The sequence below is a fragment of the Alosa sapidissima genome, chromosome 1 (assembly GCF_018492685.1).
Source record: "Alosa sapidissima isolate fAloSap1 chromosome 1, fAloSap1.pri, whole genome shotgun sequence".
NCBI classification, from domain to species: Eukaryota; Metazoa; Chordata; class Actinopteri; order Clupeiformes; family Clupeidae; genus Alosa; species Alosa sapidissima.
This window is the reverse complement of record NC_055957.1, coordinates 7568338-7712516: the sequence shown is the minus strand read 5'-3', so window position 1 is coordinate 7712516 and position 144179 is coordinate 7568338. Positions and strand designations below refer to the sequence as shown.

The following is a 144179-nucleotide window of genomic DNA, read 5'->3' as shown; positions in this document are numbered from 1 at the left end:
ACAGCTAGCTCGTTGATGTTCACTTTACTACACTGAACTAATATTGAACTAATAGGTTCATATGTTTATTAACAACACTCCCACTGCAGTTGTTATATTGGTATTATTTTTTTCCCTCATCGTTGACATGGAAAAGGTTTTTACAACTGTTTTTACAGCTATGCAAACCAGTATCAAGATGATAATGTGGTATGATGACATGCATACTAGACCATATTGTTTACAATTATTTTGGATACAGCAATGCAATGCAATAAAATACAACTTTTCATTTGTTTAAGAATAAAGTTCTACAAATTCTTTAAAACATTCCTTTAGGCCTGCTTTAAACAATGTGGAAAAAGGTTAAGAAAATTTAACTTTGCTGTATGACAAACAATTCTTGATATGAGGCACACACAAAAAAGAGTATCCACGAAGATCATGATCATGTGAATTTATATTTCATTGCTAAATTACTAATTTGGTGACTGACCATAGCAGTATTGCAATTGAAAATCTTTTTAATAATGTTAGCTGAAACTTAGGAAGCTCTATACTGGGGCCTTGGGCCCAGATATGTATATCTCTGTGTTTTGTTTCAGGTGCAATCAGTGGTCAAAAAGGGGGAGACTTACAGACTCTACTTTTTTCCCTTTTTCTTTTGTCTATTGTTTCTTTTTCCCCTAGAACTGTTTGGTTATTGTTTTATCACTGGTACTCTGTGGTATGTAAACTTTTCTTCACACCCTGTGAGAAATCAAGACAGTCAGGGGCACTTTTATACATGCAACCATGGTGTTTCATTTGATTCATTTCCTTTATTGGGTTCTATTTGAGAATTGTTGAGAGACATTTCTTATGTGTTTTGGTTTTTATATTCAGCTTTGCCTAGGTATTATACACATGGTAAAGAGACACAATTACTGCATAACTTTCAGTTAATTAGTAGGCTCATCCTGATTTAATCAGATTTGTGCTATTGTTTGGTGTCAAAGACTTTGACACCAAACAATAGCACAAATCTGAGACTTGTGAGAGGGGGACGAGAGTATTGGATTCAGAACTTATTATTTTTTATATACATGTGATTTATGTCCTGATGCCTCTAAATCGGTTGATAATCTGAAAAGGTGGTACACCAATGGGATTAACCCAACCTGATATAGAAATTATATAGACGAGTTTCTGGATAAGTTTTAGGGGGATGGACCAAATATATTCTTTTTGGTTTACTAGCTCTTGTTCTGATTGTCGTGATGGTTTGTTTTTGATTTACTGTGGTTGTTATTGGACACCAATCTTGTGTAGCTGTTTTTCACAACTTATGAAGAAATCAGTTATTTCTAGTCATGTACCTGCTTATTTTGATCTAACTAACTTTGATGAAACAATTGTAGAATCATTTATATTTTGTGCATTTCCCAGTGGCAATATTTGATTAAATGTTCCAGCCATAAAGGCTGAAAAAGGGGGATTGAGAGAAAGTGGAATAGAACATTAATGTCCAATATTCCAATATGTGGTTTAATGTTCTGCATTTCTCATTAGTGGGTCACTTTGATACTAAAAGTATGATTCTATGTAATGACTGTATGATATCTGTACTGTCCCTGTGTATATCTCAAAGTCAAAGTCTGCTTTATTGTCAATTTCTTCACATGCCAAGACATACAAAGAGATCGAAATTACGTTTCTTACTATCCCACGGTGAAGACAAGACATATTTTACCAATCAAGTCCACAGACAAACATAACATTCAAGTAAACAATAAAAAGAAAAAAAGAAGGCACATACAATGAAGAAATAAGAGCAGCAAAAATGGGTTGAAATTGTGCATAGACAGTCAATATAATAGTGCAGTCAGGCCAATAAATGGCTGAGGTAGTTCTGTTTGACCTAAGTAAGCAAGTTATATAGTGGTGCAAGTTATGTAAGAGCAGCAGAAGTGTTGTGTTTTCAGGACAACAACAACAAGTTGCAAAGTGTGCAAGTGTACAAATGGAGTAGTGCAAGGCAGCCATTGTGGGTCCAAAGTCCAGGATGTTATGTAGCTGAGGGTGAAGGGGGGAGAGAGTTCAGCATCCTAACAGCCTGGTGTATGAAGCTGTTGGTGAGTCTGGTGGTGCGGGAGCGCAGGCTTCTGTACCTCTTCCCAGAGGGCAGTAGATCAAACAAATTGTGAGGGGGGTGACTTGCATCACTCACTCAATTGTGGTCGCCTTGCAGGTGAGGTGGGTGGTGTAAATGTCTTTCAGGGAGGGGAGTGAAGCACCAATAATCCTTCCAGCTGTGTTCACTATGCACTGCAGGGCTTTCCTGTTGTATTCAGTGCAGCTTCCGCCCCAAACAGCGATACAACTGGAGAGGATGATCTCAATGGTGCCTCGGTAGAATGCGGTCATGATGGCTGGTGGAGCACTTGCTCGCCTGAGTTTCCGCAGGAAGTAGAGGCGGCGCTGAGCTTTCTTCGCCAGTGATGCAGTGTTGGTGGTCCAGGAGAGGTCTTCACTGATGTGCACCCCCAGGAATTTGGTGCTGCTCACTCTCTCCACCACAGCACCGTCGATGGTCAGTGGCAGGTGTTGGGTGTGACCTCTCCAGAAGTCAACAACAATCTCCTTGGTCTTGCTGACGTTCAGCAGGAGGTTGTTGTCCTTGCACCACGTGGTCAGGAGGTCGACCTCCAACCTGTATTGAGTCTCGTCGCCCTTGGTGATGAGACCCACCAGAGTTGTGTCGTCTGTGTGTGACCATGTATTTAGAGATAAGCGGGAATATTATGACTTTGCAGTGTTTCACTGTTCTGCATGGCTGCGTCAGTAGCTATCTGCTCCGGATTGCCAGGTTGCCACTAATCAGAGTCTGATTCAGTGTAGTCCACGTGAGATGGGATGACCAACGCCATCTCCCGTCAGCCTAGAGCCATTTTTCCTTACTAAGAGTAGGTCTGAAAGACTTTGTGAATAACTAAATAAGAGAAACTAGCTAAAATCTTTTGTTGCTATTTAGGAGTACTCCTAGTGGTAAGATAAAAGGCTTTGTGAATATGGCCCCTGGTGTCTAACCCAATGCATATCCCATTTACACGTCATAATTACAGGTTTCTGGTTCATACTTTTTGGTATGAGGCAGGTGTGAAGATAATTATATACAATAAATGAGGCAGGTGTGAAGATAATTAATACAAATTTAATTGAGGACATCTGTACGCACAACTCTTTCTTACCATGGCACTGCTGTGTTTATAAAAATGTCTACTTTGTACCGCACCAACGTTGCTGCCCGAGCTGCCCTCGCGGCACCGAGTCACCGTACAGAGACACTCCTTCACTGGCTCTTCCTTCGTTCAGTCAGAGAATGTCTAATAAGGGAAGAACCGCCACTCACGGGAAACTTCCGGTTTCTGAACTGGTTGCAGTTCCTTTTCTGGTTCCACATGAGGGCGCTCACGAATAAGTGCAGAATGAATGGAGGTCTATGGAGCTGTACCCCTCAAATCCACTTTTCTCGGGATATAATTTTTTGCCCAGAAATTTGAATGTTGCATGCGAAAGAGGGGGCAGAGAAAATACACACCGCTGAGTATTATATTTTTTGAATCACTTATTTGTTCTAAAAAGCCTTTCAAATGCGTCAATGACGTCATTCATTAGCAGAAAGCTAGTGTGTTGTGGGCAACAACTAGTGTTAATTTAAGACGAGAGGAAATATGTTCGTCAACGACCTTTTTTTTCATGACTAAGACGAGACGATGACGAGACGGCAGTAATGTCCTGAAACACTGACTAAGACAATCACTAAGATGCATTATTGTTGAAGAAAAAAGACGAGACTAAAATGTTTTGCATGAAATAAAAACTAAGATAAAATCTCTCCTCATTTTCGTCTACAAAATGAGAAGACAGAATATCTAGCTGTTATGTTTTCAAAATATTCCGAATGAGTTCATACGCAACAGCTTTCCTGTAGGCTAGTCTACGTGCTGTTGCTGCAACCCTGTGGCTGCAACACGAAACTACATGGAACAAGAACACTTGAGATTTCTGCCAGAGTTAGCAAGCTAACTACCTAAGCTTTATGCCACAATGCTACATACCCAGAAGTTGAAGCTTCTCTCATACAAATTAGCATCCCCCAGAATGTCCATACGAAAATGTTCATCATGTAATGTCAACTATTTAACTAGTTGTTTAACTGATGATGCAAAGTTTGCTAGCAAGTAAGCTAATATGGAAAGTTCGCTAGCAAGTTAGCTATGGCTAAGATGGAGAGTCTGTTTGGGGAATGTGTTGTGTTTGGGCACATATCGCCATCTAGCGAGGCGGAGTAAAACATTAATACTTTGGCCTATGACAGTGTTTCTCAAACTTTTTCAGTTTCAGGACCACTTAACTAACCCTAGCTAAAAAAAAAAAAGATTAGACCTACTTCAACAGTAGCCTATAATTAGTCTACACAATAGGCCTACTCACTGAACCACCTTGCTTATTGTCTTTGCACTTTGCTTATTGTGTGGATTCATACTGTATGATTTAAACTGGCATATCTTACATAGACAGTGTTGCAGAACTGTTTTTACATTTTTACAAGTTGGTTCAATATTGCAAACAACTCATCTATATTATATTTTGCCACGTCTGCTTGCGGACTACTTGGGATAGCTTGCGGACCACACTTTGAGAAACACTGGTCTACGAATATGACAGTGGTCCAGTCAAATCTTTTACTGTCTATGGTCAAATCCCAGCCGAGCTATAACTGTAGCTCGACTTACCTGTGCATGTAAACATACTGACTGACAAAAAATCAGAGTGAGTAATTATAACAGGCGAGTAGCCCTGTGGACACACAATATTGTTGGAAAATTGAGATGTGTGAAACACTTTTTGACTCAAATGGTAATCAGAAATAATTTGTTATAAAAAAAGACTAAAATGTGTTGACTAAAACTGACTAAGACTAAGATACCTTTAGTTTTCTTTTGACTAAAACTGGACTAAAATGACGAGACTTTTAGTCGACTAAAACTTGACTAACAAAAATGATATTTGAATGACTAAATATGACAAAGACTAAAAAGGACATTTCGTCACAAGACTAAGACTAAATTAAAAATAGGTGACAAAATTAACACTAGAACAACGACCCAACCTGTAAGAAATCGAAAGGACGTAAGTACTCGTTCATTCAACTTTTGACCTATAATCCATATTGAGCTTGCAGAAACCAGAATCAAAACTTTGATTTTTCAACGACAACCAGGTGAAAGAGACAAATTTAGCAGTCTAGCTCCATAGACCCCCATTGTTTTTGCACTTATTCGTGATCGCCCCTAGCGGAACTGCAACAGATTGCAGGTACAATGGAGTTAATAGGGAATGATCCGGTTCTCCGTAAACGGGCTCTGGTTCAGTGCTCGGACATCCCACCAAAGATTGTTAAGGCGGAGCTAACAATCTTTGATCCCACCTTCTTCTTTTCTTCAGTCGTTTCAGGCTTCTTTTGTGGTAGTGTCCTACTTTCAGGCTTGACGTACCGCCCCCAGTTGGTGGGGCAGAGTATCACAGTTAATTCGTAGTGCGCAGGCGCTAACCTTAATCATATAGCGTGGACAACAGAAATTGGGAGAGGAAGTTAAGTCATTTAGAGACGAGTGACTGTCGCAGGAAGTGCATCATAACAAAGGGACGCCAGACCCTCTTGTAACAGCTGTTTTACTCGGTGATACTGCAGACTCGTGAAATTAGTTAGAACATAAGGCAGAAAAACAAGTTTTCTCATGCTGCTTCCTTATGTTGGAATGTGCAAAAATGTACAAACAATCAAGAGGATGTCTTCTTGTATGTGATTTCTGCAACAGTGATACTGCAAACGTGTTGATAGCCTATTGTTGATTTTATGCCGTAGTGTAAAAGCATGGCAAAGATATGTAGAGTCATCACGTAGACGTCAGTCGAGGCGAGAGAAGCAAATTTCAACCGTTTCCTGTTGGTCGACGAGGCTTTCTGCGCAGGCTTAGGGGATGTAGATGTAACGTAGGCACATAGTCTGACTCGTGTAACTCTTGTGATAGCTGCACCGAGAGATTGGGTATGTAGCCCCTTACTTCGTTACCACCACGTCTACATTACTGTTCTTAAATGTCCTAGTTGTTCGTAGATAAATGTGATTTCATATAAACAGCACTCGCCACATTCATAGCATACTGTCAATCCATCAAAACTTTGCTGAAATGTTGTGCTCCGATGCTTTGTTCTTATCCAGAGAATACAGTCATCTTGCTCCTGTGCGACGCTTTCACCCGGTCTGGTCGCATGCGCATTACGTATATTACGTCACGTTAGCATTGATTTCGGAAAAAAGTGTATTACTCAGCTGTTAAGTCAGTTACGAGGTTATGACGCCAATCACACAATGTTGTATTACTCCAAAAATAGAAAAAGTTCATATAAAGGCTTAAAACGCTTCAGCTGTAACGTTATTTGATGTCAAAGTGGCGCCAAATTGAATGGGATGTCTAGGTGGAACTGGTCTACTATTTAGCCTCAGATCCGCCATAGTGTCTACGCTCTCCGAACGTTCGCCTGCCCCCTTGGTACATACACGAGGCAAATGTGGTATGCTCCGACACGCGCAAATGTGACGGAGGAGCATACCATTTCCTTAAGGCCGTGACGGCCCTGTGAGGCTTGCTTGATTCTCATGGTTTTAAGCTAACTTTCGTTGCGTTAACTTTTGCGTTACGTTGGCGCATGGTGCATAAGGATATGTGGAATGCTCAAAAGCCTAACAACTCAAAGAAAATCTATCTTGGATTGTAAGAGATAAATGTCTTGTAATGATCATTTTGGTGAGCTCTACAGGAATTACAAACTATCTCCAGATGTAAATGGTTGCGTATCCTATTACTCAAATTCAATTAAACCCACCAATGAGCTAGACCATAGTTTCACAGCCTAGGGCCCAGTTCCCCGAAAGCATCTTAAGCCTAAGAGCGTCGTAAAGTCCCTCTTACGAACGTCTTAAGATTTGCTGACTGTTTCCCGAAACCATCGTAGCTTAAGAGCGTTGTGAAAACACTTGTAGATCTACGAGTGCTCCAGAGTTCTCGTTACCGGCTAAGAGCGTCTTAACAGGCACTTCTCACTGAGGTCACCAACAGAACATACAGGGGAATTACAACTTAGAATACATAATCCAATTTACGTTCCCATTCTTTATTGTGTTTACCTGCGATGAATCAGATTTTAGTGTGCAAAATAGCATAGCCTACATTTAATGGTCATAATAATGTGATGAAAAGCGGACAAAAATGCAATCAAGTTATGAAACGAGACGTTGCCAGAATAGTTTGACATTATCTTTGCTAAGTGAATATTTTATTAGGCCTATGAGGTAAAAAGCAGAGAAAGCAACATGTGGTTTAGTCTGTAGCCTACTGCATCAAAATCTAAGCCTACACATTTCCTCTCTTTCTTACTCGACTTCTTTTCTTATCTTCAAACGTGTTCTTAAGTGGCACTGCGAAAAATTATTGCATGGTGCAACAATCTAATCTTAAAATAATTACAATTATTTATGTCTCTGTGTGGTATATAACCTACTTGGGATGCTTACATGCAGATGTCAAAGTGTTTCTATTTTCGTATTGATGTGAATTAATGTGTAGATCCGAAGTTTAAATGGTAGGCCTATAGCTGTGACGTGCAGTCACCTGACATCACCGTCAAATCAGAGGATATTTCAGAACTATTAACATGGACAGCTCCCCTTAAGAGCAGTGCATGCGCGTTCACGCTACGAGCATGTTCGGGAAACAGTGGGAAAAACCAAACGAACGATCGTAAGATGAATCATAGAAAACCCTCTTAAGAGCGTGTCTCCGTCGTTATCGGGGAAGTGGGCCCAGGGCTGCAAAATAATTTTGGGGAACCACTGAGGCGGTTGTTCGTGCTGGGGTCCGCTTGCCAGTGCAAGCTGAGTAACGTTAGCTGCCTGTCAATCAGGTTGGGTCGTTGTTGCACATAACACGCTAGCATTGTGCTAATGAATGACGTCATTGACACATTTGAAAGGCTTTTAAGAACAATTAAGTGACTTTAAAAAATATAATACTCAACCAAGTGTATTTTCTTTGCCTCCCCTTTCGAATACAATACTCAAATTACTTGAAAAAAATGATATCCCGAATAAAGTGGATTTTGAGGGGTACAGCTCCATAGACCTCCATGCATTCTGCACTCGTGGACGAGCGCCCTCATGTGGAACCACAGAAGGAACTGCAACCAGTTCAGAAACCGGAAGTTTTCCGAGAGTGGCAGTTCTTCCCTTATTAGACATTCTCTGATACTAAGGAACTAGTGCCAGATCTGTGCAAGACTCTACTTCCGCTTTCTTGAGTGTGTGATCCACTCCTTCCGGCAAGATGACGCTGTTTTACACTAGGTGTCTTCAGGACCTGCCAAAGCTTACGATATCGGACGTCCACGGGCTCGTCCGTAATGGATGCTCTGCCCCCCGGAGTAAACGGGAAAAGGGGTACAAGATGTACCTGTCAAGTTTCATTGACAACTATGAAGGTGAGTGTAAAATTGACAGCAAAACACATTCACATTGTGCTATCGCTAGTTAGACCCGTAGTTTCTATAGCTAGATATAGATCTCTCTCTCTCTCTCTCCTGTGTATGTAGTTAACATTAGATCAGTTGTCCTGTAGAGATTTTAGATTTGTAGTATCATCAATTTTTTTTAAAGGTGCCATGTGTAATGTCTGCCAAAAAATAAATTCATACTCCACATTTCATAAAAAATGGGGGCAGTATACCTCCAGAAAGTAAGATGGTCTACCCTAGAGTAACAACCGGGAAACGTGTCTTGCAGTTTGGCTGGCGGTTATGTTGCCCGCATACTGCCTCCTATGGCCGAAACTGGTATTATGACACCTGTCGGGCTGTGGCTAGTAATTTAGCATGCTAATTCAGGTTGATATATCTGCAGCACTTTCCCTTTAATTTTTTTAATGACATCATGTTGAGTGAAATGGACGCCCTCCTCTCTGCTACGTTGAGTGAAATGGACGCCCTCCTCTCTGCGGTCGGAATAGCCTAAGCCCTAGGCCTAATTCATTCCTTCATTTTGAAAATATTGTTTAATATCGATTAGAAGGAGAAGGCGGAGAATGTTTATATTGCGCAATCGGGTGTTGGCAGCTTCCCATCGCCGGAGACCGCCATACACTTGGGAACGACCAAGGTCTCGGCAGGTTTTTTTGTCAAATTTGGCACTTCACTGTAGAGCTTCATTTCTATAATTTCACGCGGGCTCGGGCTTACGCGGTAGGCTAAATGAGCGGTCAGGTGATGCGTTTCGGTTAGCTGCGAGAAAGATGCAGAAATGGATGCTTAGGAGGTGTGACTGGCGTTTTAGTTGCACCGGCAAAGAAAGCAAAGTCTGAGGTGTGGAAAAGTTTTGATCATGTGCATAATGAGAATAATGAGCCAGTGGTTATGTAAAATCCAAAGGATGCAACATTCTGTAGAACGACAGGGAATTCGTTGCTGATAAGGCATGTTGATCAAAGATGTCAGTGCCCATCAGGATCACTGTATTCATTTTGGCTCTGTGAAGCACTGTCACCTAATTTTACTTCCTCTTTTTACCTGCCTTGACATTTCAATCTTATGACTTCCAGACAGTCCAGTCTTATGACTTAGTCTCATAATGTTTCAGCAAATGTTGCATGACATTGTACAAACAGTATTACATAAATTTTCTGGTAAATCAAATCAGCATACATACACATGTATATGATCAAATAAAATCACCACACTTTCTCCGCTCTACCATAGCCACCCTCTCACACAGCACTCCACTAATGGTCCCGAATTTAACGTTTCAGAAGACGTGCCACGCAGCTAGACAACAAGTGGCAGACAGAGAAACGTCACTTATGCTACCAAACACTGCTTTTGAGTCACATCGTTGCAAATGTCAAATGATCACAATGGCTTGTCTTCACTATCAGGAAAGTTATGCAATAAGCTAGGCCTATAGCCTTAACTCAAAACATTTGTTATGCCATTCTGATCTGTAGAAATCACATGCAGTCATGCCTAAATTCTGCTTACTGCACATTAATTATAGGCTAATATATTATGATATTCAGTATATATTATTGAATGCTTAGCTGGAATGATGTTTTTCCCTATCATCCTATTGTTAAAGCAGGCATACCTGCGGACATGTACAGGGACGGATTAAACAAATATGGGCCCCTGTGCACAATATCAAAAAAGGTCCCCCCTCCCCCTGACCACGACGCGCGCGTTTGCGCGTGCAAGTGACGTGCGCATGCAGCCAGCGCTTCTCTCTTTGCTGTCGCTGTGCAGGCTGGTGCACAATTGCACACAATGAAAATGTAGTACATTATGTCATATATTATAACTCAGGCCCACACAGAAATGAATTCCAGCAGCTGTTTTTATTATTAGGCTGTAATCTCCCTTTGCTGTCCAAACAGTCTACAGCAACATTTTTCACTAAACGGACCGGACACAGTTGTCATCTGACGGACCGGTAGCAGGGACGTTGATAGTATTTTGTGAGAGGTGATGCTGATCATATTACAGGGGGTTCGGGGGTGTCTCCCCCTGGTAATTTTCGAAATTCTGGCTGTTAAATATACCCTTTTAACGCAGTTTGGAAGGGGCATACAAACTTTAACAGAGCAAGCAGGGCCCGTTTTCTGTCTGACTCAGGTGACGTGAACATTGGCTACCTGCATGATAAGGTTTTCACTTCACTGCTGCTTGACACTACCTTGCATGGAGACATTTCACGTTAACAGTGGAGATGTTAGCAAAACTATAGCGTTTGGTAAATGAAGATGCAGAACATCTCCCTAATTAATTTCTTTGCGCAACAGCCCACATTATGCGCTCACTCCAGCGAGACGAGTGTAGTAAGTGTAGGCCTATCTGTCATCGGCATCGCCATAGGCTATTTGCTGCGATATAAGCTACTATAAGGCCTACAACAAGTCACGATTTATTAGGCTATCCAATCGCTATGCTGTTGGAGCCAGTTGCTATCCAAGAATATGCACACATAAAAAATGTTATCTACTGGCCATGAGGATTTCTCATCCATCCTGATGCTCCCTGGCTCAGATCCTCTCCAGATGGTCTCGTTTTTGACCCGACAGAGGTCCCACCATTCGGGCTGGTGGAGGTGAAGTGCCCCAACGTCAAGAGTTATGTGGACTGCGGATATCTGCACATGCAGAGTGGTGCCTTGCGCCTAAAGCCAGGTCACAGCTACTATTGGCAGGTGCAAGGCCAGCTGCTTATCACTGGGATGCAGTGGTGCGATTTTGTAGTTTTTGCAGAGGAGGACCTTCTCGTACAGCGAATTTATAAGGATGCTGAGGTCGCTAGGGTTATTAGGGAGAAGGGGGATTATTTCTTTTTCTATCATTACTTGATCTGGGGCCGTATTCACAAAGAATTTTAAGGCTAAAAGTAGCTCCTAAGTGTATTAGTGTGTAAAGTGAATTTAGGAGCAACTCCTAAAAATAATGGGCGTGTCACTCCTAACTTTAGGACTCCTAATTTTTTTCACTAAAAGTAATTCACAAAGCATTTTAGACCTAAAAGTAGCACCTAAGTCTGGGAGAGCTTAAAAGAAGTCGAGAGGACTCCTAACTCCCTAAGACCTATTCACAAAGGATCTTAACATGGCAGCGCAACGCAATGTGTTGGAGACCCTTAACGACACAGAGTTATTACAAAGATACCGGCTTAACCGTGAGGGAATACTAATTGTTGTGGATCTTGTGAGGGATGCAATAACAGCTCCAACTAATCGCAACAACCCAATCAGTGCCGAATTGAAATGTTTGATAACACTGCGCTACCTAGCAACGGGGAAAATGCAATTATGTAACGCCGACGATTTAGCGATATCTCAGCCATCAGTAAGCAGATCCATCCACCAAACGATCGATGCACTCTGTAGACCCCATATCATTCGACAGTTCATAAGTTTTCCTTTGGACATTCGCCAACTCCAAAGAAACAAAGCCAGCTTCATGGATATTGCCGGTGTGCCCGGAGTGGTCGGTGCTATAGACGGGACACATATTAAAATAATTGCACCAAGTCAGGATGAGGACGTGTACGTAAACCGAAAGAAAACACACTCCATCAATACGCAGATTGTGTTCGATGCGCACTTCACAATACTCGATGTTGTTGCAAAGTGGCCCGGATCCACTCATGACTCGAGAATATTGATGGAGAGTGGTCTGAGGCAACTGTTTGAGAGGCGTCATGTGCCAGCTGGATGTCACTTAGTGGGGGACAGTGGCTATCCCTGTAAGTCGTGGCTCCTCACACCTTACCTCCGTCCACAAGTGGGACCACAGTTAAATTACAATAGGTAAGTGCACATGTTGGCTATATTATTTAGGTGGCATAATTTAATAGCATGACCACAATGTGAAAGCTTACAACAAATTAGTGGTGGCTCTTGGTGTTGTTGGTTAAATCAATAATGTTTAGGGCTACTGTTCCTTGGCATATGTTTTAGAGCACACAAGAAGACACGCAGTGTGGTGGAAAGGGGGATTGGACAGCTAAAGCGACGTTTCCATGTCTTACATAGTGAAATCCGCCTTAGTCCAGAGAAGACCAGCAAAGTGATCACTGTGTGTGCGCTTCTTCACAACCTGTGTCGGCTAAGGAACATACCACAGCCAGGAGATGGTGATGAGTCTGATGATGATGAAGCCTATTACGACAATGACCACAACCAATTTGAGGATGAAGTGGAACAATGTGGACTGGCATTCAGGGATCACTTTGTCCATACACACTTTGGGTAAATAATCACATATGCACAAATGAGTGAAGACACATATTTTGCTGAATTGCAGTGTGTTTATTCTCTTTGCATTTTTGCCATCTTTAGAGTGTAATACTCTGTCTTTAACTGTATCAGCCTCTCTTTTGCTTCAAGGACCCTTCTCTGCCTTTTCAAGACACGCATTTCCATCTTCATCTTCTTTTCTTCCAGGGGTGATGGCCTTGCACCAGCAGCAGAACTGAGGGGAGAGGCAGGTGGGATTGTGGAAGAGGAAGCTGGGAGAGGAAGAGGTGCTGGGAGAGGAAGAGGAAGCTAGGAGAGGAAGAGGTGCAAGGGTCAGGGGTGGAAGACACGCAAGAGGAAGATGACTTGCGCCTGAAGGACCTGGGTTTTCGTTTGGCCTGCAACAGAAATTGTAGTCTGTTAAAATGTATTATAATTTGTGAACAGTTTTTTGTGTGGGTGGGTGGTTTGCACATAATGATATTGTATGTCCTTCATTAAATATCACCAACAATGTGCAAGTATTGTAGCCTAATCATTGCATAAACATAGCCTACCCCTCTATTTCAATGAGCAGCTGCATTGCTGGATCAGTTGCACCCTCAAGGCCCGTTATGCTGGTGTCTGACCCAATACACCACCGATGCAACGTGGCTCGATGGCTTAGGTGCTGATCCTCCTCCTTAACACAGGGAACGTTTCACCAACTCAAAAGCATTGCCTACATAACACTTAAAAGCACACTTTAATGTAAGTTCTTTGTGACATTTTTTCCATAAGTAATTACATTTATGACAAGCAGAACGTTTTTTATAATTACATCAAACAATAATTATATTGTATATATAATATTATGGGCCTACCTGTTGCCATGCTTGCCCGTTTAAAGGCTGCAATTTCCATCCTCGACTGCGATTGTAACGCATACCACCGCCTCTCGCAGTCGTCCGAGGTCTGCGACAAGAGCGGGAATGCTGCATTAATTTGCAAACAAATCCTCTCCCATGTCTCATGCTTGGTTTGGCTTGATATGCCAATGCCGAATTTCCCTTTTATTATATGTTTTTTTTCCAGCACCAACTGGGCCAGCAGCAGTAGCTGATCCTGCGTCCAGTTGGGCTTTCTTCTCCGTTTTGGCGAGTTCATCACCGACATTCACCTATGACATTACTTCAATCGGAGCAACATTTCCTGCTTTAAGTAGGCTATTTCGGCTAATAAGATGCCAATTAACCAAGCAAGTGTTAATGCAATGTCGTTTTTCATTATTGGGCAAGTGGCGGTTTTCATTAGGGTATTAGGCTACCTTGATAATTGAAATCACGACTTTTCTCTCTGTCTTCCTTTTTAGAATTACACTTCACTGGGGCCTGCACAAACATGTCATTATATATGCATTTCGATAACATTACTATTATTATTTTGTGTAGAACACAGACATATTTAGATGTGATAAGCTATGATGTGGTGCGTCTGTGATATGTTCCGCATGATGGCCCTGTCATCTAACAACCAATCACCGTGATCATTGCGAGGAAGCTCGTGCATGAGAATTGACGTCATCCATAGCAACGGAGACTCACTCTTAGTTTAGGAGTTGGCATTTTTCCTTACTAAAAGTAGGTCTGAAAGGCGTTGTGAATAACTTTTAAGAGAAAACTTCTAGCTAAAACCTTTTAGTGCGATTTAGGAGTACTCCTAGTGGTAAGATAAAAGGCTTTGTGAATACGGCCTCTGATCTTTTAAAATTCAATTATTCATTCAATCAGTTGATAAATGTTCTTGTTCTGGTTTTATTGTTCATCTTTACAAATCTATACAAAGCCTGCACTAATAGTAGGTTTAATTGTTCATCTTTACAAATCTATACAAAGCCTGAAGTGATAATTGTCACTAATGAAGGCCTGCAATTGACCTGAGACCATACCTTTTGTACTGATTGATATGTGAGCCCGAGTGTAAAAATCTATGTGGATTGTTGATACTGGATTATTGAATACATGTTGTTCAATATTTACTTATTAAATTCTACATGTTGTAATGTCATCTCTGTGTATTTTCATTTCAAGTCAGTAAAAACCCAAAGCTAATGTAACGATGACAATGACAGAAAGACTTTTTTTTAGAAGCAAGATAGGTCTTTAATTCATTGCTGAGTTGCCCATGCCTTCACTAACGGCCCATTCTGATAATTGACCAGGAAGCTGGCCACACTGAACAATTCATCAATGTTCCCACATATAGACAGTGGTATCTCCTCGAACAGTTTGTTCTCTTTCACTCTCCTTATGCACCTCTCCACATGCCCTCTCAGACGTGCAATTGACTGTCTGTCTGACATCCTCTCGACTCATTTGTTTTTTGTTGCTGAGAAAGGCAGGCCAGTACACCTTACAAGGAGCAAGGTTGTCCACAACAAACCCTTTGTCCACCATGATCGCCATACCTGGTTTCAGCAGCTTTACAATCCCGGACTGCTTGAAGATCTTGCGATCACTCATAGAGCCTGCATACAGTCCAGACACATAGGTGACAGCACCATGGGGGGCCATGCTAATCAAGGCCTTGAATGTAGTGTGTGATTTGTAGGTAGAGAAAACCTCACTCTGAGGGCCCGTCCACACGGAGACGCTTTTTAGGTTAAACGCAGAGGTTTTGCTTCGTCTTGGCCGAGTGTCCAAACGAATCCTGTAAACGCACTGCCCGAAACCGCACTTTTCTGAAAAATGGTCCCAGAGTGGAGAAATCTGAAACCGTAGCCCGTTTGAATTCGTTTAGACAGCGAAACCGCACATCCTGCTTGCGTATCGATGATGTCATTGCCACACCTCAGCTGCCCTGGACTTGCACTTATAGTATTGCCTAACAATACTAGTTTTCATACATGACATTACCTACGATTACACTCCGTAAGATAAATATCACAACTGGTGCTGCGCAGCGCCGATAGCTTATGACTTGGTGGACTGAACACTGTTTTTTCCCGGTGTTTTTTAATGCATTCTAGCTACTGTCAGTGACGCGAGAGAACTTAAGTTATTAGGAAAGTGCGGTGTAAGTTTAGGTTACATTAATTTGTGCGTAGTGCCAGTGTCATTCATTTATTTTACATGTCTTACAACATATATACATGCATTCAGTCGAGTGAAATCAGATATAAGCATACAAAGACGCTTAGAACTCACGTTAAGCCGATGGTAGCACACTGAATGCAAATGCACGATTTGATGCAGGCAAACGTATTGACTGTTACTAACGAAGGTTTTATAGCAATATTATAAATGTGGCGACAGAATAGCCTAGAACTTGGGTAAGCCTTGCGTTTAGTAGCCTAATTGCGGTGATAGCCAAAACTAATGTGAATCACGGACTATCCTACAACCAAAGAAAGTAAAGGTGATTAGTAGGCCTACCTGCGTTAGCCAAATAAAGGACGGGACTGCACCCTTCACAACCCGTAAAATAAAGTTTATTAGTTTTACAGTTGACTACAGTTGACAGTTCACCATCAGTCCACACAAACAATTCTGGTTTCCTTACACTAGCCATTTCGTCATAGCCTATTCTGTCTGTTTGTAAAGCACAAACTTTGGTCAATTTCTGTAAAGAAACAGTGCCACCTATAGGCCTGGGGTATGAAGTAACGTGTTGAGATGGATCCGTTTGGACGCAAATATTCTTGATGCGGTTTCAGGGAAGACGGAGGAAAAAAAGATCGGTTTCGTATGTGTGGACTAGCCCTGAAGCAGCAGAGAGGATGGCGACTGACAGAATATCTCTGTACAATCAAGGACCATCTGTGTATCAGAAAAAGCTGCAAACTCAACTGGCAGGTATGCTCTCTTTATCTCTGGAGGAATCCAAAGGCGCTGGCTTCCCAACAGGCAGTACAAAAAATGAGTCCATGTGGAGATGATCCGACTTGCAGGAGTGCGGTGTATGCTGAACCTCTCTGCAAGGTCCCTTTGAGGAAAACCCCCTGACAGGTACATCAGGAACAGCAAAAACTCATCAATGGGTCTCAGTTTCTGTTGAGATATAAAAACAAAAAGCCTGTTACCTTGACATTGTTATTACAGAATCAAATTAAATCAGAAAATTAAATAATACCAATATCAGCTGGTTGGCTTTTACTTTTTAGTTAGATATTCTTTCACACCAACTCACATCACAGACGTGTCACCGCCCATTTGTGTAATGATGTGTCCCAGATAGCAATTTCCTTTGGGCCGGATCCGCATAAAAGCCATTAGATCCGCCTGTAGCGGACATACGGTATCTGACTGTGGGCCAGGTCTGCTCCTGATACAGGTTTCAGCTCTGCTAGCAATGCTGTTTTATCACCGGTTTACAGATTTGTCCCAGGTCCAATTTCCGCAACTCAACTGAAAGTCAGGAGATGCGTTTAAAATACAAAACACCGATTTGGCCCAAACCTGTGATACGGATATGAGCCGAAGGACCATTTTTTCACAGCAGACCCAGGTGGTAATGATATTAATTAAGGTACTGATTCTGCTAAATTGACCTTTCCCTACTTCATTGTCAACTGGCTGCTAAAGAAAAAAAAAGGTATTTTGGAATGGCACAAATTTAGAAACCATGGGGGTGCACTATGTTCCCATGGCCACTTCATTTCTACAGTAAGGCTGGAAAAGAAGATATAGTTGGCTCAATATTGATCATATGCTTGTTTCATTATTTGTATTATTACCTAGCAGTGGTAAAAGTAGTCAATTGTTGTTTGTGTCAGATCAAACAGTGCTATGTGACAACCCCATATTCTTGCCACGCATGCAGAAGTCCAAGCAGTAACGTTAATCAAGGATCTTTGGTTTGCTCACTATCAATCTTTTGACATGATTTGCCAGCCTGGACTAGGACATCCCAACTTTTCAAGGTAGGCTCTGCTTTTCTGCTTTTTATCTCTGTTGGTTTATTCAGAGACAACAATAAGCAAACGAGCGATTGATAACTTTACTGTAAGGTTATACTATTATTTTCCAGCAATATAGGCTAGGCCATCACAATAACTAGCCTATTTTGGTAACAGCTAACGCCAACAGGATCACTGATGATAAAAAAACGAGTGTAATTGTGACTTAACCTATTTTCAAAAAGGAATAAATGGCTCATGTTTATTTTTTGTTGTTTCAGATTGACCATGGAGATGACTGAGGAAGACAGCCTGAATATCGATGGGAACAGTGGAATTAACACGACTTAAACTTTGTCTGGGATTGCACTTCTACAGCCAGGTTGTTGAATAAAAAAAATAATAAGACACTTATGTGTAAAGTTTTTTTTACCCCCCTTGTGTTTGTAGCCTAGCTTATGTTTATCAGTTGAGCTGTTGGGAAAACCTTACGAACTTTAGCCTGGGTGAACCTATAACGAACCTGTTAGCAAATGTGTAGCAAACAAATTTTTCAGGATAATTAGCCCTAATTACCAATCACATTTCACATGTCAAATAAAGCCGGCTGATGTCTGATAAACGGGTCTGTACCACACACAATAAGCGGACCCGTATTGCATATGATAAACAGATCTGGAACACGTCAGTAACACAGACTACCATACGGAACTGGGCCAGTCTTAGCCCTTATTGGTACCAGATCCGCCAAACGGATCCAGACCAATTTTGGACCGATGTGCGTTTGGACGCCGGATCAGGTCCATAATGCAGATTCGTGCCGGACGTTGTGGTAGGTGTGGCCCAGTTCCGTCCCAGTGTATGTTTGCTATCTGGGGTGTGAAAAAGAATATCCTTATAGGACAATAAAGACTATACTATACATTTGGAGGTGCAAACAATCGGATTTTTGGTTATTTAACCATCAGTTTAACTTAGTTAACATCAGTTAAAAACAGGCATTTTACTTTGGATAGACAATAGCAATACAACATAGGAGTGATTAACGTCAAAAAATCTAGAATATACAAACCAATAGGGGTTAATTACGAAATAAAACAGTTTGTATCCAATTTCAGAGTTACAACTAATATGCACGTCATGTTACCACATTTGTCACTTACCGTTGTTGGGTGATGAACTGTGCTGATGCTGGCAGAGGCTGTCTAGGCGCTGGTTATGCGCACCATCTTGTGGGTCACGGCAGGTTCAATTAATGTCCAAAATGCCATGACACTCCTGTAGGACGCAAACCTGGTATAAAAGCGCACGTCCTCATCTAATGCAGACAGGCGCTCTATCCCAAAACGACTTCCAACTGCTGTTGTAGCTCCCTAACCTGGCGACGTAGAGCTTTGTTCTCGTCGGCCAAATTACTCGCCCTCGCTCCTGTTTGAGGGACTACACAGTAGTCATGATCTGGAGCAATTTCGGTCTCCATCTCCGACTCTGGGGCAGGACTCTCGGTTGGGGCGCAGGTAGTTCGTACCCATTCCATGAGAAGTAAGTGGTTACGGCTCCCTTCTTCAGCCTCCTCAACCCCCCGGCAGTCACGTTAAAATCAGCCTGCTTAAAATGCCAACTACAGACAGGGTGCTTAAAATGCCGACTACAGACCCGGGTGTTTTTGGTCGGGTTGAAGTCATCCCTCCGGATCTTCTGCATCCACTCAGCCCGTACCGCAGCGTCAACAGGGAATGCATGAAAGCTAACTTCTCTGTTGTAACGTGACGAAACGGTACATAACGGCACACAACAATTAGATAAACAATGGTCACAAATGAAAAACATGAATTTGTTTATTTGATATCCATTCATTTATTTATTGTTGCCAAATGGACAGATATTTTTATAGTTTCCTTGTAAGCTAGCCTAGCTAGCATAGTTATTGCTAACGTTAGCTAGCTACAGTAGTTAATTAGATATAATATCAACCTAGTCCCAATTATGTCTTTATTTCCCCATTCTCTACTCTAAGCTATTTTCATAAATAATCTGTAAGATCGCTTGCACCTTCATCTGTGACTGGAGGCCACTGTCTAACATCATCAACCCAACAAGCCATACTGCCTGGCTGTAGCTGTTATTGAGGGTGAGTTATCACAGAGGTTTGTTTACATACCAGTAACAGCTCAGTAATGGCGTCGCCACAAGATGGCAGCCTACACAGAATGCTCCTCGGATTTGTGTATATAAGACGTTAATGGCCATGAGGGCTCTGCATGTGCAGTCATACCTGCGTAATTATGAGGACACACGTTGTACACATTAGCCTACTGATACATTTGCATGTCAGAACGTATTGTATTTCATTTACTTATACTTAATTCCTTTCCCCTTTTGTATGGGTTTATTTCAGAACCACACAAGTATTTCAACTCAACTTCAATAAAGAAGAATACTTGGAATTGGTGGTTCTCGTCTCATTCAAGATTAGTTTAGCAGTCCTGACTGACTGGCTGTAGCACTTCAAATTACCTCCGGATCAGAATATTTATACAGTCCTTTAAATGAGTCTCCCTTCATTTCAATGCCATATTCCCTTTCTAGAGCCTTATATAAAAATAATGGGCATAAAGTACAAACTTTTAATGGTCCATTTTTAAAAGTGTGAGCACCAGGAATAATACTTTTTAAGATATTAATGCCCAAACATGGCCTCCAAATGTAATGTTGATTACAGTGGCATTGGAACAATGTTGATCTATAGTTAGGCTTATAGACCAACGCTGTTTCAACGCGATTGTTGCAACCTCTACTCAGTCAGTTGTAGAGGAGCTATGAGCCAAGTTCAGGATTCAGTGAGACCCATGAGTCAATAGACACAACTCATATTGATTCAGCCTGGGCCTCATGGTTTAGTTTTTGACCCTTTTGAAACAAAGTACACACCCTGATTGTGAAATTACCCAAATGGGCCCAAGAATTCCAATCTGGTGTAATCTACATCTACCATAGCAAGGATTGTCCAGAACTGAAGCCTACTGCTTCTGAATAGTGGTAACCCATCTATATTGAACTGCAACTTAAGTGTGATCCCCGATAAAAAAAGAGTTCATAGCCATTCCCCTCATACATACAAAGTAAATCATTTTCGTAAAAAATCAGTTAATAAAAAACAAAAATCAGTTCATGTGTTAATAACCAACCGTTATCTTTACCATAAAAAAAACAGTATGACGCAGTGGTGCCTTGTAAAGTTCAACAGTGGTGGAACAGAAGTGGTGCCACACATGGCTTCAGGGGGAGAACGTTTTCTGGCCTCCATACCCTCCAAAGGAGTCTGGCAAGGTCCGTGCTGCCATCAGGAGGAGGGAGGAACCAAACGAAAATTGGCAGATTTATGAGCCTGTCAGGGTCCTTATGAGCCGAGGCGGGTATTGTTAGATCGGATTCACATTTTATCATAGCCCTTTGTATCAGTATTTCATAACAACTCTGTGTCTACAGATACCTTTGAGGAAGCTGAGCGGTGCCTGGAGAGGTATTTGAAGCAGCAATGCGACACCACTGATATCCAGTCAGAGGAGTGCCAACAGCCTCTGAAAAGGAGAAAGAAGTAATAATTTCCAAATTCATAGTGCAAAGTTGCTGACTTGCACATGGCCATCCTCAGAAATATATTTGTTTGCTGTAACATCGGAATAGTTGACATTTTGAATATTTCAGATGGGTTTCATAACTACAGATGAACAAATGTAAATAATGCAGTGTAAATAATGCAGTGTATTTACTGTATAGTTTGTCCATGTTCACTTCTAAACCAAACCCAATCTACAAGAATTTGAATGACACTGATGAAGATCAACCTCGGAGTAAAACTCCCAGAGCGCCGAAAATGTTGTTCCCAGGTACAGTATAGTACTGTAGGTGTTACGGTTGTGTTCCCTGTGTTGTTTGTCCGTTCTCCCATTCTCTACCTCTGCTCAGGTGCACTGCATTTGAGGACCTTGATTAGCAGCACCTGACCAGCTGATTGATTGGGAGTTAAAGGCTCCAGTATCCTGTTCCTGACGAGAGGCCTTTGGTGTGGAAACTGCTGGCTGTCTTGCTGCTTCTCAGTCTGTGATTTTGTCTAATCTTGATTTGGACTTTGTGTCACATATTAGTTTAGTGTCTTGATCTTAATAAATCCCACTGGTTGGGTGATTTTAAAGGTGTTATTTATTAGGAATTTGTGGGTTTTTGTAAAGGGCTGTCTAAGGGTGGGGTATAACATAGGCCACAGTGTGGTTTGTGTAATTGTGTAACAAAGTAAGCAGAGAAGCTAATTCAGCATAATAACCTGTAACGTCTTTTATACTACCCCCCCCCCCCCCTCACTTTGTCATAAACACCAAAAGCCTCCAGCCCTCTGCAGTCTCCCTCTCCATCCTCCCAACTCCAACCTCTAGCCCCAGTATATTACCAGACCACTTCTAGGAGCACTTGTGCGCGCAATTTAAAATATTTAGGAGCACAGACAAAAATCTGGGGGCACACAGTCAGTTCTGTACTTAAAGGGGGTGGTTCAGGATTTTGGACATAGGACCTCTTTTTCAAGTAAGCAAGTGTGATATTTATCAGTGGAGACCATTTTCAACACGTTTCATCCAGTCCTTCTAATTGCATTGTTCGCAGGTGCTAGGCTAGCGCAAGTTAACTTACACATAATGCAACTTTACACTGCAGCTAACAGTTAAACATGCCAGTGCACCAGTAATGTTTCGCGATGTTGCGGTGTATTTTGTAGACAAACATTGACATGGTTAGAAGTCATTTGCACCAGTGCGCCTAAATATTATTTTGCACTCGCACACCATTATTTTTACTCGCGAGTGAAATGGGCGCACTGTAGAGCCCTGCAGACCCTGCTGAAGATTTTTTGTTCCCCCTCCAGTCATTCGTGCCAGTGGCTTCTGCCGGTATTCCCCGGTGTACACCCAATTTCTCTCCAGAAGGTATGTTTTAGAAAAGAGAGGCTCATATTATTCCAAATACCTATACCCAGTCATATAGATAAAAAAAATGTTTCTTCCATATTTGTCACAGACTCAAGAGACTCCGCCAGGCAGCTTTTAAAAGGCAAGTGCAAATTTTACATTTTGTTTTGCAAGTAATTTCAGTAGAACTGTAACTGGGTATTGTTATTTGATTTCTCTTTACTCAAACAAAACAGCAATTTGATTGATATTACCTAAACTACACAATTAAATAACATGACTTTTTAATGTTTTTAAAAATGGAGCATTTTGGAACCAAACTCTTAATTTCTTTATTTTGCGCTTTTTTTTACATTACAATATAAAGGAATGCAGAGTTTTGCACTCAACCCAAAACTATTTGTTATTCCTGTCAATAGATGTAACCTTGCAGAAACTGCTCACCACTGTCACAGAGTTGACTAAGGAGGTGAGGGACCTGCAGCAGGACTTCCGAGAGTTCCGCCAGTCCTGTAAGTGTGGACAAAGTGCTGGGGTGGTGTGCTTGACAGAAGAGCCACTGCAATTGCCTCTACACAGTATGGAGGAGCTGGAGAACGCAGAGGTGCATAAATAATTCCGTGGAAATGCATGATAATTCCGAATGAACAGGTATGATAAGGGATCAGATTCCAAAATGAATTCCATAGAAATGCATGATAATTCCGAATGAACAGGTATGATAAGGGATCAGATTCCAAAATGAATTCCATAGAAATGCATTTCCACGGAATTATTTTTGGAATCTGATCCCTTATCATACCTGTTCATTTGTACTCGTCGTTCGACTTATTGTGACTAAATTCTTGAAGGTACTGTCTGTATAAATCGTCTTGTAAATAAACTACCAGTGCTTTTTCAAAGTTCTCAATGTTTCGTTTTAAATGTCAGGGCCCTCAGAAGTCTACCAATGAAGTGTGGAGCTACTTTCAGCCTCGTAAATGGTGTAAAACAGTGATTTTTTTGCATGGCTAGACCGATGCCCGAGGCAGCCACATTGAAAACCTGTTGGTAGCATCGTGTATTTTTTTTTTTTTTACACGTTTTAGAGAGGGAGGCAACACTCCAAAGCTATATGAGTGTTACACCACCGGGGGATGGACAAGACCTGGAGCCAAGACGCCCCAAGCCCAAACCAAAATATGCTAGGCTGACTGATGTAGATGTCGAGGCTATAGAGCTGGTAAGTCCCGCCCCTTCTGCTAACCCCGCTGGACCTCTAGGTTGAAAAATCGTCAATGCAAGTAAATGTGAGAAAAGAAGTATTTTCTGGTCCCGTTTGAATTTTGCCATAAATGTCAACATCGGTTGTCTGTGAATTTTTAATATAAATTTTCGCGTAAAGAACGCTGCAATTTTGCGGGTAGAAGTTTGATGCGGTTAGACTTTGTGTGAGCACTTTGTGGACTTTCCCCTAGACGACAGCTAACTAGTTTCCCATAACAACCATCAGATGGTCGAGATGAAGAGGGTTATTAAGATCGACTTTGAACACAGTGACATACAACTTGATAATTACACTGTATCATAGTTTTAATGTGTTGAGTGAAGCTAGACATGTTTCGAATATTTTTGTTACCATGTGTGTTTATTCCTGCCGTTACAAAAACTAGCATCTCAGCTAATGTTAGCGATTAGCTCACGTCACATAGGCCAGCGGTCCCCAACCACCGGGCCGCGGGACATTCCTAACCGGGCCGTAGCGACAAGAGTTTAAAAAAAACAAAATGCATGCAAACTAAATAAACTCAATTTAATTCGCAATAATGTCACATTCGCAATAATACCCACTGACGATGGTGAGCCAGATACCTCAAAGAAAAATAAGGGGTCATTCAATACGAAATATGACGTCATATTTAAAATAGGCTTTCGCAGAGACCGGTGACTCGCATGCACCAAGTCCTTTATGTGTGGTATTTGGCGATAAGTTGTCAAACGAAGCAATGAAACCATCAAAGCTAATTCGACATCTAGAGTCCAAGCATCCTACACTTAGACAAACCCCTTGAGTTCTTTGAGCGTAAGAAACGCGAGCAAGAAGGACAAAAAACTAGTGCGTAAAGCAACCACATCGGTGAACATGGCTGCGCTAAAAGCCTCATAGTGGCTAGTCGGATTGCTAAATCTAAGAAGCCCCTTACTATTGGTGAAGAGTTAATTCTGCCTGCTGGTAAAGGCATGTGCAATGAACTCCTTGGGGAGGCTGCAGCTAAAAAAATTGCTCAGGTACCGCTTTCTGCAAGCACTATCCATAGGCGAATTGATGATATGTCAGAGGATATTGAGGCACAGTTGTTAGAGAGGGTGAATGGGTCACCGTGGTACGCTATCCAAGTTGGTTGGTTGCAGGTCACTGGCCAGAGTGTTTGAGTTGCGAGAGCCGCTGCAGAGATTTCTTACAGAAAAAAAGTCACCGTTAGCTGCATATTTTAGTGATGAGGGCTGGGTTTCAAAACTCACTTACCTGTGTGACATATTCGGGTTGCTTAATGACCTCAACCTGTCACTGCATGGGAGAATGACGACTGTCTTTAAACTGGCAGATAAAGTAGCTGCATTTAAAGCCAAGCTTGATTTGTGGGTACGACGAGTGGATCGGAGTGTATTTGATATGTTCCAAACAGTATTGGGGGTTTTGGGAGACTGAGGCAGGGCCCTTTCTCTTGCAGCTGGTGCGCAATCACCTTGTTGCGCTTTCAAATGAGTTTGAGCGTTACTTCCCATCCTCCAAAGATCCATGGCAAACCAATGAGTGGGTCCGCAACCCATTTGTCAATATCCCGAATAGTCCTAACTTGTCAGCGCAGGAGGAAGAGCAGTTGATCGAAATTGCAAATGACGGTGGTCTTAAGAGTGTGTAGGCTATGAGGAAACCTCTCTGGCGGGTTTTTGAATGAAAACCAAAGCAGAATATCCCGAGATAGCCGTAAAAGCGCTGAAAACGTTGCTACCATTTCCCATCACGTATCTATGCGAGGCCGGGTTTTCGGCAATGACTGCAACTAAGACCAAATTGCGCAATCGCATTTCATGGGCATTTCAAACACACTGAGGGTGTCACTGTCTTCCATCACCCCCAGATGGAACCTTCTTGTTGCAGGGAAACAAGCACAGGGCTCCCACTGATTATATTCGTAATGCACGTTTAGTTCCCATGTTTTGTTACCATATTTTGTTAAGCATGTTCACACATGATAGATGTAGCTTCAAGTTGTTCAATTTTCATAGTTCATATTGTTCAATTTTCACTTCTTCAAGTTCACGTTTTTCACATTTTTAAGAGTTCGTTACCTTCACTGTTCATACATAACTGGAGCTAGTTCTTTTCAAGTAATGCATGCACAACATGGAACATGGAACCCCCGAACCCCCCCCCCCCCCAGTCCGTGAAAAAAAAATGGGAATCAAACCGGTCCATGGTACATAAAAGGTTGGGGACCCCTGACATAGGCGACATGTAGTCTTTCTCGTTCGGTCTTTTCCACAACTGCTAGCCGAAGAATCATACAATATACGGTCAAAATCGTACCATGAAAAATTATATTCAAAATTCACAGACAACATATGTTCACATTCATGGCAAAATTCAAACGGGACCAGAAAATAATTATTTTCTCACATTCACTTGCATTGACGATTTTTCAATCTAGAGGTCCACTGAGGGTTTAGCGCAGCCATCACCAAATGGCGGACCGCGGTCCGAGTCCGGACCGTGATCCTATCCGGACCCAGACCATAATAGCCTAAGTAAGATTTCAAAGCTGCGCTAAATGTTTCGTTGGTTAGGATAACAGCATTTACTTCAGGAGCTTCAGGTACCATCATTTTGCTTGCTGCTACTCAGCCAGTGAAATCTGAATTCTGATAAAGTCGAGTCAGTGAGTAAAGTAGCCTACTATGGACAAGAGACTGATAGCCTGAAACGAGCGAGGAGAGGAGACAGGACGAGAAACAATCAGATGGATATCTAAGTTAACGATAAGTAAGTGATTTTCAAATCCTCGATTGCTCAAAGAGGAGAAAGCTAGACAGCGAGAACAGAGCTTTATATAACGATACGGGGGCAATACCACGCAAAACTGTCACGCCAACTAAATATGGATGTGACAGTTTTGCGCAGAATTGCCCTGGACCTCTTCTATATATTCTGAGACAGGCGATTTTAAGCGCCAATTTGAAGCACCTCTACTAGACAAAGCATATATTTTGAGCAAGCATAGGGTATGCTAGGCCCATTCAACAGTGAACTGAGACCACCGAATATTTTACGATTTAAGAAGGCAATATGATTTATCCACCACAATCTAGTTAAGCCTATGCATTCACTGCCCAACAACGTGATATTCCTGGGTTTCCAGGTCAACATAAAAAAAACTAAAAAAATGTAATTAAACTTGCTGATTAATGGGTTCAAGGAACCAGCTGTGGAATATCCATTGTCTCAGCTCAAATTTTATTTTAAGTTCACGTTAAGATCTTAAAAATAGCCAAGGCTACTCAGTTTTTCTCCCCAATTAGGCTACTCTTATCTTGCCTTATTTCTCCTCATTTCGAATGTTGCCTTTTAGGCTACTTATTTTATTTCACATTAAACATTAGGCCTAGGCATACAATCTTCTATTTCTTGAATTTCCCCTTGGGGATCAATAAAGTATCTATCTATCTATCTACAACTAGGCTCCATCCATCCATCCTAATATTATACATACATACATACACATAGCCTAAACACGCACGTTAAACATTATGATGCTCCGGACCTTTGCTTGAGGAAATTTTCCGTAACTGGACCTCGCTGAAGATTAATTGAATACCCCTGGTTTAGCGGATGGGCGAGACTTACCAGCTCTATACATAGACCAAAGGTAATCAAAAATAAATGTTTACTGATAAATGCAACTTTTTTGTCAAAGGAGATTTCTGGTCCGGTTCGCCCTGTCGGGACCTATTTCCCGATAATGACCGGCGTTCTATAAATCATCCCTTAGGCTACTTAATGACCGACAGTTTAGTTTAGTTTATAAAAAATAAATAATTTTACCATAAAGTAGGCTAGGCCTTTTAGCGTTACAAGTGTTTGTAGAAAGGCATGATTTACTGTTAAAGTGCCATAAGTAGGCTGGCTTACCAAATGACAGATCGTTGAATTTCTGAGTAAAAAGAATTTTGGTGCGGTTTTTAAATCTTAAACGTGTAACCCTACCACAAGCGCAAAAGCATAACGTGGTTGCAGGGAGGGGATGTCCTATTTTGGAATTTTACCCGGATACAACGAATACTATTTTTTGATTGGATGTCGGTGGCTATTTATTTTTTGATTTGGCTGGTGAGTGGTGCGCTAGTTCTGAACCCTGCGAGAAATCGTCTCGTATCCCTGCGCCTCTAATAATTATGCAGATACCTTGACATCCCTAGTAATATTTCTGCGTGAGAAATGCAAGGTGTGGCGTGAGAGTGTGTGAACGCAATTAAACAAGTTCACATACTCTCACACAACACTTGCATTTCTCACGCAGAAATATTAAACTTGAGAACCCTGCGTTAGCATTGTAGCTAACACAACTGTTTAGCCAAATTAGCTGTAAGTTAACTTTCTTTCAGAAGTCATGTAAGGTAAGGTAAGTTCAATTAGATTCTTCTAACCTAACAGCTGTAGAGAGAACTGAAGTTAGACTATAAAGTATGTTCCTTGTTAACAATGCAGTTTTGCTTGATAAGTTATTTACCTAGCTACCTAGCAGGATATCCTTCTGTGTGTAACAGTTGACTAAGGCAAATGTTAAAATAACTTTTATTTAGGCTAAGGTCAACTTGCTGTCACATTGGCTCATGGGTGACCATAAGTGGGTTTCTAATTCCGACATGCTCAATACTTTATGCTCCAAATGAAACCCATGATTTCATTGCATGAATATCTCTACTAAAATGTGAAATGATTTTTGGATAGCAGTGGGAATTAATTCAATAGGAAATACAATCCTATTCAAAAATGTATCGGATTAATACAATTGAAGTTTTAGTATTTCCAAATTTAGCTTAATTTTTTCCAAATATTTTTCTCGTTCCACTTGAATTTTCAAAATTTCCTCTTTGATTTTTAAAATCTCCATTTTAAATACTTCACACTTGTGTGTCTGACGTTGGCTTGGATAGCCTGGCACGTTTTGATACTGGTGGTGGTGGTAGGGATGGAGGGCTTGGATAGCCTGGCACGTTTTGATACTGGTGGTGGTGGTAGTGATGGAGGGCTTACAGCACTGCAAGCTGGTTGTCTGGCTGCAGGTGGAGTTGATGGCAGGGGTGTGGAAATTGAAGGGGCAGCTGGAGGTGACTGGGACAGGATGAGCAGGGAGTGGATCCCACCTGCAATTCCAATTAGTGATGGAGAGTCGTCCCCCACAATATCCAGGACCAAGGCGGAGTATGGCCCCACATCTGGCTTTGGGCCCCCTCCGGTTGCCACAGTTTTAGGGAAGTCCTCTGCCGCCTGCATTGTCAAATCGCTCCATTTCTTCCTCACGTCTTTTGTCTCCCTCTGCTCCACCCCCTTTGCATTTACAGCCTCTGATATCCTCCTATATCTGCTGCTTTCTTTTATTGGTAATGAATGTGTTGAATTTGACCAGCTAAATAACAACAACAAAAACTTGGTGTAGGTTACCTGGAGGGTATTCCAAGTTGTAGGAGGTTTTCCACTTACTCAGAGTTAATTTAGCCAGGTTTATCACTAAACCACATACTTGGAATACCTCCCTGATAGACTACTTGGAATAGGCCTACCCCACCCTGATAAACTTACAACTGTGTAGGCCGTTGCTCATTCTATAACGTTAAAAACTGATTGACATAATTTAACTTAAAGCAGGCCACCTTATATAATTTTGAACCTGGACTGTAATATAGATAGATAGATACTTTATTGATCCCTAGGGGAAATTCAAGAATATATTATATCCAGAGGCGATTGCTCTAAGACTACAGAGGAAGCTCAGCCTCCTCTAAAATATCACGAAAAATCACATCAAATAACACTATTACATTAGCTTCTAGCCTACTCTTCCAACTAGAACATGCTGAAAACATGTTCATTTTCATGGCTAGTGTGTTCAGTAATAAGGTTTTGCCGGTCATTTACTGTGATTTCGCACCCGTAATACATTGCTGTGACGACACGATCCATCAAAAAACCCATAGACGCTCGGCTTCACTGGACTTTCAATGGCACTACAGAGTGGGCTGATCTCAGTGCAGAAAAGCTACACGTTTATTGGACAAGCGCCACAAAATCGTCATTTCCACGGAAGCCCGGCGTCTCTGGGAGTGAATGGGACAGTGGGATGGCCCGGATGCCGAGCTTCTGTATGATGATTGGAGGAACCGTCATAGAGGCTGGACTGACAGCATATGTCGCGATCTGACAGGAAGTAGTTCAAGTTCAAGGGATGCGTTAACGTTAAGTGTTGGCAGGTGAAGTCGAGAGGCAAGGCAAGTTGCAGCTAAAATTCTCATAATTTGGGAGCAATAGAGTCGGTTTATATTTGTGTTTGTAAATACCATAATGTAAATAAAACCGTAATGTGGAGTTACAGAGTTTGTGACTTTGCCTTTGTTTCAGTTGTGTATTTAGGCTAAGTTAGGTAGCGCGCTATAACGGTGTAGGCTACATTATGCCATGTCAACTCTATAGCCTACTGTTTGGCCTATACTGGGTTTTGGGGTCATTTTTGCCCTCAAAGAACAATATAGCACCTTAATTATATTAATTTAATAATTGACCATTTTTATCAGAGCTTCCCCTGTTCCAAAGAGCCACTGATTATATTATATATATTCTATATATTTATATTGTATATAATATAAATATATATTATATATATTCTCCTTTCCCTGTATTTTCCTACAAGTATGATCATTTTGTCATGAGTGAAGGCTACAATAAAATCAAGCATAGCCTAAGTTACATTAGCCTATGTAACATTATCCAAGCAGGGTTAATTTAGGTAGGCTAGGCTAGGCTAGCGTAACTACCGTCATTGATGTTAGCCTACAATGTAACTAACATATAAAAACGTAGGCTAATGGTAATAGGCCCACTTAAGGTTAGCCTTTCGTACCTTCATTGTGGATGTAGTCTATTTATTGTGGTGTCAAACATACGGCCCGCACGATGATTTTAAATGGCCCGCACGTCAGTCCCTGTTTTTTTGTGTGTCAACCTGTCAACTGGCTATCGTTCCTGCAAAAGGTAGTTCCATCATCCACCCGCTAGATGGCGACAAACAAATTCTAGTAAACGGCTTGTCAACGTTCCAAATTCTTGACTGAAGCGAGATCGCAAGCTAGCTACTTTATGACAGAAAAATGTTGTCCAAGAAAAGGAAAGTAGACAAAGAATGTCTTCAGGAAATGTTTTTCAGGAAAAATGCCTACTTCTTTTGGGAAGTTAATATGTTTAATATGCTCACAGCAAGTTGCTGTACCAAAAGAGTACAATATTCGCAGACATTACCAAACTGTTCATGCTGAAAAGTTCGATGTGTTTACTGGACAGCTGCGGGAGGATAAACTGAAAGAGTTGGTGGATAGCTTGGAAAAGCAACAGTCTGTATTCAGGAGGGGTTCCGAAACAAGTGAGGCCGCGGTGAAAGCCAGCTATCTAATAGCCAGTGAGATGGCACAGTCTTCAAAGTCATTTTCTGATGAAGAATTTGTCAAGACTTGAATGGTGAAAGAAGCAGAGGTTGTATGCCCGGATAAGCATCAGGCTTTCACCAACATTAGCCTTTCTCGAAACACTGTGGCCTCTCGAATTGATGACATGGCTGGACAGCTGACACAACAGCTTACTACAAGAATTCAGGACTTTGTTGCTTTTTCGATCACTATTGACGAAAGTACAGATGTAACAGATGTGGCACAGCTGGCGATTTTTATTTGAGTTTTTGACTCCGCTTGTAACATCACAGAGGAATTTGTTGACCTGGTGGCCATGACGGACACTACCAAGGCTAGCGACATCTTTAGCAGTCTTGTCATGTCTTTGGATAAAGTGGGAGTGGACTGGGCCCGTGCTGTAAGTCTTGCGACTGATGGTGCACCTTCAGTGATTGGTGTGAAAGCTGGAGCTGCGGCCAAATTTAGAGACAAAGTGCAGCAGTGTGGAGGTGGTGAGTTTTGGAATTTCCACTGCATTATACACCGAGAAGCACTGTGCTGTAAACATTAAAAATGGACAATGTAATGTCGGTTGTCAACTTCATTCGAGCAAAAGGACTCAATCATCGCCAATTTGATACTCTCCTTGCCAACTACAATATTCACCACTCTCTGCCATACCACATCGAAGTGCGCTGGCTTAGTCGTGGGACTGTATTGAAACGTTTCTTTGAACTGCGAGAACAAATAGCAGAATTTATGACTCGGAAAGGGAAAACTGTGACTGAGTTAAGTGATCCGGACTGGATTTGCGATCTCGTATTTATGGTCGACATGACGGGGCATTTGAATGACTTGAATGTGACAATGCAAGGTTGGAACAAACTGGTTACTGACCTGTACGCCAGTGTTCGAGCTTTCCAGGGCAAACTTGGCCTTTGGGAAACACAACTGTCTCAAAGAAACCTTGCACATTTCCCCTCCCTAGCCTTGCAGTCAACTTCTGCTCCTCACTTGGTCCGGCGTTACAAGGAGAAGTTTACTGCGCTAAAGAATTAATTCCACAGCCGCTTTCGTGAATTCCACCAACTTGAAAGCCGGTTCTCAGTGTTTACCTCTCCGATCACCGTGAACGCTGCCGATGTCCCATTTACAGATCTCCAGCTGAAGCTTATTGATTTGCAGTGTGACAGCCGATTGCAGCAACCTTTTAAAACAGTGGATCTTGAAATGTTCTACCAGGGCCTTGGGTCCCGTTATCCCAGGCTGACTGCTTTTGCAGCCAAACTCCTCTGTATGTTTGGGACAACTTATCTCTGTGAACAAGCATTTTCTGTTATGAATTTAAACAAAACTGCTCTGAGATCTCGACTTACACACAGCCACCTTAGTCATATCATGAACGTTTCAACTGTGCAGAAACTAAATCTTGATTTTGATGAGTTGGTTAAGAGCAAGAGATGCCAAATGTCTGGGAAAAGCAACCGAAATGCTCTCTCAAACACACACACTGAGTGTGTGAGTCTAGCTACTCCTAATGTAAGGTTTAAGACACACCTTACACCCAAACTTACGATCGACCTTATGTTCGACTGGTGCAACCGGCTGCAGAAGTGTAAAGTGTATCAATTAATAAACAAGTACAACCCCAAAACAGAAAAAGTTGGGACATTGTGTAAAATGCAAATAAAAACAAAATGTGATAATATACAAGTCTCGTAAACCCAGTTTAGTTAGCAGCAAAAAGGACAACATATCTAATGTTGAAAATTTAAATTTGGACTATTTCATGGGAAATAATATTTCATATACATATGTTAATTTTGAATTTGATGCCAGCAACATGTTTCAAAAAAGTTGGGACAGGAGCATGTTTACCACTGTACTGCTTCACCTCTTCATTTAAAGATGCCCTGCCACATGTATTTCATTACTTTGTGGTAATGTCTGAAGTTCTACCATGGACTCTAATATTTTTTGCGGAAAACATGCCTTGGTTACCTTGTTTCAAGCCATTCTAGTGTGGTATTGAAAGCCTGCAGGAAGACTCAGCTCGATTTGCGCCAGTTCTTATTAATATTCAACAAGCTAAGCTGCTTGGCTCTGATTGGCTAACAGCTAGTAGGTTTCGTCCATAACATGACAGCCGTCATCAACTCATTTTAGCTTCATGGCATAAATTTAGCTTGGCTAGCGAGCTTAGCCTAGCCTAGCTAGCTTTGTCCAAATGGACATAAATAAAACCTGCTAGGCTAGCGAGTGCATTAAACCTGTATAACATAGCACTTCCTTGAGTTGACAATAACGTTTTACTTACGGGCACTGGTCATAGACTGCTGCGATGGTAGCCTACTGCTCCAGGCTTAAACAGCAAGCTTTTTGCAAAAGTCTGTGGCATTGTTCCAAAAAATAAACTGAAGCCATTTGATCCTCAAGTCTGGGTTCTTGTGTTCTAAGTTTTATTTGTGCACAGCGCACAAGCCCGTTGACATTCAACCATCCTTGCATAGGCCTACGAAAACTGTCACAGAGCTAAACGAATTTTGTGGGCATGGTCTCAACTGGGCGAACTCATGAATAGTAATGAGCTCATCAATTCCACATCAAACTGAAGAGCTTTTGCAATTGGCCTGATTTCTCCGCTCATTTCTTTTCAGTGGCTAGAGCTGACAGAGGAGGTAACTGTTAATTTTCACATTCACAACATAGCATAAACATGGACCTAACATAAAAAAAATACAAGTAAAAAAGGTTTTGTGTGGCAGGGCAAATTCGGTAAATGTTTAGGAACTGAGCAGACTTGCTTGAGTTTTGAGAATAAAATGTTGTCCCATTACTCCCCAATACAAGATTTCAGTTGCTCACCGGTATGGGGTATTCTTAATCATGTTTTTCATTCCATTATGCACCTAATTTGGACTGCAGACAGGCTATTTTAGCACATGGACTCTTTCTCTATGGATAAATACTTTTTAATTATGTGCAGAATTAATTTTGCCATTGTTTTCCTGAAATATTCAAGGTCTTCCCTGGAATAGTTATTGCCTGAATGGCAGTATATGTTGCTCAAAACCTGTGTACATCATTCAGAATTGCTTGTGCTTTGCCAAATGTGTAAGATGCCCATGCTGTAGGCGCTAATGCTCCTCCACACCGTTATAGATGTTGGGTTTGGAACTGAGCATTAAAACAAGTTGGATAGGTTGAATACTTGGATAGGCCCTCTCCTCTTTAGCCCAGATGAGTCCATGATTTCCAAAAAGAATGGACATTTTTGATTGGTCTAACCACAGGACCTTTTTCCATGTTAAACAAGCTCAGGCCCAGATAAGACGGTGGTATTTTCTGTATCGTGTCTCAATACACTTTTGGCTGCAGGTTTTTAATTGAGTATCAAACTGTGCACATAGACAATAGTCATCAGAGGTTGTCCTGAGCGCATACAATGACAGGTGAGGAAACAGGTCTGGTGTTGATCCAGCCCCCCATCAATGTCCAAATCTTTCCAAAATGGTCTCAATCGTTTGTGCTAGGTTTGTGCTGATTTGTGCCGTCAAAAGAAACATTTGTGCTACTATGTTTTCTAAGTTATTATGGTTTATTTATTACTCGCGTGACGTCACCAGCCCCCCATCAATGTCCAAATCTTTCCAAAATGGTCTCAATCGTTTGTGCTAGGTTTGTGCTGATTTGTGCCGTCAAAAGAAACATTTGTGCTACTATGTTTTCTAAGTTATTATGGTTTATTTATTACTCGCGTGACGTCACCAGCCCCCCATCAATGTCCAAATCTTTCCAAAATGGTCTCAATCGTTTGTGCTATGTTTGTGCTGATTTGTGCCGTCAAAAGAAACATTTGTGCTACTATGTTTTCTAAGTTATTATGGTTTATTTATTACTCGCGTGACGTCACCAGCCCCCCATCAATGTCCAAAACTCACCAAAATGGTCTCAATCGTTTGTGCTATGTTTGTGCTGATTTGTGCCGTTAAAAATAACATTTGTGCAGCCATGTTTTTTTAAGTTAACACGCTGTGTTACATGTGTGACGTCATTCAGCCCATCATCAGTGTCCAAATCTCCTCAAAATAGCCGCGATCATTTGTGCTACGTGCGTGCTGATTTGTGCCATTTAAAGAAACGTTTGTACGGTAGGCTACTATGTAAATTGTCCAGCGGCCTTGTCCAGCAGTTGTAGCTTATCACCCAGCTCCTCCATCAATGTCCAAACCTAGGCCTATACCCAATCGTTTGTGCTGATTGCGCCGACATTTCTCCTATGTTTATTGCACGTGATACACAGCCCCATCAATGTTTTCTGTAACTATATTTACATTACCAATGTAATAAATAAACCATAATAACTTAGAAAACATAGTAGCACAAATGTTTCTTTTGACGGCACAAATCAGCACAAACGATTGAGACCATTTTGGAAAGATTTGGACATTGATGGGGGGCTGGATGACGTCACACGTACAAATAACGTGGAATATCTTAAAAAACATAGTAGCACAAACGATTGACACTATTTTGGGGAAATTTGAGCAAGTATGGGGGGCTGAGTGACGTCACTGGCCAGAAAATGTAACGTTTAATTACTTAAAACCCTTAACAGCACAAACAATAATTTGTACGGCACAAACCGGCACAAATAGCGAATAGCAGTGTTTTTAATCATTTTTGAATAACATGGGGGGCCAGCTTCACGCAGGTGAAATTAGGCCAAGCAGAGAAATTAGACCAATTGCAAAAGCTCTTCAGATTGACGTGGAATTGATGAGCTCATTACTATTCATGAGCTCGCCCAGTTGAGACCGTGCCCACAAAATCTGTAACTAAAATATTATTGTCAACTCAAAAAAGTGTTATGTTATACAGGTTTAATGCACTCTCTAGCCTAGCAGGTTTTATTTGTGCACATTTGGACAATGCTATTGTAGCCCTATGGGAACTTAGATAATAAAGTTTATAGATTCATAAATAGAATAAGTTAGGTCTAATAAATAGAATAAATAAGATTTAAAAAGGTTAAAAACATTTGGAATAATATCTCAAGAGTTCAAGGTATATATTGTGATATGTATGGAATTTCATGGTTAATACAATACATTGATATAAATGTAATGTTTGTTTCATAGTTAAGGAAATGTTGTTAGGATATTATGTTTGTATCTAAAAGAGGAAAAATGGAAACGTGTATTTTATGTTACATTTGTATTATTTGAGCCAATGAGTGTTTAGCTAGAGGTCAAGGGTTATCAGGAAGCAAGTGGGAGAAAGGAAGACACGAGTGATGTGCGTGAGGAGAACGAGAAGAAGAGAGAACGAGAGTGGAAAGAGTGAGAAGTTTGCCATAGTTTAACACAAGTATAGCGTATCTTTTAGTGGCTAAAACACTCACTTAATTCTGGAAGTGTTCATAGACGAACGACAAGTGAGTCTTAGTGTAACATTTAACAGTGGTGTAGTTGTGTTTAATGAAAACTTCGAGAACTTCGACCGAGAGTTTCCCGCGAGTGAAAGCCATAAGCTAGTCAACAAGACCTAGCACTACTGGATGGTGAAGGACTTTGCATGAGAGTAGCCCGCTCGGCTACTTATCCACGCACAGTTCAACTAACTCCGACCTCCGGATCTCCACGACCAACAGTGAAGACGTTCGTTCACCCATTCCAACAACACCACGCTGCTGTGGTGAGGACGACAGCCATCTTGCCTGTGAGTTTTTGTTGCGCTACTGTGGCGAAAGAGCCATTTTGGTTTGAGGCTTCCACGCACACTAGCAATGACACAGGCCTGCAACAAGAACTCCTGACAACTGGTTGGGTACTCCTTTTTGATTCATTTAGTTAATAATTGCCGACTATAGGGTTTGGTATTTTATTTTACTTCAAAAGAAGAGTATTGTTTCTGTATACTTGAATGTTGATTGTATTGCAATAAGATTGATGAGTGAAATGTTTTTTTATTTAACTTTTAATCACATTAGTATATTTGTTGAACTTCCAGCCTTGTAAACATTTAATGATTCTTATACGTTTCTATTTTGTTTCTATGTCATGTAGATATGATCTTCTTTCGTTAGTTAACAGTTAGGTCTACATGCAGTGGCACTGACACGACACGGCTTCTCCTTGTCCTGTGCTCTCCGCGCGCACACACAGAACCGCTCCTCTCCTCTGTTGGCTACTTGCACGTGAATCGGAACAAACTATTGTAGATTGTTGCAGCACAAATAAATGCGGCCAAATGACCGGTCCGCTCGGTGTTAACTAAAGGTTAGCATCATCAACACCGCAGCACAATACGCATGCATGCAAATTAACTAGTTTGTTTATCACAACAAAGCCAACCGCGGAGACAAAACTCTTTAAACAGGCAAAGTTAGCAGCATGTATGTAGCCTAGAGCCTTAGCAGGTAAGCTAATGTTGGAACAGCTGGGTTTTTGGTGGTTAGCTGTGTCAACTACTTGCGGATAACATTATGCATCATTACCTGTGAGATGAAATGTTTGCGCAGCCAACCCCCTTGGCAAATGCCCCCACTGTCACTGTACTCCAGTAAACAAAGTCCCCAGTGCACAGGTGAATGGCTGCTGTGCAGCCTAAACACTCGTGGAGTTTTAATTATCAGCTGCCTGGACAAGTGAACGAAGTTACCAGCCAGAGTAGCAGCACAGGGGAATTATGAACTAGAACCAGGGACATGGCAGGTTCGAGCAAAATATAATGAAGAGGTTTAGTTTTAACCAAAGTAGCTCTACTGATCAGACCTTTCTTGACACTGTTAGCTGGTCCTCTTGTTTACGTTTTTTGCTTCTTCAGTGGTCGGTGTGAAGAATCGTGGCGCGTCGGCAAGCGCAAGTATAAATGCGTTTTGGTGACGTCACATAGCGTCACACACGAAGCGTAATCGCAGCCTTTGCGGTTTGAAAATCGCGTTTCATCATATCGCGATATTATCGCAAATGCAATAAATCGTTCAGCCCTACCATGAAATAATAAATGAAGTCCTCAAATCATTGGTAGTGCAGTACAGTAGTGAAATATTTTGTTACATTCAAAAGTGTATCAAGTGTTTATCACAATCACAGGAACAGAAACTGCCACTGTACAGTGTCCATTAGCCGACGACACGGCATAACATAAATGGTTCAAAGTGTAGGATGCATCACAACAACTTAGTAGCAACTACATTCATTGTGTTACTGTTAAAAACAAACTGCAAAATGCATTATATTTGGGAACCAACTCTTTTTAACACCACATATAGCATTAGCAGTTTCATGAATGCTTTGTATCAGAAACACAACATTTGAAGTAGGCTACTTCTGTATTTGTAAGCACCATGGACACAACACTTAGATATTGAAGTGCAATATTACAACAAGACCTAGTAAGACCAGAAACATGACGCCTGGCACAAGTGATTAATTGAATGCGGCCCTTGTAAGACCTGGGCATGAAGTCAAGTCACTTTTATTTAATAATAATAATAAGCTTTATTTGTATAGCACCTTTCATACACAGAATGCAGCTCAAAGTGCTTTACATTTGAAGCATGTAACACAATAATAGTCAGTCAGTCAGTCATTATCAATCACTTTTCTTTGCTGTTTGTGATCTACTCAGCAACATATCAAAAATATAGAAAATGACCAGTCATAAGACTGGCAGCCTTAACCCTCTTACCCCCCACAAGCACGCCATATGGCAACTGTGGCAAGGAAAAACTCCCATATTCCAGGAAGAAACCTTGAGCAGAACCTGACTTAATAGGGGGAGCCCATCTGCTTCTGGCTGGCTGCACCCTCCAATAGTAGCAGATGTAGAATAATCTGAAAATGTAGTCTACAGGATAAGATGAGTTAACTAAAAGCTTTCCTGTACAGGTATGTTTTCAGATCTTTTTAAAAAATATTTACTGAACTCGCCTGCTTGATGTACAGAGGCAGGGTGTTCCATAGTTTGGGGGCATAATGGATAAACGCAGCTTCTCCACTTTGTTTGTGGAGCACTTTGGGTACGATTAAAAGATTTGAATTGGATGATCTAAGTTTCCTTTGTGGTTGATAAGATATTAAAAGCTCAGAGATATATGAAGGTGCTATGCCATTCAGAGCTTTGTAAGTAATTAATATTACCTTAAAATCAATTCTATAGGAAATAGGGAGCCAGTGCAGTTCAGCCAACACAGGGGTGATGTGTTCTCTCTTCTTAGTCTTAGTTAAAAGTCTAGCCGCAGAGTTCTGTATGAGTGCCAATTTCTTCAGATGTTTTTTGGGAAGACCAGTGAAAAGTGCATTGCAGTAGTCTAACCTGCTAGTGATGAAGGCGTGAATTGTTTTTTCTGCATCTTGTTGAGTTAAAAAGGGCCGCACTTTGGCGATGTTTCTCAAGTGGAAATAGGCTGTCTGAGTAACTTTACTGATATGGGGCTTAAAACTTAACTCTGCATCTAGGATGACACCGAGGCTTGTTACTTTTGGTTTGACCTGTTTGGTTTGATTTATATAGCACATTTAAAAAAAACAGGAGTTGACCCAAAGTGCTTTACATGGCAATGAGAGATTAGGCAACAGTTGAAACATAAAAAGGGGCCCAGGGATACACAGGTCTGACTAAAAAAAAAAAAAATGTATAAAAAAGTAAAGGAAAATAATATTACATGAGTAGAATTAAGAAGTAGTACATTAAAAAGAAAATAATAATAGTAATAATAATAAGATCAGTAGAATAGATAAAGTTACAAATAAATATAATATAAAAATAAGAACATAAAATAAATGGAGTAAAATGGGTAAAATAGAGTAAGCAGGATATGTGTGTGTGTGTGTATATGTATATATATATATATATATATGAGATGTGTATAGATAGATAGATAGATAGATAGATAGATAACTAAAAGTAAGTGGTAGATTAAAATGTAAAAAGGTAGAGGGACACAGGGGGGAGAATTAAAGGTTGTTAAAAGCAAGAGAGAAAAGGTATGTTTTTAAATTAGACTTTAAACTAGCAAGGGTAGTCGAGGACTTAATGTGGGGTGGGAGGGGATTCCATAAGTTTGGGCCAGCAACAGAGAAGGCCCGGTCACCTTTTGTTTTGAGACGTGTGCGGGGGACAGTTAAGAGTTGTCTTGAAGATGACCGGGTCGACCTAGAGGTAGAGTGTGGAGAAAGGATTTCAGCAATGTAGGGGGGTGCTAGGCCATTAGGAGCTTTAAAAACAAAAAGTAAAATCTTAAAATCAATTCAAAATTTAACAGGAAGCCAGTGCAGCTGAGCCAGGACTGGTGTGATGTGCTCTCTCTTTTTAGTACCAGTGAGCAATCTGGCTGCTGCATTCTGGACCATCTGTAATTTATGAATGTTGGATTGGGTCAGTCCTGTGTATAAAATATTGCAATAATCGAGTCTGGAGGTAATAAAAGCCTGTATAAGGGTTTCAAGGTCTGCCCCGGGCCCCAGATGACCCTAACCTGGCCCTGGGGAGACCCCACATTTCATGGTAGCAGATGAAGATTAATGATTTCCCAATATGACAGAAAAAGTCCTATCTTTGAGGTATGAGGTGAACAAGGTGAGTACAGTGCCCTGCAGACCGACTCTGTGCTCCAGCCTGCGCAGCAAGATACCATGGTCAATGGTATCAAATGCAGCACTGAGATCTAATAAAACTAAGATGGCACAGGAACCAGAATCAGTGCAGATCAGAATGTCATTGTAAACTTTCAGTAGGGCAGATTCAGTGCTGTGGATAGCCTTTAAAAACAGATTGGAATTTATCTAATAAATTAAAACTGTTTAAATATTCTATTGAGCTGCATGAAAACCACTTTCTCTAAAATTTTGGAGATAAAAGGCAATAATGAAGAACAGTGCAGAGGCCCTTGTAAGACCAGGACCTAGAGAATAGAAAATAATTTAGAATAATATTTACAAATATTGTGAAAATCACACACAAAGGAATTTAAAAAACTGTCATTTTATTTTTTTAATGTTTTTTTTAGGTTTTTTTTTAAATTTCAAAAACTGTCGCCGCCTCCATTGCAGCCTCTGCACGGCACACGTCACAGTACCATGTACCCTCTGGTACCATGTACCCTCTGGTACCATGCCGATGTTGACACACTCGGCGTGGTACCAGAGGGTACAGGAGTCACATTGAACAAAAAGTTGTTGCCCTCCCTGCCCACAGAAGGCACACCTCACAGCCTCCTGGAGCTCCCTATCTGCCTCCTGGGCCTCCCTGGCAGCCCGGGCCGATGCCTGTAGCGCCTCTCTTTGCTGCCGAGCTTCCTGCTATGCTGCCTCCTTCTGCCGTTTTGCGGCCTCCCTCACAGCCCGCGCGGCCGCGCAGCTGTGCAGCCTGCTGCTGCTGCTGCTGCCGGACAACGCGCTGGTTTGCCCGATCCTGCCGGGCCTGTTCTTTTCTGGCTTCCTCTGCCTGCTTCTCTGCGAGTAATGCAGCGTGAGTGTCGCTGGTTATCACTCTCGCGGGCAGAGGCATCCTTCTTCCCTGCCCCCAGGACGGGCGGTCGAATTGTGGTGGCATTAGGATTTTGGCCAATGCCGCCGGGATTATTTTTGTCAACTCGCCTTGGACTCGTCCAGCGGGAACAAGCCTGTGTTCTTGAACCCACTCTGGATGTTGTGTGGGTTACAGGCACCAACGCGACCTTAAGCACTGGCGTGAAGTTCTTCTTCCCAATGATGAGGTTGTCTCTCACCAGCCCCAGATGTCTCGCAAGATCTGAGAATGCCGCCTTCAGAGGGCCGTACACCGACACATCCAGCGGCCGGAGCACATGGGTGGCGTGTGATGGCAGGCACGCCACCTCGATCTGGTTCGCCCGACAGAAGTCGACCACTCTTGTCCCAACATGAGTGTCATGTTGGTCCATGAAGAGGAGGAGTGGTCGCTCCTGCCGGGCGTATTTCACGAAGTGCTCCAGCCACTTAAAAAGCAGCTCACTGTCCATGTACCCCGTATCCGACACACCGTAGAGCGCATTGGTGGGCCCCTCCAGACTGTAGGCTGTGCTGGGGAGGCACTTTGCGAAGATGACAAACGGAGGTAAGGCCTCCCCAGCAGTGTTTTTACGCAGCAGTGCACCGTGACGTGTTCCCTGGTTGTCACTCTTCTGGCCTTTCCCACAGAGAACACGCTTTCTGGAGGAGCCCTTGTCGCCGAATCCATCCGGTCTCGTCGCAGTTGTAGATGAGCTCAGGGGTCCCGCGGAGTCCAAACCGGTCGTACAGGGCCTGATGTGGAAGAGCTCGTCCACCCGTGCCACCGTAGCCCCGTGAGTCCTCTCGGTCTCGATGTAGTTTGGTCTTCTTGAGGCTACGGTGGGGTGGCGAGCTCTGAAGCGGCTCCACTACATCTGGCTCAGGCCCTTCTCCGTGAACGGATTCGTCCGTCCCGACGCCTTGCATATCTGAAAGGCAAGCACTAATGCCAATGTCTTGGTGATGGGGAAGGCGTGTGCTGCCATCCAGAAGATGTAGCTTATCAGGGCCTCCTCCTCATTGGGCAGCAATGCCCGGTTGGGGTGGGGGAGGTGGGCATATTTCTCCTTCCTCCAGTCTTATGAAAAACAAATATCAAAGTATGTACTTTATTTCCTTTCACTGATTAGTGCACAAAGCAGCATGATAGACGCAAATGTCAAACCTGCCTTTTGAAGAGAGTAATGGCACTCTCTGGTGGCACTTATTTATTCACAGCCAAGAAAACTTGGTCTAACACAGGGGTCGACAACCTTTTCTTTCCAAAGGGCCATTTTTTGATGATAAATACAACATTAAATCAGTCTGGGGCCACAAAGATATCAGAGACGTTTAAACACAGATAGTCAGTCACTGCACTTTACTAAACTACCATTCTATGCTATTATCGTCATGGCTATACTGTATTTCCATTAATTGTTATCATGAAAATATAATAGCCTATTAGTCCATATACTTCAAGTAAAGCTTGACAATTAAATTACATTATATTAAAATATTTTATTCATTTTCATATTAAGGAAAAGCTGGGGCCACTATAGAGGAGCCAAAGGGCCACAGGTTGCAGACCCCTGGCCTAATAGTTAATGTAGGCATACTGAAACGGAATAGTTAGCTGTATCGGAACGCCCCCCATTTCCGTCGGTCTCGTGTTTTCGCCGTTTTGCGTGTATGTGTCACTTAATATTAGTTTCCCTAACAACCAGGACAACGGATTCCCGCAAAAAAACGTAAGTTCCCACCCGGAAGTGTATATAAATTGTATTTGTACCAAAAATGTCAAAATACAGTCACACTAAGTGGTTTAAATAGTGTTATAATGCTGCGTGTACATAACTGCATAAAGTAGTTGGTGGAATTTTGATTTCGCGACGAGAATCTGACTTGGTTTAACGTTAACCTCTCGAGCCCTCAGCCCAAAGTTTTTAACGGTTTTTCACTTCAGTCGTTGGCCACTAGTCGGAGCTAATGCGCGTGAAGTGAAGTGTATAACATTAAATGTAGTCTGAATTTGGCTTTATATTAATATAGTTTGGCCTATTGGACTCTGTCCCCCACCAGATGTTTCATGCGCTGTTCACGCAGCAACACTAATATGAAAAACAACTATTATGTAATGATTAATGATAGTAATGAATAATAATAGTAATAAATATCTAAAATACTAGAAGTGAAGTGTATTGAAAGGTTAGTTTTCTTTTCCTTTTCTAATCATAGCTATAGAAAATGGCAACAAAAAACAGTGGAGAGACGAAAATATGGTGCGGGCAATGGAGGAGGTAGCTGCAGGCATGTCAGTATGCCGGGCATGTCGGATCTTCAAAGTCCCTCATAGCACCTTGAGGGACAGAGTGAGTGGGCGGGTTTCCCATGCCTGTCGTACTAGGTAAAAAGTGGTGGAGCTGTTTTTAAGAAGAGGCACGCGGCTGTTTTAAGTATGAGGACCCCTGAGAGCATCGACCGGGCGAAGTCTGTCAATGCAACTCTGCGGACGGTGATGCGCTATTTTGATTTGTTAGAAAAAACAATGGATGAGCATGGGCTGAGGGATAAACCAGCACAGATGTATAATTGTGCAGGGGCAAAGTAGTGGCAGGGCGGGGGACGAAACACCCATTTCAACAGGTCCCTGGCACAAGAGACCATGTATCAGTGCTGGCCTACTTCAACGCAGCTGGGGAGGACATACCACCCCTGATAATTTTTTCAAAGTACTTCCCTGGGGGCCGGTACACAACAGGGGGGCCCCCCAAATGCCTTCTATGGGAAATCTCCGGCGGGGTATATAGATAGTGATCTTTTTTTACGGTGGTTCCATCACTGCGAGGGAGGAGCGCCCTCTGCTCCTTATATTTGATGGACACAAGTCCCACCTCTCACCACCAGTAGTCCAGGCAGCTAAGAGGGAGGGTATCATATTGCTACATCTCCCGCCACACACCTCACATGTCCTTCAGCCCCTGGACATGGGTTTCTTTGGCCCTTTAAAGGCAGATTTTGCCAAGATGGCTGGCAATCTCTGCCATTTCAAAAATTCATACATAGTGAATCGGACAGAATTTGCTAAAGTTTTCCGCTATCCATACCAGCGGGCTAAGGCTAAAGGGGTTGTGGTGGGAGGGTTTAAGGAGTGGCATCTTCCCTCTTGATAGGACTGCCGCCTCATGCCCTCTGGTCGTAGAAGCAGGGAAGCAGGGTTGATCCCCCATGACCTGGCGGAGGTCCTGACCCAGATCACCTTTCGGAGAACCACTAGGAGGAAAGTTACTGCTGATGCCCGGGTCATCACTGGGGAGGAGTATGAGAGACTCATACAGGAAAAAGAACAGCAGTTAGCAGCGACCAGAGAGGCAAAGGAGCAGAGGGCCCGTCAGAGGAGTATATGGAAGGGGTTTATGGAATAAAATCCAAGAATTATATCAGTCTCGTTTCAGAGCTCACCACAGTACTGAATCAGCCTTAGTTAAAGTTTTTAATGACCTCCTCATTGCTGCCGATAATGGACATATATCAATATTGGTCCTCCTGGACCTCAGTGCTGCCTTTGACACCATAGACCATGACATACTACTCCACAGGCTTGAACATTTTATAGGCATTAAAGACTCGGCACTCGCTTGGTTTAGGTCATAACCTCTAACCGCAGACAATTTGTACAGGTTCACAATAAACTGTCTACCCAGACTATGGTACAATATGGGGTGCCCCAGGGCTCAGTACTAGGGCCCCTGTTATTTTCTCTCTATATGCTTCCCCTAGGCTCTGAAATTAGGAAACATGGCATTAAATTTCATTCTTCTGCAGACGATACACAACTATACCTTTCCATAAAACCTGACGAATTAACTCTGTTAGCCAAACTTGACACATGTATAAGAGACATAAAGACATGGATGACAAATCATTTCCTGCTTTTGAACTCCGATAAAACAGAAGTCATGGTTTTAGGTCTTAAAAAGATGAGGGATATCCTATCCTCATCACAGGCTACATTTACTGATCTTTGACTATCCTCATCCACAAGTGTGTTTTTTTTTTTTTTTTTTTTTTATGGGGGTGGGGGGTAAGGGGTAGTGAGTGTGTGAGGATTAGGGTTGGGTATCGTTTGGGTTTTATCCGATACCGGTGCTAAATCGATACTTTTAAAACGGTGCCTGAACCGGTACTTTTGTTTTTAAAATGTTTTAAATTAAAATGGTCTAAAGCATGAATTGCTTTTTTTTATTATTGATAAGACAAATTTGAACATGAAATTGAACTGTTATATTCAATTTACTATCAATATCTCAATGCTCCTACGAATAATACATTTAAATGTTAAAACAGCTTGCCATGCATGCACACACAATAGTAGGCTAAAGCTCTGCTTTCAAGTTTACCCAGTGTGGGCGTTTTGCCATAAGGTATGTTAAAACCGCTTGCCATAAAACTGCCACGTCATGGACAACGGCATTTGCAAGCAAGCTAATCTAACAGGGACTCTACTTTCCAGTTAATTCAGTGTGTTCACAAATGCTTCAAGAAGTTTCATGTCTTCCCCCATAACACGCAATACTTTTGAACATGTTAGGCTACATGTCGGTGTTGAAGTGTTTAGATTCCCAACGCTAGCCTAGTAGGCATTTTAACAGCAACTATGGATATGCGCTAACACCAGTCAGCTGAGTTTAATTAGCGATAACGTACGGAGATGGTTTCGTAGCCTCTATAACAGCTCAGTGACATCAGGTATGTAACCTACATGGGTGATTCTCACGAAATCAGACTCATGAGGTGGCATTAAGGATTGTGATGAACAGATAAATGCTATCAATTTGGGAAACACTGGTTTATAAACATCTCATCATAGGCTATATTGGAAGTGATTAAAAGAAGACATTGTGATATTTTAAATTATGTATTTTTTACAATTTAATGTGAAATTCTCAGTACCGCAACGCGTCCATTACTGAATCTCGGCTCTTCAACTACATAATTTTAATATTTAAAATAAATAATAAAAAACTTAAATGTATCTCATAAGGTAAATTGTTACATTCAATAAAAAGTTATTGCTTGGAATTCACTGGTAAAAGAAAAGAAAATATTTAGAAAAAGAACTTTGGTCACACCCAATATTCTCAGCCTCCGCAACAATTTTCAAGCACCATTTAAGACCACAAGGAACAGACAAAAAACAGCCATTTTGAGAGGGGGGACACCTTTTACTGTAACACCCAAGATGGCTACCAGGTAAGCACCTCATTTTATATCTCTCCAGATAACTGTTAAAAACTTGGTTGTCAGCGAGCATACACAACTTTTTGTTTCTCATTACCGAAACAGCAAGTTTTCAATGTTTAAAAAATGAAAATTTTATTGTGTTTTGGGAATTTTTAAGGTTTTTAAAGTCTAAATACAAAAAGCTAGCAAAAGTTTAGCCTAGCATCATGGTGGCCCCAGAGAGGCCCCAGAAGGTCAAGGTCACTCAGGCTCCGCAACAGCTTTCTCATACACCGCAACAATTAAAAGCCTGTTGCGGTGGAGAGATTCACTGTTGCGGTAATGAGAAATTAATGTTTTAAGTGACATGAACTTATATTATTTATTTATATTATTTATTTATTATTATTTATATTATTTATTACTCGTTATTTATTTACTTATTATTTATTTATTAATTTACTTGATATATAGTATAGTATATTGTATATTATAGTATCTATGTCATAGTTTATTTATGTATTTATTTATTTATTTACAAAAATATTTATTTATGTATTTATTTATATATAAAATATTTATTTATTTATATATACACACGTATATATCATCAATACTTATTAACAGTTTTTTTTTTATCTTATTCGGAAATTATATGGGTGCCGCTGTGGTCCTTTGTAATTGAGCACTGACCTGCTATATAAATCCGTTTATTATATGAATTTTCATCATTTCATGTCATTGCATTGTATCATGTCATTTTGAGATAAGTTTAATATACATTGCATAATAGAATGTGTGGTTCAATGTAACAATTCTATGATATGGCTATCCATATAAGCTCTCTTTGTAAATGGTAAAGTAATATTTTTACCTTTTACATTTTAAAATCAACTGTAATATGCAATGTCATTTCATTTCCTAACAGACAGGAATCTGTTCTGAATAAAAAGGCATCCGCAAAGGCTAGGCTGGCTAAGTTCAGAGAGAAAATCTACAGCAATCCTGAGCTACTTGAGGAGTACAGACGGAAAGAGAGAGAGAGGTTCGGGGTGACAGGGAGATAATAGGGACACACACACACACACACACACACACAGGTTGAGACCGACTGTGAAAGACAGGCGTGTACATGAGGCTGAGGCAGATGTGCATGCGCTCACACATGGACACACAATGAAGTCCAAATATAAATAACAATGGTTGTGCACATAACTTTCATTTGTGTAATGACTGTTCAGTAACACAAATCTTGGGTTCTTCTTTCAGGTATCACAAACGTAAGGAGAGTGGTAAAGTGAAGACTGTCAAGGACCTTACGAAAAGAGAGCATGAGGAAAAAAAACTCAAGTGGAGACAATATTCAGCGAAAAGCTACAAGAACAAAAAACAAACCCAATGTGTTCTCAATCTCACTCCAGATTCTTCTGTGAGTGAATTAAGTGATTCTTAAGCAATAGCTGAAGTAAATAAGCCAACACCTGAGGATCACGTATCAATACAAGACGATGTACCAACACCACCACTGCAGTCATCAACCCCAAAGAGAAGCACAATCAGAAAGAAATCAAAAGTTGTCAACAGATTGAGGACCAAACTGAGACAGGCAGAAGAGGAATTGAGAAAAAAAACTGAAAAGAAATGCAGAATCTCAACAAGAAATTTAGGAGACTTCAAGCTCGAAGGGTGACTGTGACCAAGCAGATTGCCACGACCGCAAAAAACAAAAAAGTCAGGCAGCAGAAAGGTGGCATTTCGCTCAACAGCAAGAGGAAAGGCCTGTTGAAAATGGTACATTCTTTCCTCCATAGGGATGATGTATCCACTGTGGTCAACGGAAAATCTGGGGAGATCCGGCGGAGAGGAGTGATCATAGGAAAAGGCACTTGTGTGACACAATGGCTAACCTGCACAAGAAGTTTTGTGGTGAAAACCTGCATCAAAATGTGTCTAAGGCGCATTTCTTTAAGCTTAGACCGTTTTGGATTGTCAGGCCAAAAGTTGCTGACAGGGATACATGTGCATGCAAGCTGCATGAAAATTTCCATTTCAAAATAAAAAAGTTACACCAGCTTGGAGTTTTGGAATCATCTTGCGCAGGTGATGTCGTACAGTCAGTTGTGTGCAACACCAACAACATTGACTGTATGTACAATCGTTGTGAGGCCTGCAAAGACAGAGTGATTCCAACAGCAGGCCAAGGATACCCATTTCGGAGGTGGGAACCAGCAGGTAACCCTCCACACTGGTGTGTTCTACAACAGTAAAGGCAGGGTGGAAGCCTTTGCATCAGTGTCTGCCAGCCTCCAGCACAATGCAACAGCAACATGGGCCCACCTGGAACCTGTTTTGAGGTACATCCGCCAACAACACCCCAATGTATGCAACATACATTTTGTTTCTGATGGCCCAACATCCCAATACAGAAACAGAAATTCGTTCTACTTGGCCTCCACTGTACCATTCCTCCATGGATTTAAATACGTGACATGGAACTTCACAGAGGCGTCTCATGGAAAAGGAGCCCCAGATGGCGTGGGGGCAGCCTTAAAAAACCTGGCAGACCGAATAGTGGCATACGGCCAAAGCATCCCAGATGCAGATACTCTGTTTCAGCAGCTGACCTTGAACTCCTCGGTAACTCTATTCCAGGTGTGTGTGTGTGTGTAACTATGTTCTAGGCTATATTGCACATTGTAGATTGTTTGGTTGAACACCATTTCAATCTTCTGTGAAATGCCTGTGACTTAAGAAACTGATAATGAAGTTCACTGTGACTTTGACAGGTGTCTGAGGACAAAATTAAAGAGAGGGGTGAATTGCTTCCTCCACACCTTAAGCCAGTCCCAGGGACAATGAAAATCCACCAAGTAGGTCAAAATTAATATATTTAAGTGCTCACATAACAAGTCACACTAGCCACATACTGTAAGTTAGTACATTCAAGATATCATTATGTTGCCATCCTAATCACATTTCCATAAATTAGTAAATCAGTAGATAAATTACTAAAACTGTTTTTGTTAATCTACACAACAGCTGATGTCCACTACTCCTGGGGTAGTTCACACGAGGGAAGTGTCATGTTTCTGTCAGAAAAATTGTGAGTGCTTCTCTCCATCACGCCATGCATTTGCGGAGGAAGACGACGTTTCCACAAAGCCACCAGAGGCTTCCATAGAGGTTGGCCAGTGGGTCCTTGTGGAATACGACGCAGATCTGTTCCCCGGTGTAGTTACACAGGTAAAAAAAATATTTCAAGGCATTACTTTCAGGTGAAACTACATTGTCAGGCTTGTTTAGTCGCCAAGTTTCAAATGAGTGCTGGAGAGGCAAGTTGATGGCACTCTCTTAAAATTATTCTTTCTAAAATACAGATTGCAGATGACCAGTATGAGGTGGACACTATGAACTGCGCTGGGGAAAACCGATTTTATGTGCCATCAATTAAGTTTCCTGGGGAAAAGGTGTGGTACTACCGCCATGACATCAAAGACCAAATTCCCGAGCCTCTGCCAGTCACTTCCTCTGCGAGGCATTTTTGTGTTTTGCCTGATATTTGGGCTAAACACAAGCTGCGCACCTGATGCATATTGTGATGTATGAGATGAGATGTTGTAATGATCATTTTGTATGTAAACATTCCATTTCGATTTATATCTACATTGATGTGTATTGTTTTCATGAATTTAATGTTTCACAGTTGTGTAATGAGATGTATTGATTATATTGTATTTAAACATTCCTTTTCCATTTATGTCTACATTCATGCTTATATTTTTAATGAATTTATGTCTGAGGTACTGAGGTACAGTATGCTGGAATGTGTTTTATTAAAATACACAGTTCAAAATGGGATATTTTCATTCTTTCTGAGAATAATTTTCAACAGAAAATGCCACATTTACTTCTCCATACAAAACTCTAAAGGTAAATCTCAAGAATTTGTTATATATTCCCAGCATTCACACTCTGTGTTTGTTGTGTAAAGTGTTATGGTGAATTAAGTAGGAATCTCATTACCGAAACTTTGACACTCATTTCCGAAACACCTTTCTCTTTACCGCAACACAGGTTTATTTACTTATTATTTTGCTGTTGTAAAACAAATTCTAGTTTATAATGGTATTTGGATAAATTGTATTTCTTCATTTGTCATCTGTACTAAATAAGTAATTATACATTTGAATTTTCAGTTAAATATCCTGATAAAACAGGACATGAATCATGAAATATGTTGCGGTAATGAGACAAATCATAAAATTGAAAAAAAATGGGAAACTTATAAATATAATATTTTCTGGGCTATATACACATATGGGCACAACTGTTAATAATATCTATTAAAAAATTAAAATAGTTGTAACTTTTAAACCATATCTATTCTATGTTATGTTGCGGTGCTGAGAATTTATGTGCTCTGACTGACTAAAATGCTCCAAAATATACAGAAAAAAATGAATATATATATATATATATATATATATATATATATATATATATATATATATATATATATTTAAGTGTTTTAAGAAGTTTAGACCCTAATCTTGCATAACAAAAAGAAAAATTGTATTCAAATGCCATTTTAAAATTTTCAAGTGTGAACCGTTTTAAATCTGTTTTTCATGAGAATCGCCCACATATTTATGTTTTTGCCAGCTAACTTTTAACATGATCTTCATATTCATTGCTATATGGGCCTCATGCACATGAAAGATTAATATGCCATTATGTTGTTTAGAACACACTTTGAAATAAAGTTTTCACCTTACAACTTTGTTGATAACATTTCAAATAAATGCCAGTTAGCGCATTAGCAAGGATATTGTGTAACATATAGGCTACTGTTGATGTTGTTTCATAGCCTTTTGCTTGTGTGTAGTTAGGCCCACTGCTAGATTTTGACAGGAGCTCGTGATATCGCTTTAAAGTAAGCTACTTGGGCTCACGCAAGCTGTCAAACACTGTCCATCCACTCGCCTATGTGGTGCACCCCTCTGGGTTTCCAAATCACGCCTTGTTTTTTTCCAAGTTGGGCCAGTATCTTCTGCTCCTCATACCTATAGTGTGTGTTCTTGGTTTCGGACATGATGTTCTCTATATCTTTATCAACCAAGTTGCAAAAGGTCGTAATCGCTGCATTATTAACAGGGGGGCAAAAAAGACTTTGTTCTCAGTGGGCGTGTAGGATCCTTAGGGGGGACATACCTGTGTATTATCCTTATTGTAAAAGAAAAAGATTTGAAAAATACACTGTTGGAACTACTCCGCCCCTGTGTGCGATCTCCCCTTTCTTCACTTGTAGAGGGAGAAGAGCAGTGGGGAAAGGACAGCCCTGTGGTGCACCTGTGCTGGTTGTCCGTGTTCCAGATGTGACATCTCTCAGCCGCACATGCCGACTCCTGTCAGTCAGGAAGCTAGAGATCCACTGACAGATGGCAGGAGATAAAGTGAGCTGAGAAGAGTTTGTCAGTGAGGATTTCATGTATGATAGTGTTGAACGCCGAGCTGAAGTCTACAAACAGGATCCTGGCTGGTCAAGGTGTTGCAGGATGAAGTGCAGCCCCATGTTCACTGCATCATCTACTGACCTGTTTGCCCTGTAGGCAAACTGCAGGCGGTCCAACTGGGGACCTGTGATGTTTTTGAGGTGGGTCAGTCAGCACCAAGCATTCAAATGACTTCATGACGACTGAAGTCAAGGCCAAAGGTCGTTCAGTCCAGTGACGGAGGGTTTCTTGGGGAATGTGATGATGGTGGAGCTTTTGAAGCATGAGGGGACTTTGCACAGCTGCAGTGATCTGTTGAATATTTGTGGGAAGATTGGTGCTAGCTGGACCGCACAGGCCCTGAGACAGGAGGGTGTTACACCATCTGGGCCTGGTGCTTTACGGACATTTTTGCTGTAGAATTCTGGGGTATTCTTACTGTATTCTGATGTGTTTATATGTTACATCTGTGTGTAGTATACAACGGGGAGAGGTTCATATTATTGTACATAACTGTGCCTTAGGCCTGTGTACCAGCAGGAAGGTCATACAGCCTGATGTTTAGGAACATCAGTGATAACATGGGCCGAGGGAGACAGCATGTCTGCCTATTCGGGCTAGTATCTGGCCAGGGCCGGGTTTTGTACACTGGTTGGCACCTGCCACGTTGGCATGATTGACGTTTGTATGTTTTAGTATAACAGGTTTTGTCTTAGGTTTTGACTCGAAGACGGATCGAGGAAGCAACCCGAGGAGCATCTTCTGTCGGAAGGCTCAGCAGCCGCTTCTAATAACAACCACAACTGTTAGACTCTGCACAGTTTTACTGTTTGAGACTTAGCCTGTGTGCTGTTATTCATTGTTGTATCATCTACAATAAATCATCATCTAATCGCCGATCCTGATCCCGGCGTTAAGCTTTATTGACCATCTTCAATACAGACATTAGAACTAAAACACAACGCAACAACCAGAGAATCCAACATTGCCTCTAAAAAAGCAGCAGACATCCTGTTCACACATGATGAGTGTGGTTTGAGTATCGGCGGGGGGGGGGGGGGGGCAGGTGATTGGTGGGGGCTGCAGTTGGTCTGGAGTGGGGGAGGGGTATGAGTGTTTCCCTCTCAAACTCTTTTCAGGTCATCAGCAAGGCCTTTGTTGGCCTCAGCAGTGGGGGATGGTCTCCTGTAGTTGGTGATGTCTTGAAGGCCTCTCCACAATGCTGCAGAGTCATTGGCTGAGAACCGGTTTTTCAACTTTTCAGAGTAGCTCCTTTAAGCTCCTCTGATCTCCATGGTCAGTGTGTTTCTGAGTGATTTGTACAGAGTCCTGTCTCCGTTGCTGTAGGCCTCCTCCTTGGCCTGGCAGAGTTGGCTCAGTCTTGCAGTGAACCATGGTTTATTGTTGAAGATGCGGAAAGTTAGCTGAACTGTAACATTAGTTAGCACAACTTCTATACACATGTTGTGTTTAGTGTAAGTGCACTACACTGAGTAAGCATTTGATAAATGGATAGATAGATTGAGAATTTCCTTCTGGATAAATAAAGTAAGGTGTCCAATAGCTTGTACACATCATACACAGTCATATGACATCCACACATACATACATACTACAAAAACACAAAGGAAGATATCAATAGTGGGCCCTTACAGTACAGTTAGATTGTAACATGTTAAAGGAGCGGTGTGGGGAAAAATGCAGAAAGGTCATACACGGTATTATAGTGCAAGTCAATCACACTCCTCTCCTTCTGTGTAGCGTTGAAGAGCTGAATGGCCTTATAGGGACAAAGGACCTACGCAGCCTGTCTGTTTTGCAAGACAGAGAGAGGAGCCTTCAACTGAACATGCTCTTCTGCTTGGAGAAAGTGGTGTGCAGGGGGTGGCGGTCATTGTCCATTACAGAGAGCAGTCTATTCAGGGTCCTCTCATCTGCAACTGAAGTCAGTGACGCCAGCTCCATGCCCACCACAGAGCCAGCTTTTCTCAGCAGCCTGTCCAGTCCTCCAGCACATAGATATTAGAAAGCTAGATACCGCTTTGTCCGTCGAGTTCTATTAGATGGCATCGTAAACGCAGCCGCCATATTGCTGGGCACAACACGTTTACTGTCTATGGGCAACACTTGCCGGGCATCAGAGACACCTGCCTGATGTCGTCAGAGTCACATGCTTCTCCATTGGCCTCCAGGGATTGTTGCCGCCACCAACATGGCAAGTCTATTTACAAACGTTCTGGAGCACAATGTGGTATCTAGCTTTCTAATATCTATGGTCCAGCATCCTTCCTAGTGCTGCCTCTCCAGCATACCACAGCATAGAAAAGGACACTGGCCATGACAGACTGGTAGAACATAAGCAGGAGTTTGCTGCAGACATTGAAGGACCCCACCCTCTAAAGGAAATAAAGCCTGTTTTGTTCAGGCCTTAATAGATATCCTCTGTTTGAAAATAAATCGTTTCTATTCTTTCCTCTTAATTCCATGTGTTGCAACTCTGCAGAGCGCGTTTTCTTCAGTATTTTCATCATAACAGAGAAGATGACAGTCTCGAAATTTCAAGTTTAATGTTGGCATGTTGAGATTGAAGTTTGCATGCCATTTCAACTGTATTCGAGTCTAACCTCATCATGGCAGAAATGTTTTGTTCATTTGTGGGCCTAATATTCCATTGTACACCACTGATGTCATGCTAACTGCACATTGCATTTCGCACTTGGAGCTTGAATCACAGTCCACTTTAAAGTCTGGGTAGGTTAAGATTCTTCATGATAAACTGGTTTTATGTCTTACTTCTTTTTTTGAAAGCCTCAATAAACTTTGTCAGTCTGTTATTTATAATCAGCTAGTTATTTTCTGACTAGGGCAAACAGGCTTTATTACCATGGCAAATTTCTACAGAGAAGAATGTGATTTCCCTGTAGTTTGGTGTATTTCTACAGAGAAGAATGATTTTACTGGGATATTTTGGTGTACTGCTATGACTAGTAATGAAATGACGTGGTAAAGTGCGCCCTCTGGTGGTTATTTGGTGTATTTCTACAGAGAAGAATGATTTTACTGTGGTATTTTGGTGTACTGCTATGACTAGTAATGAAATGACGTGGTAAAGTGTGCCCTCTTGCGGTTGTTTGATGTAATTTCACTGCAGTTTGGTGTATTTCTAGAGAAGAATGATTTTACTGTGGTATTTTGGTGTAATGCAATGACTAGTAATGAAATGACGTGGTAAAGTGCGCCCTCTGGCGGCTGTTTGGTGTATTTCTACAGAGAAGAATGTAATTTCACTGCAGTTTGGTATATTTCTACAGAGAAGAATGATTTTACTGTGGTATTTTGGTGTACTGCAATGACTAGTAATGAAATGATGTGGTAAAGTGCGCCCCCTGGTGGCTGTTTGGTGTATTTCCACAGAGAAGAATGTAATTTCACTGCAGTTTGGTATATTTCTACAGAGAAGAATGATTTTACTGTGGTATTTTGGTGTACTGCAATGACTAGTAATGAAATGATGTGGTAAAGTGCGCCCCTGGTGGCTGTTTGGTGTATTTCCACAGAGAAGAATGTAATTTCACTGCAGTTTGGTATATTTCTACAGAGAAGAATGATTTTACTGTGGTATTTTGGTGTACTGCAATGACTAGTAATGAAATTATGTGGTAAAGTGCGCCCTCTGGTGGCTGTTTGGTGTATTTCCACAGAGAAGAATATAATTTCACTGCAGTTTGTATTTCCACAGAGAAGAATGTAATTTCACTGCAGTTTGGTATATTTCTACAGAGAAGAATGATTTTACTGTGGTATTTTGGTGTAATGAAATGACGTGGTAAAGTGCGCCCTCTGGCGGCTGTTTGGTGTATTTCTACAGAGAAGAATGTAATTTCACTGCAGTTTGGTGTATTTCTACAGAGAAGAATGTGATTTCACTGTGGTATTTTGGTGTATTGCAATGACTAGTAATGAAATGACGTGGTAAAGTGCGCCCTCTGGCAGCTGTTTGGTGTATTTCTACAGAGAAGAATGTAATTTCACTGCAGTTTGGTATATTTCTACAGAGAAGAATGATTTTACTGTGCTGCAATGACTAGTAATAAAAAATGATGTGGTAAAGTGCGCCCCCTGGCGGCTGTTTGGTGTATTTCCACAGAGAAGAATGTAATTTCACTGCAGTTTGGTGTATTTCTACAGAGAAGAATGTGATTTCACTGCAGTTTGGTGTATTTCTACAGAGAAGAATGTGATTTCACTGTGGTATTTTGGTGTATTGCAATGACTAGTAATGAAATGACGTGGTAAAGTGCGCCCTCTGGTGGTTGGTTGGTGTATTGAAAAAGTGTGATATCACTAAAATTTCGCATTTTCGCCGCTTTTATTGTTCATAACAGTTAAAATATTAAAATATGGAACGCTTCACGAATTTGCGTGTCATCCTTGCGCAGGGGCCATGCTAATCTTCTCTGTATCGTTCCAATTTTAGTATATGTGCTGCCGAAGCGAGCACGAACTAAGAACATGTTCCGGGTTTAGTTATACCCGTCATGCCAACCGTCACGTGCGTGACGGTGTTCCATTTCATCCAACCTTTTCTGACGCAAATATTCTAACTACATTGAATTTCGGGGCAGCAGTGTCCTCAGACACTATATACAACCCACCCTAAATACCTTACCAGCCGTTGGCATTCTTTTGAGTTTCATGTAGAATGCATTTACACGTTGCAAATATCCACTCGAGACTCGCGGCGCTTTGCATTGTGGGTAGTACCCGCGAGGTCCGTTCGTCATTGGACCATGCTTACATGCAACTATTTCTCGAGGCACGTCTTACCTTTAACATTCACGGAGATCTGTTACATATACACAATCCAACGATGTGTGTAGTTTTCAAACGTGACGTTCCTTACCATCGGTACGGCCGGATATTTGATTGAACGTTGCTCCTTCCTCTTCTGCACACACAAACCACCAGATGGCGCCCTTTTTCCAACTTACCTCGTAAGATTCAACACATGCCAGACCAATCATTCAACAATTTCAATATTACTCATTTCCTTAACTGCTGACATTATCACTCTGCAAATAAAGAGCTTGGTTCCAAAAGGCTATATCTGTATTTCAAGTATCAAATTATAGTTGTTTTGAATGAGCATAAATACATCACATAACACCCAATTACAGTTGGATTTAAAAATATTTGGAAACATATTGGAATATATATAAATTAAAAAGGAGGTTATTGCGTTTTGGAACCAAACTAAGTATTCTCACACCATCTTTGTGTATCCTTGAATTTACCCTGGGGATAAATAATGTATCCATCATTGTATCACTCACATTCGCCACCAGGCGCATCAGCACTATCTGGCCTGTATACAGCTCTAAACATACCTTGACAGACCACTTGTTTTCCAATCTAAGTAGTCGATATAACATTCATAAATCACACACTGTACACACTAGTCAATACCTGTATTAAGCCTTAGTCCCTGAAATTTAACTAACAAAATAGATCACCATAATTGCCATGTAACCAAACCAAGGTGGTTATGACTTAGTCTGAACAGAATCCTTCTTGCACTGGGCAATTTAACTACAGCTGGATTACATTTTAAGAATGTCTGTTATTGCCTAAATCTAAACAGCATGCAGATACTACTGTTGTGCCAGTAAGTGTTCAGCTACAAGGATTTTCCAAAGTTCCTTAACACAATTCAAAATAGCATGTGACAACAGACTAATGTGCATGACTGGAATATTTCTACCATTGTACATAACAAAATAATCACTGCCAGTTAGCAAAAAATGAAGACACACCACAACAATATAATTGTTAACACACTTACACAAATAGCAATCATGGTACAAACAAGAATAATACATTCATACAAGAGAAATCATCACTGCCAGTTAGCAAAAAATACACACACACCACAACAATATCATTGTTAACAGTTAAGATTGTTTCACATCTCCAGACAGCAGGAATTCACACAAAAAATACCAACATAAAATATACTGACAACAGATTTCATAGGACAAAATGCAGTGAATCCATGATGAGGGTCTGTGCCATGGTCTGTTCCTACGGTTTCATCATAACCTCCTTCACTCATCTGTGTGAAAAACACACACACACACACACACACACATTTCCAGTCTTTGTTGTCTGGCTGTCTTTACAAGGGGTCTGTTGCCATGGCGAAGGGTTTGTTCCACTTCCCTTGCGTCTCCCTTTTGGCCTCATGACATCACGAGAGGAACTGCACCTCACCGTGACCTCCTGCACTCAACTGTGGACACACACAAAACACATTTCCACCATCACATTCACAAATCAGAGCCTACTTAAAGTTTCCCACCCAACTCAAAATGTCCCACTCACACACACTTCCACCTTTAACATGAACATGTCTGGGCCTACTTAAGGTCTCCCACCCATAGTCATTGACAACAAAACAAAAACTCATGCTCACTCACACACACGCTAAAAACACATTTCCACCATCACACTAACATGTCTGGGCCTCCTCCACACGGTCACTGACTCCATGACATGTCAAACACCGTTAGTGCAATTTGACATTTCTCATCATGCAAAGTCCACAAAACTCATGACTTCTCCAGGACTGACAAACAGAACTTTGGTGCAGGAGCCCTGATAAAAAAATAATAATTATAAAAAACACATCATGTTTAAATGTTTGGTCTTCAGTCAAAAGACTGTGTACCGCAAGCCTACTTCCCAGGTCTATGTGCTACTACAGCTTTGGAAACAACTTACACTTGCATGCGGCACACAGACGAGAAGAACTGGGAGAAAGCTATGTGTGTGCCTACCATAGTGATGCGCAATGTAAAGCAGAAGTAATATATCTACATTTTACTTAATGTTTCGTGTTTGGTTTGGCTTAATTATGTAAACACAAAAAGAAAGGCCAGGGGGGTATTCCAAGTACGTACTAAGTTAGTGGGTAAGTTAACTCAGAGTAAGTGGTAAACCTCCTACAACAAGAGGCCTGTGGCATTGTTTTGTTTGGAGAATGCAGCTCTTCTTTTAGGTTTAGCACTTACTACGAGTTAACTTACCCATGTTTGTCACTAGACCACACACTTGGAAAACCCCTCAGACTTAACACATTCATACACAGAAGCTGGTAGACTCCATCATAACCACTAGAGTTGCCTGCCAGGTTGCATACCGTTACTGGCCTTAGCTAGTGAACCCAGTTGATTGATCACAGACCATTACTTACTTTCCTTCTCATGTAGCGTTCTCTTGTTGGGACATGCATCATCAGCTTTTGGCAAGCACTACAGGAACATACATCAATAATAAATTAACACAACCATTATTGCACAACACTACTAATTTGTTCAATTATGTATACAGACATGCATTGAGACCCAAAACAGACAACCTAGATGGACCAAATGACGATTCCAGAACTCCACCGTTACCATTGCAGGCTTTGTTTTGGGTAGCAAAACATTGCACCTGCCTGAGAAACAATCAACAATGGATTAACATGCACAACACCAATAGCATTCATCACCAACATACACAAAATTCCTCCATCATGCACATATTTTATATCGATCACCAACATGCACAAAGGTCCTCCATCATGCACATATTTTATATCTATTGCAAATCTGTTTTTTCTATTTGCAAACAATCATACATTGGAATTGTTATTCTTGCACTGGTATTGCATAGTTATCTTTTATGGTAATCACCATTGCATAACTAGCTCCATTAACTAATACATTTCCCATAGCATATCATTTACTGGTGCATGCTCCATTGTTAGTGTTTTTTTAATCTCATTATTTCAATAAATAAATAAATAAATAAATAAATAAATAAATAAATAAAAGTAGCAAGCCATATAAAGAAAGACATGCTAAAAGTAGTAAAAACACACCAAAAACTCACCATTGATATTTGCTTTGAAGAGTGATGATGGGGCTGGATAACCTTCATGAGCCTTGTGCCCTTTCCCCTGGTCTGGTTATCTAGCTAAAAGGTATAGTTACTGATTCTTGTGAAATTATGCCTTGCTCAACTATGCCCATGGACTCCTAACTTGTAGGGATCAGAGTTCTACCCCTGGCAGACAATTTTTTCAGACAAGAGAATTACGCCTGATTCACACTGCATGTGGCACCTTTGTGTTAAGGCTGCGCTAGCAGTTTATTTTTACTTTAATGCCCATGTTAACAGGTTAAGAGTATCCACATTGCCTGCAAGAGATGCATGTCTCAGGAATTGCTAAGGCTCCAACCACGAGTGAGCTAGAGTTGAAAAGTGTTGCTCAGTTTACCAGTCAAGGTCTGCAATAAGCGGTTCAAATTTAATGTGGAGGTATGCGTTCAGTGGAAAAATGAAGACGGTTGAGTTTAGGCAGCCTGACTTGGGAGAAAGTCATTTACCGCTGTGGTGGCTGCACCAATCCTAAAAGAATAGGTAGACTCGAGGGTTAACGAACATAATGAGCCGGACAATGAGCTTGCAGCTGCAGAGCTCGGGGTCAGCGCTGGGGAGTACAGCTTGCAGTTGCAGAGCTCGGGGTCAGTACAGTGGGAATAGAGGAACTGGCCCGTGATTCAACGATTTGAGTGAATCATGATGACATCCCAATTTCACTATCTACGGTTCTGCTTTTTTGGCAAGATCCCTAGACAAGTGGTAGACCGTTATTTGTCGGGATATAACCTAAAATGAGTAACAGTTTATACCAATTCCAATGCGTTGGTAGATAGGAGTTGCACTTGGAACCAATGTGGGTACAATATGTGCATTGCAGATAAGAATCAAAATATGCTATAGACATTACGAATAACATGTACGCATGGTCTTAAAATATACTTATTTAAGTGATAAATGGGTTACATGTTTTGTTTGAACATCAACAGAAGTAACCTTAACCCGCCATTGCCGATACAACCTTTAAATACATAAAGACCTGTGCTGTGGCACTGTGCTCCGCTGGTCGGCTAGAGGTGCCAATAAGAACCACGGCACGTTAGCCAACACCTATCAAGCAATTCTAAATGAATGAATGAATGAATTACATTTAGCCTATAAGCGAAAATACAATAGACATGCTAGTAGTCTAGTGATGACACGGGCCTTACAGCCCGGGATGATGCATAGGCCTATATTTACATGAGTTGTGATAATTGAGTTTGAGTAAACCATGAATAGCAATATGCACCAATTTAGCACTACAAAGTGCAATGGAGAAAGCCGGAAGCAATGGAATACTGTAACTAACGGCAAGAGAAGTGGTGAGCAGTAGAATTATTAGAGAGGATTCCAAGGGACGGAGCAGAGAGATACGCTGGTGTAGGCGCTCTAAAAGGTCAGCTAGGAGGGTAACGGAGCAGAGCTACACGCTGGTGTAGGTGCTCCCTTGGTCAGCTAGGAGGGTAACGGAGCAGAGAGATACGCTGGTGTAGGCGCTCTAAAAGGTCAGCTAGGGAAGGGTTAAAATTTGCTGGCACACTCTGAACACAGACACTCAGAACCATTTTGAGGGCTATGAATGCAAATATAGATGTTTCCATTGATTATTTAAAAGGGGTATGAATAATTTTGGACATGCCATATTTCATAAAAATGTTAAAAAATATGAAAACTCTTTACACCTTTCTTTCACACTTTTGGCATCTGGCAGTGGCATTTTCAGTCAGAACAAACATATTGGTCAAGAGGAAATCAACATTAAATCAATATTTCCCAGGAGTATGAATAATTTTGTTCTTAACTGTAAATGCAACATAAAATTATGCTTCCAATTTCAGGTGAAGATCAGTCCATTTGTAAACTAACCACTACATTCACTCAAGAAAAAAAAAAAAAAAAAACTCTACTGGTGTGTGTGAAGACAACCTGGAGCAGAACCCACCTGAAAAAGTTGAGGGACCATCTTCGATTTGAGCAGAACCCACCTGAAAAAGTTGAGGGACCATCTTCGATTGGATTTTCTTGAGGGACCATCTTCTTCAGGCGCCTCCAGATAAAGGACAGTGCATATGGAAAGTATTCACAGCGCTTCACTTTTTCCACATTTTATGTTACAGCCTTATTCCAGAATCGATTAAATATATTTTTCCTCAAAATTCTACACATAATACTCCATAATGACGACTTCAAAAAGTTTGTTTACAAACAAAATAAATCACTTGTTCATAAGTATTCACAGCCTTTGCAATCAAGCTCAAAATTGAGCTCAGGTGCATTGTTTTCACTGATAATCCTTGAGATGTTTCTACAGCTTAATTGGAGTCCACCTGTGGTAAATTCAGTTGATTGGACATGATTTGGAAAGGCACTCACCTCTTTATATAAGGTCCCACAGTTAACAGTGCATGTCAAACAACTTTGTGATCAAGCTCAAAATTGAGATCAGGTGCATTCTGTTTACACTGATCATCCTTGAGATGTTTCTACAGCTTAATTGGAGTCAACCTGTGGTAAATTCAGTTGATTGGACATGATTTGGAAAGGCACTCACCTGTTTATATAAGGTCCCACAGTTATCAGTGCATGTCAAACAAGCATGAAGTCAAAGGAATTGACTGTAGACCTCCGAGACGGGATTGTCTCAAGGCACAGATCTGGGGAAGGGTACAGAAAACATTCTGCTGCTTTAAAAGTCCCAATGAGCACAGTGGCCTCCATCATCCGTAAATGGAAGAAGTTTGGAACCACCAGGACTCTTCCTAGAGCTGGCCGTCCCTCTAAACTGAGGGAATCAGGGGAGAAGGGCTTAGTTAGGGGTGACCAATAACCCGATGGACACTCTGACAGAGCTCCAGGGATCCTCTGTGGAGAAAGGAGAACCTTCCAGAAGGATGACGATAGCTGCAGCACTCCACCAATCAAGCCTGTGTGGTAGAGTGGCCATACGGAAGCCACTCCTTAGTAAAAGGCACATCGCAGCCCACCTGGAGTTTGCCAAAAGGCACCTGAAAGACTCTCAGACCATGAGAAACAAAATTCTCTGGTCTGATGAGACAAAGATCGAACTCTTCAGGTGTGAATGCCAAGCGTTACGGTTTAGAGAAATCCAGATTCCAGGCACCATTCATCACCTGGACAATACCATCCCTGCAGTGAAGCATGGTGGTGGAAGCATCATGCTGTGGGGATGTTTTTCAGTGGCAGAAACGGGGAGACTAGTCAGGATTGAGGGAAAAATTAATGCAGCAATGTACTGAGACATCCTGGAAGAAAACTTGCTCCAGAGCGCTCCTGACCTCAGACTGGGACAACGGTTCACCTTTCAACAGGACAAAAAACCCTAAGCACACAGCCAAGATATCGAAGTGGCGGCTTCAGGACAACTCTGTGAATGTCCTAGAGTGGCCCAGCCAGAGCCCAGACTAGAATCCCAATGAACATCTCTGGAAGGATCTGAAAATGCCTGTGGACTGACGCTCCCCATCCAACCTGATGGAGCTTGAGAGATTCTGTAAAGAGGAATGGGTGAAATTGACCAAAGATAGGTGTGCCAAGCTTGTGGCTTCATATTCCAAAAGACTTGATGCTGTAATTGCTGCCAAAGTTGCCACAACAAAGTATTGAGCAAAGGCTGTGAATACTTATGTACATATTATATTTTCGTTCTTTATTTCTAATACATTTGCAAAAATAATAATAATAAAAAAAAAAAACCTTTTCATGTTATTATGGGGTATTGTGTGTAGAATTTGAGGGGAGAAATTAATTGAATCCATTTTGGAATAAGGCTGTAACATAACAAAATGTGGAAAAAGTGAAGCGCTGTGAATACATGCACTATACCTCCCAACACCAACCAGAGGGATGCCATCTGGCTCGAAGCAACGAGTCACGTTCACCGTATTGATGTTCCAAAGGCGCCCCCACTTGCGGAGTTGCCACCGCACACTGAACTGAAGCATGACGTGCTGCACCACCATATTTACTGGTATGCATGCTCAACCACTTACTGTGCTTACCTGTACCACTGGCTTGCCTTCAGTCTAAAGCCCAGGCCAGATTTGAGAAGCTGCAAGAAATCTTCATGTTGTATTGCCTCCCACAGCCACACTCACTCACACGGACACCAGAATCCATTTCCTCAGCAGGGACTGATGACAGTCATTAGTTCATCAACACCTACACAGAAGAGATGAATGATGGTCACATGACGAACCTTGTGTCTTGGCAACAAGTAATGACAGGGACATGAATAAACTTGTCCTAATATTATGACTACATCAAAACACAATCACTACTACCACTACACAAGTTTCGCTCCTCCTACTCGAGCGAGTAGGACGCTTTTCACATTGCTCCTGCTTAACCTATCCCTTCTAGCAATTTTCACTCCTTTTTTCTCTCTTTATTTTATTAACAAGTTTGGTCAAAGATAGTGAAGCCAGTATATTTTAGTTTAGTGGTTAGTTTTGAAAAAAGACTTTACAGCTTTACAGGAGCGAGTTAAGTGAACGGGAAACTGAACAGCAAGTCACCTTTAAGTCTGATTAAAACAAAATGGGAAGACCCAAGAAATCCTGTGGAAAATGTACTGAGCTTGAACAGAGGATTTCTACATTAGAATCAAGGATTGATGCCCTTCCATCAAAGACGGATGAACCACGAGAGACATCTCATGAAGTATGTAGAGCAACACAAACCGGGAATGCAGAGAATGTACCCAAACAGGCTGATATCACTACTAATGGAGCGGATGAATGCATTGACTTAACAAAGCCTAATGTGAGTACAGAACATGCTAGAAAACAAAATACAAAAGGAACTGCAACTACCTTAACACCAGTAAATTCATATGTTCCTAGATGTATGCCTGGTATTAGAAATAGAGCCAGATCAGACAAGACTTGGGGCCCAAAGGAAAACCCACAGCCCCTAAGATTATCAAACAGATTTGAATGCCTCCGAGACATGAGGGGAACTTCCCAGGGAACAGATTCCAAGAATAATGTGCACAGACAAAGAACAGCACTTGGCACCTGTCCATCCCACAACCCTTGTATCGGCGACTCTGCTGTGAGACATATAGATGGGAAAAGGATGATTGTGCACTGTTTTCCAAATGCATCAGTGTCTGAGACAAAGAACAGACTTCTTACTATAAAACAATCAAATGCATCATTGTGCATGTAGGAGCAAATGACATTTACAAAGAGCAGTTGTATGTCCGAGAAGATTTCAAGGAACTTTTTTCTGTCCTATATGAGCTTGGAATACAAATTTTCATCAGTGGTCCACTCCCAGCCAAGGGAAGCTTTGTATTTTTACAAGACTTTTCAGTTTAAACACCTGGCTCGCAAAAACATGCTTTTCAGTTGGAATGAACTTTGACAATTTTAACCTTTTCTGGAATCGCAGAGAATATTTCAGACCAAGTAGCACAGAACTCAGTTGGATTGGAGCCAAAATCTAAGTGAAAACTATCGCCTCTCTGCACCACCCAGCATTTTTGCTGCCAACCTTGAGCCGACCCTCTGATAAGCGCTCAGTAGCCGTTCAGACGGAACAAGACATCAACAGGTAAACCGAAACACTCTGCACAAGCTGAAACAGAGCCATGCCGAACCCCCCCTGCTGTAGGGCCCACTGACAATCACCCGGTAGCCCCCACTGAAATAAAGACCTTGGAGGAATATCCCGCTCAACAATGCCCAGCCACATCCACTGGAACAAATGAGCATGAGGAGAAACTATGTTGGAGTGCTGCAGAAACCTACCAAGGCTGCGGAGACACCATCAGGAAAGAAGAGTCATGCTGACATACCAGTGTCTGATAACATGGACACTGCTGGAATTACTGTGGAAAGTGAACTACCTAAGCAGTCAAATGGAGACTGAACATGTGGAAGCTACACCCCACCTCAACTCCCCTGAATACCCATCACCATCTCCACCCCAGCATATGTCACACCCTGCAAGTATGCAGAGACCAATGCCAATAACCAGGCAGCTTTTTAACAGCCTAATACCAACCCAAAAACGTATTCATGCATTCATCTCCAGTAGGGTTGACTACTGCAATGGGCTTTTCACAGGCCTTCCTAAAAAGACTATCAAACAGCTTCAGATGATACAAAATGCAGCGGCTAGGGCTCTCACAAAAATTAAAAGAATTGACCACATTACTCCAATACTTAAGTCTCTGCTTTGGCTACCAGTAAGTCACAGAATTGACTTTAAAGCGCTTCTACTTGTTTATAAATCACTAAATGGAATGGGACTAAATTACCTACCAGACATGCTTCAGCAGTACACACCTTCTCGTCCTCTCAGGTCCCAGGTGAAAAACCTGTTAGTAAAACCTACTGTTAGAACTAAACATGGTGAAGCAGCTTTTAGCTGCTATGCGGCTCAGCTCTGGAACCAACTTTCTGATGACATCAAAAAGGCCCCAACTGTAGCCAGTTTTAAATCTAGACTTAAGACCAAACTTTTCTCAGAGGCTTTCTGCTAACTGATCACTTCCTTTTTACATTTCTAAATCTGGGAAAGTCTTTCAGCTAAAATTTTAATAGTATCTATGTTTTAATAGTTTCTATGTTTTTATTTTTGTTAATTATTACTTTTTAAAACACTTAAATTATTGCCCTTTTATGTACTATCACCTTGTGTGTTTTATGTTTTCTTATTAATTATTATTCTTTACTTTTTAAACTATACTTTGACTATTGCCCTTCTATGCTTTTATCAACTATTCCTGTTTGCTTTTGTTTATGTAAAGAACATTGAATGACCTCTGTGTATGAAATGCGCTACATAAATAAAGTTGACTTGACTACTTAAGTTGCCCTCTATACAAGGATACAAGGAAGTTTATTGTCACATGCATATAGTTACTGGATGTAAGAAATGCAGTGAAATTATGGGGGGGTAGAAGTGCAGTAGAAGTGCAGTAGAAGAGGGGTTTAATAGATTAAGTGGCAAGGGCTGCATAAGAAAGGTGGGGGAGGATTGGGATGGGGGGGGGGGGTCACCAACAAGGAGCTCCCAAGAGCAACAGGGGCAAGGAAAAACTCCCTTACCAAGGAAGAAACCTTGGGCAGATCCACAGCTCAAGGGGCTAACCCAACTGCCAGGGGTCTTGGTGTGTGTGTTGGGGGGATGACAAGGGAGATGGGATAGTGTGCTGTGTATGTGGGGAGAGGGCAGTGTGCAATTTATCATGAGACAATGTGCTGTGTATGTAGGGGAGGGGGGGGGCAGTGTACTGCAAGTATGGTGAAGGGACTTACTATTGCAAGCAGAGTACTGTATGTATGATGTATGTGAGTGATGACAGTGAAGATGTGTGTGTGTGTGGGCGGGAGGGGAGTGGCGCAGTGACTGTGTGTGTGTGTGTGTGTGTAGTGTGTGTGTGGGTAGGTGGGGGCAGTGTGCTGTAAGTATGTAGAGGATGTGTGTTGGAGAAGATCCTGAAGACAATGTGCTGTGTATGTAGGGAGGGGGGGGGGGGGGGCAGTGTGCAGCAAGTATGTAGAGGCGGCTTACTGTAGCAAGCAGTGTGCTGTATGTATGTGAGGTGATGACAGTGATGATGTAAGTGTGTGTATTTTTTGTGTGTGTGTTGGGGATGGGGGTGGGGGGGCAGAAAGGCTAGGCAATCAAGGACATGGGTAGATAGATGGAGGAGAAATCAAAAATAATAAATAAAAAGTTCTATGGAGATGTGCAAAAGTTGGAGAAAGTCAGATATGTGTGTGTGTGTGTGTGTGTGTGTGTGTGTGTGTGTGTGTGTGTGTGTGTGTGTGTGTGTTGACGTGATGAAACAAGAAAATAAATAAAAGGTCTGTAGCATAGGGAGAGGGATGTAAAAGTGCTAAGTCATGTAGGTGTGTGTGAGTGTGAGTGTGTGTGTGTGTGTGTGGGGGGGGGGGTCATGAGTGCTGAGGAGCGAATGAGTGCAAAGTCAGTATAGTGTGAGTTCAGGGTTGGGAAATGTTTGAGAGTGCTGAGTAGTGAATGTGTGCAGTCAGTATAGCGTGAGTTCAGAGTTCGGATGGCCTGGGGATAAAAACTTCTGAGTCTCTCAGTTCTGGCTTTGTGACTACATAGGCGTCTTCTTGATTTCAGCGGTAGGAATAATCCATTGTTAGGATGAGAAGAGTCCTTCAGAATCTTTTGGGCTCTTAGGAGTACTCTTCTGGAATAGATATCTTGTAGAGCAGAGGTGGAGAGAAACAGAGAATTGGAAAAACACCATTCAAGCCATTCAGAGCACGCCATGTTCAACATCTAATAGATGCTTTACATGGCTGATTCTCTGAAGATTCCATGGATGTGCTTTACTACTTTGACGTCCTTCTGAACCACTCTAGATACCCACAAACACAGAGTGGGGAGTAGAAGAATAGGGCCTATTTGATTTGGAAAATGTATGACATTTTAGGGCATTCAAAAATAGACTATTTAAAGAGTCCTTTGTTCCACCTACTTATCTAATCATTTTGGTTATGGTTACATTTCGTTGATATCATTTAGATTTTATTGCTGTAGACCTAGACTAGATTTTTTTATGTTTATTCCTCCAACAGATCGCACACATATTAAAGTCAAGGTGAACATCTAGCAGTTGGCTAAGGATCTCCATCAATGGACCCAGTCCTAAGGCCTTCCCTTATGATGGGCCATTGGGATTTTTTTTTTTTAGGAAGCCATGCAGAATAATGTGCTCTACCAAAAGGTGCTAACTTTGCAGCAAACAGACTGTAGAGCAGGTGCAAGAACACATGTGAGCGAAAATCGTATTGGCCGAGATCACTTAAACTATGCTTAGCTAACATGTAAAACATGGAAAGTAGGGCTGTCAAACAAAAACATCTTTGCAAATCATCTAAATTCAGGAAATACAGACAGGAAAAACAAACAGGGCAAGAGACAATATAAAATACAAAGTTGAACAGCAACTCAAGGAAAATAACTCGCGTATATAGTGTGGAGGGGTATTAAAACAATCATCGGTCAAAATCACCACTCAAACACCCCGGTACATACAGTCGAGCAAGCAAATGCCCTAAATAAAACACATTGCGAGATAGGAGAGTGACGTGCCAGTCAATCCAATCAGCCTCGATGGAAGAGCAAGCGCACCAATCAGAGTAAGTTGTGAGTGGGACAGTAAGTAGGACAGATCTTCTCCTATATAAGGACACGGAAAGTTGCCGGCCCTGACAGGCTGGAGGACACCATCCTAAAGAGCTGCAAAGAACAACTGAGCCCAGTGTTCAAAGGACTGTTTCAGAAATTACTTGACACATAAAATCCCATAAAAATTCCCGATATGGAAAACAGTTCCTAAGAAACCCAAACCAGTTCAACTGAAGGATTTTGGACCAGTGGCACTAACTTCTGTTGCTATGAAGTGCTTTGAGCGGATCATTTTAATTCGTCTTAAATTACAAACACATGCTCACATTACAGTTTGCATAGAGAGAAAAGGGGAGTGGAAGATGCGGTCACAACCCTCCTGAATGGAATTTACAAACACCTTGAAACACCTGCCTCTCATCTTTCAACACCATCCAGTCACACATGTTAGTAGAGAAAAGACAATCCCACTGGATTGGGAACTCCAAAAGAGCTTGATGAAAAGCTACACAAACTACAGCCCAGAAAAGCCTGTGCTTTAGATGACATCCTGAATGAGATGCTCATACATACAGACGTAAAGTTTATATTGACTATTGGCCTGGCTAAAACTATTCAATCTCATATTAAATATTGGTTACTTCCCTGATTCCTGGAATGAAGGACTTATCACGCCCATATATAAGACTGGTGACAAGCTGGACCCAAACAATTACAGGGGCATCTGGGTCAACAGCAACCTTGGTAAAGTGCTCTGCAGCATTATTAACACTAAAATAATTGATCACCTCACAGAACACAACGTCTTGCATAAAAATCAAATTGGATTCCTACCAAACCATCGGACATCAGATCATATATTCAGAATTAAAACCCTCATTGATAAATACGTAAATCAAAGTAAAAGAAAAATATCCGCTTTCTTTGTGGACTTCCAGAAGGCATTTGATTCCATTTGGCATTAGGGCCTACTTTATAAAATCATCCAGAGAGGTGTCGGAGGAAAAGTATACAATGTAATCACATATATGTATTCAAATAGCAAATCCATTGTTAAAATTGTCCATAATAGGACAGAGTTCTTCCACCAAAGTAGGGGAGTCCGACAGGGCCCCTACACTCTTTAATATCTACATAGATGAATTTGCAAACACACTGCAGAACTCCAGACCAGGACTCATGCTGCAGGACACTGAAGTTAAATGTTTGCTCTTTGCAGATGACTTGGTTTTGTTGTGACCAACTCAACAGGGCTTGCAGCATCACATGAATGTACTAGCAAACTTCTGCCAGACGTGGGCCCTAAAAATAAATCCCCAAAAAACCAAGGTCTTAATCTTCCAAAAACTTTCAGGGCTGCAGGGGAAAACTAACAACTTTAAAATTGGCAACACCAAAATTGACCAAACAAATAACTACAGCTACCTAGGAATAACCCTCACCCCAACAGGAAACACACTGGGGAGGTTTGGCTTTGGAGAGTCACTTATTAAAGGGGAACTTGGCAACTATTTCAACGTAATAAACCCATTTAGAAATCATTTGGATGGTTAAATGACCTGTTCCGGTGAAAATGGTGACTTTTCCCGCTGCCCCTAGCGTCCCCAGGCGGAAAACCAACCTTGCAACATTGCGACTACCGTCCCGGAAAGAGAAGTGAGAAACAAGAAACTCGTTTTAAATCGTGTTTCTTACCTTGTAACATCCACATTGTCTGCCAAACTTATGCTAACCGTTTTGCTAGCTTGTAAACAAATCCATGTGCTTTATCGTTACCTTTTTCCACAGTTTGAAATAGCATAATGCACAATTTCTCCAGCAGAGGCGGAAATCCTGCCAAGTTTCCCTTTAATTGGATCAAACTTATTTACAAATCACCATCAGCGACCGTAATCACCAATGGACCAACATCACATAGCTTCACTCTGCCCCGAGGAACTAGACAAGGATGCCCACTCAACCATCAAATATTCACCACAAAATCAGCCTCTATGCCGATGATGACTGCTCTTCTTAAGAGACTCTGTATGATCGTTACAAAAAACTATAAGGCTTATTGACAAATTTTCCCATATTTCTGAATAAATCTCATATTCTTCAATTAAACGCCAACAGCTGGGATGCATCAGCTCATCCACCACCGGTCCCACTGTGCACTAATCACATTACATATTAGGGCATCAATGTTCCTCCCAGGCTGTTAGAGCTGCTTGGACTTAATTTCACTCCACTATTACCTATACCTATATCATTTCGGCAAACGACCCATATGAAATGTCAAGGGGAGATTACAAAGATGATGTGGTTCTGTGGCCTAGGGTCACTTACATCCATGTAGGGATGTATTTACTTTTCAGTAAGAGCTACACGAAGGAGAGCTTGATGAGCTACAAAAGCTTAAAGTGCTATCAAAACTTTGCTAATGGATGGGTAAGAGAAGTTCTCTGCAAAGAATGTAGAGTAGGGGTGTAACGGTTCATGTATTCGTATTGAACCGAAACGGTACGGGCGTCACGGTTCGGTGCATGAATTTACACGGAGAATACACGGTATAAAAAAACATAAAACTCGTGTGCGGATTAATTAATGTCATGCGCAATTACTGTTAAGTAGCGAGAGTTACAGCAGTTCTTTAGCGACACCTAACGCTAATCTGTAGCCTCGCCTTAGCTCTGAAGCTCTGATTGGCGCCTATGTTTTTTTTGTCAGGTAGTTGGTCGAGTCAGTCAGTCAGAGATAGTAGCACTAAGGTGGCGACACACATTAGAGGATCCGCTGGTCTCTTCGCAAGTTTGAGAACTTCAGTTACAGTAGTACAGGCGAGAGAGTGGTGGATAAGAAACTGTGTCGGAGTTGTTCAGCAGTTGTTGGGTATGTGAGTGGAAATATATGCTACACATATTCGAAGCAATCACCCAGATGATGTAGGCTACCAATCACTGAAATGAGAAAAAAAAAAAAAAACACTTCCCCTGCGCTTCACCAGCCTTTGGATACACATACAAAGAGCCAAAACCTTGCTTTCTGCATTTTTGGTTTTGCTTTTCCCTCCATTGTACCAAACTCGTACCGAACCGAGGTATGAACCGAACCGTGACTTCTGTGTACTGTTACACCCCTAATGTAGAGATGAAACGACTGCTCATTGCAAAGGTAAGCATTGTGTAAAATGATACGGTTAACAACCTAGCCGTTACATAGACCCACTAGTCAACCCACTAGCCAACATAGCCTAGCTGTCAACCCTCCCGTTTTTGATTAGACTTGTCAACTCACTGCATAGCCTACCTGCCAAGTGCCAACCCTCCTGGGTGTCTCCAGGTTGTTGTTTTATCCATAATGCGTTTAATAGATGTAATCCAACTCATACAAAACCAATGAATTTAGAGAGAGAGAGAGAGAGAGAGAGAGAGAGAGAGAGAGAGAGAGAGAGAGAGAGAGAGAGAGAGAGAGAGAGAGAGAGAGAGAGAGAGAGAGAAATTCACCAATGCAGCCAACTCCACTGAAATTACTAATAAAATTAATAGTTTTTTTACTAACAAAGTTTCATCCATATCCACCAGCTGTTAAAAAAGCCGTAAATCAAGTAAATGAATTATACCACATAATTGCACATACACACATTCTAAACCCCAAAATAAAGTCCACAAAGAGCAATGGTTTGATAAGGAGTGTGATGTGATGAGGAAAAATCTCAGACAACTATCTAATCAAAAACACTGGCAACCATGAGAGACAATTACTGCAAAAAAACTCAAAGAATATAAAGAAATGATTCAAAAGAAAAAACGAACTCTATAATGCAACACTAGAGGAAACTGAAAGCTCCATCAACCACAATCAGTTTTGGGAAAAGTGGAACACGCTGAACCCAAAACAAAACCGAGAGTTACCCCTAAAAGATGGAGAAACATGGAGGAATTTGTTCATGCAACTCTATGAGAAAATCCCTCCCGATAACCTCACAACTGGCCAAGAAAGTATAATGCAAAAATTACACCTCCTTGAAAATCACATCTTAAGAATTAGCGGAAGCACTCCTGAAACTCAAACCTAAAAAAGCATGTGGACCTGACAATGTAAAAACAGATGCTGAAACATAGCACCCCTGAGCTGCACAGGGTCATCTTAAAACTATTTAACCTTGTTCAAGCTGGCTGCTTCCTGAGATCTAGAATAGGGGGCTTCTATCCCCAATATTTAAGTGGAGATAAATTCAACCCCAATAACCAGACATGACTTGACGAGTCAGACTCGAGTCGCAAATTTTAGGACTTGGTACTTACTTGATAAACATTCAAAAAAGACTCGACTTGACTTAGACGTGATAGTCATGACTTGAGACTCAGTCAAATGATTTGACTTTGTTTAATAAATAAATATTTTTCCCCTCTGATATTGAATAGTTAACTTAACGAATTTAGAAAATCCATATAGCCTACAGATGAGAATCTGATTAGGTGATTGGGTGCTATTGCATGCGCTGGAAACCGTGATTATCAAGTGACGCAGCAGACCTGTAGCCTAAACGAGACTGGCTAGTTTAGTAATCATAGATCCTTCCTCTACACCGAAAATAAAAAAGTTTGGCTATAAGGATTACACATCTGACCAGGCAAAGAAGAAACGAACGGCAGTTTGCAAGGAATGCAATAATACAAACATTTCCGACAACCACCACCACGTTGAATTTCATTAGACACTTCAAATCCCCCAAGGAAAGGTAAGTTATGAAGTCAGCCTAATTGTTTTAGCTAACGCTACCATAGTAGCTAGTCAGAAGTCTGATAGAGACCCAACTTCAAGTTTGAGGTGTGTTAAGAACGGGCTTCGAATCGATTATACTTTTTAGTTAACAGGAAATTGCACTAACGTTAAATGGCAACGTGAAACATGTTCCTGTCTAAGTATTTTCCTGATTTCTATGCTAGCAAAAACGATTTCTATGGCAACGGCAATGTAAAGTAAGCCACTCCCTCTCTTTCCCTCCTTCCCCCTGAAACACGTCCCTATCCCATAAGTTAGGCTACAGTAGTAGTAACAACGGTCAGTAAGTAAACCGTCAACAACACAGACAGGACATTTTTAGCTTCATATGAGACTAAAGTATACTTATAATATTGCATTGAGAGTCCTAAAACCTTAATGTAGTAGCTCAATGTAGCTCTAGTATTCTGTCGTCGGGCATATCAACATTTTGACTGTAGCCTTATCTGATTGATTAGCCTTTTTTTCCTTCAATTTGGGCTGGTATAGGGTTTGCCAACTCAGGCTGGGCTCCATTGAGATGACGGGTGGCTGTCTTTCACCCACCACATATTCACCACGTAGCATGTAGAGATGGCTCCATAGAGGAGGTACTAGGCAACCCACCTCAACATTTAGGGAGAGAAAATAATATGTGATGACATTTAACACAATTAAGTAGCGTTATCTGATTATTTGCGTACTTACTTAAAGAAAATTGTGTCATTTCTCTATATCACTGCATTGGCCTACTGTATCTTAGTGTATTAGTCAAGGTTATTGTGTGAGATCTATTAACCATCAAATGAGGCAAGGAATGATGAACACTACCTTCCAGCACTGCTCTTGTGTATGAAAGCTAGGCCTAAACATTACATTTCAAGTAATTTAGTTGACACTTATCCAAAGTGACTTACAACAATAAAGGTGCAGTGCTACTAAGATATTGTTAGTGCAAACATAAATACTACTGACAGAATTGAATAACAGTTTGAAACTGTTAAATATCAAAATGTTTTATTTAAAATGAGAACTATTTATTGCTAAACTATGCAATGAATATATGGTCTGAATCTATTTGTGCTTCTCTTCCCTCTGTTTACTGTTTACTTGATAAGTCGAGCAACGAGTAAGAATGAACAGGTATGATAAGGGATCAGATTCCAAAAATAATTCAGTGGAAATGCATGGATTCCAGTTTCTTCCAGTAGCAGCAACTGGAATCCATGCATTTCCACTGAATTATTTTTGGAATCTGATCCCTTATCATAGCTGTTCATTCTTACTCGTTGCTCGACTTATCGTGACTAAATTCAAGATGGCTGCAAACGCTAAACTTCGTGAAGATACTGTCTGTATAAATCGTCTTGTAAGTAAACTACCAGTGCTTTTTCAAAGTTCTCAATGTCTCGTTTTAAATGTCAGGGCCCTCGGAAGTCTACCAATGAAGTGTGGAGATACATTGAGCCTCGTAAATGGGTGTAAAACAGTGATTTATTTGCATGGCTAGCCCGATGCCGAAGCACCACTATTGAAAAAGATGTTGGTAGCATCGGCTAACTAGCGCCAGATTTTGGAGTGCAGGGGACAAGCCGAGATGGGCTATGAGACATACGTTCACACTCGGTATCATGTTTCAATACACTTTAGGTCAATATCACACCGGAATTCTCCTTTAAGTGGCTTTTGACTTTTCACCTTCACTGTTTATAGTGAGATTTGTTACTAGCTTTCTGTTTGTTATTGGACTAACCTTGTGTATGGCTTGTTTATGCCTTGTTTACAGTGCCTAGTAATTGGCTTTCAAGTTTAATGTAAAAGGTTAAAGTGAGACACAATCAAATAGATATGTGGGGATAGACATGCATGGATTCTCTGTCTCTCTCCCTCACACACACGTAAGTATGTGAATAAAGCTAGGCACACACACGCAGACTTAAGTATGTTTGCGAATAAAACTATGCACTCACATACATACACACAACATCCGAAAATTACCTATTAACCATACACTAACAAAGCAAAACATCATTTTAAAAGGCAAAACAAAACACACTCATTGTCACCAAAAGCATCATAGGCCTACGTTTACTAAGAAATAGCCTATGATCATACAATTGCTAGTCTTTTGTTCAATATCACATACAGGCATGTTTGAAATCTAACAATATCATTTTCATTTCCAGATGAAATCAAATTCAAGTGATTATTCGAGTGGCTCTCTCTATAGCCCAGGAAAAGAGGACACTTCCTCAATTTCAAGTGAGGAAACAACAAAACAAATTACAACCAAGGAGGGCAGGGCCAATATTCCACTTAAGTGTTGAAGGAGGTTGTCACAAAAGACGGCAGGTGTCGGAAACAAAAGCCGTGCCCAGTGTAAGGGTGCAAGGCTAACCACATTCTGCGGCACTTAAGAACCGTACATTCCTGGACAATGGAGAAGGCCCGTCTTGCAGTCCAGAACTTAGGACTGAGGCACCGCATCTCTACAAAAGACCGACACACGATGAGGAAGTGTCCTGTGGCGGGATGTAAGAGATTTGTCAAAAGAATGTCCCAGCACATGCGCCTCATGCATGGTGACATTAAAACCAAACGTGAACACACAAAAAAGAATTGGCCCCCAAATTTAAAGAGTTTATAAATCGGCTTTCCTCTCCTGATGGTGGGTCAAAAAATAAATAAATAAATAAATAAAATTAAAAAAAAATAAAAAAATTCAGCCTACCAGCATGCCAAACAGGCAAGAATAATTGAATTTACTGCTGGAAGTCCCCTCAATAAACAAGGTCTCTGGGAGCAATTCCTGGAGACCTACTGTATAAGAAATAAGTTCCTTCCAGTTACTATTCGATCATACCTCTCCAGTTTAAAACACTGGATATCCTATCTCCTTACTTCAGTGGACCCAGAAAATAGACCCCAACTGGAAGACCTGAAAGAGATGGTCACACGATGGATCGCTTACTACAGAAGAGCGAACCAAAAGAGTTCTGCAGAAAATGGATTCCGACATACAAAACCTACTCACGGCTGAGGACATAAACATATTCAAAAAGAGTCATGCGGCCATGGAGGCAATAAAGGTTCTGGGTCTGGCTGCAACACAAAAAGAAACCAATCAGCCAGACTGAATATGTGAATATGGGTCCGTGATTTTTTAATGACCAGCATTATACTACAAAATGCCAACAGGACTGGAGTCCTGGCCAACATGACGCACCAGGAACTCATTTCATCCCGAGACCTGGAAGGTGCTACCATAATCTCGGTTAAGGAGCACAAAACGGCTCACATGGCCTGCCAAGGCTGTGGTACAGTAAGCGAGGAGCTGAAGAGATGGCTGCATCGGTTTGCAGACATTTTTCGGCCACAGGTATCTCCTCAAGCCGATGCAGTGTTTTTGTCATGGCAGGGAAAGGCTCTGGAAAGCAGCCAAGTCGGCCCGGGCAGCCCAGTCCATTTGGAACAAGGCTGGACTGGCCAGCTCTGTAACATGCACGTTAATGCAGACGACTGCAGTAACACAAACCCACCAAAACTGCCCTGAACGGTCAGCCAACTTGTCTGACCTAATGTGCCATCGGCAACAAACAGCGGCCAAGTGTTACAGGTTAGTATAAACTAAAAGGCATTGTAGTCCAATGATGACATTATCTACTAAGGCAATGAGTTACAAGACAGCAATGTATGTATCTTTATGTCTTACAGACTTGTCAAAAGGGAGAAGACAGCAGTAGAGGCATCAAAGGCCCTGTCTGGCTTGTTGTCTCTACCAGCTGATGCAGAGCAACCAGGTTGCAGCAGTAGCATGCCAGCTTTGTCAAAGAGGGGCTAAAAGGTTTTCAGTGCAGATGATGGAGGTAAATGAATGCAGTACATACCCTATAAGAAATTCAATTTCTGGGGATATGTCAAACAGATATAAACAAGAAAATGTAAAATTCCACAAATAAGTATAGAACTCATCATTGTATTCTATCTGGGTCATTCCGTGTCAAATCAGACAAAATCAAGTTTGTACTGCATGCCCATTAGTTTTATATAAGTCCCTATCCTACTCCAGGTAGGACTTGGTAGGAGTAGGAGTCCGCATTGCTAGCATCAACGCCAGCAGCAATATTCAAGGTGTTTCCTTCATTTGGATTTCAGACTGATCTCATGAATTGCGTATAGTACGACACGCCAATGACCAGTTGGCTATTTCTGAAGAGGCTCTTCCGGTTACATAAAGCCCACTCAAAATACCCTTGTAGCTAATGGAGACGTTTCCAATGGCATATGACATACGATTTTACTCTTACAGAAAATAACTCCACAAGGTTACTTCAACTGTCAAATTTTTTTTTGCAATTCTGGTGCAGGAAATGCAATATTTTGGACATGAAAAAATGCATTGCACTAGGCCTACATAGTAAGCTAGGTTAGTAGGTCAATAGAGTAGGCCTAATATCCAGTTCAACCACTAGATTTCACCCGTCTACAGCTACAGCTCACCAAACGCAGCATAGGCTACATTTGCCTATGAACACCAATCATAGAATATAATGTCCCTCATTTTCAAAGCCAAATGTTGACAGGTACGGTAGCCTACTAATAGGTTACATTGAAGCGATATAGGGTAGTGTAGCCTATACTTAACTGTTCAAATTAATTTCTTTAAATAAAATTGTTTTTTAATCATTTTTCTCAGGTTAATCATTCTCAGAAAACGTCAGAAACCACTGACACCTTGTGTCATGTGAAGAAAATGGAAGATTTTGGCAGCACACTGTGACTGCATGGCCGGTCTAGGGGAAAGTTGTAGTCATGTTGCTTTGTTACTGTGGGCCATCGAGGCTGGTGTAAAACGCTGTGAGACCTTAAAAGTAACTGATAAAAAGGCATATTGGGATTCTGTGACTTATTCCTAAATATTCTAATGCCTATGTTCCTAAATCTCTCAAGCCCGACCTACCTACATTGCTAACTGCACTGTACGACAAGGAACTGACTGATGCAACCTTTGATGAAGTACTCACATAAACAATCCCCAAGGCTGCTAAATACTGTACCATTACAGACGCACAACAAAAGGCAGTGGAAAGAGAAACTAGGGGCCAATTTCAATCTCGGCTATGGTACAGAATGAGAACCGGGAGGGTAACTGCTTTCAAATATAAAGCTGTCTCTCATACAGATGCACCACAGCCTTATCATGGGGATCTGCCATCCTGAAACCAACAAATTCATAACACCAGCTACTCAGTGGGGGTGTAGCAAAGAAGCAGGTGCTCACAGTTGTTACGCAGCTCAGGCGAAGGAAAAACATCAGGATTTCGAGACACAAGATTGTGGATTATATATTAGCAAACGATATGGATACATTGGAGCCTCACCCGATGGTTTGGTGTCATGTAAATGCTGTGGCATAGGAAGTTGTGAGAAAGGTACACAGACTAAAATGGTTCTTTAAATAAAGTTGTAGTTATAAATAAAAAATATAAAAAAATAGATAAATATCAATATTATACATAAATAATTATAAATTACTTTACTGTTCGCAGTGCCCCTTCACCCACAAGGACGATTCAATTCAGTCTGCTTTGTTGGACAGAAAGTTTTGCCTTGAGAAGAATGGAGATGAGCCCTATACCCTTAAGCGCACACATCCATATTACGATCAGGTAGATAGGTAGATGTTGCTTTTTGTCAATACTGTATAACTCAGTCAGAGAGTTCCTCCTATTAATTCAAGTTCAAGAGAAATTCCTATTCCATTTGTTTTTTAGCATAGATCCAAACTCAACTTCTGGTTACTGAACATAAATCCTGTGATTTGTGTGGACCTCCAACTCCATGGTGATTGAGAGGATCTACCCTGACCAAGACATTTTTACTAACATGCTGCCAAAAGCCAAAGAGTTCTTTGAACGAGGAATCCTCCCAGAGTTAGCTGCGAAATTCTATTCCAAGACACCACAGCCCGAGAGTGTTATCCGTCCACCTGGCAGTTATTGTTTTTGTGGAAATGGTGACCATGGGTTCATGGTAGCAGGTGATAACAAACAATGCCCTTACAAATGGTTTCACCTGACTTGTTTGAAGTTAAACGCACCACCAAAAGGGAAAGAATGGTTCTTTCCAGAATTTCAGAAATTCAAGAAAACAAAGAGAAGAAAAGTGGAAACATAAGTGGATTGTCACAATCAATATTTGGCTTTTAATTCCAGCAGGAAAGGGGAACTTAACTTGATGTCAGAGTTTAGTTTGATAGACTATGAAACTCTTGTAAAAACTGTCCAGAACCTCAACTCCTCCACATGTGGCTTAGACACTCTACCTACCAGTTTTGCCTAAAATCAGTCCTAGTCACTCAAAGGAACAACTGAGTCACACATATTTGTTAAAGCACAGCAAACAGTCACAATTGTACCTAGTGTTGTTACATTTGCACTGCGGACCTTTACATAATCAATAGACATGGTAGAGCCAGAGACTTTCTAATGAGGAGACACAGCACTCAAAACAATCCTCCATAAAAATGCATGGGGCTAGTTGTCTACACATATCCCACCCCTTCCTTGGCAAAACGGCGACATGTGAATACATTGAGCCAATCATATGGTGTGTTGTGAAGAGATTGTGCCAATCATGTGTTGTGAACTCGCCGCTGGAGCAAGATTGGTGTCGTGAACCCTTGCGCACGCACACTTCTGCTGAACCTTAGGGTACCTTGGGGAGTAATGCCAATCAGATACTTAACAGTATTGTTACTTATATGATGAGTAGGTTTGGGCCCTGGCTAGTGGATTTGTGGCTCGTTCTAAGAAAATTTCAAAGCAGTCAATGATCACCACACAGTTTGGAGAGTGCTTTCGAAAGTCCATTGGCATTGTTTTCATTAGTTCATCTCTCTCTGGCCACATGATCAATGGTTTGAGGCAAGCCTACAGCTATGTGCAGAACAATAGCAGTGCGTTTTAAAAAAAATAATAAAGCTCAAAATCCTTAGAATAGCTGTTAATTCCATAATATCTATTTATTTAGGCTAGCGAATAAAAGTTGAGCATAAGGATATGTGGATGCAATTCATTATGTTTTCTATGTCATTAGATGAGGTCAGAAATCTAGGTGTTTTCCTAGATTCCTCTTTGAATTTCAATAAGCAAGTCAGTAGTGTGGTTAAGGGAAGCTTTTTTCAACTAAGACAAATAGCTAAATTAAAGCCCTGGCTCTCATATACTGACTTAGAAACCGTAATCCATACTTTTGTTACATCTAGGCTGGACTATTGTAACTCTCTGTATTTAGGTCTGAACCAATCTACCCTTGCTAGGCTTCAATTAGTCCAAAATGCAGCAGCTAGGCTTCTTACTGGAACAAAGAAACATATGCACATAAGTCCTGTGCTGGCCCAACTCCATTGGTTACCTGTCAATTACAGAATTAATTTTAAAGTTTAACTTTTTGTTTTCAAAGCCCTAAATGGAATGGCACCACAGTATATCTGTGACCTTATAAGTCCCTACTGTCCTTCTAGGCCACTGAGGTCTTCCTCACAACTTCTCCTATCAGTCCCAAAGGCAACCCTTAAAACTAAAGGTGATAGAGCTTTTTCTGTTGCTGCCCCTAGACTCTGGAACAATCTCCCTATAGAAATTAAGTCCTCTCCCACCATCAGTAGTTTTAAATGAAATTTAAAAGACCCATCTATTTTCTTTGGCCTATAATGTCCATTAATTTCTTCCCTTGTTTGGTTGTTTATTTTTATTTATTTATTTTCTTATTTCTATTTCTTTTCTGCATTATATTAACTGGCATCTAACTTTACTGTACATCTTTCTCTAGGCCTATAGTAGTAGTAGTTTCAGTAACCATATGTTTATTTTTATCTACAATCATAATCTGTTTATTATTATTATTATTATTATTATGTATTTTCATTTATTTATTTTTATTTTTTGTCATTTGTCTTTATTTTTGTTTTTATTACTGTTTATTTTATTTCTGAGCACCTTGGGTCAATAACATTGCGTTTAAGTGTGCTATATAAATAAATACGACTGGACTTGACTATTAGATAAAAACAAATGTTCAAAAAAACAACAAATCGTAGAAAATCTTTCTAGGATCATAGAAGAAATGGGTGTCTTGTAATTTTCATTCGGTCGATGGCAGCAAAACAGGCCCATATTGGCCAATACCGATAGCCTGCCGATATATCGGTGCATCACTAATGTTTAATGTGTTGTCGTCTGTGCTTAATGTTCAATGTGGCTCCCTTGAGTGCAAAGCAAATTCCCCTCGGGGCAATAAAGGTTTCATTCATTCATTTTAAATGGAGTTCTATTGGCATAGTAAACAATATTTTTGGGGGTATGCGTGTTTTGAGAAACCAATTGCATATTCACTTGTATTAAACTAGGATGTTCAGTAAAATTAGCTAGTTTTGACACAATACAGAAAATATAATTTTTTCAAAATTAATCGCAGCAATTAACACATTAATTTTGACAGCACCATTGAATTTTACGGATTTGTATGGAGCTGCTACTTCAGTAAACGTGTGTATGGATGCTCTGAGAAAAGAGCAGGAGCCAGGACTGGTGGGATCATGATGTGATTAGGTTTACTGAAACAGTTTATCAGAGTTGATGAAATGTTTTGAATAACTTTTGCCAACACAAAATGTACCTCCACAGCCAGATCCCAACAGCAGAAAGGTCTGTCTACACCCCTGAGCGGTAGAGAAAACAGTAGCGACACTCCGTGAAAATAAGAGACCGCGGAAAAAGATGGGCGCACTTTTACATGCCAATTTCGGGATTATGGGAGTTTTGGCACTGATCACTTGGTCAGATAGTCAATGAGTTATTAGATTATGCCCTCCAGCATCCAGAAATACATCCCACCCTCCTGCGATACAGCCATTCAGCACAGGTGTTTTGGAACTTTTGATCGTGTGGTGGCAACATCAACTCTCTCTTTCTATGGCTGAGGTCTCTACACTACACAAATAAATCCTACCTAGTATGTACACCCCTGAATGTGCAAATCCTGCCCAGGATTGAAACACAAGAAACATTCTCCCCAACAAGAATGCACCAGTGTGTACCCAGTGTAGGCAACTTCCCATATACACCCCTAACAGCAACTGGTCTCCGAAATTTAAATGATTCTTACTACAGCAAATACTCAAAAATGTCGAGCCTGAGCAGCAGAAATGTTGACTGGCTCATACTAGCTTGCTAAAAAAACAGGTTGCAAGTCCAACTTGAATCACATTAGTTTCTTTACAAAAAATAATAAACAAACACATAGGCCTACCAGTCAGTCGAGTTCTCTGTTCCACTTGCAAGACAGGTCATGTGGAAGATCCCAAGGCAGAGATGTCTGAAGTTTGTACTCCTCACAACCTATTTATGAAGATGGATAAAGTCATTTGTAGTTATCCTACACATGGCTTATGGACAATACAAAGACCTACATTTGACCTGGCCAGGTCAAAACTGTTTCATAGAATACTGGTGTTTTTATAAGGCCAGATAGACACTGGCATGATTACATTAAAAAAGCATTCATCTTAAGTTGATGGTGGGTGGGCTAGCTTAAATAGGATAGGGGAAGACAACATTCCAGTTAAGCATTCAATAATGAATACTGAATATTATATTTTAATATATTAGTCTATAATTAATGTGCAGTAAGCAGAATTTAGGCATGGCTGCATTTAGGCATTTTGTGGAATGATGCATCATCATATGAAATTTGCAATGATGTGACTCACCAATCCATGGCCTTAGCCAGTGTTTCTTAACTGGTGGGTTGCGGAACCTGGATATTTGAAGAATGAATTTACTTTTGTTGAGGACAAGGGACAGAAACCAGTGTGTGGTGTGCAGTGAATTGCTGGCACATGAGAGCATGAGACCATAAAAACTAAAACGCCACATGGAAACAAAGCACCCTGTCAAACAAACCTGTCGAGTAGCCTAGGACGAGTAGCCACAGGAGTGTTGCAAATGTTGCAAATGTGTCCAACATCAGCATGTTCCAAACAAGTACAGGCACTTTGAGTGTCCAACGCTACCTCATAGTTCACCGCATCAGTTGGCTTAAGTGCTAAAACATGGGTCGCGACTTAATGACTATGGGAAATTCAAGGTCCCAAGGCCAGGGCAGCTAAGAAATACTCGCCTAAGTGACACGCTCTGTCTGCCACTCATTGTCTGTAGCTGATTGAAATTACATAAGCCTAAAGCTTTGATGTAAGGCGTTATGTTTAGCCTTTGAATAACTTAATGATACAGAAGACAAATCATTTTGTAGAAAGATGCATCATAGTTGATTTGCAATGATGTGACTCAAAAAGTCTTTAGTAGCATAAGTGACATGTCAAGTCAGTTTTATTTTTAAAGCGCACGTCACTCTGTTTGCCACTGTTGTCTAGCTGTGTGGCATTCGGAAACGTCTCTGTAAATGGAAATGGTGTTTTCCAAGACTCAAAAGTGCTCGTCCCAAGGAGAAGCATGAACCTTTATTTTAACTACGTAGAAAACATTATGAACTGCATTCACACATCAGCAGCCTTTTAACTGTGTTAACATTGCAAGGGTTCCCTCACAAACATCTTAAAAGTGACAGGCACTCAATTACAAGACAATCTTAAAGTGACTAACTCTTTCAACCTCAAACCTGAAAATAATTATGACCAATTTGATGCAACGTTTAGATTTAAACTTGCATGTGTTGCGCCAGGAGCAAGCATAAATTATAAATCTATCCCTGGTAAGGACTTGAATAATGGTGAAATTTGACAGTGCTGTGAGTGAACTCATTAAAAATAGTGAAAACAAGTATTCAAACAGTGTGTTAATGCAATTTATATGGATCATGCTGCTGCATAATGTATCTAGATTAGATACATAATATTAATGCTGTTAAGACATAATTTACATTTACCAACTAGGGAGATTTTTAAGCAGTAATGTTAGATTTTGCGAGGCAAAGAAACCACGTGATCAGCTCTGGCATAGAAGGCAAAGATGGCCAGCACAAAGCGATCAGTTGTGTGGCTGCATTTCACCAAAATCAAAGCAGACAGTGCTCTGTGCAACATTTACCGTTGTGTACTTTAAAAACAGGAATTGCGATTAACGCTGAATTTTGACGAATTTGACATCACTGCCAGAGAATATGCAACCAAATAAATAACAGTCATAACATGACAGCATCGTTTCGAATACAGTATGCATAGCGTATAGTCAAAATCGATACAATTCATTCGGCATAACCAAGGACTCATACATTATATTCGAATTGTCCGAAAATAAATAAATTGTACATCTGTCTTGCACTGTTTGCACATAGGTTATTTGTAGGGTTGGGTATCATTTGGGTTTTATCCGATACCGGTGCTAAATCGATACTTTTAAAACGGTGCCGGTGCCGAAACGGTGCCTGAACCGGTACTTTGTTTTTAAAATGTTTTAAATTAATATGGTCTAAAGCATGAATTGCTTTTTTTTTTATTGTTGATAAGACAAATTTGAACATGAAATTGAACTGGCATATTCAATTTACAATATCTCATTGCTCCTACGAATAATACATTTAAATGTTAAAACAGCTTGCCATGCATGCACACACAATGGTAGGCTAAAGCTCTGCTTTCAAGTTTACTCAGTGTGGGCGTTTTGCCATAAGGTATGTTAAAACCGCTTGCCATAAAACTGCCAGGTCATGGACAACGGCATTTGCAAGCAAGCTAATCTACAGGGACTCTACTTTCCAGTTAATTCAGTGTGTTCCCAAATGCTTCAAGAAGTTTCATGTCTTCCCCCATAACACGCAATAGTTTTGAACATGTTAGGCTACATGTCGGTGTTGAAGTGTTTAGATTCCCAACGCTAGCCTGGTAGCCATTTTAACAGCAACTATGGGATATGCGCTAACACCAGTCAGCTGAGTTTAATTAGCGATAACGTACGGAGATGGTTTGTAGCCTCTTTGACAGCTCAGTGACATCAGGTATGTAACCTACATATTTATGTTTTTGCCAGCTAACTTTTAACATAATCTTCATATTCATTGCTATATGGGCCTCATGCACATGAAAGATTAATATCATGCCCTTATGTTGTTTAGAACACACTTTGAAATAAAGTTTTCACCTTATAACTTTGCTGATAACATTTTAAATAAATGCCAGTTAGCGCATTAGCAAGGATATTGTGTAACATAGGCCTACTGTTGATGTTGTTTCATAGCCTTTTGCTTGTGTGTAGTTAGGCCCACTGCTAGATTTTGACAGGAGCTCGTGATATCGCTTTAAAGTAAGCTACTTGGGCTCACACAAGCTGTCAAACACTGTCCATCCACTCTCCTAGTGCACCCCTCTGGTTTATACATCCAGTGTTTGTGTTGGGTAACTGTATCTGGATGTGTTGCTATCAGAGCAAGACGTTAGAGATGGCGCATGACATGCAGCGATGCCTATTAAAAAAAAAAAAAAAAAAAAAAATGCTATTTAAGCACCGAAATGAGGCACCGAAATCCACTTTGTTATTCGATGCAGTTACTACCGTTTGCGTCGGCACCGGTGCCATATTAGAACCGTGTTTCGGTGCCCAACCCTAGTTATTTGGCATATAACTGCGTAAATGTCATTTAACTAACGTTACGGTCACTAGCCATAAGCTAACCTCTACTTGAAATTGCTTGTTCATGCACACGCATGTGCCAGCCTGCGTTAGCCTCAAACCCCTAACTTTGCAAACACGAATGCCATCGAAATGACTTGTAACGGTAACCTAAGTTAGTCCGACTGCATTTAACTCTTGTCTATCGGTATATCGTATACAACATAACTTACTAAATGACAATTCTCCATGTTCGTTTGCAGGTGCTAGGTCGTGTAGAATTTCGGCTGCTCGTGACCTCAAATATGGATAGAGTAGTGCTAATCGATGGGTTTCATCAGGTCCCTTTCCACAGGTGTATTAATCAAGCACCATGCAGTCTGCATTGATAATCAAGGTGCTTGATTTTATACACCTGTGGAAAGAGACCTGATGAAACCCATGAATCGCGAGGGAAAGAATTCACATGTTCAGCTGTGGCGCAGAAGGCAAAGATGGCCAGCACAAAGCGTTCAGCTGTGTGGCTGCATTTCACCAAAATCAACGCAGACAATGTTCTGAGCAACATTTACCCTCGTGTACTTTAAAAACAGGAATTGTCAAATTCGTCAAAATTCAGCGTTAATCACATCACTTCCAGCGAATATGCAACCAAATAAAGAACAGTCATAACATAGTTTCGAATACATTAGCTGCTACGCCTGTAGGCGAAATCGATAAGTTACAATTTATTGGGCATAACCAAGACTTGTAACGTTAACCTAAGTTAGTCCAACTGCATTTAACTATTTAGTCTATTGGTAAATAGAATACAAAATCACTTACTTACTAAATCACAGTTCTCCGTGTTCGTTTGCAGGTGCCAGGTCGTGTGGAAGATCAGGTAATTTCGGCTGCTCGTGACCTCGAATATGGATAGAGTAACGTTAGCCAAAATCCTAGGTGTCATCCATTTACTAGCATTTCTTTGTTTGAATAACGACAACACAATCAAATATATTAAGTCAACTTTGGTAACATTCGTTTCTTTACCACATTAATACTAATACATATAGATTATTTGGCATATAACAGCGTAAATGTCTTAACCTAACGTTACGGTCACTAGCCACAAGCTAACCTCTACTTGAAATTGCTTGTTCATGCGCATGCTAACGTTACGCAGCCAGCATGTAGCCTCAAACCCAACCTTGCAAACTAGAGTAACGTTAGCCAGTCCTAGGAGTAGCATTTCTTGGCTTGAATAACGACAACACAATAAAACATATTCGGTTAGCTTTGGTTACATTCGTTTCCAGATTAATAACAAAATAAGTATAGGAAGAAGCCTATTCCTTCCCATACTAAAATGACAGATGCGGTCATGTGGGTGATGCTAAGATGCTCTAGGTTAGCACGAGGACTGTCTTCAACTTGAACTCGTGACACTCGCGTGTTTTTTTAAGAAAACACTCTTTTCTCGGATGGATCATACAACAATTAACCATGGCTACTATGACAACACAAGCATTACTATGACTAATTAATGCCTTTAACGTTAGAGTACGAGTTAGGTTGCGGGCAAAGCATTCATAATAAATTAACTTACCTCCGCTCACACGAAGCAGGCGAACTGAACTTTTCAGCTAGCTAACGTAGCAGGTGAAACAAACGTCGACGTTTACGCCAACCACACGGCTGTTACTGGTAGATAACACTGCTTTAACATAAAATTGGTTCTCATGCGCAAGACAAACCCTATTTAATACAGAATAACTTTACAACGCCATTGCTCCGCATGGCTTGCGCTACACAAGTCATCCATCCTTCCCTCTGCCCTCATCCATGATGGCCACATCTTGATCTAAACTCGCGCAGCATAGAAACCTTCCGCATCCATGTTTTGCACAGTTGATTTCAACTGAATGGTTAGCTAAAGTTAAAATATGTTTTCAAACGCCAATACCTCACGTATTCTCTGCTTTCACCAAGACGTCGACGGCTTCACTAACTATCATGAAATAAATATTTTAATGTGCCATTATACATTGTGGTTTCAGCGGATGAATTAAAATGTAACAGTTGAGGTAAAATGGCAGCAGCACAGCTGACGTCTCAAAACAAAGTAGTCCACTGTAGGCTGAGTGCATTCTCATAGATGCAAACAGTGGCATCCTAATCACCATTGCCTGACATACATTATGTGTAATAGGCCCTATATAAATAATCATCTATAATCTGCAGGGATGGGCAACTTTGATGATAGAGAGAAATATGTTATCATCACTGTCACAGGGCCAAATGTGACTGTGCGCTTCCACTAATGGGATTTTGGAGAATTAGAGTTACCACCAAGGACCAAATGTATACATATGTATACACTTTTAACATAGCCTAAAAAACACATTACTGAGTGACACTTTTTATTCCAGCACAATGGGCTTTCAAAAACCTGCCAATGATGGCACAAAACTGAAAAGTAACATTAAGTTCAGCAACTTAATTGTAGTGCATTTTTACTCCCATTCCACCTAAGCATACAATTTCCCCTTATATACCTCACCCACAGGTGAATCGTGGTCTCTCCAGGTGGCATACAACAGACTGGGGCAGTATTTACACGTAGCTGGGTATCTGGAAAAACAGTTATATTTTCATATTTTTCCGTTTTTTGCCTTTCAACACAAAAATGCTGAATTAGGCCACTGAAAACAATTATTTCTGAAACCTCTAACAAGTTTTTGGATTGTGACGTTTTCCTCTTATTTAAAATGTTGTCAGGTTTCCGATTGGCCTGATCCGATCTGTTTGATTGATGTGTTCTTGACAACCTTCAAACGGCTGTGTGAATGGAATTATTTTCCAATATGAACATTTTTAAAAATACCAGCTATGTTGCAGGATATGGCCTGAATGTCAATGTTTGTGCACCCAATCCGTATTAGCTGAAACAGAATGTCATCACTGATCCTCTCTTTGAACTTTACCTCATTGTGGAGAAGCTGCTCTCACAAATGTACATGTTCCCAAACATGCAAGCTGCTGCAGGTTTTAGCCATGTTATCATTTCCAAATGCTTTGGCCATTTCCACTTCACACCTCTTCACCATTCCTGCCACCTGACATCTTTGCTTTAGCAAGCTCAAGTGCTACAGAATAAGACGCCTTAAGGGCAGACTCCTGTGCGATTGTGGCTCTAAAAAGAAGGCTCTGTTGTTGGTTGATCTTTACTTTGAGGTCAGCGACAACAGTGGCCCTAGCAGCTCCGGTGTACTTTTCATATTTATTTCTGGTTGTGGTGTTGTAGTGGCAACTTAAGTTTAAACCTTTGAAAGCTAATTTAGTTTCCAAGCTCACTCAACACACAAAACACAGTAAACACTGCTTGCCTTTGTATTCCCTACAGTGTCAAGTGCTTCAATTTATCTTTCAAATGAGTCAAACCATTTGTTTTGAAGGTCTATAGGCTATTAGGTCTATGCACTGCAAAAAATAAAATCTAACCCAGCGTTATTAATCTTATACTTATACCTCTACTTCTGGGGTCGGCAACCCGCAGGCCGCATGCAGCCCTTTAGCCACTCTCTGTTGGCTCCCTGGCTTTGTTTAAAAACATAAATTAATAAAATATTTTTTAAAAATTAATATTAGAAGATCAAAATATCTGCACAACAGTCTTAAGCTTTGAACACGTCATAGGCTGTCACATCCTTGTTTAGTATAGTAGTATTAGGGCTGGGCGATAAAACGATAGCGATATGTATCGTAATAGACATGTAATCGATATTAATAAAAAAATATGTTCGATAGAACATTCGATAATTAAAAGCAACACACACCTCCCGCCTTACGTTGTCCATAAATAAATAGGTTAAATATATCTTGCATTGTATGTGCAACTCTACCAGAGTAGGCGATAGAAGTAGGCCTACCTCAACACAGTCTCTCAATGAGTCCTTGCCCCGTGCACACTCTCTCTCTCTCTCTCTCTCTCTCTCTCTCTCTCTCTCTCTCTCTCTCTCTCTCTCCCTCCCTCTCCCTCTCAACAGGCGCATCCCTCCTCAGCATGCACATGTAATCCAAACATTCACAATCGTGCAAGACGACAGGCTAAATTGTTATTAAATCCGGTTAGCATCATTAACACGCTGCACGAATTTGTTCAAAACTGTTGCATTCAAATTGACTGCTAAATTCTCATATATCATCTCAATCCCGATGCAAATGTAAAAGTATTTTCCAAGACTCAAATGGGCCTGTCCCAAGGAGAAAAAGTATTCATTTGAAACTTAAACACATGTGGGGAAACTGAACAGTCTAACCAGTAGACTATGATAAACTAGCAAATTAAGCTACTTTGTTTACAATATTTCCAGGCTTCAAAAAGTGCGGCTTTTCATTCAGACTTATGTGCACATTTATTTATTTGAGTGTTTTTCATGATTGTGTTGCTATTTATTTTCCCTGTTTGCTTTGATTGATAACTGAGGTGATTAAAATCAGAGGAAGGTTAAGTTTAAAATAAAAGTGTTTAAATTTAACTTTTTTCCCCTTCTGGTCCTTATCTAAAATAGATTTTTTTTAAATCAATAATTATCAATATCGACTGATATGAAATACTTATATCGTTTTCAGCCATATCGCCCAGCCCTAAGTAGTATATATACTGTTTTGATCCCGTGAGGGAAATTTGGTCTCTGCATTTATCCTTATCCATGAATTAGTGAAACACACACAGCACACAGTGAACACACAGTGAGGTGAAGCACACACTAATCCCGACGCAGTGAGCTGCCTGCTACAGCGGTGCTCAGGGAGCAGTGAGGGGTTAGGTGCCTTGCTCAAGGGCAATTCAGTCGTTCCTACTGGTCGGGGTTCGAACCTGCAACCCTCTGGTTACAAGTCCGAAGCGCTAACCAGTAGGCCACCAGTAGGCCACGGCTGCCCCAAGTAGGTCACGGCTGCCCCTTGCATCCCTTTAACTCTGCCATGGCTTGAGTGGACAAGCAAGTGATGTTGTCAAACTCCCTAAAAAGTCGTGGTGTAGGCTGAAACAGATCAATTTAATAATCAATTGTGTTTGGACGAATGTTTGCCTTCACCTCCACTGCGACTGAATTATCGGCAGGATGTCTGATCTGCAGCAACAGGACACGCAAATGTTAAAGACATCTCGAAAGTAGATCATTCTGAGAGCACAGATATCCATGCAGATCAAATAGCCTTGCATGCCATGCAACATTGTGGAAGTTAAAGTTGCCCGGCGATTCAGAACTTTTCCTTTGCTACATTCCTCCAGCTTTCATGAAAATCAGGCCTGTAGTTTTGTGTGATCCTCGGGGAAACAATGAAATCGCTATGGAACATTGCATTTGGACACAGAGCAAAAATGTCTCGTCATGCTTAGCATAGACAGCAGCAATATCCGTATAATAATTGTATTCTTATGATTATTATTACGATTGATACTATTATAATGTGGAGCAACAGTTTGAGCAAGGCAATGAGAATGAGAACCGTTTATAATCAACTGAAAGACGCAGCATTCTATTTTGGACCACTCAACTGTTTGATTAGCCTAAGTTCTGGCCTGTCATTAAATAAAATAAAAAAAAGAAATTTAAACGCATTTGCTAACCCTTGATTCAGGTGATGTTGATAAGCTAATTCAGACCAATAGGCAGTAAACTGCTTGTATTTGAAGGGCTTAAATATTTTTGGGGCCCCCAGAAAGTTAATTTGTAAATTTCTGGTCAAATAATGCCTCTTTTGAAAGTAAAGGTTGCCGACCCCTGCTCTACCTCCATGATGGCCTCCTCTTCTCCTCGTCCGTTTCGCCCTTCCTCGTCCTCCATGACGGTCTCCTCCTCTCCTCGTCCATCTCGCCCGTCCTCGTCCTCCATGACGGCCTCCTCCTCTGCCTCATCTTCTTGCCCATTCTCATCCTCTCCTGATCCGTCTTGCCCATCCTCCTCTCCTCTCCCTTGTTAAAAAAGGTATTAAGTCATGATATGAAATTATAAAAATGACTATGGTTGATGGACACCCACAGCCTGTGATAGGGAGAATTGTACGCAACAAACTCCCCAGGACCTCAGCAGGCAGATGAAGACTCTGAACCAATATTCAACCCCATCTTCCTTGATTTCCCATCACCACCTACACCCAATCACATCCCCACTCAATCAAACTCCCCAGGATCCCCTGTATACCCATCACCATCCCAGCACATGATTTTCCCTGCAAGAATGGAAGGACTGCTGCCAGTAGCCTTGCAGTTTGTTAGTAGCCCAAGACCTTTGGCACCAAAGGAGCGCATGGCACCTCCACAGCCTCCCCCTCCCCATTCAGAAGGATCTCTTAATCAGCAACAACCTCTTAGTTCATATTCTCAGCTGGCATATAGCAGCTGCAGGGGACAATTATATGATGATAGTGTTGTATGATATTCTCAGGGTCCCTGCAATAGAAATGGTACTGACAGTAGTTTTGAGAACATGCCGGGACCCAGTAAGCCTATGACATTCTCTATTCCTGTATTGACAAGTAATAGAAGACAAGTGCATCGAGCTTACAGGGTAAACCAGTCAAATCTCCTACCCGTACCGCAACAACCTCAGATTTCCCCTGTGGGTAATATTTCCCCAACACTTACAGCAAAACTAGCACTCCTAAATATCAGATCTCATTCAAACAAATCATTCTTAATTAATGATTTGATTTGCACACACAACCTTGATTTTTTTCTTTTAACTGAGACATGGTTAGATCAAGCAAACAGTGCTACTACTCTCATCGAAACAGCTCCCCCAAATTTCAGTTTTTTGAGTGCTACCAGAGCAAATAAAAGAGTTGTGGGGGATCAATTTTCAATTTTCAAGATGTCTATTCAGTGCAATCAGTCATCACTCGGTGACTTTACTTGATTTGAATATCTGTGTGCACGCATTAAGTCTTCTGCTCAGATTTTATTAGTGACTATTTACAGGCCTCCAAAACATTCAGCTAAAGTCTTTCTTGAAGAGTTAGGTGAACTGCTATCAGTCATTTGCATAGAGTTTGACTGTCTTATTATATCAGGGGATCTAAACTTGCATGTGGATAATCCTGAAAACAATTATGCCAAGGAATTAATTGCACTAATCGATACTTTCTCCCTAACCCAGCATGTACAGGTGCCAACACACTCTCTCAGCCATACCCTCGACCTTGTTATCACAAAGGGTCTCAATGTCTCTACTAGTTTTCAGAACTCCCGCGGGTCACCGTATTCCCGCGGGATTCCCACGGTATGGGAGTCAATGTCACTGTTTATAACGTGATAGGGTCGGGATAGAGCATAGCAATCAATGGGAGGGTCGGGAGCGGGATGGAGCCGGTGATTAAATTAAAAAAATGACGCTGCAATGCAGTGAGTGCCAAGCACTGGCTGCAGCTTGCAGATCGGGGCTGGGCTCAATGTGGGCGGAGCTTGAACTAAGCCTACATTTATTTCAACACGTCAACACGTCATTCCATGTCATACTCGACAACTCATCGAACTACGGCAACTCTCATCGACTCATCGAAAAATATGTAAGTAAGTTTAGTTTTGTTTTTAGGTTTCATGGTTTAGGTTTTATGCCTGTATTGTTTCCTATATTGTTGCATCAGGTCAAGTCATGTCGGTATCGTGCTTATATTGCCTATATTGCACTCGATAACAGTGATGATTACAGTGGTTACAGTGTGTTACAGTGGCTGATGTTGTCTCCTTCTGCACAATCCTTAGGATCTAGAGTTCACACTTCACTTCACTGCTCAATAAAGGTTTACAAACGCATTCTCTGTGTGATTGTATGTGGTTAATATGTCAAAAAAATAAAAATATGCGGGAAATACGCGGGAGACTCTAACTCTGCCGACGATAACCATGCCCTTAACTACCTACTACTACTGTAAGTTTTTCTAAGATCATATGGAGTTTGTTGTAGATCATGGATAAAGAATACGCCTCTACATGCTTTTGTCTTCGTCTCCCATGGAAGTTTATATATTATTTTGTAGGCATTCATGCCAGACTACAGAATCATGAGCCATAGCTTTACTCATAGTCAGGGATGGGCAGTATTTAGGCTACATGTATTTGAAATACAAAATAGTATTTCGTAGTTTGTATTGTATTGGGTTGAAGAGAAAATGGTTTTGTATTTTGTTAAGTGTGTTTTCGTAGTTTACACATACTGTCAAATATTTTTGGTACAGCAAAACAATTTACCTTAAACTTTAATTTACATAGACATGTTGTGATCAGAATATTGAGATTCAGGAAGAATATATCCACCAATCAAATAAATTATACAGCTTTGACATTCAAGGGTACATAAAGGATCGCCTATGCCACAGAGGAAGACTGCCTATCAGCTGATATGGAGCAGAATTTTGTCAGCTGTTTATTCTTTCCTTTTGATAGCCCTGCCATGTCCCAAGCTGTCGAATATCAATGTCACAAACTTACATGCAAAACCTAGGTCACTGATATTTGCTGGGAGGGGTTGGTATTTAATTATATAGTGTTTTCATAAAAGGCTGTGTCCATAAACAGATAGACACAACTTATTTCAAAGCCTAGCACATCCTTTCTTGCCAATAAGATCAACAATGGTCATGGTGTGCTGTATAAAATCCTTAGCCATTTGCAATATGGGCAACTGCCAGGATGCATTTATCAGTGTGGATGGTGATTTTTAGGATACTATAATGCCAGGTTGTATCGTGTTGGTAGGCCTAACAATGAAACAGAGAATGCCCTCCTGTTGCAGCATTTCTTTACATAGAATGAGAGGAACAGTGGAGGCAATGTGTGCCAACGTTCCCTGCATTCTTAGTCCAGTTCAGTGTTGGTTTGTCTTTATCACACACATACACACACACACACACACACACACAACACACATACCCACTCACTCAACCACATGGTTTCTTACTTACCCACACTTATAAGTTTGCCTGTTTTTGGTAGAACTTTGGCACAACTTTGACTGTGAAGACCTCCAAAGATGATACACAACACAAGGCACCTTTCTGAGCAATGGACAAATGGACATGATCATCCTCCAACTGGAACACTCTTATGGACAATAATGTTAAACAAGCATTATGTCCAATGCTTATTTTCCTTGATATGTAGAGACACATTAATGTGTTATTGGAGGGTGAGAGTCCCGAAATGAAAGAACTGACCAGTGAACTGCATCAGTGCCCTTTTTTCCCATAGGCAGCAAAGTACATGGTCAACAACCACTTGAAGGGTCATGCTTCAGTCAAGCACAAAGGTAGGCCTACCATCTTGTTTCTTTGTATGTTGAATACAGTGTTTAATTTGATGTTACATCTTTTGACCCCAATTCTTTATCCCAGTGTATTTAACTACTAAATTATAATTTAATTTTATAATATAATGTGTAGTCATCCACCTGTGCCTCAAAAGCAGTCTGTAGTACCTACACAGCACCCACCTGTGCCTCATGAGCAGTCTGTAGCACCTACAGAGCACCCACCTGTGCCTCATGAACAGTCTGTAGCACCAAGGAGAGGTTTTTGGCTTGTGTGTGTATAGACCCTTTCAACAATAAAAACAAAAACAATGCTTGAACGTTCTATTTGGTTCCCAATCTACTTCCTCTGCATTAAGATAACATATGTAACGTTAAAACGGAAGCCTTGTGGGGCCAACTATGATGCTGATAATGGAACTCTCTTGAAAGGGTCTATTAACGTTTTTAATGTGACATATTCTAGGTTCTATAGCTTTGTTTACATCCACCTGGTAGGCAAGGGACAAGTTGAACCCATTGAACATCGTTGTCTGCAGCTGCCTCTCAGTAGTCTACATCTCTGTATTTCAGCAATGTCAACATTTCAGGCATCAATAAAGGTGATGATGAAACTTTATCCCATTGTTCAATATTTGATAGCCTGTCACAGGAACGTTATTTCGCTAAAATCGCCCTGATTTGGTGCATTGATCTGTATCGATAACGTTATGGGAGAACCTGCACGTAGCCTATGGTAGCCCAACTTTTTTTCTCTGTTCAAAACTTGGTTTACACGAAGACGATAGACTTTCTTAGAAGCTGTGAAATTTGGCCAGAAAGGAACATGTCTTCCCTCTGAAAGTTGACACAAAATCAAACAATATTTGATCTAGGGCTGGGCGATATGGCTGAAAACTGTATCACGATATAAGTATTTCATATCGGTCGATATCGATAATTATTGATTTTTAAAAAATCTATTTCAGATAAGGACCAGAAGGGAAAAGTTCAATTTAAACACTTTTATTTTAAACTTAACCTTCCTCTGATTTGAATCACCTCAGTTATCAATCAAAGCAAACAGGGAAAAGAAATAGCAACACAATCATGAAAAACACTTAAATAAATAATTGTGCACATAAGTCTGAATGAGCAGCACTGGTTGAAGCCTGGAAATATTGTAAACAAAGTAATTTGCTAGTTTATCATAGTAAGTCTACTGGTTAGACTGTTCAGTTTCCCCACGTTTCAAATGAATACTTTTTCTCCTTGGGACAGGCCCGTTTGGGTCTTGGAAAATACTTTTCCATTTGCATCGGGATTGAGTTGATTAGAATTTAGCAGTCAATTTGAATGCAACAGTTTTGAACAAATTCGTGCAGCGTGCTAATGATGCTAACCGGATTTAATAGCAATTCAGTCGTCTTGCACGATTGTGAATGTTTGGATTACATGCACATGCTGAGGAGGGATGCACCTAGAGAGAGAGAGAGAGAGGGAGAGAGAGAGAGAGCGCGCGCACGGGGCAAGGACTCATTAAGCGCTTTCAGATATAACCTCCGGTGTATATGCGGAGGTTTGTCAAAATGAGGTCCTACCCTTCGGATGATTCAGATATGATGCTAACCTGCTAACCTTATACTGACCTTATACGGACGTATGTGTGAACGACATACACGCACATTACAGAATCTCCGTGTGGTTGTCGAGTGAGGGGTGGGGGCTTGTAGAGTTCACAAGATGCGAGACATGACGCAGAATATATGCGGCCGCTGCCTGTCACAGCTGCTTTTTGTTTACAAAGTGTAGCCTATGCATTATGTAGGCTAAAGAAGAGAAATCTATTGTGCGTAAGCTAATACTTGGAGTAGGCTAGTCACGTAAGTGCGCACTTGAAATTGACCTACAGTATTTGTATGTGTGCTTCGAATAAACACATTTATCTGTTTTCAACGATATGTACCAGAATTACTTGGCTATAGAACCCCAAATCTGGTTTGCGTTGGAGAGAGAGAGCATGCACAAACTTTATGGTAGGCTACCAGCCAATTCAGCAGGCTAACTCAAGACTTCAAGGCAATCATACAACGTTTTTAAGCAAACAAAATACTAACATAACAGTGAAGTTGTTCGTTTTTTCATGGTTTATTTTTTCCAAAAGCATCCTCTCCCCATGTGTCTATTGCATTTACGTAAGGAGCTTGGAACAAAGTTGGGTTTTCTTCGTTTTCATTTTCTCTAGGCATATATGCTCAACAAATATATGCGAGCTCAGCAGGTCATGAGAAGACTATCAATGAACAGAAAACCGTGTTGGCTAACAATTTATTAAATACTCCTGTTATTGTCGTCAACAACGTCGCTAGGCTATTGTCTTTTCAGCGCCTTCTGCTTATCTCGCACAGTCTTTTGAATTCGTTTGGCCTTGCCATGCAGTTGTAGGCTACAACGTGCCGTTCCCTTCATGTGTTCTATCAAAATGTTGTATGCCCTCATGGACAGTAGCTCCGTGACGTCTGCATCTTCCCAGGTCGTTGATTTTCTGGACAGCACTATGCCACTCCATCATAACACTGGCATTTAAGTCAGATCTAACCACATGGACGCACAAAAGAAACGTCACCAACACGCCCTCTCTCTAGGTGTGAATTTTAACGCATGTTCTACGCCTCGTTCAGACACAGCACATTTACATAATGTTCGGAGGAAATACTAGGGGGGGGAGTAGTAGAACAACCGGCTAAATTCGGACTTCCATATGACCGGTTATGTCGTTCAGATATACGGCCCCACCGTTTAACATCGGCAGAACCTCCGGTCTTACACGTATGTCTGAAAGCGCTTATTGAGAGTCTGTGTTGAGGTAGCTGCTAGGCCTACTTCTATCGTCTACTCTGGTAGAGTTGCACATACTAGCTACAATGCAAGATATATTTAGCCTATTTATTTATGGACAACGTAAGGCGGGAGGTGTGTGTTGCTTTTAATTATCGAATGTTATATCGAACGCATTTTTTATTGATATTGATTACATGTCTATTGCGATACATATCGCTATCGTTTTATCGCCCAGCCCTAATTTGATCATTTAACTTCAACTGAACAGCGACAGGTTTTGGTAGGCAGTAGACTCAGCAGACGTTAAAACGGTAGCCTACAGTTATAGCCAGCGTCAGTCAGCATCATGTAACATTAATGATTAATGTCATTAAAGTCATGAATCCTGTAACATATTATAACATATAACAGTGATGGCTTATTCGAAGACGATCTGCATGGATATATAACCACCCAGAAAAACTCAGAATGTGAGTGATAAAGTTCATTAATTGTATCAAACTTTTTTATTAGTTATCCATTGCAGCATCGGCTATATTAGGCTGATATGCTAGCTCATCCTTTAAATATGCTGTTATTTTGGTCATGTGGACTTGATTAAACGGGTAAAGATAATTCATAAACTGCTTATTTCTTACATGACTGAAGCAGTAGCCTAGGTTCAACAGTGGTGTTTGAGGTTGCTGTGTTAAGTTCAGCTCAAAAATCAGTTTATTTTGACATACGGGAGTTAGCCTAACTGAGCTGTAGGCTATAGCACATAAGCCTATTCGGTTTTCATTTATTAGCATTTGTTGTCATTATATAATCAAATGACACTCATGATAACTTGAAATAGAAGGATAGAAGATAGGTGATTGATGTCCACAAGCACGAATTTCACGAGACAAATTAGAACAAACTGGCAATTCATTTTTGGATGACTGTAGATAGTTGTATTTTAGCCTACTTCTTCGTAGACAGTAGCCTAGGCTACACCATTAGGCCATCTTGAGAATAAAAGACTTCACAGCTGCTAACGATCATCCTCCACAACCATGAGGATAGGTAGGCTAAACGGCCGTTCGTCGCCTTTTTGCTTCTTATTGTAAAACCAACTGTTAGGGCCTACACAAGTGGTCAGCATCCCGGTCAATATTTGATATTAACATTTCAATTTTGAAGCTATTTGTAACTATGTGTAGCCTATGCAACCCGACTGTTGTAGGCTTGCCTACCACTCTGCAGTGCCTTGCCTACCATTCTTGCCTACCACTCTAGTTGTAAACAAACGGTGACGTAACATTAGAACGGAGGTGCAAAACCTTAATAGACACACAAAACTGTGTCTTTGCTGTCTAGAAGTCCTTTTCTTGCTCAGCAGCACCTATGCATGTAATTAAAAACACTTGGGGACCCACACAAAGGCTACTGTGTAAGAATGATCAGTGCTGACTCAACACTGATTTTGCACTGAGGTGTGGGATGCTCCCATTCGAGCGTCATCACGTTTTTTTTGATGGTTGGAGGTACTCACACTACTTATGTAAGGAGAGAAATCTGAGTGTAAGGTGTACACTGTGTCCTGGCGAGAAACTATTGTCCACAGCCATTAATTCAACTGCCAACCTCACCAAGCACTTGAGAGAAAAACATGCTAGCATTAAGCTTGTAGCTCAAGATCCTCAGGGAAATGATGGTGATATGTCGAGTCCAAGCCCAAATAAGCAGCTAAAACTTAATTTTCACCACCAGGTAACCAAACAAGAGTTGGACAAACTCGTTGCTTTGTTCATCGTCGAAGAAATGTTGCCCATCAATACTGTGGAATCTCCCACTTTCAGAAAGATACTAAGCAAGATACCGATAGCAGGAGACAGGCACCCATGGTCAGATCGTAGAACTTTCACGGGCTATTTGGATGAATGTTATCTAAAAATGGAGAATGAATTAAAGAAAACTTTCGAGAGTTTGCACTATGTGTCAACCACTGCGGATATATGGAGTAGCCATAACAGGAGTTTTCTGGGAATCACTGTGCACTGGATCAATCCACGCAACTTTAACTTCACGAGAAAGCTGCCATTGCATGCAAAAGAATAAAGGGCAGGCATACATATGATGTTATAGGCTTTGAAATGGAACAGATTCACTCAGCGTTTGGACTTTGTTACAGACAACGGGTCGAATTTTGTAAAAGCTTTTAAGATGTATGCAGCCCTTGAGCCTGAGGAGGAGGAGGATGTAGAGGAGCAAGATATAGTTTTTACAGATGTGGAAAAGTTGCTTGGGACCACAGAAGGACAGTTTTATCTTCCTCTGCATTTTAGGTGTGCTTCGCATACGCTCAATTTGATCTCGTGCAATGACATCGACAAATGGCCGTCATCCAACAGTGACTCAAAATGTGTGTACAGAAGTGCAACGGCGAAGTGCGCTGTATAGATAGATAGATAGATAGATACTTTTTTGATCCCCAGTAAGTATAAGTATAAGTATATATACTCTTTAGATCCCGTGAGGGAAATTTGGTCTCTGCATTTATCCCAATCCGTGAATTAGTGAAAGACACTCGGCACACAGTGAGCACACAGTGAGGTGAAGCACACACTAATCCCGGCGCAGTGAGCTGCCTGCAACAACAGCGGCGCTCGGGGAGCAGTGAGGGGTTAGGTGCCTTGCTCAAGGGCAATTCAGTCGTTCCTACTGGTCGGGGTTCGAACCTGCAACCCTCTGGTTACAAGTCCGAAGCGCTAACCAGTAGGCCACCAGTAGGCCACGGCTGCCCCAAGTAGGTCACGGCTGCCCCTTGCATCCCTTTAACTCTGCCATGGCTTGAGTGGACAAGCAAGTGATGTTGTCAAACTCCCTAAAAAGTCGTGGTGTAGGCTGAAACAGATCAATTTAATAATCAATTGTGTTTGGACGAATGTTTGCCGGTTACAAGTCCGAAACGCTAACCAGTAGGCCACGGCTGCCCTTTGGACAAAGGCAAGTCGTTCTACCGTGGCCTGAGATTGTTGATGAAATCTGTGGGAAAAAAATGCTCGTGCCTACATCAACAAGGTGGAATTCCTACCACGATGCCTTGTCCCGTATCAGTGACATCCCGGCCCAAGATTTGACTACGCTTTGTACTAGACTGGACATCAGAGCCCCAACAGAGCGTGAACATCTATTCCTTAAGGAATACTGCAGTGTTCTGAAACCGCTGACAGTAGCTCTGGACATCTTGCAAGGTGAAGATAACTGTTACTATGGTACTCTTCTACCAACTCTGGAGACCCTGATGTCCAGGACGCTGGCACTCCAAAATGGACTGTCAAGGATGACAGCAGACGTACCGGGTGTAATTGTACAGGTAAGCCAATTCTTAATAGCCGATCTGAAAGTTGGTAGCCTAGGCATATGCCTATCCATTAACCGGCATTTCTTCATAAATATTCCACATTTTGATAAATGCATTATGCCTTTCTTGATAGAGTGAGTGTCTGAAAACTAAGCTTATGTCTTCTATATCATTTTGCCCTAGGCTATCAAGACGCGATTCGCACCGGTGTTGGAGAGCAGGGAAGCTCTATTGGCTGCCTTGACGTTGCCGAATTTGTAAAGTTCGTTGGATAGGGGGAGCGGAGCGAAGAGAAACGGCACGTGCGCTGTTCATCGCGGAGTGTCGCACTCTACCCCATGATGCAGAGCCGGCTGAGAATAAAAGAAGTTGCCGCACGCAGCAGCGCCAGTGAGAAGGATTTTTTTCTTTTGATGATGAGGAAGACGCAATGTCCTTAAGCGCAGACTCAGAGGTACTTGAGTACATGAGATCATGTTCAGAGTTCTCAACCGTTTCCCCTGAGTGAAAGCTGTGTTCATGAAATACAACACTGCCACACCATCCAGTGCACCGGTGGAAAGGCTGTTCAGCCTGGGAGGTATTGTGCTTAGCCCCAGAAGAAACAGACACCAGTGTTTCCCCTACAGTGTATTTAACAGCGGCGCAGCGCCGCCGCTGGATTTTCAGCGCCGCTGCAACATAATATCACGAGATTCACTTAACACACTGTAAAAGCACAACGGCCAACGTCATCTCGAAATTGTTTTCTGAAAGTCTTGAGTAAGTTAAGCGCATCAAATCCGCACTTAGCCTCTCATTATTCAGGACATATATGCGGCATGATGTGTCAGGTGATTACAAGCCCAAAGACAAGTCTGCAGCCCATATGGCTAGCCTACGTTCTGAACACGGTTACATTGTTTAGCTATCCGACTGATGGGGTCTTGCTCCGCCACAGTGTAGCCTATGGTGTCATCGTTCACTTGTAGGTTACACAATAAATAGCCTACTTATAGGCCTGGTGACAATAAAAAATGATATTAGTTATATTTCATCACAAAGCTGTTTGTATGCCGTGAATTCGCTTGTAGCCTATGCCATATGTTAAGCTTGAGCAATTCCTCTGATCCAAAGCCTGCTTTGACACATTGACACTAATGTGAAACATGCATCCTCCTCTCCTAGCCTACATCAAATAAAAGAAACCAATTCATGATTACCGAAATGAATTTAACATGGGGGGAAAAAGTTTGTTGCGATTTAGCCTACTGTTGTGATGCGGTTCTTTCTGCTGATTGGATTTACGTCCGGTGTCGTCAACTCTGAGAACTCTTGCTCCGGCTGACAATTTTATCCAGAGAGCTGATTTCCCAAAGATGAGCCTCCATCAACATTCAACGACAAATTATTAAAACGTAAGTAATGCAATAGAGTAAACCAATGTGCTACAAGGTGTATGGTCTTAACGTTAATTGTAGCCTAGACTTGTAACGTTAGCGTAGGGCTACATGTAATGTTTGCATGGGAAAGCTAGGCGAACACAGTCTAGGCCTGTTTAAACTTTCTGATAGTTAAAGGAAATATGAGCATATGTTGGCATATACGTATAGCCTAAATTCTGTCCACTTAGCTATAATAGGCTATCACAAACAGACCTTTTCTACGTTTGCGGCATTAGACATAGGAGCCTACATTCTCTTATCAGAAAGACGTGTTCTCATAACTTCAGCGTTCTCTTGACGGTGAGACAAACGGTCGCACTTCAATGAAGTAGCCTAGGTCCTTTTCGAGTTAATTGTGAGTGAGTTGTATGGTAACTGTGGGAGTGTTGTAGAAGAAAAGTGAGTATTTACTTTTTTATACGTGGGTTTGTTGTTTTGGGACTGAGAAATAGACTACAAGGAGAGCATCTGGCTACGTGCATGCGTGTCAGCATTAATGGCCCCCCAACAATTCAATTCAATTACCAAAGAGCCTTAGAGATGTTCTTTGAAAAGCCCAGAAAAATTAAGTGCTGGCAGATTGGGTGTGGCCTTTGCCATTAAGACAAATTTAAATAAATTGTAAATCTTTTTCTGGGTTGTGCCATTTCATTTTTCTTCTATCATTTTTAACCAATAATGTAAAAGAAAGCTGAAAATGTCCACAAAAGAAACACGAAGGTATGATATAAAAAAAATAAAATAAAAAAAAAAGCGCAACAACCCCCCCCCCCCCCCCCCCCCCCCCCGTAATAGCACCGCTGCTGGAAAAATTTCTAGGGGAAACACTGGACACTGTAACAAGATTCTGTGATTTTCACAGCATCACTGCTGTTTTTGAGAAAAATGTGTACTGTATTTGTGAATACAGTATGTTGCTGTAGTTTCGCTATGAATTATGGTCAAAAATGGTCAAACTACAGTAATAAACATTTGCTGCGAATTATAACACAGTAATAAATCTGACTCCTCCCTCACTTGTCAGCTTTTTGAAAATTTTGAAAAAACATGGCGGAAAATCAGTTGGGGTTTTCTGTTTTCTTTTTGCACATAAATACAAAGTTAAGCTCCCAGATAGCAAGGTGACATTGATATTACGTTGATTTTCCACCCAAATCATCATTTTGAAAAGATATTGAAAAGTCATGGATTTATGGTTTACTGGGAAAATTTGACGTGGTGATTGAAACGTGCACCGCGCGACGACGTTTGAACTGTCCGGCGGCGGGAGATCATTTTTGAGCAACAGTTCAGTCAGTCAGACCAACGGTGTTCAGCACTCTGTCAAGTTCGCAGCTCCACCTTAATGGTAAGCAAGCATTTATTTATGTAACGTTAATGTTTCATTGTGAAATTGTACTACATTAAATTCGGGCATGTGTACAGTCTATGTACGTTGTACTGTCTAACTTACAGACTCATCCATGCTTGTTGGATCAACTAAGTAACTTTAGGCTAGCTATCATAGTTGCTGTTGCTGTGAAGGTGGCATTAACGTTAATGTGTTATGTTACGTTAACATTTTGGCAGTCTCGTTTATATTAGGCCTACCTTAGTTCTCAGTAAGTTACAGTTTATTATATTCATATAATTTATATAAAACATTCGCTAGTAGTGCTAGGCCTAGTATGTTACTGTCACAATGTTAGGCTGAAGATGATGTGCTGCTGGTTAACGTTAACGTGGAGGTTTAGCTGCTACCAGCTAACTTATGTAACGTTAACTCATCGTAATATACATATATCTATGTGTTGCTGCAAGCAAATATCATCAATGAGCTCACCCAGCTGGCTAACGTTAGCAGCTAAATATACCTTGCGAAACTGAGTTATGCTAACACCATCTTCAGCCTGGCATTTTGACAGTAAACTCAAAAAACATACAGTATATATATATAAATGATTATTCTAAAGTTTCACTTGTAAGTAGCCTTCAGGTTCAGTTGAAAATTGTTATCTAACACTGTTTATCTTTTTTTCTTCTATTTCTGCTAGGTGCTGCTTCACTCTGCTACTGGTGGTGGATCAGGCTGACTGCAACCGTTGGTCTAACGTTAGGATGCAGCACACGAGAATTTCTAAACGGGAAAAAAAGTGAATAAATGTACTTGCTTTTCAAACTGATAACAAGTTGTCAATGGTTATTTATGCAAGTTTGTGTAGCCTAAACCATACCTAGGCCTAGTGAAATTAATCCTGGCTGTAGATAAAGCAGGATATGAATTTCCCAAAATTACTGTATATAATATTACAGCACTGGTATTACTACTGTACTAAGTTACAGTATGATCCATAAGTACTGTGATTAAAAATACGGTAGACAATTCAATACTGTATACATTACAGCACTGGTAGTACTACTGTAGTTTGCATTTACAGTATCAGGCATAGGTACTGTGATTTCATATACAGTAGGTGTACTGTAGAGTGAAATACAGCAACTTGCTGGTTATTTGCTGCCAGCAAGTTGCTGTAAATTTTACGTTAAACTTTTTACAGTGGACTTTCAGATAAACGTTTTGAAAAGCTGCTCCTGATGAGGTATAATCACTCATTTTGTGCCATCGACATCAAGGCATTTTTAAGCTATTCTTATTTGTTAAGTTATTCTTTTTTCTGTTGGATTTAGATGAGGCATGTTTTATTTTGAGACATATGACTTATTTGAGTGTATCATGTTGTTTCTATTGATACTATATTTTATAATAAAGAGCACAAAAGAAATACCTGTTATGTCTTCCACAGAAGAACTTTATCTAGGCCTACACTTAGGAACAGATATTGGGTTATGCCCAAAGTCAAGCAACATAAAAGTAACGAGTAACTTAAAAAGTTACTTTCTGTATGGGGTAACTAAGTAAAGTAACAGATTACTTTTTTAAGAAGTAACGAGTAACGTGCAAACACTACTTTTTAAAAGTAACTTCCCCAACACTGCTCATGACAAAGAAACAGCTACCTGCAGAACTCCCCAAGGGTCTCATAGAACAATCTTAGCCTGGCTAGCGCCACCACTTCTCAATGAGACGTGGTCTGGGAACCAAACGTTCATTTTCTCGTATTTGAAAAAAATGCCCAGATCCGTTTATTGGGTGCCACGGATGTCTATCAAATGCGTCTGTGCATAGCTCATCATCGTCTTGCTTTCCCCCCTGTTCTGTGATTGGTTCCCTATCTCAGGCGAAAATTTGCTCCATGGTCTCCAGGCTGCCTTAGCAGCGTGAATCAAATCGCGCGCAAGGCAGCATGGGAACACCCAGGCTAGAACAATCTAGGGATGGAAGGACATTGAGTCTTTTTTTCCAAAAGAGACCTTTTTCCATCAGAGACCAAATGTGATTACACACTCAGTGACCCTCTACTAATCACTACAAACGTATTGTGAGTTGTAAGTGGTTCTCTTTTTCTAAAAGGTGAGTAGGGAGTTTAATTGGTGAACCTGTAAAATGAAAATAAGTTTTGATATGTTTTATGAACAAATTCACAAATTCTTGAATCTAACGTGATACATTCTATATTATGATCATGTTTTTTTTCTTTCCCAAAAGAGATGTGGAAATTATGTATAATGTATAATGTGTATAATGTATAATATGTATAATGTATAATATAGTTCTTGGGGTTGGTAATGGATATGCTAACAAGTAGCTGTGAGTATACCAACTTCACTCTCACTATATTGCATAAATATAGTAATGGTAAACATAAAGGTAAATTTGAAAGGCATTTAGCAGACGCTTTTATCCAAAGGGACATGGACTCGCAGCGTGGGGATTGAACCCCAGTCTCCTAGATGTCAGTCTGGGATGCTAACTGCTAATAGTACAATGGTGTTTATGATCTGCACAAGAAAAAAAGATTAAGTGGAAGTTTAACCAGTAGTTTGGACAGTTACAGATTTGATCTCTGAAATACATCTGGGTAACTGAGAAAAAATAAAATCATTTCTAGACCAGTAATTGAGCCCCGTTTGCAGCTGTTCCATCTTCCTCCACATCGTGCACAATATACAATATCTCACAGAAGTGAGTACACCCCACTCATTTTTATGTACAATTTGAAGTATATTTTCATAGGACAACCATGAAGAAATAACACTTTGCTACAATGTTAAGTAGTCAGTGTACAGCTTGTATAAAAGTGTAAATTTACTGTCCCCTAACAACACTTTTCCTAACAAATCAGGCTAATAACCTATCGTACTTTGAATTAATGAGAAATTGCCCTTTTTTGGCGAAGGCTAATAAATAGGGCCCACTGTCTCAGTACTAGATTACTCATGAAAGTAAAAAACCCAACAGACACAGCTTGTGATTTCCCCTGTCATGACACACATGTGATGCCACACATATTCTCTACAGCAACACAAGAAACAGATGTTGGGCCATGTATCCACTGTCAGAAGGTAGATATGTGTTGACTGGTTAATGACCCACTAGAGACATTATGCCAAATTTCTTGTTTTTGTCCATGAGAGAGGAGAGTTTAGAGATTGAGATTACCCACAGATCGGCCAACGATTTCAAGGTTATAGTGCAGATGATTTGCAACAAAACAAAGCAATGTGACATAGGAACTGCAACAAATCCACCTGTAACAGTGAGTATCTGCTAAGATTCACTACCAAAAAGGCATTACTCAGCATCTTCAGAAAAGACGTGGTAGACCATCTTATGAACCTGCACCAACACCTGCAACTGCGTCGTCTATCTAGTGAGAGTCGTTCAGCAAATGCTGCTAACAAAGAAAAGTGCTTCTTCTGTCAGAAGCAGACAAAAGAGCGTCTTCATGAGGCGTCTTTCAACATGAAACGTGAACGTTCAACGTGGTAAAAAGAGATATGATGAGGGTAAAGAATTTGAAAAGCAAGAACATGATGTTGGCATAGTTGCATCAGATATTGAGTTTGTCAGCCTAGTTTGCTTCAGCCTGAAAGCTGGAGAAGTCCACAACATGACTGACCTTAAGTCAGTCTACTTCAGTATCTTTGAATGTAACAGTGCACAACGAACAGCCAACTACAAAAGCCATCGAGAGTATAATCACGTTCATTATCATAATCAAAGCGATGTTATGACCCAGATCTAGTATGTCTGATGCTGCCATAGACAAAGTGATATCAAAGATTATTGTAATTAGAAGTTATTTGAGAGTGCTTATACTACGAGATGCCATTGCTGCTCAGATGAAAAAAAACATGGAAATTTGAATTGAACACTGATGATGCTGAACGCCATGTCCACAAAGCGCTGCATGCCTTTATGCACTGGGTAGTGGAAGGACCAACATCAAGCATTAGACCAGAGACAGTGCCATCAACGTGTCACCAGAGATGTTCTTGCTTTGAGCCAGAACATAATGAAGCCTGTTTCAAGTCAAAGCAACAACTCATATACACACAAAAACATCCAAATACATCATTCCGGTATTGTCTAGAATGTTTGTAGAAATGTCAGCCAGGGAAATCTGGAGGGGATTGATGATGGGCATCAACACTAGCGGAGGGGATTGATGATGGCATCAACAGCGTTTTCTTGATAATTGTGTTTGTTGTTATTGTTGCGGTTTTTAAGTTCAGTGTTTCCCCTAGAAATTTTTCCAGCAGCGGTGCTATTACTTGGCGGGGGGGGGTCATTTTCAGCTTTCTTTTACATTATTGGTTAAAAATGATAGAAGAAAAATGAAATGGCACAACCCAGAAAAAGATTATTTACAATTTATTTAAATTTGTCTTAATGGCAAAGACCACACCCAATCTGCGAGCACTTAATTTTTCTGGGCTTTTCAAAGAACATCTCTAAGGGTCTTTGGTAATTGAATTGAATTGTGGGGGGGGGGGGCATTAATGCTGACACGCATGCACGTAGCCAGATGCTCTCCTTGTAGTCTATTTCTCAGTCCCAAAACAACAAACCCACGTATAAAAAAGTAAATACTCACTTTTCTTCTACATCACTCCCACAGTTACCATACAACTCACTCACAATTAACTCGAAAAAGACCTAGGCTACTTGATTGAAGTGCGACCGTTCGTCTCACCGTCAAGAGAACGCTGAAGTTATGAGAACACGTCTTTCTGATAAGAGAATGTAGGCTCCTATATGTCTAATGCCGTAAACGTAGAAAAGGTCTGTTTGTGATAGCCTATTATAGCTAAGTGGACAGAATTTAGGCTATACATATATGCCAACATATGCTCATATTTCCTTTAACTATCAGACAGTTTAAACAGGCCTAGACTGTGTTCGCCTAGCTTTCCCATGCAAACATTACATATAGCCCTACGCTAACGTTACAAGTCTAGGCTACAATTAACGTTAAGACCATACACCTTGTAGCACATTGGTTTACTCTATTGTATTACTTACGTTTTAATAATTTGTCGTTGAATGTTGATGGAGGCTCATCTTTGGGAAATCAGCTCTCTGGATAAAATTGTCAGCCGGAGCAAGAGTTCTCAGAGTTGACGACACGGGGGTAAATCCAATCAGCAGAAAGAACCGCATCACAACAGTAGGCTAAATCGCAACAAACTTTTTTTCCCCCATGTTAAATTCATTTCGGTAATCATGAATTGGTTTCTTTTATTTGATGTAGGCTAGGAGAGGAGGATGCATGTTTCACATTAGTGTCAATGTGTCAAAGCAGGCTTTGGATCAGAGGAATTGCTCAAGCTTAACATATGGCATAGGCTACAAGCGAATTCACGGCATACAAACAGCTTCGTGATGAAATATAACTAATATAATTTTTTATTGTCACTAGGCCTATAAGTAGGCTATTTATTGTGTAACCTATAAGTGAACGATGACACCATAGGCTACACTGTGGCGGAGCAAGACCCCATCAGTCGGATAGCTAAACAATGTAACCGTGTTCAGAACGTAGGCTAGCCATATGGGCTGCAGACTTGTCTTTGGGCTTGTAATCACCTGACACATCATGCCGCATATATGTCCTGAATAATGAGAGGCTAAGTGCGGATTTGATGCACTTAACTTACTCAAGACTTTCAGAAAACAATTTCGAGATGACGTTGGCCGTTGTGCTTTTACAGTGTGTTAAGTGAATCTCGTGATATTATGTTGCAGCGGCGCTGAAAATCCAGCTGAAAATACATTGTAGGGGAAACACTGAAGTTGATACTTGGATACTAGACGATCTTTTTCACAGAGGTGCTGAAGTACCTGATGACAACACACAGATGTTTAACGCTACCTACGTCAGTGCTTTCATCTAAGATAAGAGAGTAGCGATACTCCCCGATGTCTTTCTGTAGGTCATTGAACATGCAATGACATTTTTAATGAGCGCTGCACATTTTGCACATTGTGCTGATTTGTTTATAGCCATGCGTTTTGGCTCCTTGTTTCCTTGACTCCGCCCCTCACCTGAATCTGCTTATTAGAGTAATCACTGTCTCACCTGTTCCCTGTCATGTTTATTAAGAGTCACTTTCTGCCATGGCTATTTCTTCACTTGTACCTTGTGAATTCAAAGCCAATCTGTACGGTTTACGGTTAAATATTGTTTTAGGATTAGACAGGGCACAGCAAAAGCAAATATATTTTTTAGACTTTTAAAGTGTTAGGGAGCTGAAAGTTCAAATGTCAAGAAAATGGAAAATGTTGGTAACAAATCAAATATCTTCAGGTGCCATTGATGAAGCCTCACTAAAAGTGTGACTTCAATTTTTCTGAGTTGTGAAACACATGCAGATTAATTGCAAAGCCACAAGAAGAAATTTACAAAGTAGATTTTGTGCAATTGTAAATTGACATCTAGTGCCACTAGAACAGTTAAATGAAAGATCTTCCTTGCAGATGATGTATGATTTTTTCACAATACAACAGTGGTAAGACCCCGTTTACACGAGCATGTGTATTTTTATAAACGAAAACGAAGACATTTCCCTACGAGCCTTTCATTTAGACGCAAACGGAGAATTCGCCCCGTAAAATGGTTATCCAAAAAAACTCCGGCCAAAGTGATTTTTTTGGAAAACTTTGTTTATGCGTTTGGTTGTAAACTGTGGTAAACGGAGTTTTGGGCAGCCAACGTCACAGTATGCGACAGAAGTACACCAAATGTGCGACCAATGTTTACATTTACATGTTCTCACGTGCGACTTTTCAGGGTTCTGATTGGTTAATGTGAGCTTGAGCTTATCGTTAGACTGCCACTGTGGTTTGGCGTGCTCATGACAGCATGTATGTACACGGGTTCGTGTAAACACATAAAAAAAATGTCTCGTGTAAATGCAGTTTTATTTGCAAACGTAGATGGCCAGATATTCGTTTAGGAAAACACTAAATAGCATGGTGTTGTGCAGCTTTCAACGGATATTCAGAGAGATTACCATTGTATGCTAGACTTCTACATAAGGGTGATGAGAGCATGTGCCAACATAAACACGCCTCTGTGCACACACTCTTCACATCTGGGGAAAAAGCCAGTGATGTTCCTTAAGCGTCCCTCTCTGTTATCGTGCGCTGTGTGACAGATAGATAGATACTTTATTGATCCCCAAGGGAAATTCAAGAGCTTGAAACATTAGAGACTTTTTGGTAAGGGCTGATAGTCACACAGCGCACGATAACAGAGAGGGACGCTTAAGGAACATCACTGGCTTTTTCCCATGTTGAATGTGCACAGCATGCAGAAACAACACTAGAAAAGCCACCTGATTTACATGTTCGGTAACAGAAAATAACTACAAAATTAAACAATTCACTACATGCCGCACAACCAGGGTAGGAATTTCACGGCGGCCACGACGGCCATGGCCGTTGTAGCCCCTTGCGTTGGCCGTGACGCCAATTTGAAAATCAGAGGTTTACAGGCCATGGTGGCCTTGGTGCCCCCTTCTTTCAATATTCTGCTTTGCGTCCTACTAATAGCGATATATATTTAGCCTATGGCCTGTCAAAACAATCTTAGCATTCACCGCGAATATTACGCAGTGGAGAAAGTGACAGTGCAAGAAATAAAGTGCGTCCAAATTCACCCATTCTTCTCAGTTGAACTACTCGCGAAGTAGCCTACTCATCACACAGACATCACTAGTATCACATGAAAGCGCTTTTGTCAGCTTTTAAACGATGTTAGCCGCTAATTGCTGTGGTGAACGGTTCGCGCGAGAAAAGTAAATAATATCATTCAATTTAATCATAAATTCTACTGAAGGTTTTGCGTCCATCTCCCTACCCATTCATCTCGGTGGAATACTTCACGAACCCCTCGTTTAACACATGACAAACCATATATCAGAATAAACAGCAGACCTTACCGAACACAAAAATGTAAAGCAGTCCCCTGTACAGTTATCCGTTTCAGAGTAATCCCGTTTTGAATTTGCAGTAAATTTCAACATACATGGATGTCTCCAATTTGGGCTTTAAGTTTTACACTGTGTTTACATTGTTCCACATTATTTCATAACGGGCCAAATACAAAATAAATATTACAAATGTCGCCTAGATATCGGTAAATCAGAGGACAGCTGACTGAGAGTTTGTGAAAGTAGCCTTAATGATCACAAACTGCTAAGCATGCATCTAGGCTATTTGAGTTTCTTAAAGCTGAGCTGTGCTTAAATTGTTCAATACATGATTTCATGACAGGCCAAATATAAAATAAATGTTAAATATAGCCTAGATATCTGTAAATATTAGATGATCAGATGATTTACAGTTATATGTAATGTCATGTTTCATGTTTTGTAATGTTTCATACAGTGATGCAGGTCTACTGCAGTGAATAGGCTAAATACAACTTTGATCATTTTTATAGCCTACTACTGTATAGTTAACTTTGGCCTTGGTGCCCTGACATGTGGCCTTTGTGCCCCCCACCAAATATGCCTAACTGAAGGTGAATGGTGAAATTCCAAGCCTGCGCACAACTAATGTAGTATATTTAGTTACATGTCCGTATAATAAACAATATGTTGGGAAAACTAACAGACCCTTCAAAACACGCATTATCGAACACAACAGTGCATTCAGACGTAAGGATGAGAAATCTCAGGTAGCTAGACATTTCGTTGAAGCTGACCACTCTCTATCCTCCCTTGCTTTCACAACAGTAGAACATATAAAACCTGCACGTAGGGGGGTGATCTAGAAAGGAAACTCCTACAAAGGGAATGTTATTGGATCTCCACCCTCAAAACTCTTCATCCGAGGGGTATGAATGAAGACTTGGTCATAACGTGTTTTCTGTAGGCGAATCATTAGATGCCCATTACTGGATATGCGACCTGTATGAGGGCATGCCCTTTACTCAATATTTTTTAAAAATATTTTTATTATTTTCATTATTGTCAATACTTTTAAGATCTTCTATTTGACATGTCTGCATAATGTTTATGGTAGTAGCCTATTGATGGTGGGTATGTTGTTTAAGAATTTCTATACGTATGTCTAAATCTACCTGTAGGGACCACACACTGTGATTTAATTAGTTCACTCACAGTCTTGGTGATTGGCGCGGGGACCTATAGGAGGCGTCAGCGCCTAATGACGTGTTTCTAAATTGAGACACTGACAATGGGCTAGGCCCAAAACGTTTGTCTAGTTTTGTTGGTCATGGCCTGTAATGCTTTCTCGGCACTTTAAATACAGTTTTTGTATATGACTCAGTCCCTGAGTGCAGTCTCTACTTTCCTACTTGAATGAACTTTATCTTGGAATTACACAAAGGGTTTCCATATCATAAGGATTAGATGAAAGGCACAGACGCCTCCTCTACCTACGCAATTTACCAGATCTACTTCATAGAAGCCCCAATGTACAGAATTAATAGCCCCCTGCCAGCAAATCAGAAAATAGTATTTATTGTCTCTTGGGGATACATTTGAGGGAGATTTCACCCCTGGGAATTTTTTTTTTTAAATTCTGGCTGCTAAACACATCATTTTAATTTGGGTGGGACAAAATACCTTTAAAGAGCAAGCAGCTCTGGCCATATCGGCTCTGGCTCACATGATGTGAACATTGCTTTAAATGCATTATCGCGAACAAGGGAAAGAAAAGAAAAAAGAGAAAGTTGCGAGGGTGGGATCGCCATGGCAACATAAAAATGTTTTAGATCTACAAAGGCAAAAAAGCAGATTCTCCCAAAGACCTCAGACTGAAACATTTTTATAATTTCTATCCACGCTCGCAACTTCCCAACAACATCTTCACCTGCTATGTTTCATAGCTTCAGAGTGTACCATCAAGTTCAAGAATGGACGGGAAACTTCCTACCACCAGAGGAATGGGGCTGGAGGATCCCGGACTCATGCATCATTCCTGACCATACTGACCACCTCAATGAGCACGTTTTTATGCCGAGAATAAACCGTTTTGAATCAGTTTATTGCCCAAATTCCGTTTGTCAATATTCCGTTTAACCTGTTTACATGCAAGTATAATCAGGGTTCTAAATTAACACCCGCCAACCTGCCAAATGCGGGTTAAAATTTATTTCAGCAAGTGTTAATTAAAACTTACTAGCCAGTTTGGCCGGTGATGCATGAAGCATTACATGCATGATGCATAAGGCTCTGTTCTCGGTCATATATCCCCCTGGCAGTACTTCCTACATTTCCCATGACCACTATGCCGTAATACTACATGATGACGTTTCATACGCCCATTGGCTGCGTGCAGTTTGCAGTGAAACCAGCACGAGAGACGATGGAAACGAACGGAGCGTCTACCAGAATTAGAAGAATGAATGGAGGCAGAGCAGGGAGCATAGACTGAAAGAGGAGGGAGTTAGCCAGTGAAGTAAAGTAAAAAGTACATAACACATGTACATAACACAAATACATGACGCGTTACGAAATATTAATGCAATTAACGCATTGTGTTACCTATTTCCTTTATGGGGGGCTGATGTCATGTAATGGAGGCCGCAAAACTTGAAGCAGCAAGATCGTTTATTTTATTGTCTGTGAAGTTAGCTGAAGATGGAACATGAGGAGCTTGTAGGCGAAAATTTTCCGTTTTAAAAAGTTGCCTGATCAGAAGCATCACGCACTGTGCGTAGGGGACCAAGAGACAGAGGAGGGACCAACATTTAGCCAATAAATAGTAGCTGTACTGCAAACTGTTTTTCACTCTTGTTAGAGAAAGTATGTCAACATGCACCAACAGCATGTTACATAAAGATAATACTTTTCGGGTCCTCTCTATAAAGATCCAACTTGAACGTAGGCCCTATGCTACTCCATTTAATTAATTGAGAACGCGTCTGAGCGTGCACGAGAGGGAGAGAAAACGAGTGGCAGGTTCCAGCTGGCTTGTCATTGTTGATGATAGGCTAATTGATTTGTCCTTTTTATTAAGTTAAGATTAAACTAAATGCGCCAGTGGTTGGGACAGACTTATGGGGGCGAGAAGAGGAATGAAGCAGGGGATGAGGATATTGACAGAGAAATAGATAGAGATCCCAAACATAAAATGAAGTTTTGCAATTTCTGTGTATATTTTGTGGTATGTATTCATGCCAACAATGTTAATAAAATGATCAAATGCATTCAGTGACACTCATGTCATAAACTCATAATTCTCTTATTTTCACCGGAAAAAATTTGGCTAGTAGAAATTCTGATTGGCTAGTAACTTTAGAAAGTTACCAGCGACTGTGGCGACTAAACCCGAGCTGTCGGTTCCAAAACACTGGTTACCAGTTAGTTCAATCAACCCTGTGTTAGATAACCTAGAGTTATAACCTAGAGTTGGGGGCAGCCGTGGCCTACTGGTTAGCGCTTCGGACTTGGAACCGGCGGGTTACCGGTTCGAACCCCGACCAGTAGGAAGCGGCTGAAGTGCCCTTGAGCAAGGCACCTAACCCCTCACTGCTCCCCGAGCGCCGCTGTTGTTGCAGGCAGCTCACTGCGCCGGGATTAATGTGTGCTTTACCTCACTGTGTGTTCACTGTGTGCTGAGTGTGTTTCACTAATTCACGGATTGGGATAAATGCAGAGACCAAATTTCCCTCACGGGAAAACTCTCAAGAGAGTATAAATACTTATACTAGAGTTGTGCTCGTTCATGGCGAACTTATAAAGGCATCATCTATTGAGAGTCGAAACCATGAGTGAAACCTGCGAAACGAAGAGCACCGTATTTTTCAGAGGCGGAGTAGCAAGTTCTCCTTGAGGCTTACAAGGAGGAGAGAACTTTAATAACAAAAAAAAGAGCAATACTTGAGCGTCTGCCAAGGAACGAGACCTTGCTTGGCAGAGAATAGCCTAACTGACCGTATGCGTACGTTTAGGATAGCCTATTTAATGTCAAAAGCACAATTAAATAATTCAGTGGACATTACATATTGTATTGACTGCTTTGAATGATGCTTTCTTAAACTAGCCTACCTTGTCACAGATTGAGTGGGCCATAGACTCCTTGAGAATCCCAATTAATGTAATTTTCTATTTTAACGCGGGTTCTGCAGCTGTGGGCCAAGTTAAACCTTTGTGCTCCACCATCGGAAGGGTGATGAACGTCGGAAGGCATGGGTAGCCTATCCTCTATCAAGTTCTCCTGCAATTGCACATATAACATTAAGTTACAGCCTACACATGAATTAGTCTGTAGTGGATCAACAAATTAGATTCCCGGTATATCATTCCTGGCATCGTGTAGGCCTACTGGGCCCTGCCATTTCGCCTCCACGTTTGTGATAAGATGTGAAGCATAATCACATATCATCTAGCAATTATTAAAGTAAAAATGTGTTTTAAACACCAACACCATTAAGAGACCATCCAAAAATAGAAGTGGCCTATGACCTGTCCATAAGACCTTAAGGACATTCTGAAAAAGCCAAAGCCTGTTAATTGAAGCTCACCAGCTAAGACAGCCTATCGTCGGTGCACATTTGGAAAACGTAATAAGTGATGCTGACCTGCCAGTTGGTGAAACTACACTTTAATGATCCTCGTGGGTTTGTGTCCAGGAAAACGAATGAAATTGCGCAAGAACTGCTTTAGCGCAAGGCAAACTTTACGCACCAACTGACAGCTTGCCAATATGCTCTGCGTCTCCAACACTACAAAAACTCCCAGTCGGAGAGCGTGTGTAGCCTATTAAAAAAAACATTTTATCCCAAATGCCATCAGCATTCTTAACCAAACTTAGTGACAACACGCATACCCGGTGGCACTGTTATGTAGTCTATATTTAAACTTATTTATTAATATCTGGTGAGCCAAAGACAAATGTGCACCATATGGTGTAGGCTAGCTAGCCTACATTAAAGATTTATTTTATTCTATTCTAATCCACCATGCGTAATGTAGGGATGGAGAATGCTTTTCAAGTAGCCTATATTTAGGATTCAGCTGAAAAACTCTAGCGCTCTTGAAAAACTCGTTTGGAAAAGAATGGATAGGCTATCATGTGATGTTGTGGTCTTATCGCCTTCTCACGGTGAATTGCACAGATGAATATTAGGCTACATGATTTTGTGCTTCTTTGTCAATCGGACCTTCGTCAAAATGAAACGCCATTGTGACAAGTGTAAAAATAGCGGCCTGGTTAAACATGCACTGAAATAACCGAACAAAATTGAACATAACCTGAACAAAACCTACCCCCTACCAGGTTAAGTTCAGAGCCTATGTTACCATAGTTACTTACATAGCCTGATCATTTTTGAGATTTCTGGAACTGAAATCCCAGGTTTACCGTTTACTCTGGGTTTACATACCCAGTTAAGTTCAGAACCTATATTATCATAGTTACTTACATAGCCTGATCATATTTGAGAGTTCTGGAACTGAAATCCCAGGTTTACCGCTAACTCTGGGTTAACATACCCAGTTAAGCCAGTAAACTTGCTTTCTGGAATGCCCCCCTGTATTTCACTTGTTCAGGTGTGTGTCAATAGCCAGCCTTATCAAGTTTTTAACAAATCTTTTTAAAAACGTTGCTATTACGACATTTTCTCCCGTCGATGAACTCCATGACATTTGCATGATTGCAAGTTTGTCTCCTCGTCTTTCCAAAAGTGTGGGCGTTGTTTCGCCTTGATTAGGAAAGTGCGTGAGACAACTGGTTACTTTTATCCTAATTCTGTGCGAATTGAGCAGTGAATAACAATGGTTATTTTCTCTTTTGATAATGGTCTAATTTCCTGGTTTTTACATAAACATAGTTGGTGGTTTTGTTTGTTTGTAATACTGTAAGCCTGGAAGAAAAAAAGTGCTATGGCCTACCTCCTATTTTGTATATTAAAGAGCCTACTGGGCTTTCTCTTCTACATCTGTCTCTTGAGTTGTGGTTTTAGTTACGTATTACGTATACCAGACCTGCCAACCTTGAAGAAATGTTATGAGTACAACCTCCCCCCCCCCCCCCACGCGCACAAACCCGACAGCCCACCGCCAATGTACGCTCCACCGTTGCCCACCCACCAGTGAGATACCTAACAATATAATACATAATAAACACATAATATACTTTCACCAATCAAGGTGTATTACTGTAGTTATTCCATAACTATATACAAGTAGACCAGGGATGGGCAACTTTGACATAGAGGCCATAAATATTTTCTTGTAGCTGTCAGAGGGCCAGATGTGACCATGCACATCCACCACTGGGATAAGTAGGACATCAGGAATCAGGAAAATTAAATATATGTCTGTAATGTGTATGAAACCAACATGCATTAATTTAATATTTTCTTTGCTCAAATGTATTTTTTATATTCCTTCTATTCATTAATGAACTTTTAACATCAACAAAAAATTATATATTTGCATTAATGTATTTTGGCAAGTAGCCTACACTGCCGTTCAAAAGTTTGGGGCGAATTAGAAATTTCCTTGTTGTCATCATTTGTTGTAAATGACTGTTGTGGAAAGAAAAGGCTGATCTTTAATGCGACATTACCCATTATCAGCAACCATTTATCCAATGTTCCAAAGTCAAATTCTGTTTACTAATCTGATATCATTTTAAAAGGCTAACTGAGAAAACTTTGGAGAACCCTTTTGCTATCATGTAAGACATAATGTAATCTGAAAACTGCTGCCCTGATTAAAAAAAAACAATGCAACTGATCTCAGCTGGAATTCTGTCTATAATGAAGTGGAATGGAAATGTCTAAGTGACGCCAAACTTTTGAACAGTAGTGTAAGCTACATTTTAAACTCCTACATCAAAATTCTCTGATATTCCATTACTTTGCCCCCCCCCCCCCCCCCCCCCCAAAGATACAATTTCCCTGACGTCCCATGTCTGGAATAAACTTTATTAAAATGCTATTATTCCTGAAATTCCATGACCTGGGAACCCTGCCTTAGGCTACTTTAAGGTCGGCTATGACGGCTATATCCACTACAGTAGGCCTAACACTAATCAACTGGAGAAGTTTCATAGTGATAGCTATTAATTGAACATTTTCCCCAATTCTTGAATTTCCCCTTGAGGATCAATAAAGTATCTATCTATCTATCATCTATCTATCTATCTATTCTACTCAATTTACTTAGAATGTTGGGCACAACTTTGGCCTTTAGTCTCGAAAAGAAACATGTTCCACTCCATCTACGGCGGTAGACTTTTAGCATATGATTCAGGAGGGTATTAGGACCAATAAAAACTATGAGACAGTTCTGTTGCATTTTTTCTTTCTTTCTTTTTGGGCTAGATTGACTGGCCTATAAGCCACCATCCTCTCTCTCTCCGTCCCTCCCTCACACACACACACATGCGCGCGCACACTCATGCCTTTACATTCTCACTTCACCCGTCGCACAGACTAAACTAAACGCAATTGGCTAAACAGGCCAGTCTATCGAGTGTGGCAACATGCGTGGAAATAACTCACGCAACAGCAACAGGGACTTTGCCAGATAATCGTGGTTAGGATCTAAATGTTAGCCTATCCGGGTACATTAGGTGTTTTATGAAATATGTGCTAGGCTAATTAAGGCTATCATCTAGATAATTTGTTCAAACAACTGTTTATTTATTTTTATTTTTATATGGATAAGCTAAATGGGGTAGGCTATTTTTGTATACAATCAACTCTGGTGTGCATGTGCATTTGAGACGGAGGAGACAGGAACAGGGGGGATTTCACTTCAGCCTACCTACCGCACACGCACATGATGTTAACCGAGAACGTTTAGCCTATCTATCAAATTTGACCCGACCCACCCACGACCCTCGATTTTACCTGGAAGTCTCACCCGAACCCGCGGGTGAATCCGTGGGTCCCGCGGATCATAATCCGGCTCGCGCAACACTGTAGCCTACACGCCTCTGTGCCAGTAGCATTTTGAAAATGGCAAAGGGGAGGGGGGACTCCCCCTCAATATGGTCAGAGTAAATTGCCAAGTTACTTTGCTTACTTTGCTGAGTTACGGGGATAGGATGCTGGCGAGGCTGACGCCGCTAAGTCTAGCTTGTTTTTATTTGACTTGACAAGAAATGTTATGGTTTATTGTAAATATTCATCAGATAAATCTATAGGCTATTATTTAGTTTAATTACTTCGGTGAATATTGTTATTTGTATTGCATTTTCCCCGTGGTAAATCAGTAGGCAATTGGATTGCAAGGACTGTCACTGCACTAAGCGGTCGATAAAGTTACTGCTTACATCGCTACGTTGAGGGCATCAGCTGCCTGGCTCCTCTATCTGTTGGATGCTTGTTCTTGTTCGCCATCTCTCCCTCCGTCTCGTCTGGTATCTATGGACTTGTTGCTGTTGGGTAGGATATCTAGTCGGTTGACTAACCAGCTGCAGGTAGGCTACAGTCGGTTGACTGTCCAGCTAAACTGAGAGGTGGTTTGGTGTGACAGCGCCAACCCCGTTACAGTTCCACACTTCAGACTGATGATTTCAACTTAGCCTATACGGAGCTTTTAGCAACGGGGGACCTTCACTACACAGCCCTTAAACTTCGGTAGCTCAACTCCACCAATGGCACAGCGGGGATACTCCAGAGTCCAGAGGAAACGCTGCACCGAGGCTTATGTCGCTCCTTCACTATCCAGCGAGCGACAGAGCATCCCAACTTGGCACAACCTACATCTCCACGGACACTCCTGTCAACTATGCGGTTTTCCAGAGCAGTCCGCTCCCGTCTCTACATCAGCAGCAGAGTGAACCTTCAACATCCAGAGTCTGAGAGGGGCTGCTCTTCCTGTGGTTAAAAGTTCTGCTTCAGTGAGATCACGTGATTTGAACTTTGCTACATCTAGCAGCTCAGGTGAAGCCTCGCACCCTGAAACATCAACTTAGAACAAATATTCAGACTCAACGTGAGATGAGATCTTGATTTGTTTGTTTCTTTTTAACTGAGACTTGGCTTAGCCAAGGGGAATTTTGCCCTCCCAGTACACCTTTAGCTCATAGTAGCCATGCAGTTGTTTATAAGGATTGTTTAATGCTGGCACTGAAAGATTCTCAAGTTTTGAGGTTTTTATGTTAAAAAAATCTTTGAAGTCCCTGTGCTCTGCATTGTTGTTTATCGACCCCATAAACATTGCATGGCAGCTTTTTTAATGGAATTTTCAGATCTTCTTCTCATCTATGATAAGATTATTGGAGATTTTAATACTCATGTTGATGATTCCAAAAATTGTTACTCAGCTGAATTCTGCAATATTACAGAATCTTTTCATTTACTTATAGCATCTAGGACCAACTCTGGGCATATTTTAGATTTAGTTTTTTCTCTTGGCATAGAGCCGAACAATGTTTTGGTGAAAGAACTACAGTATTGGTGTCAGACCACCACTATAGGCCTATCATCTTTGATAGTGGGTCATTCTGTGTGAAATCACCCAATTACAGCAAAATTGGGGAGGTCACTCTCTCCGAAAAAATCTGAAAAAATTCACAGGTGTTTGTAGACCAAACCTATACATAAATCTTAAATATGACTGCTTTTCGTTGTCTCTGTACTTGTACTCTGCACAATGACAATAAAGTTGAATGTAGGCCTAATCTAATATCTATAAATAATCGTTGCAAAACTACAGCCCTTTAAAACTTCGTCATTTTAAGCACTGTGCACAATCCTTTTTTGTTTAACCTCCAACATTATTGGCTCTTTTGGTATTTCACACACATTAGTGAATAGGCAAACTATGTGAATATAAATACGATTTCCCGTGGAGTTCAAAACTCCAATCAGATCAGACGTATCTTGTGTAATTTCCCTTCTGCAAAGAAAATGGCTATAACGTCTATATGTGATATAGCGCCACTGTGGTAGAAAGTGGTATTGCTACAGTCAATCCGAAGTCAGTGGCTTTACTGACAATATTTTCTAAAAATCATATCTCAATAAACTCAGCAACAAGCCCACATTTTGGACAGATAATCCTCACATACAGAATGATATATGGTACAATTAAAAAAAGATCCTGTCAAATGTCCATGTGGTGAAATGAGAAGATGAAAACGGGCTTTTTGAAAATCAAGCCCAATTTTTAAAAAAAAATGCTCCGACAATATGATCATGATACAAAAGTTAATGCATAGACATGATCTCATAATCCATATATGACTGGAAACAATCTGATAAATTTGTGTCACATACATTTTGAATGAGAAGCACTCAAAGGTGGTGGCCTTATTGACCACAGTGGAATTCAATGGAAGAGTATCCATCATTTACAGGAAAAGATGTCAAACAAAATTTGTTACATTTTAAACAAGCCAGTCAAGACCGGTTTTCAGAAGGGTTTTACTGTACAACACATAAGAAACAAGGCACCAAAGCAAGACGAAACTGAGGAAATTGCATTAAAATACAAACACAACAGGAATGCAAGTTTAACATAAACAGCAGTACACAAACATCAAGGAATGTGAAAATTAAAGTAAAAGTTTAAAAAAAGGCAGGAAACCATTATCACACTCACATTGTATTTTGAGATAATGTGTTAAACTTAAATTGGACTTTGGCTTAGACAAAAGGGCACATGCTATGAATTGATTTCTTGATGTTACAGAACATAAAGTATAATCAGTTTTGCACAAATTTGAGGAACAATGTGTTCATGTTTTCCAGGTCAGTAGAACTGATGGTGTAATTACGAGCACTATACTGCCTTGAGCACCAGGTGCACTGATAAGACAAAAGGCATGTTGAAAGGGCACCCATTCATCTTTTCGAGATCTGGGCCAGGACTGATTTTTTCATAAACGATGCTCATCTGAACGGTCTTTGATATTTCCCACGGGCCAGTTGCCATCATAAATGCATGCAGCATATTTCCCTGGTTGGAACTGATCTCAACCCTGCACATCTCCCTCTTTACCCATATTTACAGTAATGTAGGAGTCAAAACGCTCAGCCAATTTGAATTTTTGAGCATTTTCTTGTATTGGATTTTGTGAGGCAAAGAAAAAAACAATACCATGTATGTGTTCCTGTGCCCAGCTATACATGTCATGTGGTGCAAGGATCTGTTTGTCTAGAGTGGCTTGGCACTAAACCATCACAGGGGCTCTTCCCATGGCTGGTTGCAAAGAAATGCCATTCAGCATGTAGACCATGGTCATCAAAATGGTTGCAAAGGTTGGCAACATTTTTGAAATTCTTGTACTGGCCAGCCCCATCACTGAAGTAAATTACTTTCCTCAGATTTTCAAGATTCTGTTTAACTGCAGTTAACACTTCAGTTATGAATGCATGAACGGCATCATGTTTTAAACAGTCTGATATCACACATGTTCATGCATTTCAGGTCTGAAGTTGGTGAATCCCTGAGGTACATTACAAAAGGATTACATTGCCAGTGAATTATCCAAATGATGTCCCTGAAAGGCATCTTGCATGATGAAATCATAATTTTCAGCGCAATCAAGCAGGATTATGGGTTCGCTTGAGTCAAGTTTGTTTTTTAATGTACTGTATTTAAAGCGTCAGTCTGAGCTTTAGCAATGAAGGATTTACATATCGTGTCAATGGAATCTTCCACAGCACTCTTATAATGCCTCTTTGCTAGGACAAGTGTCACAAGCAGGTAATGCTGGCACCAAAAATGTTGTATTTTGGTGGTGTTGACAGACACACAGAATGTGTACCTTTTGGACCCACAGCTACACACCATTTTGGCCTCAATTTGCAAAATGTGGGGAATCCAAATTTGTCAGGATGGCCAACTTTGACAGCTGCATACAGCTTGCTTAGATTGGCCAAACGCTTCTGCTTGTGAATTTTGCCTTCATCTGTAGTGACAGACAAATATTCCTTCTTTCCAGGGCATACTCTGGAAAATTCATCTGATTCAAAAAACTGCTGAACCTTTTATTTTGTCTCTTCTGACATTGCATGGCCTAACTTCCTCTCTGGCTCAGCTAAAACACCTTCCTCCCTCTTGAACAGCCTGCCACGTCTCACCAAATATTCGCTTACTCCAAATGAGGTCTGGATTTTCTGTTTACTCCAGCTGTTAGGAACTAGAGTTAATATATTATTTTTTTCTTTCCTTCATGATACATTTTTGTGCAAGAGATTCCACAGGCTCTCTAAAATCCTTACAACTACTACAGTCATCTAGATCGGTCTCAACATCAATTTGCGTTATGTTCATCAAGTGACATACCTTGTCCTCAGCAGCAGTTTTCATTTATTTGACCTTTCTTTTAACATCATTTTTTTTTCACTGTGCCCACATACTTGATTGGTGAACAGCCTAATTTGCTGAGAGAAATGTTCAATTCTTGTCGAACATTACCTGCAGGTTGGAGGGCTTTTGTATGAAAGCTGCTTGGTCCAGCTTCTGCGGGTGGTTGACAGTCACTGTTTGGTTGATCAGCTTTGATAAGCTCTTTCCAACAAGATGAACAGAGTTTCTGTCCAGGTACCAGGCCGAGTATTTCGGCGTTGTCCTCATTTAAACAGCGGAGGGATCCTGTAAAATGAAAAAAAAAAAAAAACAGTGAAATTTGCAAACTATTTGCTGCTGTGTATTGATTTATTTTCTAATTAATTTATATGGAAATAAATGAGCATGCTTTTGGAACTAATGCCCTTTTAATAAACACTTTTAAAGAGGTATTTTAAAAAGATACTTAGGAGCCTTCTTCTTTTTATGAATGCCTCATGCCCCTTGAGCAAACTGATCAACATCTTGGACAATGACTGTCATCCACTCCACAGCACTACAAAGCAGAAGAGTTTGATCAGCTGGAGACTATGCTCACTGACATTCACAACTGACAGACTGAGGAAGTCATTTGTCACCATATTTCCTGACCTGTCTCACCACCTGCCTATACTTACATCACCTGCCTATACGCAAACTGCATTTTGTTGTCTTTGTACTTGTACTCTGCACAATGACAATAAAGTTGAATGTCATTAAAAAAAGAAAAACATCAGAATTGGCCATTGTGTATGGAGGAATATCTTCCAGGTGAATGGGCAACAAGAAATCACTCATACTAATCATCCAAATATTTTGTTTACCAAGCTCAATTTTGAGTTTTAAGCTTGCTAATTAGCATAATTCACATACTTTTTGGTTTTGCCATCAGATATCATAGGAATTGCAAAAAATAAGGCATTAATATACTCTTTATGTATCATGTTGTAGGACAGGACAGGAATTACCCCAATGACTCTCAAGTAGCAAATGAAAATAAGATAAAATTAAAATATAAATTGAAATAATAGCTAAAATTCAGTATGACGTTTAGAAGCAAAATAGATTCCTTGATAATAAATTGCTAGAATAGTAGGTGACTGCTGCTTTTTCTGTAGGAAGTACTTTGTCACTAACTATTATGAAGAGTTGTCAGTCTTTACAGAGGATTTACACTGTATTTTTTTTACTGTAAAGGCGACTGTGCTTGCCTAGTTAAAACATCTGACTGGTGCTCTTTCCTATCATTCAAATCCCAGCCATGCAAAACAATTGTGTGCATGTTTGAGGGTTGCTGAAGAGTGCTATGGAGATTGCATTATTTGCAAATAAAAATAAAATTTAGACAAGATATCCTTTATAGTGCAACAAAAAGAAACATTCTCCAGTGCATCATTACTGCATATGATGCTGAAAGGGAAGTGGACCTAGGACAAATCCTCAGCTATGAACTGATTAATGTCCCTGTACTGTAGCTATTGCAGATAGCGATGGTTATTTGTGAAGTGGAAATAAGTCATCCTCACTCAAGTGCTGTCTAGCAATGTGGATTGTCCAGTAGTGATCACTACAAAAACTGCTCATTCAACACTGGTAATAGATGCTCAAGATCTAGTTATGTCTTTAGGGCACCCATCTGACTGCAGCACATTAAAGTATGCAGGAAAGTTTGTAAGAAACTTTTGTATTGTTATTTGGTATTTGTTATGTGGTAGCAAATGATTTGACTTGTTGACTATCAAATAAATAGACCTAATGTAGGAATGCACACAGATATTGCAACAGATACGCTCAGGCCAATCCAAACTTTTCTCATCTGTTGTTCCTCGTTGGTGGAACACACTGCCAGTTTCTACAAGGGCAGGGTCATCTCTCTCCATTTTCAAAAAACTCCTGAAGACCCAGTTCTTTAACATCTCCTCTCATAGCACCACTTACAACAAGTCTTGCCGATCCTAGCACTTACCAGCCATCTTGAACTGACACTCAACTGTTTAAAAACAGCACTCACTGATGCACTTATTCTTACTGTACTCTACCGTTTTTAAATTGGCCTAAAATTGTTGAGAGAATTGCTTTAAAACTTAACTGTTACCATGTTGTTAATCGCTTTGGTTAAAAATGTGTCAGCCAAATGTAATGTAATGTAATGTAATAATGGTGTAGGCATATCTGATTAAGACCCAAAGAGTGGTTGAAACGTACTTATTAAATTACACTGGGAGCAAAGAAGACTATCTTCACTTTTTTCCCTTTGCAACTGTCAAAGAAATCCCATAAACACAGAAAGGCCTAGGATATCCTACATCAGATGGCCTAAAGATTAGGCTCTTCTGCATAGCATTAAGTGATTTGCATGCAATAATTTGAACACTGACCTTGATCTAGCCTACTTTGGCTATTTAAAGGTAATTTATTGCCAAAACATCACACAATATAAATGAGCTATAGCAAACAATAAAGGACTTAATCACACACAAACTACTATTTTACTGACTACAAAAATAATAATTATGTAGGAAGTTTTGAAGTTTAAAGTGCACCAAATTCAACACAAATGACTCAATACACTTGGAGGAGGCCTGTGTCTTTTCCAGATATTTTAGGATTTGGATATCGCTTCAGTATCGAGTATCAAGATATTTATGATATCAAGATATTGTATCGAAGTCATAATTTTGGTATCGTGACAACACTATGCCAGAGCCACTCTGTTTTCTAGATGTCGAGGATCGGAGGCTTTACCACCAACAGGTGATGCTGCTCAATGGCATATTAGAAGAGCACATTATCAAGCTCTAGTATGGAGGCAAGCACACATACCAAATCCAGTGTTACTAGAAGTAAAATGTTTTTTACTTGACGGTTGTTGCTGACGGTAGATGCAGTTCTGCATTAGGCTTATTCCCGCTATCTAAGTTCATATGTACTGTAGGATATATTCTGAGTTGAAGGTCTGTGCAATTTGTTATTGTGATGAAATGCATTAAACACCACGAGTGACTCACTATGTTAGCAATAAAAATATGGTTGTGTTTTGATTAGAATTTCCGAGTTTATTACATGTTAACTGTAATCATGTTCCCATTAAATATGTTAATAAACTATAGTATGGCTTATTTAATGCTCAAACATGTATTTAGAGAACACTTTTATTTGGTTTTAGTGATTACTTTTGAAATCAACCCAATTTAGGGAAAAATAAGCAAAAATAATTGCTATTTTTTGTTAAAATGCTGATTATGCAGCTTAGAACTCAGAATTGAGCTTGGTAAACAAATATTCAGAATCAGCACCCTCAAATTAGGTAAGAAGGGTGGTTTACCAACTTTTCCTCAAATTTGCCGTCAGAAGTTCTCTTCTGTGAATCTGCTCTCCCTCTATGAAATATGCAGTTATATATTTGAAGTACAGAAACCTTAACAATGGATGAAGTTATGTTGAAAATTATACATTTTTCTGGATTTTGGACATATTACAGTGAAATGTTAGAGTGTGTGTTTAAAATATCGCTTTTTCCAATACATCCAAATCCTGCCAATAGCCACCAACGAAAATGTATTATCGCCATACTGTATACAAATCTCAACCAGAAATGTCCACTTCAAGTAAATGTAATATGTACTTCAGTTTCCACATATACTATACACTGCAGGTAGTTCACATATGATTAGTGAGCTAGTGGGTGTAAAACAAACAAAAGTAATACAGCAAATGCATACCAAAACAAATTTTTCAACCTGACTGACATTATTTTGATTTGCCTAATTTATATTACAATGAGGACAGACACATTGGTTTTCTAATGATTGTTTACTGATCTTTGCAAAGACGAAGAATGACAGTAACCCCAGACTGCTTACACAAACTCCAAACAGCGTCAGCTGAGGCCAGTGTTACAGAGGTTGTTCACAACAACAAAAACAAAGCTATGAAGCATCACTTCTAGCTGAAACATCATTTCTAGTACATGCATGTGATGTGTAATACACACACATATATAGGCATGTGATGTGTAATACACACACATATATAGGCATGTGATGTGTAATACACACAGATATATAGGCCTATAACATGCATGTGATGTACACATATATAGGCCTATAACATGCATGTGATGTACACATATATAGGCCTATAACAGTAATACAATATCTAAATAATAGAAAACTGAAACACTAACAACTAAATCACTGATACCTAAATAAGAACACAAAGAAGGAGGGAATGTTGGGGAAATGATGGTTGGAGATGTCATCTTTCAATAGTGTGCCAGTTGGTGGAATATGGACAACCACATCAGCATAGCTGTGTCCAGCCTATCCAAGTAGGGCCTGGATGGCAGTTAGCTTTCTTACAACTCCTCCAATCAAAACATGCACATGTGGAAACACAACACATCAACACTTTGAAGAACAAAAACAAAGCTCAGCACACCTGTTCTGTGCATCAGCAAAGTTGGAGGGTCAGTTTATGAAGCATCACTTCTAGCTGAAACATCACTTCCAGTAGGCTACATGTGATATATATGCAATATATATGTTATATATGTAAAAAAAATACTATTAACTAAATAATACAAAACTGAAACACTAACAAATAAACATGTAATACCTAATTAATAACAGACATATGGCGGGAGTTGGGGAAATGATGGTGATATAACTTACACGACTACTCGAATCGTTCAATTTGCCTTTGAAGCTGTGAGCTTCTCCATCATCAAAATGCGGTTGATTTCATGAGGTTACACATATTGTGGTTAATAGTCTCAGTCTGAGGGTTGATCGCTCTGCCCAGTGCTTCAATCATGCCGGGCAGGGGTGCGTTTCCCAAAAGCATCGTTGCTAACTACGGTAGCAACTAACATGGTTGCAACTATGTAAGTACGATACAACTGTTCCCCAAAACGATAGTGTGAACTATGGTGGTAGAACTTACATAGTACAATGCATCGTGACACTGCGTCAGTGTTTCCCAAAACCATAGTAGCAACTAACGTTCGCAACCACTATCGTAAAGTTGTGTAGTTACAGCTACACCTCTCGACCTGTAGTATGTAGTAAGAACCATAGTTGGAGACGACGTAACCCTGATGACGGAACACGCAGCGGACAGATGGATGAGAGGTAGCCATTAAACGATCCCATAACATTGCTGTGGGATACCATACCATAGCATTGCTGGAGGCTACAATTGCACATTACTGGACAACGTTATGTGGTACAGTGGAAAGTGAAGTGTTGTGGAGTTAGCCTACAACAGAGCGGCCTGTGGTGAAGTGTTATGGTGACCGCAATCATCTGTGTTGTTATTATTCGTGAATTTACATGTAGCCTAATGCTAATGTATCAGCACAGATTCTTTCGAACACCCATTAAGTTATCTGGTGATAAAGCTTTTGAATCCCAACGGTATTGTTATGTGAGGCTAGCATTGTAATTGTTATAAAAGGATAACATTACATTGTAGTCGTATGTTAAGTGTGTTTGGATGAAGCATCTGCTAATCATACACATAGCTAACGGTATATGGACTCTACAGCCCATTATGATGTGGTGAAGTGACTGTGCTGTGGCAGAGACTGTAGCGTGTGTGCTTTACATGAGAGAGGTCAGGGGTTCAAGACTGAGTCATGGGTGTGAGGTGAGTATGCCTGTGGAGTGGGGTTTGTGTTGTATCTTGTCTGATCACAAGCTATGTTTAGCGGGTGTATAAGTTAGGCTACTCTTAGTTATTATATGATCTTGATATTTGAACACATAGCTGAATTATGTTGGTACAATGACATTGGAGAATGCTGTTGTGAAGTTGAGTAGCCTCTCGCTTGGAGAACTTTAAGACCTCTGGGACTTGGCGGATAAGTGAGCATGCAGAGTGCTGTGGTCAGTGTCAAAATGTGACATGATTTTCACTGATTTAACTTGTCCTTCATGGCCCAGGTATGCGTAGGCCTGTCATGGGAGGCGGAAAAATGGTAAGTTGCCTTTGCTTTGTGACCTTTCAATCTGTGTATGTATTTTGATGTCATGGCTCATAGGAAACATGTGTGTGTGTGTGTGTGTGTGTGTGTGGGAGGGATCATGGTGAGAAAGTGATGGTGGGAAAGTTAAGTACATTTACCCCCTCACCCCCACCAAACTAAAAGAAATGTAAAAAACATAAACAAAAGGGGAAAGAAACAGGGAATGTGGCAGGGAATTGTGGGGTTTGGGTGTTTAGGGGCCAAACATATGTGCAACTAATTCCCAGTGTGCTTCCAGACCAGCAGGAAGGTGTGCAGCAGCCACTGGAATGACCTCTTCCACCTCCTCCACTGACAGCTCCTCATCAGCCGGCAGTGGGGTGTGATCCTGAAGGGCCATGTTGTCACCAAAACTACACTGCACGCCTTTGCAGGATGGAGCTTCAGGACCACCAGCGCACCAGCGGATTTGCTCACACACCTAAAGCGCCGTTTCCACATGCCCAGGGCCCTCTCCACAACAACGCAGGTCCAGCTATGGGCGTTGTTGTACTGCGCCTCTGCCTCGCTGTTGGGCTCCTTGATGGAGCAGTTGACATGCTAGTGTTATCATAGGGGTTTGATGGAATAAAGTAGGTCTTGAAGTAGGTCTTGAAATGTCAGTGCACTCAGGGGATATAGACATGCTTTTGAAAACAACAGTATAGACTTTGCTACTATCTCAGCAGCAGAAGCATGTGACGTGTAATCCAAAAAAATCCTAAAGTCAGGAGAACATGATTTTCCTAACACTGACTTTATCCCATGTTAGGATGTCTGTACTTGAAATGTAGGCAAATTATTGCATATTTCATGACATAATGGATCCTTTATAGGCTATCTGTATGGACTACATCATATTCTGGAATATTTCCCAAAGCTTTTGAGGGGATATGTAGGCTATTAATTCAGATTTGTTTTGCCTTTTCCCCTGTAAAAATCCTGTCATCAGCATATAATATACATAAACAAACATGCAGGGTGATCACACACAAAAACTACGGTAACACTTTCTACATGAATAAGACCCTATTATTAACAGATATAAGTTTACTGAGTAATTAAAGGGTGCAATGAACTAAGTACCGAGTCTAGCATCTTTACCCCATATGCACAATATTATAAATTACTATGTTAATGTCACAGGTGTTATTTGTCAGCTTTAGGTAAAGTAGAGCAAATGAGGTGTTGTTATAAATAGATATAAGATTATTATAAACAAATATGAGGCACAATGAAATGATGCCAGACTCAGTACTTAGTTCATTTCACCCTTTAATTACTCAGTGAACTTATATCTGTTAATAAAAGGGTCATATTCTTGTCACTTTACTTAGAACTGACAAATAACACTTATGATATTGCATAGCTGTTTATAATTGTGTGCTATAGGGAGATGTATAACTTATAATATTATTATAACTTTATTACATATACTTATAGCTATAGATAGGACTACAGTTACAGTAGAAGTCAAAAGTCTTTATGCATCACTATACGCATTTAGCAGAGCAAAGTAGTTAAGATGCATCATAAAACTGACGAGTAGGCAGATCTTGACATATGTATAATGCATTATTCAGATTAAAATTATAATCATTCATAATTAGTTGTCATAATACATCATGACATTGGTCAAGTTGGTTATGACGTCTTATGAATACATATAGATGGTAATAATGAGCATTACAATGCTGTATAGACACCTTATAAAATATTATGAATGCATTCATAGGGTGTTATAAATACAACCTTCAAACTACTAATTCAATGCCATTACTTATGTTCTAACTGTATGGTGGTGTACCTACACAAAATCATTCTGGGGCCGTATTCACAAAGCCTTTTATCTTACCACTAGGAGTACTCCTAAATCGCACTAAAAGATTTTAGCTAGGAGTTTTCTCTTAAAAGTTATTCACAAAACCTTTCAGACCTACTCTTAGTAAGGAAAAATGACAACTCCTAAACTAAGAGTGAGTCTTTGTTGCTATGGATGACGTCATTACTCATGCACGAGCTTGACTGAAGTGACCATCTTGATTGGCTGATGATTGTAATGCAGGAATGATTCCAAACACCTCTCTTCCGATGATGACTGACAGGTGACAGGTCGGAGAATGTGTGCGCTACACAAGTAGTGCAAAGGACGGAAGATGATTAATAACTGAATAAAAAGGCCTAGCCTAAATGAATAAAGAGTAAGGCAAAACAAATAGCCTAGTAGCCTAATGAAACATAGGCCTACGGATTGATGCAGTATCTTTGCAACATTATTAAATTAATCTGTCAAAGAGGAGACCATTTTAATTTGATTCACAATGAAACGTTACATTTAATTTACATGTTAACAATGAGTAGTTTTGGTTGTTGGTGGCGTTATTGCATACCTTTTATGAATGCAAAATTGTTCCCCCGCGATTGTAAGCTCCTGTTGCCGCATAGGCGACGCATTTCAAAACATGCAACGTGAAATGCCACAAAAAGCTGTTTGTGAATAGGTCTTAGTGAGTTATTTTTAGGAGTTGTTCCTAAATTCGCCACTTAGGAGCTACTTTTAGCCTTAAAATTCTTTGTGAATACGGCCCCTGAAATGTAGGCTATTCCCCTGTGCCTCAAGGACTTTGGTTCTGACAGTGATAATGGTGGCAGTTCACTTGTTTCAACATCATCATATAAACATAGCCAACTACTTCATGATGACTTCAGGCCAAACCATATTACGACTCATCCTTTCATGCATGACTGTAATAGGCTAAATGACAGTTGTAATGTGTAATTTTCTGTCATGCTACTTGGCAGACTAAGGGTGTTGTAAGGTTGTTAGGATGTTCAGAACCTACATTCACATCATTGTGCAGAATAAAGTAATGGTTGTTAAAATATGTCTAAACCTCACCTCATATGAACCTCACATGAATCTCACACAATGTGAACCAACTTCATGCCATTGATGCCGTTCTCATGGTTCTCACAATAACAATAACATTTCAGGGGTCCGATGGTTTGAATCTGGATACCTGATAATAGATAGTTGCCCTGTTTGGGCTAAACCTTGCACCTGCAAGGCTAGAACATACCCGGTTGCGTTGATATTGGCCCTTACCAAAAAAACAGCAATAATCCCTTGCAAGGTGTAACTGCCATACAGTTGGTGTACTTTATATATTTTTCTTTTTGTTGGAGGGGGGTGAAGCCACCCCTAAGATGATCAAAAGCCCCCCTAAAAATATATAGTAATAATATGCATCCAAATTCACATGTATTATTCTCTGTCGAATTGCTCATGGAGTACTTATCTCACATAAATCACACAGATGTCACAAGAAAGAGCGGAACCGGTGCTTTCCAATGATATTAGTGGCTGGTGCTGTGATAAACGGTTTGCGAGAAAATTAACGTTGGACATACAACATCTCTAGGAGTTCTAGAAATCTAGGAGTTGTTATCGACAACCAACTAAACTTCTAGGAGTTTCTAGGAGTAGGAAATCTAGGAGTTGTTATCGACAACCAACTAAACTTCTCAGATCATGTTGCCTCAGTCGCCCGGTCATGCCGTTTCGCACTCTACAACATACGGAAAATCAGGACTTACTTGACTCAAGATGCTACCCAACTTCTGGTTCAGGCAATAGTCATCTCACGACTCGATTACTGCAATGCCCTCCTGACAGGTCTCCCAGCCTGCGCAGTGAAACCACTTCAGATGATCCAGAACGCGGAGGCGCGCCTGGTCTACAACCAACCCAAAAGGGCACGTTACCCCGCTGCTCATCCAGCTACACTGGCTACCTATGGCGGCCCGCATCAAATTCAAGGCTCTAACGCTTGCCTACAAAGTAGTCTCCGGTTCTGCTCCCACCTACTTGAATGCCCTCATACAGACATACGCTACCTCCAGACCGCTGCGCTCCTCAGACGAACGACGTCTAGCTCTACCACCGGTACGCTCAAGCCAATCCAAACTTTTCTCATCTGTTGTTCCTCGTTGGTGGAACACACTGCCAGCTCCTACAAGGGCAGAGACATCCTTCTCCATTTTCAGAAAACTCCTGAAGACCCAGCTCTTTAGAGAACATCTCCTCTCATAGCACTTACAACAAGTCTTACTGATCCTAGCACTCACCAGTCGTCTCAAACTGACAAGTAACTGTTAAAAACAGCACTCACTGATGCACTTATTCTTACTGTACTCTAATGTTTTTAAATTGTCCTAAAATTGTTGAGAACTGCTCTAAAACTTAAACTGTTTACTATGTTGTTAGTCGCTTTGGCTAAAAAGCGTCAGCCAAATGTAATGTAATGTAATGTAATGTAATGTAATCTCCACCCATTGGTACTCGTTGGTAGCCTATCACAAACGCTTTACAACACAGGGCAAACCATCAGATTAACCAGCAGACTTTACCGGACACGACGATATGAAGCATTCTTCTGTACAGTTTTGAAATTGCAGCAAATCTCTACATAGTATCCAAGTTTGAGCTGAAATTCGAATGTTATAGGCCAAATAATTAACTTGGTTTCCATAACAAAGAATCAAAAGTTGATCATAGCATGCACAGATCAATTGTGCTTTTGAATAGATATTTCTACCATCATGCTTCAAGTGACATAAATGTAACAATCATGACATAACATAGCAAGTATGATCACATCATACTTTCGCAGATATGGGCATCCACTGTCTTGAAAACGATACAGCATAGCCCTAACTATAGATGGCCCTTACAATGACCAAAGAGAACACAACGAAACAGCGTAAACAGATAATACGTTAATACATGCGAGATAAGTCTCACCGCCAATGTCTACAGTATGACACAGTAAGGCAGCGGCAAGTTTCACCTTGTATACCCTCCTGACTACCAGCAGTTCAATTTTGTCCTCTCTAGAGGACCTTTATAAACCGGAATATCTCCCACACCATACATTCTACTGAGCTAATTCCCTTTGTTCTCTAAAGAGGACATTTAGGGCTTTTAAATGGTATCACATGTATGGGGGTGGGGTTTTGGGAACTTCCTCTTCAAAGAAAATGGCGGCCATCACCACAAGGACATTTTATGGAAAGAAGAAAAGTAAGTGCTTAATCAAGTTAGTTGAGCATTTAACATTTAAAATGTTGTTGTTGTTTTTTCTATGAATCTCTTAGAAACACTTTTTCTGAAGTAATGTAACAATGTTTTACCATCATAGGAGAGTGTTAAACAATTGTCCTCCGCAGTGGACATTTGTAGTTACTACCTCCATTTTGTTCTCTATTTTTTTAAAATGAGAAGGAAAGGATTCATTGTCAGAGGCAGAAAGAATTTTAATGAAAATGGTTGATGTCAACTCAGATACCCAGGTGGTATCGTCTTGGATTTTGTGGTGTACCAAGGCAAGACCACCTTCAGAGTCACAGAGGGACGGGGCATTGGATAACAAGCTGTCCTTCATTTGGCTGATACCGTTCCCATAGGAACCCAACTGTTCTTTGACAGGTTCTTTACAACTGTCCACCTCCTGGACACCCTGATGGAGAAAGGGTTAGCAGGTACTGGAACTCTCACGAAGAACAGAATTCCAAAGGAATGCAACATTATAGGGGATCCGGCCATCAAAAAGAGAGAAAGAGGGGCATCTGAGATGGTGGTCAGACGAAGTCCTGAACTCGCTGTTGTTAAGTGGCTTGACAACAAACCAGTAGCCATGGCATCCACTGCCTATGGCATTGAACCTCAGGACACGCGTAGATGGTCGAAGAAAGAGAAAAGGTATGTCCAGGTGTCCAGACCAGCGGCCATTGCTGAGTACAACAACAACATGGGCGGCGTTGACATGGCCGACAGGATGCTCAGTTTCTACAGGATGGCCAGCCGTACTCGGAAGTGGACAGTGCGTGCTATGTTCCACTTTTTTAATTTGGCAATCACCAATGCATGGCTTCAGTATAAGACTGACTGCCAGTTTCTAGGAAAGAAACCACTGAAGTTCCTTGAATTCAAAATGCTCCTTGCTGAGCAGATGATTACTCGGGGCCAAGTAGGAATCTCCAGTGAGAGTGATGATGGTGATGAAGACTACACTCCCCCACGTCAGAAGTGGAAACCTCTGCCAAATGAAGCTCTGAGACACTATGGGGCTGAGATGGTAGATGAAACACATGCGTCAAGATGTCGCAGATCTGGTTGCAACAGCAAAACATATGTGATGTGTACGAAGTGCAAGGTCTTCCTCTGTGTTTCAAAGAAGGGGAACTGCTTTTTGAAATATCATACTCCATAAACGTATACAACATCCAACATACATGCACTGGAAAAAGTGATGTAGAGATAAGTTCAGTTTTCATTAGTTTCAGTCATAATTCTTATGTTTACATAGGTATTTTGGGATTTACTTATTGAGTTAAATGTACTTATTATATGATTCAGTTTTATGTGTACGGTGTTCTGAAGTCCACTGTAATGGACACTTGATATTTCTTAAATAAAAACATTAAAAAAAAAAGTTTTCAGTATGCTCATTGTCTTCCAAACTATTGGGGAAGTTAAGAAAAAAAAGAATTTGGAGATGTTTTTTTTCTTGGTAGTCAGGAGGATACAGTTTGCCTGTCTATGTAATGAGTAGCTTAGCAATACATTTGTTCCACTTGTTTTCCGACATGACACAGAAGCTGTTGATAATGTCAGAGGTGGAAAAAGTACGAAAATATTGTACTCAAGTAAAAGTACCAATACCTTGATGAAATATTACTCAAGTACAAGTTAAAATACCGATCTGAAAATGTACTTAAGTAAAAGTAAAAAGTAGTTCATTTAAAATGTACTTTAAGTAAAAGTTACTTAGTTACTTTTTTTATGGGGGGGGGGGGGAGGGGTACCAGAACAACCAGTTTTACCAGAGACTTTCTAATGAGGAGATACAGCACTCAAAAAATACTCCATAGTAATGCATGGGGTTAGTCAGTTGTATACAAAATATCACAACCCTTCCGCAGCAAAACGTTGACATGTGAATACATTGAGCCAATCATGTGGTGTGTTGTAAAATACATTGAGTGCCATCGTGCCAATCATCTGTTGTGATCTCGCTGCTGGAGCAAGATTGGTGTCGTGAAGCCTTACGCACACGCATTTCTGCCGAAATAGATGCACGATAAGTGCCCAAAAAGTTTTGCAATATGGCCGCCGAGTGGAGTGGAGGTACTTGCCTGAAAAGGACTTTGTTCCTAGCTCGAGTTGCTGCAGCCAGCAGCTAAGGCAGCCATGTTCATGCTCCTAGTGTGTAGCGCTGTAGCTGCAGCAACTCGAGCTAGGTAAAACCGATTGTTTCAGTTTTGTTCATACCGACAGTACTCGGTGACGTTGAGAAATGGAGATCTATGTGAAAAATCACCGGAGTTCTCCTTTAAGTTTGAGCAGTAGTTGATTTTCAAAGTTAGTTGCACTCATCCTTGCGTCGTGTTGCAATGAACAGTAATCCAGCACTGAAAAACTGAAAAGCCCCTCACAGGCAGCTGAGGCAGGCAGGCTAATGTTGAGTTGCAGAGAGTTTTTTTATATTTGGAAATGAGCAGAAGGTTCAGCAGATTAAAGGGCGTCGAACTAGGGGGGAGAGTGGGAAGTATAGGGCCCCAATGGAGGAGAGGGCCCTTGAAAAGTGGAATACAGGGGGTACAACATTTTCACCAGGCATTAATAACTCAGGTAATCCACACATAAAAAATCCAAACAACTCCATAAGTAGTCATGTGTAATGAAGTGGAATAACACAGGGAAAAAGTATTGAACAAGCTAAGAAAAAGCACTAAGGCAAGGAAATGGAAGGAACGAGCTGGAATCTGTAAGTAGTTAGAGAGTAGTTATCCTTTCTATCTGTGCAAATTAATATAAGCTTGGTTAGTAGCCTACATATTGATGGGCTATAAAAAGGTTTTTCATTACCAAGGTGTCACACAAGAAACATTTCATGATGGATAAAAGCAAAAAGCTCTCCCAAGACCTTTGCAACCTTATTGTTGCAAAACATATCAATGAAACTGGTTACAGATGCATTTCAAAACTTCAGAATCTTCAGTAAGCAGCATGGGAGCCATTATCTGCAAGTGGAAGAAACATCACTGCATCATCAACCGGCCACGCAATATTTCTGACCAGGGAGTCAGAAGGATAGTCAATTCCAAGAGCCAAGGACCACTCGGAGAAAGCTCCAGAAAGACTTGAAGGCAGCCAATTCAATTAAATTCAATTAAACAGTTCTGGAAGTAACTAAAGATCAGGATTCACAAGAGGGACCCCTGGAATCTGTTTAGAACAATGGACCAAAATCACACCTGATACTGTGACTAATACCTTTTGTCATACAGGAAATGTCTTGAAGCTGTCTAAAGGCTTTTCCACAAAGTATTGAAGAAATTTCAGTAGGCACGTTCAATACTTTTTTCCTGTGTCATTCCAATTTAATACACATAACTCTTATGTTTTGGATTTTTTATATGTGTGTTAATATAATGTGTGGTGAAAATTTCGAATAGACTCACTGGAAGTTTAAGTTAATTACTGAAAATATATATGACTATATGTCCACCATATATTTATTTTACCTGAATATTTTAACTTCCAAATTAAATGTCAAAATGAATGTCAGACGAAATTTAAAGTTTGACTGACTGGATTTTGTATACAAAACAGTGAAAACTGTCTAAGGTCACTCTCACTCTCCCTTGCTAAAGAGCTAAATGGTTTAGTCCGCCTTCACGATTCATAAGGTAGTCTATCTTTTGTTTATTTAGTTGAGCATTGCTAGTAGTGGACCGCTAATTGTTGTGCTGCTGGTGCAATGTCTTTCTCCAAGAAAGCCAAGTCAGGTTATTAAAAAGAGAGACATCAAAATGAGGGGAAACAACTGCTAATAAACTTCTTTCCAAAGAAAGGTGAGCACAAACGTCAAAACACGAAATCCCATGGTGTTTGCTTGAATATCTCCGCTATCATTAGTGCTAAAACGAACTGAGACAACCCATTGAAATAGCGGAAAATACACTTTCATAGGTTAGGCTACACATGTAATCTGATGCATTTTGTGATCCAGCTCCATCTCCCATCACTTTCAGAAAGACTGCATGGCGCCAGCTTGATTCATGTCCTGTTGTAGGCTACATGCTGATCATTATCACTAGGCTAGTGGTTTAGGGCGGGATTACTTTTCTCTCCCTTTCTGTTTTCGTTAGTCTTAACTTTTTTTGTTTACTCAAGTAACGGATGGGATTTTTGATGTAGCGAAGTACAATACTTCGCTCAAAATGTAATCAAGTAAAATTTAAAATACCTATTTTATAAACTACTTAAAAAATACAAAATACACAGAAAAACTACTCAATACAGTAACGTGAGTAAATGTATTTCGTTACTTTCCACCTCTGGATAATGTGAACAAGGAAAAGAATGACACTGACAATGACACACAAGCCGATGTGAAGAAGGAAGACAATGACAGTGACAATGACATAGATTATGATGTGGTATGCCTTAATTTCTGGCAATTAGATTATTTGCTTAAGTGAAACATTTCACTGTTGCATTCTTATGTGCCATTTCAGGAAGAGGACAATGACTCTGACGAACATACTGCAACTGCATCTTCTGATAAGTGAGACCAGCAATGACACCTCAGACAGTGAAGACGATAGGAAAGAGGCCGGTTTCTCATGTGATGTCCCACAAGGAAAATGTTGCTTCTTTATTGTTATGTTGCTTCCTAATGTCTTTATATAGACAATTCTATATTCGCACCAGAGCAACACTCACACGCTTTTGCTGGTTCACTCACTTCTTCTAGACTGGTTTATTGCATACGAGAACTCAACCAATTACAGAACACTGATGCGCCCTAGTGGTCACTATTTATATAGCACAACATTTAGCTACATACATAACATTTCCTCCCCACTAAGATAGGTTGTCCCTTAACACAAAATATATTTTCTTTAACACAACCTAAATGATACACTTTTCCGTGCACAACATAAAAAGTACATTTGTACAGTTTTCTTTTTCTTTGTACAACAAAATAACAATGAGGAGTTATCTTACTTTCGGTATAACTATGTTGAAAACAATATGTCCCAAAACTCAAACTGTACTACAAACTTCTGTGAGCTAATCACTGTTCACTCATCACGGTAACGTACTGGTGGTTTTGTGATCCTCACAGGATAGCGTTTCACAGTCTCTGTTACCTGCGTATGTCCCGTAGGTGGTGGTTCAGGGGAATGGTGTGTATTTGATGGTTCGATGATCTCAGGAACTTGATCATCATTCTTTTCTGGTGGAGGTGTATAAGGGTGCATTGTGGTACAACTATCACTCTGGGGTAGTAACACCTGTGGGATTACAGGAAGGTTCCCCGCAGTCTGCTGAGGCTCGGGCTCCGGGCGTGTCAGCATCTGGTCCACATGACGTTTCCATACCCCTGGTGATCCCACATTTACCTTGTACGACACCGGTCCTGTCTTTTCTATAACAACACCTTGTGCCCACTTTTCCTCCCCTTTCCTATAATCACGCACAAGGACTGGCTCCCCAACATCAAACTGTCTGGCCCTAGAGTGACGTTGGCGGCGTTGTTGTTGGGCATCCTGTGACCTGTGAACTGCTCCAGCAACACTGGGTTTCAGGAAATCCAGTCGAGAACGCAGCCTGCGCCCGAGGAACAACATAGCCGGCGTTTCTTTCGTTGTTGCGTGAGGGGTGTTTCGGTAAGTCAGTAGAAACGCATCAAGTCGCTGACGCACACGTGTTATGCCTTTGGATGCTTTTAAGGCATGTTTGAACGTCTGCACAAAGCGTTCGGCCAAGCCATTGGTGGCAGGATGGTATGGCGCTGAGCGGATGTGCTTGACTCCATTGGACTTCAGGAACACACTGAATTCTTCAGCACAGAACTGTGGTCCGTTGTCACTCACAAGAATGTGTGGAATGCCATAGCGACTAAAAAGGCCCCTGAGCACTTGAATGGTCATGCTGGCAGTGGTGCTGTCCATGATGTGCACCTCAGGCCACTTAGAATGTGCATCCACAGCGACCAAGTACATATGTCCTTCAAATGGACCTGCAAAGTCCACATGTATCCTTTCCCAAGGACTGGAGGGCCACATCCAAGGGTGTAGAGGTGCTAGCCCAGGCTCTTTTTGTACGCTCTGACAGGAGTGGCAAGATTTGGCCTTGAGCTCAATTTGAGAGTCTATGCCAGGCCACCAAACATAACTGCGTGCCAAGCTCTTCATCCTCACTACACCTGGATGTGCTAAGTGTAGCTCTTCCAGAACCCGGGGGTGCAGTTTAGGTGGCACGACCACTCTCACACCCCACATAAGGCATCCCTGTTGTATTGTGAGATCATGACGGCGCAACAGATAGGGCGACATCTCTTCACCTGCTCCCTTTGCAGCTGGAAAACGACCAGTTGAGACCATTTCTAAGACACGAGACAAGGTGGGGTCAGACAAGGTGTCACATCTGATCTCGGTACTACTGACTGGTAGTGTGTCCAACTGAGATGTGTAGAATACCTCTACTGCGCCCCGCTTCTCTTTATGAGTGTAGGAGAGTGGTAACCGTGACAGTCCATCGGCATTTGCATGTAATGTACCTTTCCGGTATTGAATGGTATAATCATGCGCTGACAGGAGGAGCGCCCAGCGCTGCATTCGGGCGGCAGCCATTGACGGTGTACTTTTCAATGGACTCAGGATGGAGGTCAGCGGGCGATGGTCAGTGAGTAGGGTGAACTTGTTACCATAGAGGTACTGGTGGAACTTGCGTACTCCAAAGACTATCGCTAGCGCCTCCTTCTCGATCTGGGCGTAGTTTTGTTCCGCCTTGCTGAGCGTTCGAGATGCATAGGCTATTGGTCTTTCCTCACCATCAGGCATGACGTGCGAGAGCACAGCTCCGACCCCATAAGGCGAAGCATCACACGCGAGGCGGAGCGGCAGCTTAGGATTGTAGTGGGTCAATACCTCCTGTGATACAAGTAGTGCTTTAGATGTCTGGAATGCTGACTCACAGGCTGACGTCCACTGCCATTTCTTCCCTTTATTTAACAGTTCATTCAGTGGTTTCATGACAGTGGCTAAGTCGGGAATGAAACGTCCGTAATAGTTCAGCATCCCTAGGAACGAACGTAGCTGACTGAGATCACCTGGTGCAGGTGCTTCCACAATGGCACGTACCTTCTCTGGTGATTTGTGGAGTCCAGCTGCGTCAATGATATGGCCCAAGTATTCCACGGACTCCTGGAAAAACAGGCACTTCTCTGACTTGAGATGCAGACCCTGTTCCTCTAGCCTGCCCAGGACTGCATCCAGAGTTTTTAGGTGAGTCTGTTCGTCAGGACCACTGATCAGGATGTCGTCCAGGTAACAGTGCGTGTACGGCAGTCCGAGAAGCACTTGGTCCATAGCCTTCTGAAATAAAGCGGGCGATGATGCTACTCCAAACGGTAAGCGGTTAAAACGAAATAGCCCTTTTTGTGTAGAGATAGTCAGCAGCTCCCTAGACTTCTCTTCTACCTCCATCTGTAGATAGGCA

The 144179-nt window shown here is 40.9% G+C and overlaps 1 protein-coding gene, 2 long non-coding RNA genes and 1 other non-coding gene across 11 annotated transcripts in view; 1 reads left to right on the top strand and 3 right to left on the bottom strand.

Moving 5' to 3' along the window:
* Positions 1-56989: 56989 nt before the first annotated feature.
* LOC121681899 lies at positions 56990-57096 on the bottom strand. The gene has a single exon (XR_006022339.1). It is a non-coding gene; the product is annotated as a U6 spliceosomal RNA (small nuclear RNA).
* Positions 57097-57929: 833 nt separating this feature from the next.
* Positions 57930-89052, bottom strand: LOC121702623. 8 transcript variants are annotated; one of them, XR_006029387.1, is made up of 9 exons: positions 88665-89052; positions 87902-87980; positions 84223-84269; positions 83763-83851; positions 66854-66909; positions 60531-64742; positions 60013-60093; positions 59848-59905; positions 57930-58884 (listed from the first exon to the last, which is right to left on the bottom strand). It is a non-coding gene; the product is annotated as an uncharacterized LOC121702623 (long non-coding RNA). The 8 variants fall into 8 exon arrangements; XR_006029282.1 differs by having other exon boundaries at positions 60013-64742; XR_006029335.1 differs by having other exon boundaries at positions 59848-60093.
* Positions 89053-130416: 41364 nt separating this feature from the next.
* Positions 130417-132406, top strand: LOC121703196. The gene is made up of 3 exons (XR_006029591.1): positions 130417-131244; positions 131541-131575; positions 131862-132406. It is a non-coding gene; the product is annotated as an uncharacterized LOC121703196 (long non-coding RNA).
* Positions 132407-141757: 9351 nt separating this feature from the next.
* Positions 141758-144179, bottom strand: part of LOC121720442 (uncharacterized protein K02A2.6-like) — a 3042-nt gene continuing 620 nt past the window's right edge. The window contains exon 1 of the mRNA XM_042106531.1: positions 141758-144179. This exon is cut by the window's right edge and continues 620 nt beyond it. Within this exon, the coding sequence (XP_041962465.1) occupies positions 141758-144179 (2422 nt within the window).